The 144,179-nt window shown below is 39.8% G+C and overlaps 5 protein-coding genes across 8 annotated transcripts in view; 2 read left to right on the top strand and 3 right to left on the bottom strand.

Moving 5' to 3' along the window:
• The window catches only part of pappa2 (pappalysin 2), a 65,216-nt gene extending 38,738 nt beyond the window's left edge, over positions 1-26,478 (bottom strand). The window contains exons 1-13 of the mRNA XM_080504162.1: positions 25,269-26,478; positions 19,911-20,143; positions 19,553-19,780; positions 18,853-19,451; positions 11,815-11,963; positions 10,483-10,622; positions 10,136-10,289; positions 9,303-9,495; positions 8,347-8,480; positions 3,876-4,058; positions 3,287-3,590; positions 841-969; positions 125-210 (exon numbers count right to left, since the gene is read on the bottom strand). Coding sequence (XP_080360288.1) covers positions 125-210; positions 841-969; positions 3,287-3,590; positions 3,876-4,058; positions 8,347-8,480; positions 9,303-9,495; positions 10,136-10,289; positions 10,483-10,622; positions 11,815-11,963; positions 18,853-19,451; positions 19,553-19,780; positions 19,911-20,143; positions 25,269-26,250 — 3,514 coding nt within the window. The 5' untranslated portion in view covers positions 26,251-26,478. The remainder of the gene's footprint in view (positions 1-124; positions 211-840; positions 970-3,286; positions 3,591-3,875; positions 4,059-8,346; positions 8,481-9,302; positions 9,496-10,135; positions 10,290-10,482; positions 10,623-11,814; positions 11,964-18,852; positions 19,452-19,552; positions 19,781-19,910; positions 20,144-25,268) is intronic.
• An 8,289-nt stretch (positions 26,479-34,767) lies between these two features.
• On the top strand, positions 34,768-45,673 carry cop1 (COP1 E3 ubiquitin ligase). Its single transcript, XM_080502854.1, has 20 exons — positions 34,768-35,429; positions 35,542-35,601; positions 35,943-36,040; positions 36,414-36,478; positions 36,590-36,709; positions 39,123-39,191; positions 39,302-39,361; positions 39,521-39,600; positions 39,684-39,747; positions 40,100-40,214; positions 40,530-40,665; positions 40,943-41,086; positions 41,283-41,391; positions 41,496-41,577; positions 41,698-41,814; positions 42,791-42,908; positions 43,401-43,525; positions 43,627-43,787; positions 43,989-44,033; positions 44,596-45,673. The coding sequence occupies exons 1-20, from the start codon at positions 35,071-35,073 to the stop codon at positions 44,611-44,613; spliced, it is 2,145 nt and encodes a 714-aa protein (XP_080358980.1). The 5' UTR covers positions 34,768-35,070; the 3' UTR covers positions 44,614-45,673.
• Positions 45,674-47,797: 2,124 nt separating this feature from the next.
• xrn1 (5'-3' exoribonuclease 1) lies at positions 47,798-63,747 on the top strand. 2 transcript variants are annotated; one of them, XM_080503238.1, is made up of 41 exons: positions 47,798-47,930; positions 48,915-49,147; positions 49,572-49,669; positions 50,268-50,377; positions 50,454-50,564; positions 50,670-50,755; positions 50,882-50,969; positions 51,067-51,235; positions 51,359-51,426; positions 51,803-51,976; positions 52,070-52,239; positions 52,972-53,061; positions 53,224-53,380; positions 53,691-53,810; positions 53,916-54,085; positions 54,231-54,348; positions 54,626-54,721; positions 55,293-55,396; positions 55,652-55,786; positions 55,891-56,053; positions 56,259-56,372; positions 56,495-56,593; positions 56,675-56,790; positions 57,675-57,821; positions 57,955-58,044; positions 58,276-58,411; positions 58,535-58,591; positions 58,702-58,834; positions 58,924-58,993; positions 60,066-60,252; positions 60,340-60,429; positions 60,553-60,636; positions 61,392-61,436; positions 61,546-61,626; positions 61,756-61,887; positions 61,985-62,117; positions 62,263-62,375; positions 62,461-62,574; positions 62,707-62,812; positions 62,994-63,175; positions 63,274-63,747. In XM_080503238.1, the coding sequence occupies exons 1-41, from the start codon at positions 47,856-47,858 to the stop codon at positions 63,622-63,624; spliced, it is 5,115 nt and encodes a 1,704-aa protein (XP_080359364.1). In that variant the 5' UTR covers positions 47,798-47,855; the 3' UTR covers positions 63,625-63,747. The 2 variants fall into 2 exon arrangements, with proteins under 2 accessions (XP_080359364.1, XP_080359363.1); XM_080503237.1 differs by having other exon boundaries at positions 62,212-62,375.
• Positions 63,748-66,644: 2,897 nt separating this feature from the next.
• col15a1b (collagen, type XV, alpha 1b) lies at positions 66,645-109,467 on the bottom strand. The gene is made up of 42 exons (XM_080503183.1): positions 109,361-109,467; positions 109,037-109,101; positions 88,347-88,534; positions 87,944-88,153; positions 87,608-87,760; positions 85,594-85,668; positions 84,727-84,813; positions 83,777-83,888; positions 83,462-83,502; positions 83,191-83,358; positions 82,804-82,830; positions 82,589-82,651; positions 82,424-82,501; positions 82,274-82,336; positions 82,055-82,201; positions 81,322-81,495; positions 79,362-79,415; positions 79,002-79,037; positions 78,762-78,899; positions 78,606-78,665; positions 78,485-78,520; positions 77,806-77,847; positions 77,584-77,646; positions 76,999-77,034; positions 76,705-76,788; positions 76,384-76,449; positions 75,887-75,922; positions 75,525-75,584; positions 75,330-75,419; positions 74,999-75,034; positions 74,839-74,892; positions 74,597-74,653; positions 74,099-74,158; positions 71,505-71,603; positions 71,259-71,403; positions 71,118-71,182; positions 70,876-71,007; positions 70,610-70,708; positions 70,387-70,461; positions 70,093-70,290; positions 69,894-70,009; positions 66,645-68,926 (listed from the first exon to the last, which is right to left on the bottom strand). Exons 1-42 carry the CDS (start codon positions 109,369-109,371, stop codon positions 68,704-68,706), a joined length of 3,822 nt encoding a protein of 1,273 aa, XP_080359309.1. The 5' UTR covers positions 109,372-109,467; the 3' UTR covers positions 66,645-68,703.
• A 1,939-nt stretch (positions 109,468-111,406) lies between these two features.
• LOC308135779 (solute carrier family 12 member 7-like) lies at positions 111,407-138,103 on the bottom strand. 3 transcript variants are annotated; one of them, XM_080503885.1, is made up of 28 exons: positions 137,897-138,103; positions 137,412-137,571; positions 133,423-133,511; positions 132,502-132,627; positions 127,623-127,769; positions 126,812-126,866; positions 126,163-126,293; positions 125,953-126,077; positions 125,748-125,852; positions 125,067-125,263; positions 124,801-124,968; positions 124,344-124,442; positions 124,150-124,207; positions 123,816-123,990; positions 122,774-122,892; positions 122,576-122,674; positions 122,353-122,472; positions 122,108-122,212; positions 121,230-121,398; positions 120,185-120,380; positions 119,436-119,605; positions 118,847-118,978; positions 118,665-118,772; positions 118,024-118,125; positions 116,672-116,844; positions 116,297-116,311; positions 115,459-115,592; positions 111,407-115,139 (listed from the first exon to the last, which is right to left on the bottom strand). In XM_080503885.1, the coding sequence occupies exons 1-28, from the start codon at positions 137,897-137,899 to the stop codon at positions 115,048-115,050; spliced, it is 3,372 nt and encodes a 1,123-aa protein (XP_080360011.1). In that variant the 5' UTR covers positions 137,900-138,103; the 3' UTR covers positions 111,407-115,047. The 3 variants fall into 3 exon arrangements, with proteins under 3 accessions (XP_080360011.1, XP_080360013.1, XP_080360012.1); XM_080503887.1 differs by lacking the exon at positions 118,024-118,125; XM_080503886.1 differs by lacking the exon at positions 137,897-138,103 and having other exon boundaries at positions 137,412-137,862.
• Positions 138,104-144,179: the final 6,076 nt, after the last annotated feature.

Below are 144,179 nucleotides of genomic sequence, written 5' to 3'. Positions count from 1 at the left end.
GTGGGCAGACTTGGCAGTTTTGATGTATGACAATAAAACGGTTGCATTTGTTTTTGAAGAGCAAAGCAGTTTGACATGACGCTCAGATTTTAACTGTGTGTAGACCACAGTGAACGAGACTTACCATTACATTTGAAGCCCATCTCTTTAAGACATTTCTTTGAACAGCCGTCACCATCAAGCAGATTACTATCATCACACTGTTCGGACCTGCAGAGAGAAAACAAACATCATCACCTCCGGTTCCTTTACATTGTTCAATATCAGTATGTTGTAAACTGCCATTGTTATGCATCCAATCACTTTATACTTCTTTTTCCCAGAGTAGTGGACAGATGAACCTAAACCACTTGTCACTAAAGTCAGACAATCACCCACATGTACATTCATACCGAAGGTCAGAGAAAAAATCTGTTAGGGCTGAGGGAGAACATGCATATTTCTTAGAAAAATGCACTAATCTCAGAATCAAAATGGTTTTAAGACTGTGGGGCTATATAACTATACCACTATGCAGCCTACTACAGTTTTCAATTCAATCTTCAAATCGAGCTTTTTATTCGCCGCACCTTACAGTTTATAAAATGTTGCAGCTTTACAAAAGACATACACATCCACACACATACTGTATATGTGTGCTCCTCTACATAAAAAAAACACACGTGCACAGACACACATACAGTCACATGTACAAAGAGCAATAAAATAAATAGGAGGATGACCAAAACAGTTAAATAAAATTCAATAAGGGCTGGATAAGAGAATAATTAGAATAGATGATACTATTATGGAACAATCGAAATATAGGACAGAAAAAAATCATTATACTAAACCAAATACCTGTCTATGCGACCATCCCCACAGTACGGCTGCCCATGTGTGTAGAGTAAAGAAGGAGAGTGATCGCTGAGGAGACCATCTGACTCCACCTGGACTGAATAATCATACTTGACTCCCTGTAAAACAGTGCTGAAAAGAAAAAGAAAGTTATGTGAACACTTGTTAGTATATTCACTGACACCCCCCCCCCCCCCCCCCCCCACACACACACACACACACACACACAGACACACACACACACACACACTAAAGACCCCTTGTCCATAATTTAACTGAATCAACAGATGAAATCTCCATTAATCCTGATTGATTCCACAAATTGTGGCTTTGGGATCACTGCTAAGAAAAAGAAAAAAAGTAGAACTTATTCGCAATGTTGTCCAACCATAACCTTGCTGTATCTAGTGACCTTAAAGCCCCCACTGGTGGACGTGTATGTAACATTACCGTGGCTCCAGTGTCAGGACTATTGATCTGTTTTAGTGTGTCTATAAAAAGAAGCTGTCTCCCTGTTTTCACTCCAGCTGGTATGTGAGTTAACCAGGAGTAGCACACATTGACAATATCTGTGCTGTGTCCAATTTCTCGGGAAATTTCCTTTATTAATTATGAATCACAGATGGAAATGAAGAATATGATAAAGTCCTTCTCTTCTATTTACAGCTCTTTGCATTGCAGCGATTGCTATTGGTGTCTTACCTTGCGCATGCATTGGTAAATTTGACAACCTAGTATGCAAAGAGCTTTGAGACCACTGGAGCATTAAAATGTGCTTAGAATAAGTCTAAAAAAGAATTCTATTAAGTACAAGTATATTTATGAACATGGTTGGACAAACCTTATGTTGTAGACTTGATTGAATTACAAAGTCTAAAGGAACAGCACTTTTTAGTATCACACTGAATATTGAGATTTTTAATATGTGTGATTGATCGAGGAGTCATTTTTCCCATTTGCCTGCATTGTTCTCTGTGAGCTTACGCAGGAGGAAATGGCTGAAGACAGGATCCAAGCAGTCACTAGTGTTTATGGCCTCTGTTGCTCACATTTGCTTCATGTCCAAAAAAACCCTGCCTTTTCTTACTTTTCTTCACCTCCGCTCTGCTGTTGTCGCCTTCTGTCATGTCTGACTGTTACCCCTTGTATTTCCTTATTTCTTCACCAACAGCTTTTTCTCTTTCTCAAACCTCTTTTCTGTCAACACCTCTCTGTGGGTCTTCTGTATCTCTTTCAGGAACTTTTGTCTTTCTCTCCCTCCTTTTTCATCTTTTCTACTCTCCCGTATCCCACCCTCCTTTGCTCCCTTCTCCTTCCTTTTCCAAAACTCATTGCTCTCAAACACACTCTCTTCTCCTTGCATCAACCCCTCTCTGCCCTCCTCAGTCCCACATAACTCAATTCCCATCGGTTCTTACATCTTTTTGCACTTAGACACAGCTTGTGTAACATAGGAGACGTGTTCCCTGAAAAATAAACTGTTTTTGAAGCTGTGTCCACCTAGCATCCGCCCTGCTCTGTAAAACAGCAACAGCCTCTCAGGAAAACAGAGGAGCCACTAAATTTGAAATCACCCCCAAATGATTTGCAATCATGTGACACAAATGTCATATTTTGGCAGGTACTTATCAGATGTTTGTGTGTATACTGAGACATTCAGAGTATTTTATGAAGGACTGCTGTTTGCTTGGATAGAAGAAAGCTGGCTTGTGGCTTTACATTTGGATTCCAGTAATCATTTGGACACCCCACAATGTGAGACAGGATACAAAGTGATTCAACCTAAACCCAAAAGTTCAGCAAGCCTTTGATTAAGTATATGGTTGTTGAAATAGATTTGGATCAGTAGAAACACTCGGCATCGCCATGTTGGAAACATTTGTGTTTGGAGCTTTTCAAGCACTACCAGATCCAGACACTTTTAAGAGACAGATGTCTTTGGATTAACAGATCTGAGGACACACACACACACACACACACACACACACACACACACACACACACACACACACACACACACACACACACACACACACACACACACACACACACACACACACACACACACACACACACACACACACACACACACACACAAGCTTACATGGACACAGAGGTATGCTTTGGAATCTGTTCTCCATTCTGGCCTTAAATAACTTTCTTTTTTTTTCCCCCACTCAATTTAATTATTTTCGTCTGAGCTACTGATGTCTGGAGATGTTGTGTATGGGGCAAAGACAGTTGGCACTGTCTCGATGATGAAGACATTCAACCTCAAAAGTCAACAGAGGTCCAGATAGTTTTTTAAGAGGTTCGGGTTGAAAAAACAACACACCTGTGAAATCCCATTTATCACATGCTATATACTTATTCTTACAGCCCCTTTACTGTAAATTACAATGGTCAAGTGACCTGAATGAAACCCTCACATAAAGTATCCAACCTTTACCTGTCTGTGAATGTCTGCTTGGTCTGAGGTGGATGCAATTTACTGGTGAAAGGTGGCCGACGCTGAATCCGATAGAGTAGGGGTCGACAGCCAGAGCACAGAGGGCTACCAGGGCCGGAAGACAGCATGGCTGCATCAATCTCCATTTTCTCATCAAAGGTGCAGAGTTTAATGGCAGCGATGGCAGCATTGTGAGTATCGAGGCGGACAGTGAGGGGCATGTCGCAGAAAACATGCTGTGGGCCGAGGTCGATACTTTTTCCCGCATCTGTAATCAGCTCGATGTTGGCTATGGCTGGGTTATCTGAAAGATGTAACAGAAGAATGGATGTTTATCTGTGAGGTTTGTGCTTTTACATGCTTTTAAACCATTTTGGTCGATTTAGATTCTATGATGTTAACTTAGACACTCGTGGAGTCATTTAACTGCATCAATTTAGCAGAACCCATGTCTTTTTCCCCAACCAATTCCAATGATTCCCTTCAGTAGGTAGATATTACCTGCCTGATTTGAAGATGTGACTATTCCTTTCCCTAAAATCGGATTTACCGCCATTTAATAAATCAAGAATGATAAAGGGATGCTTACTTGAAGAGATGTACGTGACCCAGAGGGTAAGTGCATGTGGAACAACCGGGTAGAGGAACTTCAGTGTGAGAGTGCAGCCCTCAGTGTCAGGACAGGGGGACGTCACATTGGTGTCATAAAGGCTGAGCTCAGGACTCCATGCCTGGAGACTTGGATCACAGGGCTGCTCCACATCAGGTGGCCCTGAGGTCAGTAACAACATCACACAGGCACAGATTTGCGCGAATGTAATACAAGAGATCTTGTTGACATCAATCTTTCCGTAACACTAGAGCTTGCAACATATACCAATTAATCATATCATATATACCTTAACTGTCCTGATTCAGTCATGATGATAATGAATGTTGAAATGTGCCTATTGAGACTCCACATAATACAAAAGTACACCATGTATAGTCATTTCACTGAACTTGACACTTGAGTGATTGTTGTCATTCAAGACCACAGTGCACCATTCACACACCTCAAGTGGAGCCTCAGTCTGCACATCACGGAAGGTTTGTGGGGGACACACTTGAACCGAGGCACGGAAACTTCTCACTGGCGAATAGGACTTGAATTATTGACGTTTACTCTCAAGATGCGGGATTATAATCCAGAGCAAATAACACAATACGTGCCTGACCAGTGTTGGAAATAACCTGTTATAAGGTAACATGCTACGTTTCAGTAAAATACTAGAAACAGATGAACATTCTGAAATAGGAACTATTAAGGCTACCTTGTCACTCCATGCTTTTGTTTCTCCGTCCAACTGTGAGTGACATTATCATTCTGTAGCAGTAGCTTATTTGCTTGAATAAACATTTGTTTCCCTTTTGCTGCTCTGTTTGCATGTTGGTAGTATTCTCAGCTGTGTTGTTAGAGGTTTCCAGAAGCAATTACAACCAGGCTTTGAGAGCATCTTCCTCCAATTAACTGATGTAGCTTCAGCCAAACTCAATGAGTGAATCAGTCATCAGAATGATTCACACACTGCAAATGTTTTCTGACCCAGTCCGAAAAACTTTGTCATTTGCACTTTGGGTGCATGTTTTCCTAAATGTGTGAATCTTGTGGGGTAAGCCAAACTAGGCAGCTAAGATTATTAGCTGAAGCACAATCGTTTAACTTTGTGTCAGTTATTTTAATGACTCAGGACTCTCAATGGGTCAAAGGTTTTATATATCAACTATTCTTTGAATACCTGTATCTAGTAAAATTAGAAATTTAGCTTTCTCAAAACATTTATTTCTGGTTTGAAGCAGTGAGGCTCTTGAGGAGAAAAAAAGCCACTTAGTATTGCTCGGATACAACGACGGGCATGAATTGCCACGGAAATGCCACTGCCATGATAGCAGTCAGACTTTTTTTTTTAATAGTGACTGAAAATACATTTCCAAGTATTACTTTTAACAACTACCAGGAAACTCAGTCATATCAGTAGACAAGAGCTGAATTTTCCAGTTGTGAAAGTTACGAGTCATTCCTCCCTTACCTAAATGTGAGCCTCATTCAAAAACCCAGTAGTAACATAATTACACCGGGCAAAATTAGTTGTTAATTGTTACAGCGGTAGTGATTACCACAGTGGAATTGCATTACGGTGCAGTTATTATCAGCTGTGTCCCGGGTGTGAGCCAAATAAAGCCGGCACGTTGATGAGGTGTTCCATATTCCACACCCACTCCAATCAGCCATGTGTCAAAACGTAATTAACCAACAAACTGTCAAAAAGACAAAGGACGCCAGGTCATAGATGTGAAGATTGGATTTTAAATAGGCGTGTAAATGAAGAACTGTAAATTCCTTTTTCTTTAACTTACTACATTCCCACGGCAAACTGAAGGCCCTGGATATATTTGTACTATTGAAACATTTAATGTTGTTTTTTTTGTTGTTGTTTTTTTAAAGCCAAAACTTTCATTTCAGCATTCAATTTTCTATATTCATTTGCCAATACCTGTATAAAGTAAAAGATGGATGGACCTGGTATTCCAATGCATGAAATAGTACAACTTATGTTGATTGAAAACATAAATAATTTCCATAAAAGTCAGTACACTGTTTCAGATTTTTTTTGATTGATGACCATTGTTGATTTCCTTGCGCTTTCCTTTATTTGTCTGGTCTTAGATTCAGAAAGTGTCCATCCTTATTCATTTCATTTTTGGGGGGGTTTTAATTGATACCAAATTTGACATCAAATGTGATGTCAACCTCAAATGTATTGCGTCAAGAAGTGATGATGACACAATGGTGAGGCGGTTAGTATTGTCTCCTCACGGAAGGAACTTCCCTGGTTTGAGTTAAACTTAAAGTGTTTGCGTTCAGCTTCTTCCTACCACTAGAGAACTTAGGCTCGTCTATGCTTCTAAATTGCCTATAAGTATATGAGTATGCATTTTTTTTCTCTTCGTGTTAAACTGAGGGTGTAATTACCCAATGTATACCCTGCTTTTTGTCCAGTGCTGGCTGGGACAGGTTCCAGGCCCTAAAAACCGAGTTTTGATAAAGCTGTTCAAAAGATTGACGTCTTTGCCTCATATTTTTATTTACTGTTGAAACAATGGAGTCTTGTGTTTAATTACTGTATTATACATGTATGCTTATGTAAATTTAATATACTCTATTATACTCTATCGCACGTATCTCTCATTATCTAATAAGTACATAATATAATACATTTTCAGGACCTGCATGGTCTGCTGATCTTTGATCCAATTTTCTTCTTCTTTACTGCAAAATTATCTGCCTGGTCCACGTTTAACCACTTGCCCTAAACTTGTTTTGGACAAGTGGCTACTCATTTTGAAATAGTTATCTTTTCAAGAATTTTATGCAACACATAAACTTTGTTGCTTCACAACAGGGCCCACTAGTCTTTAACACTATTCAGAAATAGTATTTTTCCCTCAGCCTGAAGAAACCAAGTCAAGAAACCAGTGGACATTGGCAGAGTCAACTATCTCAGATGTAAATGGACAATTTGGCCAATATTTAGTAGCTCGCAATGTTTTGCCTATAAATTTTACACTGGGCTGCCAGCTATGATATCCACGTTGAATTCATCCAATTTCCTGTCTCCTTTAACCCCACTGAGGGCGATTGCCTATCTCCACTGGCTGACAAAGTGCCCCACGCATCATCGTCCTCAGAAGTGGGACGGAGTGAAAAGTGAGCCAGGGCAGCCAGCAGACAAGCTGTCTCCTCAGCCATGTGCATACCACTGTTTAGAGTAACACTGTAATTGACTCTTTATCATCATTACGATCCCGCAGCAAAAGAGGGACCCGTAATCCCCCCTGTTCCTCTTTGCAGCTTTTTTTCAAAGCCTAAATACCAGCAGAGGATTTCCACATATTTGGATAGAGTTTCCACGGAGCAGAGAGGAAAGTGTTGCCGCGTTTGTGCATTCATTTTTTTTCTTTATATCACTCCTGTGTTTTCTTCTTTTTTCCACTTTGCTTTATTTTGTTTGCTTTCCTCTGTTCCTTATTTTTATTTCTTTCCCCCCACTCTATATGTCATGTCAAAGGAAACCGTGTGTTTGCAGAAATTATGATTGGAATAACAAGGACCATGTGCTTACATGAAGTGTAAGGTTACAAGGACTGAGGTTCAATGTTTGAACTGCACCCAAACATTACCCAGAGTAGACGCATGCTCTAATAATCCTTGTTCTCGCTTTGCCTAAAACAAGACAGACACAGAGAGCGGTCTGTAGCGGAGGGCAATTATCATTTAATGATTTTCTGCTTTTTCCTCTTCCAGGAGCTATTAGCCTTGCACGCACCTGAAATTTACAAGGGTGTGTGTGTGTGTGTGTGTGTGTGTGTGTATGTGTGTGGGGGGGGGAGGTTTTTTTTGCTCCTGTTGAAACAAAGACATACATAAATCTAAATCCTTAAAATGCTATATTCCTCAATGTCAATGCCGTAGTGCATGAGACTATATTAAGAAAAAAGTACTGTAGATTTTAGGAGCTAATATTACGACAAACAGCAATAACTCTCATTGCAGCTATCATTTTCAACAACATCAACTGTTCATGAAATGTATCATTAGTGAATGTTTTTATTATTTAGCTGCTCTTTTACATCTGGATCATCTGGATAAGTATGAAACACAGAATTAAAACTTATCAACATGTTTAGAATTGTTTATTCAAATGCACATACGTGCATACACACACAAAACACACACGCACACACACACACACACACACACACACACACACACACACACACACACACACACACACACACAGTGCGTTGTCGCCATAGCTACACTAACATGGTTATAATCTTATTCTTAAAAAAAACCTGGATGGCAAAATGTATTTTGTTGCCTTTAGTAAATTTTTCTACCCATAAACATTCAATGTCAACATTATGTCAGTGGGTTCAAAATGTAATTTCCCTCAAACAGTAATAAACACTACACAGGCACACAAATAATTATAATATAAAATAATAATGAAACCAACCTATTGCCTCTTCAGGTGACCAATAGCCTGAAGTGTCACATATGCGAGGTGATGTGGCCTCATAGGCGTATTGATGGTAGATGCCATCTTTCTCACAGTCTCCACAGTTGACACCAGACACATGGAATGAAGCGCTAGGGCAAGAAGAAGCAGGGTTGCTAATTCGATATTTGCAGCAGTGCAGAACAAAAAATGTTTTTACTAGATATGGACAAAACCCTGAAGGAGAAGGTAGGCACGTTAAGAAAAAAAAAAAAAGTTGAAAGAGATGAGTTTCAGTTGATGGCCAAATGCAGGCTTGTTTTGTCCAAATATGGAGGTGCAACTAGTTTTATATGTTAAGAATTCCATAATCCACTGCACACTGGCCAGCTGTTTGTGCAACAAATTTACACAGGGAGCCTTTGTTTAATCATAATCCCATCATTACTTTTACGCAGCGTTTATATTTAGGCAAAATACAAACAATATACAGTCAACTTAACAATTCCTGCTGCATTAAACCAATAATCAATAGTGCAATCAATGTTTGAAACATTAGGCATTCTATATCAATCATCGTAAATACCAATTATTGACAATGTGTTCAAATAATCCCCTGAAATCATGTAGATGTAGATGACATAACAGAGGGTTTGTAGTCCTGTTGACATGTTTCCTTTTAATAACTGATAGAGCTACAATGCAGCAATCAGTAAACTTGAGGTGACCATACAGTCATAATTAGTTGCACGATGTAAGACTATGAATAGTTTCTGTGTTGTCTATTACTGTCTTGTTAGCAAATATGATCAATTCACATAGGCTTCCATGGAACAAGCTAAAATGCTCATACTAATACTAAATATTGCATATTTTGAGCTGAATATTCTGATAGACATTAAGTGAAGATTAAAGACAGGACTCGATGTAAGCAATATTATAGCTATTATTATTGAGTAGCCATGTAATCATACCTTTGATAAAGGGGACCCTTTAAAGGTGTGAGCCAATAGATGGTGACAGAATCTGTGCTCTGGTCCGTCACAATGGGGGCCAGAGGGACGGGGACTGGTTTCTGCTCCGTCAGCCACTTCTGGTACACCAAGTCGAGATAGCAATGCATCCTCGCCACTTGGTTCGGAGTGAAATGATTGGTGCAATTGTCATCTGGTGTGATGCAATAAAGAAGTGTGATCAATCTTCAGGAATTGTGAAGGTTAATAAGCTATGGCGAATAATACAAAGTATTCAAGACATCTACTGGTGAGACGTGCAGTGACTCATGCAAAGCTAAACGCCCTAAAACATTTGCAAATGGTAAGTTCATTGGGTAATGGCCAATTTAATATTTGGTTCAAAATTAGATTTAATATTGGTTTGAGCTCCAGACAAAGAATACAAAAGTTATTTTGGCTAAAGACATTTTGCTAAAAACAAAACAAAACATCAAATTGAGGGCTTTAAGTGAACATATGCATTTACTTCAACATCTGAAATAATGCATTTTAAGCCTGCTTCAATTGCATAATTGCTCAGTAGATCAGTTGTTACACACATTATAAGATATTGCTGCACTGGAATGGCATTAACTGAAGGGGAAAGGATATCATCTATGCTGGTTCCATCTAGGTATTGCTATCAGATGCTTGCATCAACAGGTAAATTACTTCTATATGTCTTCCACGTGTTCACTTTTGAATGATTAAGACTGAAGATTAATGAGACATAAAGTATAGAGACGACAAATGGATTTTTTTTTTTAGTCAGTCATTTAAAAAGAGGGGGGAAGCAAGATAATACACTGTACCTGTGTAACTCATGTAATTACTATAAGGAGTATCCTGATAGGTTGTAACGCCGCAGCTATCCTTCACAGCTCCGGGATCTTGGCAAGCTTTGGATTTGGGTGTCGGGGCAGTGTCAGCACACAAATCTCCAGTCTCCATGGATGGGGTGGTCTCCTGTAGAAGTGTGTCAGAGCCCCCAAATACACAAATAATGTTGTTCTATGTTATATCATTTTCCACACAGCTGAATTTCAGGTCTTATTTTAGAAGATAAATTGTATTTAAGTGAGAAATCAACAGTGCCTTCTGCTTCAGGGGAAATATTTCATGCACATATAACTATTAAAAAACAGTGTAGAAAATGTACCTGACACGGGTCATCACAGGAGTCCCGTTCACTCACCCCCTTGAACACATGGTACAGCCCAAATATGTGGCCCATCTCATGGATCATGGTGTTATGGTGGCCCGTGGTACCAAAGTACGAGGGGTTCAAGACCATCCCACCTGAGGACAAGCACTACTATATCAATTTCAAGTTTTATACAATATATCAGAGCATGGCTGTATTTAGGTGGGATTTATTTGTTATTGGCATGTGCATTTTTAAAGCATATACATACATTTTTGGTTTAAAATAATGCAATGTATATCGCGCATCTGTGAAAATCCAAATCCTTGTGCATAATCATGGGTTCTTGATTGAAAATAAAAAAAACATGATTTTCTTTAATAGTTTTCTGTGAATCAGCTTTGCATCCTTAATTTAAAAAAAACACTCAAACATTGCAAACACACTTGGTTTGTTACAAAATGTAAAATATCACAGTGAGTGGGGTTTTTTCACGTTACTTCTACCTCCTTTACTATTGTGTCATGAAAACACATAAAAATGTCCATCCATCCTTCCTCCAGACTGTTTTATGCAGTATGCTTATTGGGGATTGTCAGTCCATCACAAGGCGCGCACACGCACACACACACACACATTCAATTTAGCCTCAGACACAACACAAAGGGCCCGATTCGAGACTTGAATTGGGGGGGGGGGGTTACTATGAGGTGAGAGAGCTCACCACAAGAGTAGCTGCAGACAACTACAGTTGTTTCAGTGACAGTTCTGAATAAACAGGGATGAATGACAATAACATTGAACCTAGGAAGTCAGTCAACAACACACAGTACTTCTGAAAGGCCACGAAGCCTAATAGGTCCTCCAGCCCAGACAACAGTGTACTACTACAGTTCTATGCAGCCAACATGAAAAGAGAAAAATGCATAGATGAATTAAATAACCAACTGGCTTGTTTGCAAGAGTGGTAACAGTGGTATAAAGCCAACACTGCTGTTTGTTGTTTGTTTGTTTGGATGTTGTCGGGTTGATTATCCTTTTCCAGTGAAAGATTGCCTCGTGATTAGAAGAGGAAAATATTTGCAACCCTCAAAATGCCCTCCTCATCTTACTTGGTCAAAGTAGACAACAAATGATGGCGAGTCGAGACAAAAGATGAAGTGATGGCTCAATACAAGCAAGCGTGAGGTCCACAGGGAAAACATAACAGCAACTTTGTAAGAAATGGAAGATGAGAAAGAGCAAATGAGGGAGAAAACTGGAGAAATAGGACTGGGAAACAAACAAAAAAAAATGGGAAAAAATAACTGCCATAGTTATAATTTAGCATGAAAGAAATCAGCTGACCTTGGTGAGTAAGAGCCTCCTTTGCCCATGGCCAGGTTGCAGCTCCTGCCAACTCTTCACGCACAGAGTTGCTGGCAAAGAAAACATTGAGTGTGTCTGTGCCGCTCAGTTGCAGAACCTCTTTTAACTCTTTCACACTCATATATGCTCTGTAGAAAAGGAAAAAGAAAAAACAAATACAAATAGAGGATCACATTTTGTGTCATGTGATCTAAAAACACTATACAAGAGTGGATACAATACTGAATATCTTTTTTTCTTCTTTTCTTTTTTGTTTTTTTACATTTTATCCGTAGAATGACATTTGTTACTGCTTTACATACAATATTCAAATGTAAGGTTGAAGCTGTATGTAATTTTAATGCAAGTGCAATTCAAGGTAAGTCCTTGAGGTTTTGCTGTGGGAGGATCCTGTTGAACAAAGCTATCATCATCATTTAATACTGTGCCCTACAACGTTATATACACAAGTCGCATTTGTCAAATTATCATCCACGTGAACGTCATGACTCAACGTAATCAAATATATTACCCACACCAATATTCTACCTGATTGATTTAATTGATTTTGTCTTTTAACTAGTGTATTTTACTGCTGTTTCGTGCCTAAACAGCATTAACCTATCCACAGAGCAACTGAATTGAATGTTCTAATCATGGCGTTAAAACAAATCTAATCGTCTTCAAATCCCTTTAAGCATGAATATATAATCTGTGCTTTTGGTAGCACAAATTAGTCTTATGAGCCATGCAACTCAGAGTATGGCACCTCTGTAGCTGACAACAGTCCGTTTCAATCAATCATCATCCAAAACAAATCCTAACTATTTAAATTGGTCAGACCACTGCAAACCACCCCCACACACCCCAAACAGAACATCGTTCCCACATCTTTCTCTCTGTCTGTGATAAATTACCCTTTGATGTGTGAAGCCAAGTTTGTTTTTCCTCGGCTGTAGTGATGTCACATGTCATTTTTCTCCTTTGCTTTCATAGCTGGAAAGCTTTTGCACCTCTCATCATTAGGCCCGACTGGGTCTGAGAGCTCTGCAGCACAGTCTCACTCACTACCCGACCCCTGTGTGCCAGACAGTTTAAGCTTTTGGCCGAGTCTCCTATGGTTTTCTGGAGCGTCCTAATGGCTTGATGAAAAATATGTCTGCAGTGGATTGTGTGTATCTCTATGAGTACCTGTATTCTTCCAGTAGCATGTCATTGTGGCATTAGGTCAAATTACTTTGTATTTAAGGAATATATATATATATATATATATATATATATATATATATATATATATATATTCAAGTAAATGCACGAATCATGCAAACGGTTGTATTTGTGCAGACCTGTTGTCTTTCACATCATGCAAACACTGTCAATTTCGGTGTTTCTTGATTATTAAAGCATAATAATAGATTTAATGTTTCATTGTGCACTTCTTGAAGCCTTATGGAGACAAAAATGAAATGTCTCAACACAGTTTTATTTGTTCCAACAGCCCATTGGACCGACAGGTGAGCTTCTCACTGTAAGAGGTCAGCTTTCAAATCTAAATAAATGAAAGAGAAAGCAATGATCCCCATGCTCCAATACACCACCAGCGAAGGAGCATTAAGTGAGGTACTTCACATCTAAATTGGTCCAAAGGTGTTGCTCCACAGCCAAGACTCCTGCATGTGGGTAATCCTCCCCCTAATGCAATCCGTCCATCAGCGCATGACTTGTACAGTAAATAAGAACTTGTTTTCTCGGGCACTTTGCCTGACTAAATAAGGTTTTAAGATTCAAGATGCTTCAGGAAAACCCTGCTCCCACTACATGACTGAAGCTGAGTTCAGTCGAGGCTGCATGCAGTATCCATCACCTTAAGCTGAGCAATTATAAGTGACAGAAAGTTGACCACTAAAGAGTCGACTCAACCACTTCAGAGACTTAGAGGATGCCTCAATGGAAGATTACAGCCAACCTGACCAAAAAAAAAAAAAAATGGCTCAGCATGATTGAATTGAAAGCCATGGTCATGAATTAGCAAAATTTTGGGGGCAAGTCAAACGCTGTGTGGATCAACACCAGTGTCAGCTCTTGCATGGTCACTACTTAAAATTGTAGATGTGCAACCATTCAATTCAATTCAACTTTATTTATATAGCACCAAGTACAACACAGTCACTTCTTGGAGCTTTTCACAGAGAGAAATCCAACAGATCCACGTGAGCAAGCAAAGCGACTGTAGAAAGGTAAAACTCCCTCTAACAGGAAGAAACCTTTGCAGAAACCAGACTCAAGTGGTGGCGGCTTCCTGCTAGCCAGGTGGGGTGTCACTACTTAAAATTGTAAATGTGCAGCCATTTTAAATACTACTCCTGAGAACCTTTCAGTTACATTTAGCCATTAAGAATCAGATTGCAAAGTCTAAAAATAACACACCAGTAAGAGATTGATTAACTGTGAATCTTGCTTCTGCTATGTACTAAGTTACTGGTACTTGAAGAAGATGAAATCACACAAGAAATTACTTTTATTGTCTATGCAGTTCATTACAGCATGAGGAAACAACTCATGAACTGTCATACCTTAGTGACTTTCAGTAACTTCGGAGTGACCCCTGACAATCTCTGCATGAAATCAAGGACCTAATAATTTATAAAGACAAAACAAATGCGCAAATCCATCATTAAAAGTTATCCGTTAAACTAAAAATAGGTAGGGCTCAGCAAATGCATGATCATAAATCATGAGAAAAAATATGAATTTGGTCGAAGCCTAAATTCACAAATAATCAGGGAATAATTGAAATTCAGCACAACAGTCATTTGAATGGTGTGTTTAGATTATAGACATTTGAGCCACATATGGCACCAAACACTGCAATGGCAATGAGAGAATAAACTTTGACTAAAAGGTGAAGAGCTCTCCGACTTGTCATATAAGTTAGACCCTCTTGCAAAGTGACTTGCAGATGCAGTCCCCAGCTGATCATGGCATTGTGACTTTTTGTCGTTAATGGAGCTGAAACAGCAATGGCTGCCGTGATGATTTTCAGAATAGAGCATCACGAAAAGTTTCCATTCCATTAGTATTTTTGTGACACACCCAGAATTTTACTTAATCCAAATGCACCGCCTTGCCTGAGTTGGCATTAATGCAACCGAAGGCTGGTTACATCATGGGATAAACTGATAGAAACATTTCATCCTCCCGCATATGTAATGCTGCATTCATTGTTCTGTGAAAACAATCCAGCTATACTTCTATCAGTAAGTTAAACATGAGCACAATGTAATTTGACTTGGACAACATTTTTGTTGAATTAATCACTTGATAGATGACATTTGTGTGTGCTTTAAGCATCAAGCAATGGCTGGAACAGACTTCTTTCACTGGGATTTCCTGAAGCTTTCTGCACTCAAGTGCACTGTCAAGGATTAACCAACCAAAAAATGTTAGCAAATCCTGGACATGTGTCTGAGCTTAAATGGACATGATGTCCCCTACCACCCCATCACTCCATCTCCACCCTTGCCTTTCTTTTTGCCTCTCCATCTTTCCACTTCCCGTTCTCCTTTCTTTAATGTGATGCCAGAATCTGCAGCGTACCTGGCCATCGCACCAGGACTGGCTTTTGACAACAAATTTGTGTTGTGACAGCAGCTGGCTTCACAAACCTCTGGCTCTGTATTGGCCCACAGCAGCTGCACACATATAGGGTCACACAGTCTGAATACCTGGCCAAGTGCTCAGAGAGAGAAGTGGGGTGGGGAGGGGGGATATCAAAAACCCAGATCCCAAACATAAAAATGCTCCAATGTTCCACAAGTGCCAGTGAAATGTCATCCTCACATGAATTCTCTCTCCACCTGAGAAAGTTTCAGTTGAGCTCCAGGTACACAGATACACATATGCATGTCGGCATGCTGAAATACTTACAGGCAGAATCGTTTTCAACAAACTGGAGTCAGAACCTTTCCAGAAGACCTACACTACTGTTAGTCTGCTCGGACCAGTTTTTACGACACTCTGGTCTCCTGGGTGTGAGCTTTTCATGTAGTCTTCAGTGGAGGGTAGGGAGCTTATAGACGGGAACCGTGGCAAGATTCACTGCTAGACCTACATTACTGCACTGAAGTGCACACATTAGGTAATGTTTTACTTTTGATATCTAAACAGCAGAAATCATATGAATGACTCTCATGTAAAAACAAAAACAGAAAAAAAAAAACAGATCAGAAAACTAAAGCAGCTTCCAATTATTGCCCTAATGTAAGTGCAATGAACATATTTTCATTCATTTTCCTTGAAAAAGTCCCTGTAATTCTCATAAATGGCAACAAACAATAAATTAAACAATGCTTTATCAGATTGAGGCCAGGAACCACCAGACCCCTGAATAACACTGTGCCGGTGAAAAACAATGTAGCAGAGGGCTGCCTGCTCAACAGCTTTTTTCATTAGTGCTCATCTCATCTCTGCAGGGTACAGAACTCAGGCTGAGATAGAGAACATCTGACCATTACAACTATTAACCACATTTTCCCGCCTGTCTCCCAGTATCTATTTCACCTAGTTAATGACAAGGCAACATAAATGAACATCCACTTTTGACACACCTGAAGGACTTCCTACATATGACCAAGCAATGAGACCACACACATGCAGTCGAAGGATTTTTTTTTTTCTCTTCAATTTCTTTTTAAATTCTAACTTCTACCTATATCTCCCAAGACGGGTAAACTTAGTAATGGGTTTTTTGTTTTGTTTTGAGTTTTTGTGGGTTTTTTTCCCAGCAAGAGCCAGTTTCACATTCATACAGCTGCACAAATTCACACCTTGGAGCAGCACAGTACAGCCAAAGTCTCCATCTGTTGGCCATTGAGGATCTGTTCGTTTAAAGTAGGTTTCTGTTAGCTACTGAAAATGTAGATACCCTGCAAAAGAGTGCACTGTGTTTCATGTCAAGGAAGTCAACACCTAATAAAGAATTCCAGCCACAGTCTTCACACCGAGGAGTAAAACACAGACGACTGCAGCGCCTCTTGCCCCTTCTTATAAATTGCAATGTAGTTATTGCACCACATGGTGGGGAGAAGAAAACTTGACTGAAACAAAGTTACATCACTTTGACAAGGAATATTAATAAAAGATAAAGTTAAATTGGTCACTGTTATTGCCCATGATGTCACCAGCAAAAACAAATACCAAAGACTTGAATAAACTTTTGGGAAAAAGTGACACAGGGCACTCACATTAATTGAAGTGAAAGTGAAAACGAGATAGCTTCTGGACAGGTTGCCAGTCCGTCACAGAACAAATAAGGAGAGACTGACAACCACACTCACCTACGAGCAATTATAGGGTTTACTACTTTACCCCAAACACATGTTTTTTGGACTCTGGGAGAAAGCTGGAGAAAACTCAAGCATACAGGGAGAAAATTTGGATTCCACAGAGAACCGGGGGCAATTCTCACTTTGAGTGCTAACCAGTGGAATAGCACGCTGCGTGGCTCAAAGGCTGGGTACCAAAAGTAAATGAGATGTTGTGACAGATCTTAATTAACGAGAGAAAAATATTTTTTTTTTATTATATTTTTAAAAAGTATGATAACTATATTATCTCATGTGGTCAGTGAACAATAGTGTTTTTGTGTAAGCAATTTCTAAGCAAGTTAAGAACACCAGAGTTCATCAAACTGTTTGAAACTAAGAACGACTTCTGAGAGCGTCAACTGATTCAAAAGGCTACTTCGTGAACAACTTAAAATCCTGCAATAGAAAAATCATTTTTATTTTGACTTTTCACACCAAAAAAATGTTTAAGCTATGGTTTGCTCTGTAAACACTTGAATTCTAAGGCAGCTTACTTTAATTGGGCCCATTATATGGGTTTAATCTATTCATGTTATCTCAATGATATTCAACATGATGTCATTGACATACAGAGCATATGTTGATTCAATATTGTTTTTACTCTTTCCAAGATAGAAATTTTTAGACTACATCTGTACTTTAGATAAAACAACCTTATATATGGTAAAGAAGAGGTCAATTTATCAAAGCACAAATGGAAAACATGGCTATTTCACAGTATTAAGAAGCATAATTCATTCTTGTGTTGAGCTGTCGCACTGTCAACTCCAGAAACCAAATACTAAATCTATCATTTTAAAAAAAACTGTCTCAGCTTCCATCTTCTGTCACCCTGTGGCATGGTGTGAAGCTTATGGTTACAATTTGGATTAAGCGTCAGGTCTTTAAGAACACGGACCGGCGACCTCATGGCGAGACTTCATGCCAGCTATTTGGAACTCTGCATGAGCCCGTCTGTCAGGCCAAATGGAAGGCAGCGGGGCTGCTGCTAGAGTTGTTTAGGAAAAACAAGTGTGTACTTTGGCCTCTTCACCTACCATCTCCACTTCTCAGAGCTCCCTGCAAAATCACCAGGGAAAGTGAGAGTACCAATTTGTACATGTAACATATTGAGCTGTTCATTGTACAAGTCTTGGCAATGAGTTGCAGGCAGAGACTGTTGACGTCCTGAAAATCAATGTCTCTGGAGAAAAAGATGTTTATGAGTGCATTAAACCAAATATGCCCAGGTTATTCCTCCCTTGTTCCATCCAACAATGTCATTCTAACTTTTGACTGTAATAATGTCACTTTACATCCAAGATATGGATTTACACACAATAGTACTACTCCTAAAATCAAGTTAACTCCAAATCTCAATTTGCTTTCGGCAAATTCAAACTCAATCGATAAAGCTGCACATTCAAAGTTATTCTGCTTCAGAAAGATTCCATTATAACTTAACTTGCTTTATCTTGGGTCTGAAGTGAACTCAATGAACTCAAGACAGCTTCTAAATGTTGTTTGCAGAAACAATTTTCCAGTGGTTAAAACAGCAGCACAGCACCCTTCAGCAATCCAAAAATAGCTGCTGGAAACTAAGTGGTCATAGTAAGGCTAATACTTCTGCAAAAAAAGAAAAACAAAGAAACTAAGAGCAGCAAAATGACCCGAACTTCGCTCATAACCTCACCTGTCAGGAGATTCGGGATCAAAGCAGGTCTTGAGGACGTCGGTGATATCCTTGTCACAGCAGTCGCCATCATCATAGTCATAGTGTATACTGTTACACTCCATGTTACAAACCCCATCCTGTCTCTTCCAGTTATAGCAGGGGCCAAGCCTGAGGCAGTCTCCTCCATCATGGCCCGTCCTTGGGTGGTCGCATTCAGGGTCACAATGGCGGTTCCCAATTTTGCCGATTCGACAGTTGCTGAGAATAAACCTCTCCCGGAGGCTGGAGTTTCTGACGGTGTGGACACTGAGATCCAAGGTGATGTTATACGGCCGGAAGGCTTCGGTCAGAGCCAGGTCCTGAAGGTGGATCTGAGCTTGGGTCACTGTCGGGTTTCCGCCGTCATCATTGGCGAGGTTGACAATACGGTAGCGAATTCGCTTGGGGGTACGAAGCTGCCAATTGCTGTTGTAGCCGAAGATGATGTCTGTATTGTCACAAGGTGTCAGGCCACATGGTGGTGGCAGGAAAGGGGAGACATGCTCCTGTTCAGGGACGGGAGCTGTGATAATGGTAGGATGAAGACCTGCTTTGTATGGAGTCCATAGCTGTTCTACCTAAAAATCAAAGCAAGTAAAGAAAAAAAACGTTATGTTCAAATACTGATACGCTGCATAAAATTATGATATAAAGATTGACATTAATTACTGTCAGTTACATCTGTAAAATCAGCCCACATAGCCACAATGGGCACGCTCTTGTCAATCTGAAGTGGCCGTTTCAGCAGGTCCTTGTGGGAGCGGGCGTAAGCCCACAAAACCACACCTCCTATGTGACCCCTGAAGTTATGTCCCTGATCGGATTGGTTACTGCCAAGAAAGAGGGTCCTGCAAGTCTTCATGAACGGACTGTAGAGATTCCCAGACTGGAGACTGCTTTCTCCTACCTGGGACAAACAATGAGAAATGTCCCATGATATTATCAGTAATGATCAACTGTGAAATATTGGCTGTGATGTAATATTGACTTGACCAATGACCGAATGAAGTTCAAGCTTGCACCAAAGCCACACACACCTTGGCTCCATCAACATACAGAGTCATGTTGTGGCCGTTGTAAGCGGCCATCAGGTGAGTCCAGGCGTTGGCTCGGTACCTCTGGTGGCTATACACAATGGTGGACTTTGGAGCTCGGTCTGTTCGAAGCATAAAGTAGAACCGTGCATCTTTGGTGCCTGCAGAATCCACAGTGCGAATTCCTACTGACCAGCCCTTCTCACTCAATGAGTGGGAGCAGTTGTCAAACACACCTAGTAAGGGAAGAAAGAATATTGTTGCAATTCATCATAGATTTGCATAATTGTAGAAAAGTATGCATATAATGGTTGATTACTATAAAAACAATGTATTGATAGTCACCAAAATAAGTAAACGTTCCTACATGATTATGCATTTATATCAATAGGAGTGAGTGTGGTGCAGAGGCTGACACAAAGATTGTGAGAGTAAAGCAGAGAGACAACACACAGCCAGATACGACAGGAGAGAACAGAGAGGGGAAGGAGGATGGAGGTATTTCACTAAGCCAAGACAAGGACCTGATGTTTCCATCTGCTGTTGCAGAAGACACACACACTCAGACCCACATCTGCGTCCCAGATGTCAAACACTGGGACAGGAAAGGGTCAGGGAACCCCTTCACCCTCCCCAGCGCTGTGTGTGTGTGTGTGTGTGTGTGTGTGTGTGTGTGTGTGTGTGTGTGTGTGTGTGTGTGTGTGTGTGTGTGTGTGTGTGTGTGTGTGTGTGTGTGTGTGTGTGTGTGTGTGTGTGTGTGTGTGTGTGTGTGTGTGTGTGTATACAGTGGCCAACCATAGCAAAATATTCCCCTGGATATGAATGGGCCATTTGTATGGTATAGACTTTTGTTCATGAAAGTAGGTAACGGTGGGTCGGATACTTTATCTTTTCCAAGAGTTAGGTTACACTGCATGTAGGCTACTGTTGTGCAAATTACACATTAAGTAAACAAGCCGACCAGTATCGGATGTCTGTGTAACCAACTAAATCCCAAAGGTGCTACATGAAAGTCAAGTGTGACTATGTAAACAAAATCAGATGAAAAGTATTTTTTTACTTGTTTTCAACTAAATGTAACGATGTTCAGAGATAATGTAGTGCTTAGTCTACAAGATTATTGTATTAACATTTGAATGACTGCCGACTTACACATTTTGCAAATATCGGGCAGCAAAAGCGCAAACTTGACAAAATGTTTATCCACCAATGCGAAAGACCAATACCTTTTATCTCTTGCTAAATGCAAACAAAAATGAATAAATGCTTTTCAAAACTGAGACACAATGTTAGTTGTTAGTTACTAGTGAGAATATTGATGAGTCGAGCTTGGATAAAACTGTAAGCTATTAGTTTGATAGCCGCAAATATCTTATTTTCAACTTTATCAAACTGGTGGAGAAACTGGTCAAAATGGAAATAATTTAAATGGAAATACAAAGTCATGGCAGCTAAACGTCCAATTAAGTAAATTTAATTAGATATTAAGTTAAAGATCTTGGCTTTTTGTAAGGCTGGCTGTTGTAGTTAGTCCAACAAATTCTGCTTTTGACATAAAGTATTTGAATCATCAGTAAATTAAAACATGTCCGGAGCTGCTGCTGAGAAGGAATAGTACCACATGAGGTGAACTTGTGTATTTGCCGAGATTTTAGCTGACAGTTTGATCAATTATGTCAATCTTGTGCTTTTGCACTTTGTAGAAGTTGCTCAATCTATGTAAATACTGACTAATATTAGTCAATAATGGCCAGTTTTATCAGACATCAGTATAAACTTAAACCTTATCCAAATGCTGTAAAATTACTATTTATAAGATCGCAGTGAAGATTTGAAGTCACACTAATGTCAATGTCATTTCTATAACAGAAACAATAGACTTTGTACAGTATTTGTCAAATTCCTCCAGGACACTACAAAGAGAAAAGCCCATGCCACAAAATGCCGCCCTCGCATAAGGAAGCAATGAGGGGAAAAAAAGTGGAGTAATGGAGTCGGATCTTTGATCAGAGTAAATGTGAGCGGACGTAACAGTTTGTGGTCTCCCTCAATATCTGGACAGCTGTAGCGCTGCACCATTGTGCTTTTATCCTCTTCAATTTGTTTGATGTATGTGTTGTTCTGTCAAGTGTACAGCTTTTCAGAATGCAACATTCTTGAAGTTGGAAAAACAGCAATGTTCATTTTTATGTGAAGAGCATGTAGAAGCGAAGGTTTCATTGGATCAATGTGTCTGGAGCCACTGCTCAGAATCAATGGAAACCCACAGGCAAGTGAAGCTGATTCAAACACAGACTGGGAATCTTTATGGTTTTTGACCACATACTTGTATATGTAGATTCCCTTCCTTTCATGAGAATATAATTTAATTTACTGCAACAAAATGGCATTAAAAGAATGTTATGATCAGCAGATGGGACTTTTTACCCCGCATTTTACTATTCCAATCACTTACTATAAGCACAAAATGGATTTTTATTTTATTTTAATAACTAAAAAGTAATTCTGAAATATGCGTCTGAAATCAATGGGTGAGTTTAGCAACTATCCAGAAGACGACTAGTTCTATTTTGTGGAGCTCAAATCTTCTATGTCCTCTAACCACATCACAGCTTCTTTCCTCTGCTGGGGCTAGCAGAGGAAAGCATTGCTAACCTCTGATCGAAGCTGGACGCTGCTATTGGGTTAAAATGTTGAGTGACTGTATCATCAGCCAATCAGATTTTGATGTGTTATTGACGGAACGTGTTAGGGCCAGTGGGGTTTCGAGCCTTGGTGTTGTAATTGAAATGAGCTTGACCAGTTGGCCCATGGGCAGGTGCGTGACGACGTATTGTCATTATCTGCTAATCTGGACTGATGGCGGCTAATTTAACAGCAAGATCGGGTGATACGATAGCGGACCTGCTTCGGGGACCTTTTTCAAGCCGCCCGTTTGCAGAAGAAATGGAAATTGTGAGTGGAGGAATACCGACACCAAAAATGGGTGAGCTAACTCAGACCAGCACAGGCTTTGTGTGTCACTTTACAGCAGGATGGATTTAATCTCCAAGTGATGGGTGAGTGCAAGTTGTTTTTTTTTTTTTTACTTTCTCTGGATTAGATTGGAGCTGCTGTTGGAATTTGGTGCTGTTTTTGATTGTAAAGTGGAGTTTCCCATACAATGGTGCACACAGATAGACAAGCGGGCATGCATGACAGTAGTACGTGCCAGACTTGTCAGATGCTACGACCCCCCAAGGCATTTTGTGTTCAGGGTAATAGAACTTATTTATAATTGTGCTTGATTAGTTGTTTATGAAATGTTGAAACCTTTGTATGGAATATGTATTTGTTGCATGAACAGCAGAGTTGAGTAAATGTGTTTCTCTCGTGATAGATTAGCCAAATCTTCTCCTACCAACTTTTTCCATGCTTTTGCTAATAAATCTTGATTTGAGACTTGGGTGCCCCCAGTTCCTCACAGCCAAAGACCATAAGAGAGTTCATCTCTGACACCACCATAAATAAGGAGGTGCCAGGCCACTGTGGCTATGTATGGTTCCTCTACACCTCCAATCAACCAAACAACAACAGACAAAAGTCAAGAGAAAAGAAAAGCTGTTTGTGATCAGCAAAGAAGAGTTAACACATTTTTTTATGGGCACAACACATACTCAGTTCATCAAACGCACAGTCCTTATTATTGTGGCGACATTTAATGAGGAGATGATCAAACTTTATGCTGATACGCATTATCTTGAAAAGAAGAATTGTCAAAACAAGGAAATAATATACCAATCAAAGACTTCCTTATTTCTTAAATTGTGTGTATAGTTTATGTTGATTGTCCTTCTCATCATAATTACCAGCATTAGAAAGTATTATCACTGTCAAAAACATTGTCGAGACACACTCATCACAACTGCATCATCATTGTGTTCATCTTTATCTAATTATAATCATAATCATCACTGTTGCCGAAAATGCCAAGGTCAAGAGGTTACACTGGGTTACAGGGTAAGAGCTGGGTATCAATTAAAAAATGTTTTGCTGATAGACTTTGGGAAGGTATTCGCACCACTTGGTGCTCAGACCCTATTAAAAAGAATAAACAAGACATCAGCAGACTAATGTGCACTAAGGTGACCATTAATACTACTGGCATATTTTAGCAAACAACCTTAAACAGCACCGGACAAACTCTACTCACTTTAGGAATAAAAGGACGATGAGGTGATAGCTTGACAGTTTTCATGTTCATCCATATTGATTAATTCATCCATTCAATCAGTCATTCATGTCTGATGAGAATGAGATAACAGCTTTTCATCAGTGACAGTTTCTCGTCAGTCTTAGATTTATTATAGATGAATAGAGATTATAATGCAATATTGTTTTTTTTTATTTAACCAAATGATTCATTGATTATTAAAAGTGTTGGTCATTCGGTCCACTCAATTAATATATTGCCATTATCTAATCAACATATCTTTCTGGCAACAGAGCCTGTTTTGCCTTTGTATATATTAGGAACAGGCACGAACAAGCTGCTGCAATAGGGCTGCAATATTGAATACCAATTCGAAAAAAGAAAAAAAAAAAGATGCAGGCAAAACTGACTACATATCAAAAATGTTGTGAGTTCAAATCTGGCCCACGTCTTTCTGGGCAACATGTTTTCCTGGGTTTTCTCTGAATAGTCAAGTTTTCTCCAACAGCATTAAAACAAAAACATGCATTTTAGGTTAATTGGTCAGTTTAAGTTACCAAGAGCTGTTACTATGCATGCATTTTTGGATGAACTGATGGATCAGACTGACATGTTAACAAAGATATCTTCTAAAATGCATTCATCCATCTTCTACACTGCTCCGTCCAACTTCGTGGGCAACCACAAAGAGACAGACAGACAGACAAATACACTCACATTCACACCCACTGGCAATTTAGAGTCACTATATAGACTCAAATGCATACTTTTGGTATGTGGCGGGAATCCCGGTGTACTCTGGTGCTCACGAAGAACATGCAAACCCAACACAGAAAAGAACCCGAGGCCAATGGGGAATCGAACCTAGACATTGTGACTGTGAGGCGAGAGTACTAAACACTACACCACTTTGCATCTCTAATCTTATTACAGGGTATAAGAATACTCAAACACAACAAACTTCCCAAGTCCAGAGGAAAGGTAAAACGTCACAGAAAGACCAGGCCAGTGTGGTTAAAGCAGAAAATAATTATGTTGTCAAATGCGAGAGACCTGTCCAACTTGTGGCCAGGAGACTGTGGTTACAGCTTTCTGTAGGAAATAGCCAGAGATGTATATTTTATAACCTATGAGTGTTTATGATGCAGTAATGAGGAGTTTACACCCACCTGCTATGACCGCAGGATTGCTCTGACCGCCTTCTGGCTTCACCCACAGCTCCAGGCTGAACGCGGCCCTGGGCAGCTCCAGTCCAGCAGACAGCTTCACCTTCAGCTGCTCCCGACGCCCGCTGAAGTACAGGGCGCTCATCCAGGAAGGGGGCACCTTCGGCACGATGCCGCCCCAGCTGCCCGCGGGGAAATTGGCCGGCAGACCCGCATCGTCCATCTCCCCGGAGGAGTCGTCCGTCACCTTCTCCGGGGTCTTTGCGGAGGGCTGCAGGTCTCCGTGTCCCTGCTGCAGCTTCTGGAGGACCTGGACGCCCTTATGGTCTGTTAAGTTGTCGCTGGAAACTTTCCCCCAGCTGGAGTTGCCCTCTTCCTCGTAATGAAACGACCCGTGGAGGCTGCGGATGGACCTGGAGCGGGGGTCGTGCGGGGACAGCGTGCGTCCGGAGGACGGGGCACTCCGCCCGGCGTCTCCAAGGAGAGACTTCTCGGGCTGCGGAGCGGCGTCTGTGCCCACATAACTTCGATCTCTCTTGTCATTTCTAGTGTCTTCCCCACGGGAGGATTTGGTAGACTTGTCACTTCCATTCCTCGCTCCCACCGCCACATCCCGTGGGTCACCCCAGCCTCCCCTCTCCTCCACGGCTGGAGCGACCCGCTGCGTACCGGTGTCGAACCGGCAGCCTCCCGCACAAACCGCAGGAGCGCTCCTGACTGAGTACGGCACTCTCCGGCTCGTGTGCGTCCTCGGACGGGCCGCTGGAGGGCGGTGTTGTGACGGGGAGAGGGAACGGGGCTGTCGCCGGGACCTCCAGACGCCGGAGACGGTGCACGGTTCACCTGCCAGCCTGGAGAGCTCACGGTCTGCCCGCAGAGCCAAGGCGCGTTTGTACCGGCTGAGTGCGTCAGAGCGAACCGGGCTGAGCAGCCACGTGTTCGTGATGAGGACGAGGAAGATAGCCAGTAGTCTGATAAACAACATTTTCTCAGGGAAGGGGAGATGTATCTTAAAGGTTTGGAGATAATATAATGATTGCAAAAAAAGAGTTTACTTTTAGTCTTTTTTTCTCTCCAGGTCAGCAGCAAGAGGTCTCACAACAGATTGTCGTTAGATGGTTATTGGGTTTATTTGCGCACAGTCACTCGGCTATAAAGACACTGCTGTTTGCCTCTTATGATTCTAAAATGTACCTGTTCCACGAATCTTATTATGAACGTAATCAAATATAAACTATCAGTGCATTCCAAAGAGGTCAAATTATTAACAAGCACGTTACATTCGTTTCTCACATGGACTCATTGCATATTGAGATTTTGGCAACCAGGTTTAGGCAGGCGACTATTTTCTAAAGAAGCAGACTGTTATTCACATGTATGAAGAGTTACAGCAAACACTCAGATCATCGCCTAATTTACCCGAAGTCCTTGCATTGGATACACTCCTGTATAAGCGCGTATATTAGCTGAGGCTTCACTTTGCCTCCTTCCCATTCATGTTTACTCTCTGCAAAATATCTACAGCCTTTGACGCTGCAAACAAAAACACCCAAGTGTGCACACGAGGTAAAGATACACTTTTATGCGACACCAGGTTGATTTATGTTTAGAATAGCCAACAATAATACGTATTATATTTCTGAGGAGATGTTGTAACTGCAGGTGGGATTTGAACTATGATGTTATTTTAAAAGCCAATTTTAATTCCACACTGGCTTTACACAAGACCCTCTATACTTCTCTTTACCTGGCCATTGCGACATCATTTAGTGCGTCCTGCTCCAAAAATTGACTGCAAGGTGAATCAGTGTAACAAAGTCAACTCCAAAAGCAAAATAAAGCGCAGTGCAAAGTGCGTGCCCCAATATAGCTATCTTACTTGACGAGCAGAAGCTGTCCTATAATTTCTGGGAGGACAAAAAAAACGAAAAACAAATTAGTCCGATAAATCACAGTTCGGCAACTGCGCGTCAGCTCCTCTTTAGGGTATTGTGCGTCTCTGTGCGCTTCAGAGAGCGACTTGCTGGTCCATGCAGTAGTAGTAATATCCTCCTCCATTCACTTCTCTCTCTCTCTCTCTCTCTCTCTCTCTCTCTCTCTCTCTCTCTCTCTCTCTCTCTCTCTCTCTCTCTCTCTCACTCTCCGGAGTCCAAAGGGTTTTTTGTTTTTTTTTTTATCAGGGAGCCCCTGCCCGCCCTGACATCACCGGCAGGGGAAGTGCGGTGGTGGTGGTGGTGGTGGTGGTGGTGGTGGTGGTGGTGGTGGAGGAGAAGGAGGAGGTGGGGGAGAGGGGAGGCGTCTCACCTTGCCTCACACTCAAGTTTTACAAGGGAAATCCTCTTCCCTCCACTTTCCCTGTCCACTCCCGTGCTGTGCATCCATCAGACCCACAGGAAAGAGGTTGTAAAATGTATTTATGTGTTTATTCTTTTTTTTCTGACCTTCTGCATTCATCCCGCCATCTCCAGTGGTTGGCCAAGTATTGAAGTCATTCACATTTGAAGCAAAGTGTCCATTGCATTGTGTGAAAGAAGACTTTTGTTCAATCTACTCCACAGCATTTGATAGGGTAATATTAGGAACATACAGGGATTTTGCACCTATGCATTTACATCTGGTACTTTATAATAGTCATACAGCTGGACAGTAAGCTCTATACAACATCCTGAAGCTGCAGCAGTCCATAGGATTTCCACATTGGGTTTTATATCATGATAAATAACACCCATTTAAAGTGGCATCCGTTCCCAAATTATGTCTACTCTTTGCGACTTTTATTCAAGTGAGTCCTCCAAATAGTATCTTTAAATCTGAAGAAAAACTGTTAAAAGTCAAAGAAGCATTAAATTAAATTCATTTTACTTCTGTCCAGTGACTTTGAAGGTAGGGTTGTTTGGTCATTATATCCAGGGCTCACCACTAACCTTTTTGCTCACGAGCCACTGTGGCTAGTGGGATTCCATAAGCTAATGGCCACCAATTATTTTCAATAGCTGTAACTACTTTGTTGCGAAATTAGGTTATAATCCTAAAGATTAATCCGAAATCTTAATGATGACGGCTTAACTATTATGCATGCACAGAGTGAATTTCCTGCAAAATGCCAACCACATCTCAAGTGATTTTGTACAACTTTACATCTATTTATAGAGCATTGGACATGTTACACAATTGTTCCACTTCAAAAGTCGCCTTGTCCAACATAATACAACAAAGTACATCTATAAGGACACCGGCCGTGTGTTTTGAAGTGTCATCACATCCAAGGGCTTTCAACACATAGAAGCCTTTGCTCAAAGTGTCAGTGATATCAGTTTTGGTTTGACTTGATAAAACCCAAATACAAAGTTTTCATCTGTCCCTGCTGCTGCAATCACATGTGCTGGAAGTGTTTAATTGGACTTCCTTAATGCTGCATTGTGATAAGGGTGTACAGAGTGTTTAACGTGTAAAAGATTGTAGAAAGAGAACAAATTTGAGGGGATTTTTCCACCTGCCCCAGTGTAGTGACTGTTAAGATTGGATGAGCTACATGTCAAGATCACTTTCCACACCCATTTTTTGGATTGGTGGATGTTAATGTTGAGCCCTGGTTATAGCCATTCTATAGCATCCATATTATATCATCAGTTTATCATGGCCATATTTTGCCAAATCCTAATGTGCAATATAACCATTCCTTAATGGCATTAAAGAAAATTCCAGTAATTGCATCTCAATACAGAATAGATCTAACGGAAATGAAGACAGTGTCTAAGCAAATATAGACATTTTCCTCTCATTGTATTCAATGTATTTGAAATGGGAGGTGCTGCTGTCAACCTGGCAAAGACTGAATGATGGTGGAGGTTGCTCGGATTGAGGTGGAGGGGTGTTTTCTTCTGCTACAGTGACATAAGTGTTTGACCTTGCTATCCCCTCTCTCTCTCTCTCTCTCTCTCTCTCTCTCTCTCTCTCTGGGGTGAGGTGAGGTTTGAATAACCCTTCTTTTCACTTTGTCCTTTTTTACTTTGCCCTGCCTCCCTCCTTTTCTCCTTCTCTATTCTCTTGATCTATCTAACTCACTTGCTCATACTCTGGCTCTCTGCGTTGGTATAACACAAACAGGCACAACATCTGTGTTACACATGAAAAGTGTTTTATCATCCAAATATGCTACCTGCTTTGTTCCGAATCCTTGTGTTCATGTGAGCCAAGACACTGCTGAGAAAGGGCTGAACAGGGGAACGGAAGCAGTGGGGCAGAAGGGGAGAAATACAATTGAGGGAGATAAGATTTGACCTATTATTATGTTATGATCTTGCAAATGAAAATTAACATATAGAATATAAAAAATATGCATATAAATATGCCCAGTGTGCAAACTCCATCATTTGAGCAAGGTGGTTAAAAGTGGTTGACATCAAATATTGATAATACTACACAGTAGCGTGGAAACATAATTTAAGACTCACAAAGAGCGTTTTACTCTTTGAGGGTAAGACACTCTTTGTGTGAACTCTTCACTCAAAGAGTGAAAAATTATTAGAATGTTTTATTTTTATTCATGTTGAAGGATGAGAAGACGCATGCAAGATGTTAATCTGCAGCTTAACATCTTGCCGCAGTAGTGAGTCTAGTATGTGCTGTATGTAACCCACACTGAATTTTCATCAGTTGCCAATTTGAATTTATTCCTCTATTTTTTCATGTGATAAAATACATGTGTTCTAAAGTGTTGCAGGACCCCTTCATATCCTTCTCTTTCACCTCTCGAAGCCAAGTATGTGTTTTTGTAGGTTACTGTCCATGGATGAATCTTTTAAGTCGTGATTAATGTCTTGCAAAGGGAAAAAGCAAAAATATGGCTACGTTTGCAATGTAACTTGAAAGAAAGGTGTTCTGACGTTTCCAGACACTGCAAAGCAAATCTATGATGACAATAGAAATGACAAACCTTTGAAACTACCTTATATTTTCATACATTTGTGTTTCACTATTGAAGGACTTGAAAACATGAATACTTTCAGTGTTGAATTACAGGGTTGTTATTGTTGGGTATGGGATGCAGACATGTTTTGGTGATCACTCAGAATTCATCTTCCATGTAGTAATCACCAAACACAAAACAAACAAGCCACTAAAGACTGCTGTTTTTCCACACCTCTTATCCCCCAGACCCTACTGTTTTTTGTCAGGCTCAATTTGCAAACAGGGCCTTGGCTCGAGCCGGGAGATGGAGATGGAGGAGGAGGCCACTGGCAGTTATGGCAGGGGCCCCCGAAGGGGCAAAAAAACGGTTCCTAAAGAGTGGGAGGCAGGAATTCCACAACCCCAGCCTGCCTGACTGAGGGATCTGCCTGCTAAACATTCAGCTTTTTCTGCTGGCCAAGTGCCCTTTGAAATCCAGCTGCAACTGTGTTGGGGGAAAAAGACACAAGAGAAATAGGTGGGGTGGAGTTGAAAAAATGCAACAAAAAAAAGAGGGAAGTGAAAGGGAGGATGAAGGAGAAGAGACAGAGAGGAAGAGCGTGAAAGAAGGTTGTGTCTGGGAGAATGTGTATAAGAGAGAGAGAGAGAGAGAGAGAGAGAGAGAGAGAGAGAGTCTGAATGGGCGTGCTCCAACGGGGCCTCACCCCCCACTGTATGGGACCTCCACAGATTATCCTTCATCTGAGTTTGTCCGTCTTGACCCCACTGACCCTGAGGCCCACTCTCTGCCTCTCTCGCTTGCGCACACACGCACACGCACACGCACACGCACACGCACACGCACACACACACACACACACACACACACACACACACGCTTTTCCTCACGCACTCGGCCACTCATTAGTTTCTGCGCAGACCCTCATTATTTCCTCTCTGTCACTCACTCTTTCTCTGTTACTTCTCTGCTGCTCACTAAACATCTAACACACCAACACCGCTGACCCTCCAGCAGCTCCACCCCACCAGTACACACACACACACACACACACACACACACACACACACACACACACACACACACACACACACACACACACACACACACACACACACACACACACACACACACACACACACACACACACACACACACACACACACACACACAGAACCTGGATCTTCATGCAAAAGAAGGGGACCCAATGGGAGCAAATCCAGGCTGATGTGCAGGATAAATGAGGAGGGGAAGAAAGGAGAAAAGGGGAAAAGAAAAAAAGGCAAGCTTTTCAGTATAAAATAGAGGGAGGGGGTTTGTGGGGGGTGGTGGGGAGGGCACAAATACAACACAATGTATATACAGTACTGCAGGTGTTTGTTAAAAATCAGTCGCTGAGTTGTTGAATGTGTTCCGCCTCGAAGCAAATAATGAGCTAAAACAGATGTTTGTGTGTGATATCATTTACAAGTTGCACAAGTTATCGTCCGTTCAGCCTTTTTTCACTGTTAAATGTGCCATGTTGGCAGATTTGTAAAGCAGCATAATCATGTTGAAAAATGTGTTATCCGATTGATAACAAAAGAAGCTTCTGACTATGTGACTCGGCAGCATCTTTATTGTTTAATAAGTTCTTGGTGTTTTCAGCATAGCCGTGATAACCTTTGGCAAAACAGGGGAAGACATTTTACATGGTGGTCCATTTCAGTGAAATTATTTGACTGTTCAGTGTTTTCAGTAACTTTCCTCTCACTGAAAACCCTATTTCATATCCTAACTGAGCTCCATAATGATACGTATAAACTTCTTCCGCAAACAAAAACATGGGAAAATCCATGTTGTGCGTGCCTACGTGGAGGACCCCTTATTTGCCCATGTGGAGGTAAAAATGGAAAAGCAAGTAGCAAACTGGATAAACTGTGAGCGTGAATACATTAGCGCTCCTTAAGTTATATTTGCAAAGCTGCAGGTGGATGCCTGAATTACATGACGCTGTTTTTCTTGGATTGGCCGTTGGCTGCCCTTTGCGAATGTGACCTACCTGCTCGTTTCTGATGTAAAGGCAATATCATCTGGAAAAAATGACATACATGTGGACACACTATTTTTCTGGTGGACTAAAATCCTTGAGATGTATATTTTTTTTCCATCACTAAAAACAGGAACCAGTGTTCTTGTAGTGCTTACTATGCAATCAGGTATGTTTGATACTTCAAATATAATTGATGTCCCTAAAGCAGATTGAACAGCACCTGAAAACGAAAGTAGTTCAAAGGTGGCATTTGAATGCTATTGGATTGAACGCCAGTGAAATTTATTTGATTATGCAAAAAAAAAAAAAAAACGTTTGTAAACGAATATCAAGTCAGCATCTGAACAAAAAAATTTTTGTTTTTAATTTCATGTTTATCTCTCTGTTTGGTCTGCTCTCTTCAAACATTTAATGGTGTCGTGGTTTGCATTACGGCCTCCTAGTGACCACGGTTCAAGTCCAGGTTGGGACAGTGGATCTTTCTGAGTGGACTTTGCATGTTCTCCCTGTCCTTGCATGGGTTCAGTCTGGGTACTCCGCTTTCCTCTCCCATTCTGAACATTTGAGATTGATTTGTGGCATTAAAATTGCCTGTATGTGAATGACAGTGTGTGGTTGTCTGTAAAACTAGTGAAATTGTGAAACCAGTCTGTACACTGAAGTGAGGCAATAAAAGCATTCAAACATATAAAGAGAAATACTTTAGTGCAATTGCTTATGCACAAGTGTAACATAAAGAAAGTGTTTGTGTGCTTAACTTTCTTTAATATTATTTAGGACATAAATCAGCTCGTCACATGTGATCTTATCATGTTATTGTTTGTGTACGTTGTCAGATTATATTCTTGTCTGGCCACAAGGTGGCATCGCCTTTTTTCATTTAACTATTTGAACAGAATAAGTATTGCTCACTGTGTGTCATTAATCATATTTAATTCAGTTTAGTAGGTGGTCATTCTTTCACATGGTTTTGCATTTGCTGTCTCATTTGTTGTGTTTCCTGTATGTATCACTTTGAGACTCATCACAAACAAAGTAGCAGGATTTAGATTTACTAAAAGGTCAGATGAATGACCTCGAAATGCTTTCTGTGATCTTGATGAGATAAAATAAAAATAAAAATTAAATGTTTTGGTGTCCTTATGAAGTGGGTTTTTTTTCATAGTTATGTTGCTGGAATATTCATTTTTTTAATGATTTCACAATGTCATATTAATGGAGTAAATAATTGCTATATCTCAGAGGATCTTTTCAAATTGTAACGTATTCCAAAATACGATACATATTCATGTTATACTCCTATTTTGATAAAGTACATTGTCACTTGCATATTTGAAGCGGCTGCTGAACCAATTCATCAAAATCAAATCTGATCCATCATTTGCAACCATGTTACCCGCTATTGGGTTGCAGTGAGACAGATCACTGTTGTCCACAGAAATAGGTCTTCCTGGTCAATTTAAACTGTCTTTAAGTTTTTCAAACACATTTTTCCATATTTCATGTGTGGAATCAGCATTTTGGCTCTGACTAAAGTGACTAACTGAGGATGATGCAGAGGATCGTTGAAATTGCCTCCTATTTATGAACACGAATCAGGAGCAGGTGAGGAAGAAGAAGACTGATGGTTATTGCCCTCATATGATGGCGGGCCATACTCTGATAATTGCACTGCTCTCGTATAGTCCATCAGAGGAAATTCTTCAAGAAAGAGCTAATCTGAGAACTGTGGAGAAAGGTTACAGAAAACGTTTCAACAGGACACCTACTCTTTGAGATTCTCATGACCAGAGACCAGCACAAACATTTTCATTTCATTCAAAAGGAAAAAACTGTTTGGTGAAAATACCTGATGCAAGCGGTTCATAAGCAGAGAAGAGATATGCTTGTTATTTATGATCATACCCACTCAACCCCCCCCCCCCCCCCCCCCCCCCCCCCCCAAAAAAAAAAAAATACTTGCCGAGATTTTGTGGCACAAAGTCAGACCTGACAACTGGTCAGCTGCTGCTGCAATTCAGCTGGTATGCACGGTACATTAAATACTCGCAGACATTCCAAAGAAGGACAGACCCTACCCTGGTTGTCTGTTTATTTGAAGACAAGAAAGATAAACATGGAACAATTGTTTGAAGAGTGTGCAATCAGCATTTCTGAGTGCCACCAATATCCATTCAGCTGGGAGATGCAACTATCAGAGATGATAGTGTCTTTTGAAAATGAAAACTTAAACGTAATTTTCTTGTTCATTTTAATTAAGTCACAGAATAAATAGCCTTGGATAAGAAAATGAAAAAGCAGTTTGGATGATTGATCATTAATGTTTATTTGGGAGTCAAAAATTGCAGTTTAATCTGAAAATGAAATAGCATTTCTGTTAATACATTTCAAATTGATTTTTTGAGCCACATTTGCTTCCATATCTGATGACATCAGACAGAAAATAAATGGGTTTTATCACCTCCGTGCCGCCAGGGGGAGAAAGCTCAACTACTGAAGGACAATGTCTACCGGAGTAATTGAGGAAACTCAAGAGAGAGGTCTCACTGTAGCCAACCGAAGCTAACCGGCTAATCTCCAGGACAACGCAGATTATTTTGTCGGCCGTTCCAGAGTTCGTGTTTTGTGCCAGACAACGCAGTGTTTTGTGATACGCCGTCGGTAACAAACTCGACGTGGATGCCAACGGGAAGGTTTTTACACGCTGGACGTTTGGCCACTGTCGCTTTCTCCAATGATGCTAACGCTTCGGCGGCACGGCTAAAGTGAGCACAACCCGCTAACGGAGCCGAACAGCGGCGCTGTCCGGATGCTCTGATCCGCGACGCGGCGGCGGATTTCGGGGAGTTTCTCGTCGGCCTTGCATGATGTCAAACAACCGGCCTCAGCAAAACGCCGGTGGGGCGAGTTCAGTGCCGAGCACGAGTGGCAGCGGCAACAGCTCAGTGGGCACCGGGAACTCAAACGGTGGCGGCGGGGGCAGCGCCGTCACAAGCAACGGCAGCAATTCTGGAAATGTTGTGCCCTCCCGGTCCGTGACAACCGCCGGCGAGGGAAGCTCGACGGTGCCAGCTCTGGCCGCCGTGCCGTCGTCCCGGGGCGGCTTCGCCTCCCTGAGCAGACCTACTGCCTCGTCCGGCAGCAGAAAGAAATCCCTCCATCAAGCTCCACTGTACAACGGCCTGTTGAATTCATACGAGGATAAAAGCAACGATTTTGTTTGGTTAGTTTTCTTCGGAGTGACAGTGGAACGCTGCTTTACATTGCAGCCACACGTTTTACTGCGAAGGTTAAACACACAAACAATGTTTGACACAACTCTGTCTCTCTTTCAGTCCCATTTGCTTTGAAATGATAGAGGAGGCACACATGACAAAGTGTGGGCACAGTTTTTGGTGAGTGTTAAGTCGAAGTGAAGTAGTTGTGACTTGTTTAAATGTGTTATAATAATACGTCTGATCACTACCCAACTGCGTAATATATAGACACAAGCTAACTGGTTCTCCACAAATCCATACAAAGTCAATCAAAATACAAAATGAATGTATTTGCAGTCATCTATTTAAAGAGTTAACATATTGACATAATCAACTATTTCTATTTCCTCGCAAGTTACTAGATATTTGGATACAAGCTGCATAGTTTGCACATAATTTAAGTCTTTTTTGTACAATTCAATGTCAGAGTTGGCTGAATGTGTGTTCTGGTAATATATGGATTATATGATCTCTTGCAGTTTCAAGTGCATTCGCCAGAGCTTGGAGGACAGTAACAGATGTCCTAAATGTAATTATACTGTTGATAATGTGGATCAGCTTTACCCAAACTTTCTTGGTAAGTATCTTTGAAGATAAGTTTGTTCTTTTTGGTTTTCAGTAATAGGAAAGTAACCTTGAAATGTGTTTTCAAATAGTTTTCATTTGCATATTTATAAAACAAATGTAATTTTATTTTCTTCCAACTGGGTTTTATTATGCATGCCCCAAGATAAAGTTTATCTACTCTTAAGTTTTTTTGTATAAACAGAAATGCAGCGAACACATTCCAGTTGTTTTGTTTTTCATGGTAGCAAAAAAAAAAAAGGTTTTTGTCATCTTTCACCCATTTACAAAAACCCAATGTGTGTTCATGTGTCATTGCTTTTCTGTTTCATTCACTGTCAAATACTTTGATATCTTTTCATCTGCTTCATTCATTCATTTTCCAGTTAATGAACTGATCCTAAAACAGAAACAAAGGTCGGAGGAGAAGAGACTAAAATTAGATCATCCTGTAAGTACAAACTAAAATGTGTTTTTTTTTCCTTACACATCACCCACTGTGCTTACTCTCACATTGAGAGAAATCTGTTCCTTGTCACTGATCATTGTCTCTGACTCTCAGAACGGCTCGAGGTGGCAGGTCTTTCAGGATGTTTTGAGTCCTGATCAGGAGAACTTGGACCTTGCAAATGTCAACCTTATGCTGGAGCTTCTGGTTCAGAAGAAGAAGCAGCTGGAGGCGGTAAGCAATGATCTTGCATTAGTATTGATGATAATTAGTTCTTTTCAGTGACACAGATGATTTGTAACTGAAATATTCAAAAGTGTTGCAGGATAAAGAATTTTTTTTTTTTTTTTTTTAATGAAAACAACAGGATGGCTTATTATCACATTTTAATTCCACTACTCACTGGGAGCTCCACAACCAGAAAAATGACACCCTATATTGTTGAGCCGTATCTTGTGGAGTAGCACAGGGTGCGGTTTGTGTTGTAATTGGTTATTTATATGGGACGGGAGTTGATTATGTTTGAAATTGTGTTTTGTTGGATGGTTAGACGGACACTCGGTGAAGGCCTTAAAACTTCACGAACAGTTTGTTCTTTGGAGAATCCGGCACACATCCTGTTTTCCTCTTGTTTCGGTCAGTTTGTGTGACATTAAAAGAGAAGTAAGGGCTGCACTCTATACCGCTCAGTTGTGTTGTGTTGTGTCACGTCCTCACTCTCTTGCAGATACGGTCTGCACAGTTTTATTTTTTTTAAATAAATTGCAATCCATGCGTCTTCATGCTGCTGGACTTCTCACTACCTTGTTGAGGCACAGCATTGTTGCTTAAATACAACACATTTATTCTCAGCCTTAGCAGGCCTGTTGCAGTGAGAAAAACCAAACCAACACACATTTGTCACATGTGATAATCCAGTTGGCATTTCATATCAATTATCACCAGTTCTGTACATTACCAATTGATTTTTACACATTTGTGCGAAGGACTGATGCTCCAAGTGACACATTCATTGGAAGTGTTTCACCTGCTGTGTAGTTGTTTGCAAGGACATGCATCAAAGGGAAATTCATAAAAGTCTTTGCTGAGCTACATCGGATCAACGCTCGCACCTGTGATATTTAATTAGAAGCATTTAAAGTTAAGATGCTGCTTAAGGACTGATGCGTAACGTCTGTTGTCTTGAATGAATCAGCAGTAGCTAGAATTGTCTCCACAGTTTGAAGTTTTTGCTGTCAAGTCAGATAAACATCTGTGCTATTGTGTGGTATTATGCATGTCTGCAGAATGTGTCTGGTTCTGTCTAAGGTGAATTGAGGTGCTTGGAACTCATTTGGATCAGATATTCTTCTGACATTAGAATGTGATATATTGTATTGTCAAACAGTGGAGAAAGATCAATTTTCTTCTATAGAAAAGTGCCAATAGATTCTTGATCAGCTTTCTCATAGCTCCTTCCAGTTTTGTATCTTGTGCTCTTTGTTTTTTTTTTTTTTTGTATTATTGCAAAAGCTACTACTAATATAAAAAAAAAGTCACATTTTCAATAAACAATGCTGTCTACTAAATTGCAAGTATCTCATCTTGCAGAAATGACTTTCCTCTCCTGTGGTTTCATACGATTCATCTGGCTGAACAGCTGCCTTTAATCCACATATAGGACACATTTCCCATTCATTGCTAGTGTGTGTTCTCACTTTTCCCTGAAAATTTGCCTCTGGACATGTTCAATTTTGCTTTTATCTGATTGGACGTGTACTTGTTTTTAGTCAGTCATTCATTTCGCTTAATCGGCTGTGAATTTCTGAATCGAAGAATGTGGAGACTTTTCCAGATGTTGAAGCTTACTTAAATACTTCATACACATCTGGCCAATGTACAAACTACAAGTATAATCAAATGTATCTTTGTTTTCTTTATCCTATAATGTATTTGCAACTATTACTGATGCAACCAGTGCTCTAATGTCCTTCAAACCATGAGAAATTAACACTTAAATAGTCCTTGGGGTAAAATATGTGCGATATAGATGCTTAGTGCAAAAGGGGACTGATTAATAGATAATAACATATACATTGAAAAGCTCTTTCTTATATATACATTTAAGAGCTTTCAATGAGTGTGTCAATCAATTTCACTGTGAGGATCAGACTTTGGTTACCCATCATGGATTGTGGCGTTAAACAAATCATCGCCAACGTCTAATTCAGTGACTTTCTGCCCTTGGTTTATTTTGTTACGACAAGGCATGCAAAACATGAAACACTGCTGGCCACAGGTATCAGTTGTTGTTGTTGGTGGTGGTGTTGTCTACCACACAGAGGCTTTTCTGTTCTGGTATTTTTGTCAAAAGAAAAAAAATCCAGAAAATCCAACAGCCTGTTTGTGGGAAAATGTGCTTTACTGTCCAGTTCTTAACGTTTTGGCTTTCTGAAGGTGATGATGACGTGTATGGTAGTGTCACTATGAGTTTTCAATTCAAGTAACCATTGTGGTCCCCAGATATAGTTTAATAATTTCACTTTTCTAAGAGACGACAAACTAATAAAGAGGAAATTAGATCCGAACATATTTTCATCATACCAGCACAGGCTTGGCTTCAGTTGTATTTTTATTTAATCATGTTCGGTGTCTGTCTCTCCAATAGGAATCCCAAGCAGCTCAGAGACAGATCCTCATGGAGTTCCTTAAAGAAGCCAGAAGAAACAAGAGAGAGGTGCTCCTGCTTTTGGATTTATTTAATTAGAATAAACATCACAATGTAGCTGCACACTCTGTATTGAAAAGCGGACCTGCAGTCATAATTGTCCTTTCGTTTGTCAACAGCAACACGAGCAACTACAGAAAGAGATCAACTTTCTTGAAGACGACATAAAACGTGTTGAAGTGAGTAAACTAAAGCTTTTGACACCTGTCCTCGTCGATCGTTCACATTATGTTGCCGTGTACAATCACAATGCAGTAGTATGTGCAATCAGGAAGCAATATTGTATTAACAACTGGTGTCATCATAGCTTAAACAGGATAAACAATTGTATTTCCCAGGAGATGAGCGGACTATACTCCCCAATGATGGAGGCAGAGTGTACGGTGCCTAATGTCGAGGCTCCATCTCCTGCGCCAAGGTACAACTAAATTTTAGCAAGTGATATCTACCTTTTGTTACAATGTGTAGTGTTTTTAGCTAACTTTGTTTCTTTTTCTATAGCTGCAGTAGTATTATTGATCCTCCTGACTATAGCCAGCCTCCAGGATTTGGCGGAACGACCCAGGTATGTTAGAAAGAGACCACACACATGCACACTGAGAATCAGGTCAGCCGTCTCACATTGTTGTTCTTGCTTGTTAAACTTGACAATTTTTCAGAATTTGATTTTCCTGTCAGAGGCATTGCAGAAATATTTTCTTTAGTGCCTGCAGTGGTTTTGAAATCATCTTCCTTGCATGCAGGCTTGCTCGTGTATGTCAGTGGATAAGAAAGAAAAAAATAATAATAACATGCTGGATATATATTTATACATCATCATTATTAGCACAAATGTAATTGGGCGCATTCTGAAACCAGACACTTGTCAGTACGAGTTTAGCTCGGACTTAACTGTATTCTTTGGATTGTTTTTCCAGGGGAAAAGACAGACTTGGTACAACAGCACGCTGGCATCAAGAAGAAAGAGGCTGACGGCTCATTTTGAGGATTTGGAACAGTGCTATTTCTCTAACAAAATGTCACGCATCACAGGTACTCATCGCAGGCATCGCAGACTGCTGTTGTTGGCAGCACAAACTCCGGAGCTTATTAAGTACATTGACTTTATGCTGCTCTCTGGATAAAGTGCACCGCAGTTTCATAGAGGAAGAACACAAGTGACAAGATACTGTCAGACCTATCCCAGCATTTATCCTAAAGCTTTTGTCAATATTTTGGACATTTACAATCTAGTGGTTACATCATACGTGTGTTGATCTTCCTCGACATTTAGAAATGAAGGTATTTGATGTATTTATTCTCTAATGCAACATGGCTGTACTGACACTGTATGACTGCCGTTTTCAGACGAGGGCCGAAACCTGAACCAGCTGGATGATTTTATGGAGTGTTTGTCCAAGTTCACCCGCTACAACTCTGTGCGGCCGCTGGCCACCCTCTCTTACGCCAGTGACCTTTATAACGGCTCCAGTATTGTCTCCAGGTACAGAAAGAACAATGTCGCTATTATGTTGCTCGTAGATTAGGTCTGTAATTAGAGTGCATGATTTAGATGTTTCTTTATAGGACAAAGACAATTATATATGTATTTTTGGGTACAATCACATTATGCATCAGAACAACAAGCATTTCTTTGTGAATGGAGCAAAATGTAAATATATGTGGTTTTTAAGATGATTAAATTATTGTTTTCTATTTGGATTTCCACTATAGAAGCACCTGTAATCATTCCTGTAACTATGCCCTCGCTTGTATTTCAGTATTGAGTTTGACCGTGACTGTGATTACTTTGCCATCGCTGGTGTGACCAAGAAGATCAAGGTGTTTGAATATGGCACCGTTATCCAGGATGCAGTGGACATCCACTACCCTGTCAATGAAATGACCTGCAATTCCAAAATCAGGTGAGGAAGTAATGTCACTCCTGCCCATGATGCACTGAACTCCTTTAAATCAAGGACGAAAGAGGAATCGAGCTCAATATCACCATGTTGAATCTGATAAAAGAAAATCTACAAAGTATAGGCAAAAAGAAACTATATACAGTTATAGGCTTGAATCTTATTGTGGAAATGATCCAGATGTTCTTTTTTTTTGTAGCTGTATCAGCTGGAGCAGTTATCACAAGAACCTCCTGGCCAGCAGTGATTATGAGGGGACCGTTATTCTGTGGGATGGCTTCACTGGCCAGAGGTCCAAAGTCTACCAGGTGTGCAAGCCTCTTCTGTCTGAGCTCAGTTGCTTCTCGCCAGTACTTGGGCCACATTTCTTTGCATGGTGGCTTTTTAAAAGATGTATCTGTATTCTCTGCAGGAACATGAAAAAAGGTGTTGGAGTGTTGACTTCAATCTGATGGACCCCAAACTCTTAGCCTCTGGCTCTGATGACGCTAAAGGTAACTGTAGAATATTGCAGACGTAGCTTTCCTGTTTTCCACATCTTCTCCACCTTGAGTTGACACATGCTCAATTTCTGTCATGTGTGTTACCCCCCCCCCCCCCCCCCTCTTCTTCAGTTAAGTTGTGGTCGACCAATCTTGACAACTCGGTGGCCAGCATTGAGGCTAAGGCCAATGTTTGCTGTGTTAAGTTCAGCCCAACTTCCAGATATCATCTGGCTTTTGGTTGTGCAGGTAAGGTTTTGGTTGCTTTTCTGTTTTGTCTGATAGATTTGAGTTTTTTTCCTGTTACTGTGTTGTAGGATTGAGATACTTATAAAACCATCCGTGGATTTTTAAATGTTCTATGGCATTTGATTTTACTTTCTCAACCTCTAAATCTAATAAATCAGACGTCCGCCGGTCTGCCTGCTTCACACTCCCTAACAATCTTATGTAAGAGCAGATTTTACTGCAGTAAGACAGGAGCTGGGTTTTGTCTGTAGTGAGTTCAATTACTTTCAGATGTCCATACTGAAACACAAAACAAAGAATGTGAAATGTGTCCATGCATTAAGCTGTCTCCTTTCACAGACAGAGACACATGTTGTTTCCCCCCCCCCCCCCCATCTATTTTGATGAATTATTACTCATTTCACTGCACTATAGCTTCTCCTTGTAGACCACTCAATTTCTCCTGCGGTCAAACAGACTCCGGTGGTCTCTGGTCCAGACGCACTTGCAAAAACGTCATTTATTACTTCCCCAAAGGAGAAATAGGAATTATTAGAAATGTTTTGTTATCCACAGAAAGAGTCAGTCATGTAACGAACGGCGGATAAGAAGAGAAACTCTGTTATCCAGCAGTAAATCACTCAGGATTATTCACCCCATTCCCTGTGTCTCTGAGGATTATGTCCACTAAGCCAGGGAAAAGAAAACCTACGCTTAGCCTTTGAGTTGCTGATTTACTGGGGCACAGGTACAATAGTGAAGCAAAAGCATATTGCACCATATATTTCAAAACACAAAAGGTGGTTGATACATTTCCTGTTTAATAACCCTGTTGAGCAAATAACGCTGCACCAATTTCTTAACAGGACTGTGTGTTTTGGTGGATAAAACTGACACCCCGAGTTGTTTTTCAGTCCCTTTTTATTGAGCGTTCAATTACAGTTCCCATGTAAGTGCATGCTATTTACTTTATGTATTTGTACGTTATTGCTTACAGACCACTGTGTCCACTACTACGATCTACGCAACACTAAGCAGCCAATCATGGTGTTTAAAGGACACAGGAAGGCTGTGTCCTATGCCAAGTTTGTCAATGGAGAGGAAATTGTCTCTGCGTAAGTCTCTCTAGTTGTATTTTCAGTGGTAGCATGAGGAAATGTTTGTCTCATGCAATAATGCAACAAGCCTTAACTGCTTTTTTGGAACTTGGAAGGTTCTACAAGCATGTATGAAAAGGGTTTTATGAGTAGAATATTGTTAGCAAATAGCTACAAACAAATGTAGTTATCCTTGCCTGTCCCTTTACTAGTTTTTGAATTGAAAATATACTGTGATAGCAGCAGGAAATGTCCAACGAATTCTTTTAGATTCTTTTTTGGCTTTTTAGAAAATTGACTTTTATTACTTTTTTTTTTCTTTTTTTTTGACGACTAGATAAAAACAACATGCTCAGTCTAAAAAAACCAATGAATCTTCAGTTTTTCAATTTTGCAGTGTGAAACGTATAGTAAAGTGAAAACCTTTGATAAGACCTCATGAAGTGAGGAGGACTTGTGACTAAAAATTCAGTTTGCCTACTGACTCCTGTTTTATTCCAACGCTTGCAGATCAACAGACAGTCAGCTGAAGCTGTGGAACGTCAACAAGCCTCACTGCCTGCGCTCCTTCAAGGGTCACATCAACGAGAAGAACTTTGTCGGCCTGGCATCCAATGGCGACTATGTGGCTTGTGGTAAGCGTCCAAAATAACAAGACAGTGAGACAGTTCCACATATGAAGACATAACAATATGAACAATACGTGCGACATGCTTGTTTGTTTTTGTGTGTACAGGCAGCGAGAACAACTCCCTGTATCTATACTACAAAGGACTTTCCAAGACACTGTTAACGTTCAAGTTTGACACAGTGAAGAGCGTTCTGGACAAGGACAAGAAGGAAGACGACACCAATGAGTTTGTTAGTGCCGTCTGCTGGAGGGCCTTGCCTGACGGAGTAAGTCTGTTTTTTTGTCGTCAACACCTTTTAGTCACTGTTCACTTTCTTCATATATTCCTGATAAGCTATGTGGGCTACAGGAAGTGACGACACTCACCCCCGTATTTGTACATCACTCTGAATTGTCATGTTGTTTCATTGGTAGACAAGGATCCATGCAGTTACTTGTGTTTTTAATGGTGATGTTTTGTTTTTCAGGAGTCTAATGTACTGATTGCTGCCAACAGTCAAGGAACAATCAAGGTTTGCGTCTTGAAAGTTGTACATACTAATAATAAGTTTAGCACAGGTTTTCCTGCAGGCAGGAACTGATGGTGGGGAAAGTATTTTTTGTAAAATCCTACTAAAATACTTTATTATTTATAAAGTGCCATTTTTTAAATTGACACTTCGGGCAAAAAGAAGTCAAAATAGTACAATGTCCTAATTATTTTTCAACTGCCGCATATATAAATGCCTGCCTATTAAATATTTGATTGAGGCCGGCTATTTTGTGTTTAAAATTCTCTACACATTTGTACTTGGAACACAAAAAAAAAAGGAAATGCTCGTAGTCGCAACTCGCCTATAGAGAGTTTGAGAACCCACTCCATTGCATCCAAATTACTTGCATTTTGAGACACCAGGTTTTTATTAAATGTGATCTACTGATATTGTTTCGTAACTTCACCTAAAACGGAAACTCCATTGACGGTTGTTTTTTCAGTTTCCTGATTGTTGCTGTGTACTTTTTCACCAGTAATTGTGTACATGTTCGTATAACGGTATGGAACACATCACAGGTGTATCTTTTCTGCCCACACAGGTACTTGAGCTCGTCTGAAGGAACTTCAGTGGTCGTTGAAACTACCATCAGCCTTTTCTTGTTTGGCGGAAGGAGTGATTCACGCAGGGAGATTCCAGTCTGCCCGATGAGCAGCAAGACCGCTGAAAGAAATATAACCTCTATTTCTTTTTTAATGAGCTACCAGCTTCGGAGCAGCAGCAAAGACTTTGGACCAGTACGTCAGCGTGGCAGGAGAGCATGGGCTGCTGTTTTGCAGCATTAAATAAACTTCCAGCTGGGGCTTGAAATGAAACAAAAGACTTAATTTCTTTTCAGTAATGTTCAGCTCAAATGGAATAAATTTTTTTTTTTTTTTTTTTTTAGCCTTTTAGGTCAAATCAAAACTTGTACCTTTTTCTTATTTTAATTCCTCTGTCCCTCTCAAAGGTACATTCAGCCAAATGCTATAAGCAGGATGCATTTTCTCTTAAAGGCCAAAGCACAAAACAAAATGACACACAAGAGTAGTGTCATCTGATTAAGCTTTTAAAATCTTTTCTTTGTCCTGATCTTGTTTTCACCTCTTATGTGTAGTTGTGTTTGTTTCAGATTGGGAGACGCCGTTTTAATAGGTATGACTTGAATCTCATTCGTTCATATGCATTGTCAGTTCCTCTTCTGGCTTAGGAATGCAAAATTCTGGGTAGCATATACAAGTCATTCAAGACCCATGAGTTAAGGAAATGTTGATAATCCTTTTGTGTTACTATCAGAACAAAAGTAGACGACTCGTCAGTTATCACAACAACTCATTGAAATTGTGTTGAGCTGCAGTGCCTCCTGGAACTGGACATGTATGCGAGTTAGTTGTTGCTTGTTGAAAAATTACAACCTCACAGAATCAACTTTAGTTCTATGAAAGTAGCAATGGAATGACTCTTCACATACTTTAGGTTTAAAACGCATCATCTGTAATTTTGGGCGAACTGCTGTCAGTTTCTGTGGTTATCCATGCTGACCTATCGGGAGAATTTGGGAAACATCACCAAGACCTGCCTATTTTATGATAACTGAGTGAGAGGGGTTTTGTATTTGTATAACTGAATAAATTATTTCGAAACTATTTTTGTCATGTTTATTATGTTAAATTTTTTTGTGGTGTTTCCACTTTTTTCTTCAAGCAGTGAAGCCATACCCTCTTCACCTCTCCAATGTTTCTGCAGTTCTACATCTTCAAAGTTTCATAACTACTGAACCTATCCAGTCATCAACAATCATACCAAAGGCAAAGTCTGATATTTCCCTATTATGATCATGCAATCCTTTTATAACAAGATTGCAAGAATAAGTGTACTCGTGCTCTTGAAAAGCTACTTGTGAATGTACATAATAAAATTATTTCAAAGCAGTGAAAGCATCCTGAGAAATCCAGAATGAGTTTTCAATTCAATCAACTTTATTTATATAGCAGAAAAATCCACATGAGCAAACAATTTTTTTTGTGACTAGATAGGGAAGAACTAACCAGAAGGGTTTGTACCAAAATGGTAGGGACCATTTTTGCAATTAATGGTCAAATGAAATCTATTTTCTGCCAAAGTATTCAAATTATATTGATACTTTATCAAATCGATTGAGCTCTTAAGCTAATATTCACAATGGGTCAACTATCAAGGCAACTCCATCTTCAGTAATGTGAAAGGAAGCAGCTGCTTGTTATGAGCTTTAACTCGTGTCCGTTTAGAACAGAGGTCTAACCTTTGGCTCTTCAGCCTTTCTGTAATGGTTTCCTATAGCTTTCACAAGATTACATCTAAATGAGAAAATTAGAGGAAATTTTGTGTCGCTCCTTCTTTGATCTGAGCATCTCTATGGCAACAGACGCTGATCTATGAGGTGCTGCGCCCATCTACAGAAGCATGCTTTGTTTTTTTTCTTCAGTTTTTTGAATTTATTTTGAAATGATTAGTGGAATCCTTAGCAAAAATCATTGCAACCTCTTCCTGAACATTCTACAGGTTTTGGTGTGCTTTTTGTGTCCATGCACCCAACTGATCTCCTTTGATCTCGCCTTGAGGTACATCTCCCATCCACTTTGTATGGGACATTTTTTCGCAGTTTTGGGGAGTTTATTTGGAAATGATTAGCCGAGATCTTAAAAAAAAAAAATCGGACCAACATATGTCATAAAAATAATATGATAAACTGAAACAGCCATCTAGAATAGCACTTTGATATCCTTCTTTTCATCTCCAGCATGAAGTGCCTCTCGCATCTGCTCTGTTTAAGATAAGTTTTTCGTCGTTTTTTGCAATTCTTTCGGTAAACAGTTAAGCAGAATTGTTAACAAAAATTGTAGCAACCAATCCCCAATGTTTACCACTTTTTGTGTCCGTGCTCCCAATGTTGTGGGATAAGTTACTCATAGAAGAAATGGCAGAAAAATAATAATAAAATGGAATAAACAGCCACTTAGGATAGTAATCTTTGCACCTAAGGCAGGTAAAATAAGTTATGTTTTGCTTTCTTTTTGTTGCACAGCACACCGTCTTTAGAAAAAACAAGAGTCAAAAGAATTGCAAGACTACAACATTTTCATGGGTGAATCTCACACACTCACCTGTGCTGCTCATCTCACAAATGCAAATCATTTACAAAAATCAGTCTTTATGACGGTATAAGATGTATTACCAAGAAGTATTTATACAAAGTTAAACAATGTATTCAACATCTATGAATCCCCATGCTTCCCTTTTTTTCAAGAGCACTTTTTTTTTCTTTAACTCCTGAAAGCATTACTGTCAATTCCTTTTATGCATTTTATGAATGCAACAGAAATTAAATATACAATAAATGAGGGAAATTATGAGCTGAGCTGTTCGGAGGTTAGTTTAAGATTTATTTCGAGATTGTTTCCTTCAAAGTGAAGTTTAGTATTGTACATGTGCATTTATTACGTCGATGTACAATATGCAAAATATAAGACAATATTAGGTTAGGCAATATAAGCTAAATGTCAGCCAAAACCCTTAGGTCTTCCGCTGCTTGTTTATCCTTTTTTTTATTGTTGCATTTTCTGTTGCTGCATTTTGTATTTGGTTGAACGAATAAACTATAACTACTACAACAACATTTACGTTTATTATTTTATTTCTGGGGGGAACAACAAAACCGGAATAATTGTTTCCCAGAGAGCAGCGGAGTGTTTTGGCAGACGGACGAGGAACAACTAGCTAATGATCGGCTGTTGGAAACTGTTCAGTGTTTTTGTTTCGGGGCTTTAAACTTTTGCCGTGAAAATGGGAGTTCCGAAATTTTACCGATGGATCTCGGAGCGCTACCCTTGTCTCAGCGAAGTTGTGAAGGAACACCAGGTAGGAAACCCGTAGTGACTGTTGTATCGGCGTTAGCCGCGGAACTAGCTTAGCGAGCTACCCGCTATTAGCGAGCTAAATATACAAAGCCCTCAAACTTTTATTCCACAAAGTCTACCTGAGATTTTCCTCCGTGTTTTGGCTATTTTCTCATTTCTACACGCCTTTTACCCATTTACCCCCATCAATCACAGTGAAAACAGTTGACATAATTAAAAAAATTCCCACAGTGACTAATTTGTTATTTTTTACCCCATGAGAACACCCGTTTAGGAGAAACAAGTCAAAATATATATTTTTTAATGCGTTATTACGGTGTAGTTTAGCTTCACGACAAAACGATTACGGACTACCCAACTGGTAATCCTACACAACTGGTTAGCCAATGAGAAACTATGTTCACGTTACTGTTACCAGCTGTTTTATTGCTACCTCTTTAATGTTTACGACATTATTGGAACGTTTTTATCTGTGTGGTCAGCCACATTTGATTACAGATACTTATATTTATTTATTTCACTTCGAGATTTCAGCTACTTTATAAGTATTGGACTTTTCCTGTGTCGTATTTCAGTGTATGAGCAGTTGTTTCATCAGCCGAAGGTTGTTCAGTGTCGTTCGTTATATAACAAATGTATGCCGAAGCAATAAAAAAACAGGTTTCGTGCTTAAACATCCGCATTTTATAACAAATATATAGAAGAAAGTGCCAGATTTGAAGGTCACTTAAGGTCACTACCCAAAACCTTTTTTTATTAAACCCATATGTCAGATTTATGTGATTTCATTGTCTCCTTGTCAGGCTTGAGGAGCCCACTAGAAGGCTTTTGTCAAAAACCTTAACAATGAATGGTTGGCAATTTTAGAGAGTAAAGCTTTTTTTTTTTTTTTAACAAATCATTCACTCTATATATAATGCCATGGTCTGTTTTAAAAGCACATTACAATGTTATAATGTTTTTTTCTTTAAATTTTTCATCTCAGATTCCGGAGTTTGACAATTTGTATCTGGATATGAATGGCATCATCCACCAGTGTTCTCACCCAAATGACGAAGATGTCCACTTCCGAATCTCGGAGGAAAAGATTTTTGCTGACATCTTTCATTACCTGGAGGTTCTCTTCAGGATCATCAAGCCACGCAAGGTCTTCTTCATGGCCGTGGATGGCGTGGCACCAAGAGCAAAGATGAACCAGCAAAGAGGCAGGAGATTCAGGTAGAGATTAACCATTATATTATTATTAATATTGTTATTTGTACTATTGCATCCTTACCATATCCACATCATCCTTAAATACAGCTTCATGCACAGTACATAATTTTCTTGAACCAGCCAAATAAAGAACGTCATTATATTAACATGCTGTCATTGTCATTTTGAAACTTCTCCCTTATTTTTTTGGAATAAAAATGTAAACTGTAGTTTGCATTCATAATTACACACCGTGTGGTGTTCCTGTATATTTGTAACATTACAGTAATATAGTATAGTAATATATCCGTTATTAATCAATGTTGACTTAACCCCGTACAGACTGGATCAAGATTATATTGCTCTGGTTGTCAGAACTAGTGGAAAGAAGAAAATGTTTGAGATAACGGATTTATTTTTGCTTTCCTTTATATCTGCTTGTGTCCAGGTCTGCCAAAGAAGCAGAAGATAAGATAAAAAAAGCTCTGGATAAGGGAGAGGTGCTTCCCACGGAAGCTCGTTTCGACTCCAACTGTATCACTCCTGGTAGGAACGATCTGTTGTTTTACACACAATAAACACCACATTCAAGTTGATAAACAACATTTGTTTTTCCATGTTTTGAACTAGTTGGCTGATTGCGTTAACTGATTATGTTAACTGACGAGTGCCACAATAAGATGTTTAGTTGTAAGAAGCACTAGGGCTATGGAAGTGTGTATGTATGGATTTAACTTTTGTATTTGAAGAATGGTTGCACCTGGCCTGTTTTGCATAACCACTCATTGTTTCACTTTATTTAGTTTTGTTAGTTTACGTTAGCAATAACGCTGTCAGTCAAATATCTAGTGAAATGTAAAGGTGATGTATCTCGCAGGTATCAGGACAGTAAAGTTAAGCAAGCCATAATCTGATCTCTGATCTGTGCCTAGCTGTGAAATTCACACCATTTAACACCATTCACACTTTATTGCTTAGATTAATTATTTAATGCTGAACCAACCATACAAACACACACTGTAGTTGGATTTAATTTATTTTTCAGTGTCATTGTTGCAGCTGCATTTTTCTAACTATTCTAAATGTCTACAAATTTCCATTGTGTATATGATGAACCTGTTGTCATATCAAATTCTGCTTACAGGCACAGATTTCATGGCGAGACTCCAAGAACAGCTCAAGTATTTTGTCCACAACAAGCTCTCTACCGACAAGCTGTGGCAGAATGTCAGAATCTACCTGTCTGGTCACGAGGTCTGTGTCTGTCTGTTATTACAAGGCTTTATTCGTTGCATGGATTGGCTGATTTATATATGTCTTGTGCACATAGACACCTGGGGAGGGAGAGCATAAGATCATGGAGTTCATTCGGTCTGAGAATGCTAAGCCAGATCACGACCCGAACACTCGTCACTGCCTGTATGGCCTGGATGCTGACCTGGTACGACTTCTATTCAAATTATGATATACATCAGCTCAATCTCCTTTGAGGCTCACTCTGTGTGTTTTTTTTTTTTTCTTCTTCTTCTTCAACTTTATGTTGTAGGTTATGTTGGGTCTGACAAGCCACGAGCCAAATTTCTCTCTGCTCAGGGAGGAAGTTCGCTTCGGGGGAAAGAAATCCCAGAAAAGGTTCTCTTGCTTTTGATTTTGTCTGATTGGAAGAAGAAAAAATACAACAATCCAGTCTTTTCTGTCACATTCACTTAAATCTTGATGAATTTCTGTTGTGAACCTTGATCTTTTCTTCCCCCTTAGGATTACTGCTCCAGAGGAAACCACTTTTCACTTGCTTCACTTGTCTCTGATGAGAGAATACATAGACTATGAGTTCTCTGAGCTCAAGGTAAGACACACACAGATGTCATGGGAGGTCTTTCTAATGGTCATTCTTATTAAACATGTTTGACAGAAATATTTGATGCTTTTTTTGTGTTTCTCAGAAGCACATGGGTTCTGATTATGACCTGGAGCGAATAATAGACGACTGGATTCTGATGGGCTTCCTGGTTGGAAACGACTTCATCCCTCACCTCCCTCATCTTCACATCAGTCACGATGCTTTGCCGTTGTTGTACAAGACCTATATCAGTGTGCTGCCCAGCATAGGAGGTGACGGGCACATACACAAACAAACTTCAAAAATACCTACTGACTAGTTGCATTGTAATGGTTGTTAATGGTGATAATGAAAGCGTGTGATGAATTTACAAAATGTAATGTTATATATTATAGGTTATCTGAATGAAAATGGTCACCTGAACCTTGGAAACTTTGAAAAGTACCTGGAGAAACTTTCTGAGGTGAGACATATCTTCTGAGTCATAATTAGTGCAGACGTTTTATAAAACGTAACATAAATGCTACTGTTGCTTTTGAATTTACATTTTAAGATCAGCTTTTTCTGCAATTAGAGTCAGGTTGTTTTTTGTTATCAACTGCAGCTATTTTCCAAAATGTGTTTATTAATTTCTGACAATAAGTGGCTTTGAAAATCATTCAAGCATTCTCACCACAAATATTAGTAAATTAGCATTGTGTGTTTTTGGTTTGTTCTCTTGTTACATGTTTATCGTGACCTTATTTTGGAACCTGTTGTATGATGACCGCTTTTCCAAAACAAATTCCATGATGAAATATCACATTCCCCGTTCTTCTCCTTTCCCCACATCCCTGCAGTTTGACCGGGAACATTTTAGCGAGGTGTTTGTGGACTTGAAGTGGTTTGAAAGTAAAGTTGGTAACAAATATCTCAACGAGGCCGCAGGGCTGGCGGCCGAGAAAGAAGCTGCTGCCGCTGCCGCTGCCGCCGCCGCCGCCGCTGCTGCTGGTGCAGACAACAGCAAAAATGAGGTAGCGGTGAACTGACTCGATGAAAAACAACCAGTCTTTGACCGTTTCCAATGTGTCTTTCTCTGACCCTGATCTCACGCGTTATTTGTGTAGGATTCTGCCCTCTGTCTGTCAGCCCTGACCTCATCAGGAAACGTGATTGGCGAAGGAAAGCCAGCCGTGGCTGACGACGAGGAAGAGGAGGACGACATCTTTGAAACGGAGTTCAGACAGTACAAGCGCACGTACTACATGACCAAGATGGGTGTGGATGTGGTGTCTGAGTAAGTGTCCAGACAGAGGCAGTGTGGCAGCACACATACAGGAGTCCGTGTGGGTTGTGAAACAGTGAATTCATACAATGAAATGAGATGAATCACTGAGGCAGTCCAGCGTCACGTTTTCAGATGTGATCCATCAGTATTTGCCTTTTCATGGCTTCAAGTATGGAAGCATTTTGCAAAAGCTGGTCTGGGCTTGATAAAATCATCTCATTGGCAGTGAACTGGGAATTCATCTGAAACTGTTAGTGTTGGGACTTCTGCTCTTAGTATAAGGAGGAGACCCAATAGTCACTTGATCTGCTCTTCCTTGTTTAAATAAACCATTATTCATGTACTGTTTGCCCTGTGCTTGCTAATAAAATGCTGCACACACCCTGAAGGGCAAAGTAGATTTCAATTTCTAAAAACTACACTTCCACTTCTGCCACGTGACCAGGAAATAATGCCTATTATAATGAGAAAGCTTAATCTTGTTTATTTAAACTCAAAACACTGAAAAAGAGAGTGAGCCATGAATGTGTTGGAACAACAATTACAATAATCCCCCCAAAAATGAGGCACCGTCTGTTAAATATGTCTTGGTGTGGTTGCCTTGCTAGAAAAACATTGTTGTAATAAGACAATATGTAGTGAATGTGGAAGGACTGGTTTATCTCTATCACGCTTGGAGTTTTTTAAGTGGAGCACTTTGTATGTTACTTTAAATGGTGTTTATTTTCTTTATGTTTGCAGTGAATTTCTCGCAAGTCAAGCCAAGTGTTACGTGGAGGGCATCCAGTGGATCCTGCATTACTATTACCATGGAGTTCAGTCATGGAGCTGGTGAGCATGTCAGGTTTTTCTGCGAGGACAAATCATTTATTGGTCACCTCCAGACAGAAGGTTTTGCAACAATTAATTAGGAAACTTATTTCTTGACATTAATGGTGTTTTGTTTTTTTTCTCCAGCTCATCTATTTAAATCTTCTGTCTTTATTCATGCAGGTACTACCCCTACCACTATGCCCCTTTCCTGTCTGACATCAGGAATATAGCGGGCCTGAGGTTGACGTTCGACATTGGGAAACCCTTCATGCCCTTCCAGCAGTTGTTGGCCGTCCTTCCTGCTGCCAGCATGGCGCTGTTGCCTGAGAGCTACCGGGTAACACATTAAACTCCATTGTACTATCATGTACTAACAGGAGGTGTGTCTGCACACACAAACATTCGTTATTGGTTGAGGCATCCTGGATATATTGTTGCACTGCAATACCTTTTCTGTTACTAACTTGTAAATGAAGGCGATTGAATACCTGTGTCCACCGCAAGGCAGACGCTTGTTGGTATTGGCAGTAATAGCGCTGAAGACTTAAATGATATAACAAGGGTTCCTTTAAAAAGAAAAATATGCAAATTGTGGTGAGAATGGAGCTGAAACATTTAATATACCATGTATTATTTCGATATTTCAGCACCTGATGACGAGTGAGAGGTCGCCCATCATTGAGAACTACCCTCTTGACTTCAAAACTGACCTGAATGGCAAGCAGCAGGAATGGGAAGCTGTTGTGCTTATTCCATTTATTGATGAGGTACATGGACATTTGTGCACCTGCACTTGGTGAAGGTTAATCACATTTCTTTCTTTCTTTTTTGTTTTTTAACCTCCACTGTTGCATTGTGTGTTCACTGAGCAGAACTGCTTGCTCGCTGCCATGGAGCCCTACAATAATAAAATGACAAAAGAAGAGAAGTCCAGGAATCGTCACACCGAGTGTGCTGTCTACACGTACGACCCAGAAACAGACTTCACCTACAACTCTACCCTGCCAATGCTGTTCCCGGACATCGTCCACTGCCACGTCAGGTAGACGTGCATATATATATATACATAATTGGCTTGATCATCATGTATATTGAATGGTCTTTTTTTAAGTGCCTCGATTCGGTTTTATTGTGTCAAAACTTTTAAGCCTCATCGTCACAGCTTTTTTATTGCTTGTTTGTTGCAGGAAAGCCTACATTCCCATTGATGCCTGGAAAGTGGCTTTAGACCACAAGAGCAAACGTGTTGACCGCTCCTTTCTCTATTTCTGTGGCTTCCCAACCTTGCACCACATCAAACACAAGGTATGACACAATTTTTCAGGACACAATTGTGTTAAAAAGAAGAAGAAGGTCTTGGATTCGAACCTGAGCCAAATTACATGTCCCAATATACACGTTTGCTTTCTCTTGGTACTCTGTTGCCTCCCACAGTCAAAAAACATACATGCATTAGATGTTGTTATTAACAATTCCCTTAGGTGTGACCGTTTGCCCACATTTGTGATGTATAACACACTAATAACGTTCAATAGTCCCCATTTTTTGGGGTCCTAATTCCTTTTTCACTTCACTTGTTTAGTTTTACAAGAGGAAGAGCGGGGTAGTTGTGTTCCAGCAGAGTAGCAGAGGCGAGAACATGATGCTGGATATTCTCCCGGACCAGGACGGGGAAAAGGTGAGTTTGTTTTGTTTGACCTGGTTTCATAAAGCCAAAGTGATTTTTATGTGTGTAGTTTTCTTTTCAATTACATCCCCAATGTTGGTGATTGTATTTGACTAATTTTGAGTCTTGCATTAATTTCATTGGAGAAGTGCTCATATGGTTTAATTAAAAATGTATTAAATGTAATGTGGAAAACTGATGTTATACATTACTAAAATTTGAGGTTTTTACTGCATTTGATGATTAATAAATTTTATGCATAGAGCTTTTATTATGCTCTAAAAAACAGAAAAGTGATAACATTCATGAGTTGTGCCAAAAGCAAAGTTTTAGAACTGCATTATGTTGATTAGTTCTTACATTAGATCTTTGTATTCCTGCAGTGGCACACTGACTTAGTATAATTTAAAATACATATCTAGTGTTGAATACATAAATCAGTTGCTTGAAATATGAGCATTCTTTGTTTTGGCAGTTCTGTTCATAGTTTTGTTCTTTGTCTCTGCTTGTTTCTTCTTTTCTTTTCCTTTTTTATTATTATTATTATTATTATTGTAATTCTAACTTTTTTTTTCTCTGGTAGCTGTGTGACAATGTTGCTGCAGATGTACTGGGCAAGCCTGTCTTTGTAAATTGGCCCCATCTAGAGGAAGCTCGCATTGTTGCAGTGTCGGATGGAGACACCAAGTAAGTCACTTCCCCAGACCTTTAGCAGTGTTGTATTGAACATGTCTACTGTACATTTTATACACAGCAAAAGCAGAACTCCTGCAACTCGGGATTCTTTTCCTCCCATCTGTGTTTTCTTTAATACTAGAACATGTTTTACACTAGATAGAAACAGTTTGGGGCTTCAAAACATCACATGTTGAAAAATTGTCTGTGTATCATCATAAAATAAGGATGAGCCACGAGAATTGACGTTTTGCTCTGTTTTTCCAGGTTTTCTCTGGAGGAACCACCGGGTGTCCAGCAAGTGTATGACAGGCCGTCCACTCCGCCCCCCACCAAAGTCACCTGTCTGTCTGACAAGGAGCAGAAAGAATGGGTGAAAGATGTCCAGGGACTTACTGAACAGTAAGCTGCAAGAATCATTTATTTATAGAGAGAAAATGCAGCTGCCTGTTACATTTTCAGAGTTGCATTGTTGGCTCATTTGTAATTGTTATCCCCCCCCCAAGTTACGTGAAGAGGAAAGGCATCGTGATACATGAGACTTCGGTGGTCTTGTACGGTCAGCTGCTGACAGGAAGGAAATACATCCCCAAAGCCAATGGGGTAGTCGAACTGGAGAAGCAGTGGTCCAAGCAGGTCCTGCCGTTTGCCTGCCAGACTGTGGTGAAGGTACTGACACACAAATGTGAAAAACTATTCACTGTTCAGTATGTAATTGGAAAAGGCAGGAGGAGCATCTTGTCGAAACTGTGTTGACTTTTAGCAGGGTCGCAGCTCAACTGTGCTAGAAACACTACTTCCAATATTGAGACATGTTATTTCTGAAGACTAACTCACTCACTGTTATTCTGCATCTTTCTCCTCATCGTCTCAGGACATCAAGGCCTTTTACTCATCTCTACCCTCCTTTAAGAGCTTGGATGAGCTCTTTCCTCCAACCACCTCTGTTTTCATGGTGGGGAACCCTTACTATGGTGCCATGGGAGAGGTATGTTCTCACCCAGGTTCAACTTTGAGAACAGTCTATTGAATGTGGCGGCGCAGAAACATGGACTGTTTATTCACTTTTTCTGATCCGGTACCATCCTTAATTCTGAATTTTCTTGACAGGTGCAAGACTCCCAGGACGTCCTCAAGGACGGCAGAGTCCGAGTGGTCTTCAACGTGCCACACGAGCCCCAGCTGGAGTCGTTGATCCAGAATCAACATGTAAGGCGGAGTTTAAATTAAGTTAATCAATTAGGACAATGTTTTCAATTTATTAGTGACTTTTGTTTGTGTTTTGCGTAGAAATACTGTGTGAAATACAGCCCAGGATACATCCTTGCCTCCCGGTTGAGCATCACCAGCTATCTGGTCTCCCGCTTCTCAGGAAGCATCTTTATTGGCCGAGGATCTAAGAAGAAGTAAGTGTCATGTTTGAACCCAGTGCTTGACATTAAGGATATTGAGTACTTACCAGAATATATAAGTTTGTTCTTCACAGAAAAAAGCCCAGAGTTGAATGAACTCTCAGAGTTGAATTAACACCCACAGTGTTTATTTTAGGCCAACCGTCCTCAAATAAACATATAATAATATGTTTAACAAACACAGCTTTTTGCTGTGTTGGTCTGAAATAAATCTGATAGTATTAAGATTGGAGCTGTCACACCCTACTACCATACTACTCCATACTGCCACACCTTATTTATTGTATTAGTCACTTTTTTAATCATATGCTTTTTTTAAATAACATGGTAAATGTGTGTCATGTATTTTTATTATATTGGCAAGTAAAAAATCCAATCCTGTCCGTGTTCATCTCCCTCCTCCTCTTCCTCTTCTTGCTCAGTCAACTTTTTTTCTGAACCATAAAAAGTTATGAAACTTTGGGATTAGAAAGTCATAATAGTCAAAAATATGTCGTTTTCGTGGGAAGTTTTTTTTTTTTTTTTATGTGTTGAATTCGACTGAGTTCTTAATGCGTTCAGGTGTAGGTACCAGCTCTGTCAGGGCTACTAGATCTGTCCGGGGCAACGAGTCGGGAAGAAAATAACGGCTGCAATCGGTGTCAAGCGTATCCCCACGCTATCACCAAGTGATTTTTGCCAAATAAATGTCAAAATATTGCTTAAAAAACCAGTAGCCCGTTGGGACAAGCTGGGTAGATGATTCAGTTGCCCGAGCAAAGCTTTTACTGTCCAGCCTTAATGTCAAGCCCTGGAACCACACAGAGAAATATCCTACAAAGGTCTTTAGTTATCTTACATTTTTCTGGCCATCTTGTCCTCCCCTTTGCTCTTTCCAGTCCCTGTGGGGAGCAGAAGGCCAACGTTGGGCTCAACCTGAAGTTCAACAAGAAAAATGAGGAAGTTCCTGGGTACACGAAGAGAACGGAGAAAGAGTGGCTCTACTCTGCTGCAGTGGAGGAGCTGCTGGCTGAATACCTGGAGAGGTGAAACAACAAAAACTAGCCCCCCTCTTTTTTTTCACTACCACCAGGCTGCTGTCGTTTTGAATCAGAAATGCATTTTCATTCTCACAGTTTGTTTATATGTCAAAGTGAACAAGTGTTGATGCTTTCATAGATTCTACGAGGTGTTTGACACCGTATCCAGATATAGCCATGACGATGTTTTCTATGAAGATGACATCTGGCCTGGCGTGGACCAGAACGGGTAATTCACATAGTCACGCACACGCACACACACACACACACACACACACACACACACACACACACACACACACACACACACACACACACACACACACACACACACACACACACACACACACACACAAACACGAAGATCAACACTTTAAACACTGAGTCCAATTGATTTTATAGTAAATTTCAACATGAAACTGAGTTAAATAAGCCTTTTATGCTGTTGTAAACTTGACAGGGCAGAGAAAGTGGCTGAGATCACCTCGTGGTTGAAAGGCCACCCAGTGAGCTCCATTAGTAGAACATCATGTGACCTCCAAGTGCTGGACTCCATAATCGTGGAACGGATCGAGGAAGCAGTGGAGAAGGCCAAGGTGACTCTGACACATACACAAGATGCAGTTTCAAAATACTCCACGCTTCGTGAATTCAGTTCACTCCCATTCAATCAATCACTTTCCCCCCCTTTTTTAAACCTCTTCTTGTCTTTCACTCAGGTGAAGAAGAGCAGCAAAAAAGTGCGTGTGACGGTCAAGCCGCATCTCTTGTTTAGAGTAAGTCATTTTTACGTTTTTCAGAAGAAGTATGGCTAATTAAATGAAAAACACAACAGTCTATTGGTATTGTGCTTTGGAGATGACTGTAAATGAGTGTTTGTTTTCAGCCCTTGGAGCAGCAGCAGGGAGTAGTTCCAGACCCCGAGGCAGATTATCGCCTGTTTGACAGAGTCGTCAACATCCGGGAGAGTTTCACGGTCCCACTGGGACTTCGAGGGACTATCATTGGCATTAAAGGAGGTAAACATTAGTTTTATCCACAGATATCTCTCCGCCCCCCCCTAAAATGTTAACATACCAGTGGATGATCTTTGCATGTTTGTCTCCAGCGGACCGTGAGGCAGAGGTTCTCTACGAGGTGCTATTTGATGAAGAGTTTGCTGGAGGCCTGAACATCAGGTAATCAACACTGCTTCAGTTGTGTCCTTCTTCCATATGTAGCACTTAGAGGTGAAAGGGTTACGACTCACAAATGAATAGATTGCTCCGAGTGCAGTTTCTTTTTTTGTAATTACAAAGTAGGCTTGAACTATAGGCCGTTTGCAACTCCATGCATGGAGGTGGGCACGCAGAGTAGAGACGGTTCCAGATTGTGGCCACGGGTGGGAAACAATGGAGATCAATAGAACCAGCAGAGGCCAGTAATGCAATTTTTATGGATGCAAACTACCTTTAAACCCAAAAGAAAAGAAGAATAACACTGATTGGATTGAATCTTAAGATCTTTTCTTTTAGAAATGACATAGATTTTTAAAAAAATATTGTAATAATAATATATACATGACTCTTATGTAGAAGTTTTCAGATGTATAATTTAGTTGTCAATAAAATTGTTGCACATGATGTAGTCAATGTTTGTTTTCAAAATGTAAACACACTGTTCCAACGGTTTTAGGTTCTTGTGAAGGTTGCTGTCAAAAATGATGTGATAATATTTAATTTTTGTATCACTTAATCTGTGGCCATCCTTTACTTTTAAATCAGCATCAGTTCTTGTCGGCACAATACAGTGCAATAAAACAAAAACAAAATAAAAAAAACATTCACAGTTTTGGAAGGTCAAATATCTTGGAAAATAAAGCACAGAGCTCAAATGAAGTGTTGGTCAGATCCTTTTGTCTCGTAGACTTTACTATATTAGTTGTTATCGGGCCAAGCTTGTGTGAGAATCACGCAATCACTTTCAAGTTCACTTTTATTTTTTACACTGATGGTTGTCAGTAATCACTACTTCTAATGTTGAGGTTATTTTCCTCTGCTGCATAATAAATCTGGAGCCACTCAGATGTCTTCCTATTGCTATAAATAACATTATATTACACAAATCCGATTTTTTTTTTAGAGGTTTATGAGCAAATGTATATTTTTTTCTAGCTCCTTTAGAATAAATATGATTAAAAAAAAACACTTCTGTAGCTCTTAAGTCAAGTTTGTGTCTTAGTTTCTCTTTTTTGGGGTCTTTCTTTCTCAGGTGTTCTTCTTCTCGTGGGTACCGCCTCCCTCCGTTTGCCCTGATCAACATTTCCCACGGAGGTCGAGTGAATCACAAACTCACCGCCATCGTCAAGCCGCAGCCCGCCACTGGTGCCAACTTCAACACCCAACGCCACCTGGCGGGCCTCAACCACTCTCCACGCTCACCATTTGTGCCCACGCAGGTGAGAGGAGAGACGACGCAAAACGAGCAACGAGTTCCATGTTTTAAATTCTTGACTCGATGCCTGTTCCACTCTCTCTGCCTGAAGCATAACAGCAAAGCCGGTATGGTGAAGGCTTCGTCACAGGGAAACAGAAGCTCGCCCTCCAAAGGTCCAATCCAGAGACAACAAGCCAAGGTGTTGATCATTTCACAGTCCAAATGCATGCATGTACATATACTCTGGTAAAGTGACGCTCGTGGAAGATGGCCAGAGTAAATATAATACAAGTCCTTTTTCATGGTTTGCTTCTCCATCCAGAATAAAGAAGAGTACAATAAAGTGTGGCAGTCCCTGCTGAACACCGGCCCTCCCAACAATCCTCCCGTTCATTGGCACAATGATGTAAGTCTTCCTCCGTGTTTCTATTGAAGTTGTGACCAGTCAAGGAGTGTTTCTTTAGAATGTCCAGTATGTGTTGACTCAGTTCAAGTCATTGCTAAAAGAAACACACAACAAACCTTGAAGCGATGTTGAGGTAGCATTGAGTTGGTGGACTATGGTGGAATGTTTGTGATGATAATAAAGGCAGCTGCTAAACCTGTTGCCTAATTTTGTTCACAATAACTCACAAATCTCTTAACTTCTTTATCTCCATTTATTGGAGTCCATCGATATCACAAGTTATTTTCATCAACAACATTTAAGCGCCGAAAAATAAACCTGCTTAAACTTTCAAAAAGTGAAGTTCAAACAAACTTCCTTGTGACGTTCCAAATGATGAGTGAGTGTCTCGCCACTATTCCTGCACAACCAAACAACCCAACAACATGAATGCAATTTCAAAGGAAAACGTAAACATTTTTTTCTTTTTGAAGTTAATTTACACATATATCCATGTTTTGAATCAGAATTATTGTGTTAAACCAAAAATTACTTGTAAGATAGTATGGTTTAGGGTCTGGTTATAAAGCTAGTGGTCCAGTTCCCGTTTTTCTCCAATTCATCTGCACAAAATGATGAACTCAGAATGTTTCAATGGTCGGAGAGAACATCACTCAGCAGTGTGTGCATGTTTGTTTGCTCTATAAGTGAAGTCTGTTTTATCATCATTTGCACAAACATGTCTGAAGTGTGTAAGAATGTGTTTCTGCTTTTAGGAAGGACATTACCAGCAGGAGAGGAACCAAGCCGCCAACAAAGCTGTGAGTGCACTGAAGAGACAAAATCAGTTATTCACTTCACCAGTCATGTTGTTCCGGCCGATTGGTGCGTATTATTGGCTGAGTGTGTGTACGTGTTGACACTTTGCAGACCCCAGCTGGAGCCATCCGACTGTTGAAGAAAAGCGAGGACGCCAGCTCTCTTTTCCCAGTGCAGAACACGGCAAATAAGGTGGAGAAACGAACCCACAATCCTTCACTATATATATATTTATTTCATTTCATAGCTTTGAGAGGCGGCCGATAGGTAAAGCCGTGAGGTGAAGAGTAGCTAAATCTCCTCGCACTTACTCTCACGCAGGCTTCCACTGAATTCGAGGACCTCATTGCCAGCCTGAAGATCGGGAGCCAGCAAACCCCACCCGCTCCCGCCGCTCCACAGCCGCCTGCCAACCAGGCAGAGGGCCCGCTGTCTCCCCAGTCCTTCGCCATGGTGAGCATCGATGGCAGTCGTCTTCTCGCTGCCTGGCGGGGAAACGCTTCACGCTTCACGGTAATCGATGTGTTCCGTGTGATGGTTGTCGCTCCAGAAGGGGACCCTGGTGCTGAAGGAGATGCTGAAGATCGACACTGGAGCGGGAGCTCCGCCCCCACAAGAATCGGCCGTCGGCGGCCACGCCGCGGGCCAGCAGCAGAACCGGAGACGATCCTCCAAGAAACTAGGTACCAAACTGTTTGCTTACTGAACCACATTCATGCAGCAAAGAAGGGTTTCTCTGTTTCTCTCCTTTTTCATGGCTCCTCTTTCTCCCTCCAGCTGCAAATATGAACATCCCCCTCAGTGACTCGGCACTATTGCCGCCCCCAGTTTCAGCTGCTCCTCCCAACCCGGCGATGAGCAGCAAGGTGTCAGAGCTGGCCTGCGTGTGTGCCCGGTTAGGTATGGCGCCCCCCGAGTTCAGCTACATCGGCAACAGACAGGTAACACGCTATACATTCATAACAAACAATCCCAATGAATTTGTCTGAACCTTCCTTCACACTCGTGTGTTCTCTGTCCCTTCAGGGTCTGGTAGTTTGCCAGGTGAAGCTCTCCAGTGGCTTGATGGTTCACGGTCCACAGAGCCAGTCGGAGAACGACGCCAAGGAAAAGGCCGCCTTTTTTGCTCTCCAAAGACTGGTAGGCTCACATTCATACAAAGGTTTATGTTATCAGCGGTTGAAATCTATGAGTTTTTCATTGATTTCCAAAAATCGTATCATATGGACGTCAAAGTGTTTTGAAGAATTCCCCGCTGTGTCTTTGCCACAGAACTCAGTTGGTTCGGGTTTCCCCCTCCCGCCTGCTCTGTACCAAGGAATGGGTCAGATACGACCTCCACCCTTAGGAGCCATGAACCAAGTCTTCAGCCAACAAGGTGAGGCTGTCCTGCTTACAGGCGTGCACATGTTTGCAGAAACTGCTGTGAAGTCAATATGTGTCATCAGGTATTTAAACAATGTGATCACTGTCAACACAGCCCTCAGATCTACAATGTGAGTAAATGAATTACAGTCTTTTAAGGCCTCTGATCTCACAAATGTGCTGTCATTGGTCAGGCGGCTTGATGTTGCCCACTCAGGGTTACCCCCCCGGCCCTCTGTGGGGAATGACCATGCCCCCTCACCACCTCCCCAATCAGCCCTTCTTCGGAGCAGCAGGGACCTTCCCCGGCGCCGCCCACCCGCCGCCCGCCACGACACTGCCCATCGGCTCACACAACCAGTTCATCCCGTTACAGGTACGCTCGCTCGCTCGTCAAATGGAAGAAAAAAAAAAAGTTCCACCGCTTCCGTATCCCGGTCACGTGACTCGTCCCTTGTCGTTCGGCCCTGACAGGTGACGAAGAAGCGAGTCTCTGCCAACAAAAAGAACCAAGAGACACGCGAGTTTTACAGCGCCGCCCACACCGTCTCCAAAAACCAAGCCCAGCGAGCTCAGGCCCAGCAGCCGTCTGCTCAGTCTCAAGCTCAGGCCCACTCCCGGAGGGCCGAGCAGCCCCGCCATCCCGCCGCCGCCGCCAACTGCGACCCGTCGTCGTCCGGCCTCGCAGACTCCACAGCGACACAAGCGCCGCACACGCCACCCCGGCAAAACACGCCAGCGACGGGCCACACCCCTGGCTCCGCCTCCAAGAGGAAGCACAGGAAATTAGCCGTCAACTTTGGGGCCGCCAAAGTGTCCGAGTGATGAGCTGGTGTGTGTGTGTGTGTGTGTGTGTGTGGGTGTCGTCATCTCTGGTAAAACAAACGCAAACGGAAAAAAACTTGTCAGTTGTGATGCCTTCTGTTCATCCTACATTTCTGAGTGGAGAGCAGGTTGAGTTTGCAAACGAAACCTTTTTTAAAGTCCCATTTTTACTCAACCGTCAAACACATTAGACCTCGTCCGTCTCCTCACTGGAGACCAGAGCTGAGTCAGCAAAACAAAATCCTCCAAAACTGGCTAAAGTGGTGCTGGATCCGCTCTGAGAGGCCTTTTTGAAAAGTCTAAATGTCGCTAATATAAGTGCATTGTGGGACGTGGTAGCATATCTAATTCTTTTTTTTTTTTTTTTTGAATTGGTGTTTTAGAGCTTCAAATAAGAACTTGTAACTCTTCGGCTCAACTAAGAGGAAACCTCAGATTTATTTCAACAAGCATTTTATCTTTGTAATCCTGCCTTTTCACACTGTTTATATTCACGTTGCACTCTGCGAGTCTTTGCTGAGATCACAGAAAACAGAAGAATAGAGGTCTTGTAGAAGATATTTAATAGAAAATGTGTTTACTGATTAATGTGTACATTTATCACGTAACTGTTAAATTGTATTTAAATTTTTAAGAGTTTCTTAATGAGAACCAATCGAGACTCTGTATTTTGAACTAAAAACCAAAAAAAAGACAATTTTCTTTTAAAAATTTGACAAAACAGTTAATTTAATTCATTTTCTGACAACTTGTACTTATTGCAGCTTAATTGTTCCTCTGATTATCTGACCGCTTTAAGCTGCTGCCTCTTTTTAAAGGTTGTTGGTTCCCGTTGGGATCTCAGCCTCGACTGTGTCGTGCATCGTGTCTCTGTTCTCTGGCACAATTTCTGGCTGAAACCCCCAAAATATATCCCTCATAGTATTAACCCCCCCCCCCCCCAAAAAAAAATCCTTCCTCCTGAATTTGGTTAATAGTGACAACAATGGACATATTCTACCCTTAAAGAGACATCTTTTTAATTCTACATGCATTTCAGCCAACATTGGATTTGTTTTTGTTTGCTTATTTTAATCGTCATCAAAAGCTTCAATTCTGTCATATAACGTCCTTTTTACGATTCTTGAAGTGGACTTCGTTTACAACAGTCAAGCCCCAAACGATTCCTCGCCTCTTTACACTTCGGCCTCCGATTTGCGCTGCAGTGGCTTCACACCACCGAATCCATGTTCACTCTTTTAGTTTCCCTGCAGAAGAACTATGTTCGCCTTGTTTCTGCCAAGTACATTTCAAACTCTAAAAAAAACTCTTAATGTTCCTTTTTTTGGGATTGTAGTCGTCCAAAATAATGACAATATCTTCTGCTGAACCTAAATTTATAATTCCACTGCCCGATCAGCATCTCCATGGTGATCCAGTCACTTCTGGTACAAAAGGAACCAAGACGATGTCTTTTCTCCTTTTGGATTAAACATTTTGATTTGAAAACCTTTTTTTCTTTTTTTTTTCCTCCCCTTTGATTTCTTAAAAAGTTGGTTTCTAAATTCTAATGCGACATTTCCATAAGTTGACCTTTTCCACAGAAAGCAGATGTGTAATTATATTGTGTCTCGTACTAAAACGTGTCGCGTGGTCTTTATTGGGAGCAGGTCGCAGCATAAGTTTACACACTAACGTTCTCTGGGGAGTCAAATCTGAAGTCGCTTGCCGATATGAGCCTTTATTTGCTTCCCAACAACTGAACAAATTGATTTTTTTTTTGATTTTTTTTTGTGCGTGCAGGTTTTAAACTCGCAGGCTTTACATTGACATTATGTACAGAAAATATGAAGCAAGGTGTCTTTTAGGAGTGCATGTGAGATGGGTGAAAGCACCGTTTGTTTGTCCATGTCAGTGCCACCGATAAGGATTTTTATTAATCAGCAAACTGATTTCTAAATTAATTACTTGGTTTGACAGTTTTTCTTTCATGTTCTATGGAAAATGTTTCAATGGTTTACGAAAAACATTTTTTTTTTTTTTTTTGCCAATGTGGAAAACAACTGAAATAAGGTTGCATTTTATTATTTTGAAAATGGGACAGATGCAGATTCTTCCAGGTATTTTTATGAACTCTTGGGGCAAGATTTGTAACCGTTAGAATATCAAAGATATTCCGTGTGACACCGGTGTCACTACATTACCTTACATGTAAATGATGGTGTTTACATTGTGGAAATCAACTCTCTGTAACCCTGTTTGGTTTGTGTAATAGAAGATGGCAGTTCATGATTTCAATGCAAATAATCTTAAGATGCTTTCGGGATCATTTCACTCATTCGGAGCTTCTTTAAAACAAGTGTAATTCATGTTTCTCACACAAAAAGTCCTAATTTTCATTTGTTTGTTTTTTTTCATTATGTTTGAAATTATGAATTTTATGGAGGACTTTTTTTTGTTTTTACAGAAGCACTGTGTGGAAAGATACAGTGATGACGATGATGATAGCAACAAGTAAGGCTTGTTGAACTTCGTACTGGTTTGGAGAGACACCACCCTGCACTGTTTGGCTTGTTTTTGGTTTAGGACACCCTGGGACTGAAGCCCACCAGGCTCCGATGCAATAAAGAGGGAGGTTTTTAAACATTTTGGATATTGAAGCACACCTGTTGTATTTGTTGGTTTTTGGGTTGTTTGTTTGGAAGACTGAAACTAAGTAGAACACTCTCATATGAGAAGTTATTAATTCCTTCTTTTTTTTTGGGATTCAGGAATGTGCTGTACATATCCATTTAATAAAGGACATCTTTTGTTAAACTAATGTTGTCTTTCCCTTGCAAATATAAAAATAGAACAATTGTGATATAGAAGCTTCATATAAACCTTCAAATTTTATTCTAGGGAAAAATAAATGACTTGTATATAAAATCTTATTCGATATACAGGCGACTTCAGGTTTATAAATACGTTCAAAGATGGGTGATTTAATTCAAAGATAGATTTTTCTTAAAGGTGGGACAATAATAGACAGACCTTTAAAAAACAACAAAAAAACATTTTATTTTGTCACTCAGTACAAACTTCTTTTTTCCTCAAGCTCAAGTTTTTGTTTAAACAGAAACACAATGTGACGCCATGAAAACACTAACGATTATCTTCACAGGCAAAGCACGTGAGCAATGTGTCAATCAAGTGTGAATCATACAAAACCTACATCTACCAGGTAAAAAAAAAGAAGCAATAACTACACAAACATACACACAAACATACTTATACAAATATACTGAGGATATTCTGACTTCATACATCAATGAATGTGAACTTACTCTACTCTTCCTCTCAAGGTCCTGCTACAGTATAAATTAATGAAAATTACACCATTTTAACTCCACTAGAAAAATGAAAAAGCAGACGTTTTAATCATGAAACCAGATCCGATTAGTTCACTGTAAGGAGCAGAAAACAGCAGAAAACAGTACAAATTTGACATCATTTCCTGAAAAGGCTGATGTTTTTTACATTTTATCTTTCTTTTTTCTGATTTTTCAATACAGTGTGATAAGAGAGTCAAGTAAACACCTATGTATTTATAGTCTGAATATCACGGTAAACCACATGAGTTGGTGCATTTATAACATTTTAAATTAAAAAATCCTTCAAATATTGGTGTTACGTGTAATTAGTTCAAAAACATTAGCCTAAACACCTTTTAGGTCATCTTGTTTCTTCAGTGGCCAAAAAAATAGACATGGTGTGATGACTGGAAGTCATTTACATACAGTGTATTTACATGGAAAAATAATGACACGCATGTCAAGGTTGTGTGATGTGATATAAATCACTGAAAAAGAAGCTTCCTATTACACATGGTGCCAAGTTTTTTCTTTTTTTTTCTTTTCTTTTTATATGTCAATGTGCTCAATAAAGACAAAGACGTGTTTTTATTTTTGTAAATTAGCACTTCAATTAAATAAAAAAAATTATTATCGCAGGTGATTGGGCTTTGATTGGTGACAGAAAATCGAACAAATTAATCCATAAATGCACAAAACTTCCCCACACAAATGTGGACTGATTATTTTCTAGTAACTACTGCGCTGAGAAGCTTTAGAAGGCCACTAATCCAACTTTTAAAATGATAATTTAAGATATAATTATATATATCTGTATTTCATATACTGACAGATAAGGCTTGTTTATGTTAGTGTGTTCATGTCATTTCTTGGCATCAGCACAAATACTGGATTTTGTCATCAATTTATCATTTTTCATCTATGATATCTTTTTTTTTATGTCACGATTTCACTAAAACTGAAGTATTGTTAAGAGAAAGACAAACATGAGAAAGAAACTCTTAATGCAACGATTCTATATATTTTACCCAACAAGGTGCATTCATGAGTCATTTTAAATGTCAGAAAAGAAACATCTGGATACCGTCAAACTCAAAACTACCTTCTGTGAATATGAAAGCATATTTGAGATCACTCATAAGCTTTTGTGCATTTACATGAGAAAAACATTTAGGTTTTTTTTTTGTTGTTGTTTTTTTTAGTTATCAAGTTACCCTATTTCTGGTAATATGAGAACAGTCCAACTTCTTCAGTTCAATTTATGTAATTTGAGGGCTACAAAAATAAAACCCAGCAGCACTTCCACATGTGAAGAAGAGCTGTGTTAAGATTCATCATTAAGTCTTAGTTCATGCAAGTAAGTACAACTGCTTCCGTCTGAGTTCTCAGACTGAACAAAGCTTTTCTGCAGCGCCGTCTATTTTTGTTTTTTTCCCGCACCATGTAAAACCACCTGAAAGTGTAAAGATAACCAAATACTACTATATCTACAACTGTGACTAAAGTATAAAGCGCACAGTGCAGAAACACGACTACGGTTCAAGAGATGCCACAGTTGTTTCGACGGCATGCTCCTATGTTTTAATGGTGATATTTAATTTTCTTTTGCATGTGATTGTGTAATGTGCTTGTTTGCATGTGTGAACAGAACCCCCCCACCCCCCCTCCCCCTCAGTGTGTATGTGCCCGCATGTGTTCTTCATTCATGTGTCACGCCTGCCGCACCTGTGTTCTCCCACCGGCCCCTTCAGTTCCTCCGTTGCTGGATGCTCCCCACGTACGTGTTCTCTATGCACAGCACAATGTAGTGGTTGGAGCAGGAGCGAGCGTGCTGTCCCAGCAGACGTCCCGTCTGCAGCAGGGCGGCCTGACCCGTCACCGCCATGTCAGCCGTCCTCCACGCCTCGCAGTAGTTGGTGGTCAGACGGATGCCCACAGTGCTGGAGCCGTGCCACACCAGCTTCTCGGGCCTGTGAGGGGGAGGAGGGCGACTCCAGTGAATGATGCACGACACAACATGCTGGCCCTGCATCACAGCGCATTACAAACGCAAATAATGAGAAATGTTCTATTCAGTTTGGATTGCCAAGTAATGGCAACTTGCTTAGACCTTCTTTATCTTTTTAATTGATAGCATATTATATTTGTAGCAGGTTTAGAGCCCACATCCACAAAACTCTTGTTGGGTTCAACTTCAAGGCAAAAGTGTTGCATGATGACAGATGTAGTGACTATTGTAGTGAGAGCCGCTCACTGGAATCAATGGCTGTCATCCTTGAGGAAATGTGCTCATCAGGCCCTTTCTGTCTCTTTCTGAACATTACAGGTGATTATAACAATAAAATCACAGTAAACCAGCAGTTTCTGAAATATCCAGACCAGCCTGTCTGGCACCGGAAATGTTAAATTTGGCATCTCTTTATTCATCCGTCTGCTATAAACCTGGATGGATCGGGTTGCTGTGATGTTTGCACCGAAGATTTTAGCAAGTTTACATGATGAACAGTATCATGTCTTTCAACACTCCTCTCATCTGATGATAATCCAACATTGAGGATGCAGGCCAACGTTGAGCATTTGTCCCCCTACATTATACCAAAGTGTTTTTTCTCCAATGTGCGTGAGCTACGAGGTTTTCAGTTTTCAAACAGACGTCCCCGATGGTTCCAACCATTACGAATGACGTCAGTGGTCAGTGTGAGAACTCTCCTATCAATGATTTTCATGGAAATGTGGTATGTCTGAGGTGATTAAAGAGCAACCCTCCTCACGTAGGCAAGGATAACTTGTCATTTTAAATGCTTTGACCAGAGGCTGAGGCAGACCAATGGTATTATCCCTGGAGCTCTGCTGTGAACTGTGATAAAGGTGCATTTCCAGTCTTGTTTACTAAGTAGAAATAACTCTGATCCTTCTTCGTTGCTCAAAGCCACTCACCACGCTGAGTCAGTCATCACGTTGCGCCCGTCAAAGGAGTAGATGGGTGTGGACGGGTCAAATGTGCCTCCGTTCCCAGAAAAGATGGACATCCAACTATTGAACAGCACTTCACCCTGAGGGGACAGTGGCAAATGTAACATCCATCAAGACTGATCGACACACAAAAAGAAAAAAAGAATTGTAAATATGCCCTCACCCTCAGATTAACCACAGGCATGTCATTGCGGTCCGCCTTCCTCACAATAGTTGCCAGATCCTGGAGGTGTGAGGACAGGAAGGCCCTGAAGGTGGCAGTCAGCCCCATGGAGCGCGCCTGCTGGTAGCACTGGAAGTCTGCGCCTCGAATTCCTCGCATGTCCCCCTTTAAGGGGACGTTCAGTGCCACCAGATGGAGCTACAAAAAAAAAAAAGAGACATAACATAAAACATGATGTTATTTCTCACAGTTCCGTCAGGAAGTCGGTTCAGTATGTGTATGTGTCGCGCTCACTCCGGGTACGGGGTTGGTGTTCTGTGGTAATACGTTGTAGCTGGGCTGGTATCCTCTAGTCCCGTCCTGGAGCTCCTAATCAACAACAACAACAACAACAACAAAAATAACACAATTTCAGTGTGGCTCCTCATGTTTTGATGAGATCCGAAATCAAATCCCGAAGATGTTACTCACTCACTGAGGTTCGCTTGTCAGTTACAGATCCTGTGTGTATATTCACCTGGCTGTGGCTCCTGTGTGGTCGACTCCAGTCTCCAGGTCTGCTGAGGGCCTGCGACGCTTCTGACGAGGAAGGTCCCGACTGAATCAACTCTCCAAGCTGAAAGACAACATATGATTGAAATGTTTTTTTTTAATAGCTTACAGTGTAGGACTTTTAATAAGAAATTGTCAATATAGCTAACAATCTATGGCAATAATTGTACAATTTGCTTAGAACACATGAAAGTATGGCCCGTAAACAAACAGGCCTTCACGGTTTCACACCTGGATCTTTCGCCAGCCGTTGCGTGCTCTGATGTACAGCTCGCCCCCCCTCTCAGACACATACGCCAAACTTCCCTCCGCGACCCGCTGAGACTCTCTGGTCAGAGCGTGGATCGTCCGATAGGTGATCACCTGGACACACGTCATCACAGCATCAGATCTGAACCGTGTGCATTCATCCATTCATTCATTATCAATTCCCCCAACATTGCTTTTTAATTTTCCTGAAGGGAATTTCTTACCGGGCTGGCGTATCCTTGAGACCCTGGTGGACCAGGAGGACCGGGAGGGCCGGGGATACTGACAGCTGATGATAACACACGCATGCACAAATTTATACCTGACTGGTTCAACAGAAGACTAAAATGTATGCGCAAACGTACTTGATCCGAATGGAGGAGGAGGTCCGGGGGGCCCAGCAGGACCAGGCGGACCTCTAGGACCAGGGCGGCCAAATCCAGGGGCACCAGACTGACCTGGAGAACCCGCCGGACCCGGAGAACCTATGACGGCGTCGCCTTTTGGACCCTAAATGTGTGAAAACACTTAATTAAATGCAAGTTTCCAGAGGAATTCGATACTTTTGCACCAGGATGGGATCAGAATTTGTAAAGTGACATTTAACTGACCACTAGTCCGGACCTCCCAGGCTGTCCTTGAGGACCCGGCAGACCCGGTTCACCCTTGTCTCCCTTCAGACCTGGATATCCCTGATCACCTCTTGCACCCTGAACGATCGGTACAGAATTGAGACGATCGATCATGAACCATTTGATCAATTTCTTAGGTTTTGTTTTCACTGTGTTGAAGCATCTCAACTCGAATCAGAGTTCATAGATGAAATATAATTAAAGTGTAAAATGGAATTGAGTCCATTTAGGTAACAGTTCTCCTGATTGTTTGCCCGGGAAAGTTATTCGTTTTGATCTATGGGATTATTTCAAGTGTGTGTTTATGTGGAAATGCAGCATGCTGTGATGAACTGAGGCGCTGAGGGGAACGTCCAGATTTTGCGATTCTCCTCTTTGGGTTTAGCGATAACATAAAAAAGAACAAAAAAAACATATATCCCCTATTGTTTATCTAAAAATACCCAGCGAAACATTTTTTTAAATTAGCATTAAACCCAGATATCAATAACTACATGCACTTCGTGTTGTAATTTCGTACTTCTATAATCAGCGTCCACAATGTAAACTTCTTAATATGACAGGAAACATACAAATTGGAAGGGAGTTCTATTTAGTATTCTGCTTTCAGTGTCGTTAATCATCAAGTGCTGAGTAGTAAAACAGTACTTACCACCATCCCATCTGTAAAGAAAGATAAGATAAGAAATTAAACAATGTGAGTTACAGTCTTTGATTTAGATCATTTATAACATATAAGGAGGCAAAGATCCAGCAGTGCATGAAACACATCTGAACACTTGTTGGTCTTACCAGACGTCCCTGGCTCTCCTGATAATCCCTCATCGCCTTTTTCTCCTTTTGGTCCAAATGAATCTCCCCTTGTTAAGCTCTCCTACAAAAACACACACGCACACACAAACACACATTGCTTAGAACATGTGCTTTTTTTTCTTTGTTTACAATTTTGAAAAGTCACATTTAAGACTGTGTTAAACATATAATTGGTCAAATTGAAGAATGATTAAAAAAGACAGGTGCATTGGGGATAGAAGCATTGGTGTCAGGATTTAAAAAAAAAAAAGTTAAATACATAAAATACATGCATCACACTTGAACATACAGTTTTCATTATTGTGGGTGAAACACAGAGGGCAAGGTTAGGGGAGGATTATATCACAAAAATAGATCAGGTCAATTATAAATAAAAAAAAACCCAACTGGTTTCATTTTTATTTTGAAAGGCATATTGTAACAAGTACTGGATCAGCTAAATGACATCCCGGCCCAATATGAACCTTCTATATACTATTTTCAAAGCCTTTCGCTCTATTATTAACATTTAGAAAAGCAGTTACCATCACGTACACCACGTATAATAATACCAATACCATGTCACCATAGGAGGAACTTTTAGCAGCAGATAGCAGAGCAGCACCCAAACACCCAGCACCATGAAACATATGAAGGATTGAAATACAGGAACATCACTCATGTACTACCCAGATCAGGCTAATCTCAAGTTTAATTAATTCAAAAAAAGTTAAGATTCCAAATGAAAACACATTATAATCTATATTAAAAAAAACAAAACAAAAACAAACAGCGGGAGGATTTTTCCATTTGAAGCAGCGTCACTTGAATAATGATTTTGTTTGGATCTGAATGCAGCAGTAAATATAGCTGTAAATGGATTTTACAGCACTAATGTTTGCGATAGATAAATTAAGGTGGAAATTAAAAGACGGAGATAGGTACAAAATTTCTTATTTCCAGCTGTTGGTAATGTGGATAAACTTTGTGTTCATGGCAAACATGAAAGATCCACAGAAATGTTTTTTTAAAAAAGATTATTAGGAGAGCAAAGAGGGAGGAAATTACGGGAAGTAAACAAGGGGAGGGTCCAGGGTATTGTTTGTAGCCCACACCACATAGCCATCATGCTGGGAAACCCACACACCAACAAAACCAGCAGACGGTCCGCTTTTCAACTGAAACGGACCAATCAGACGGTCCGACTCAGACTTACTCTTGCCTTTTTGCAGTGCGGTCTGGGGCGCACCGGAAACACGGTCTTCAAGATTCAAAGGAGAGCAGTGTGATCAGACTAAATCATCCCTCGTCATGGTGGGAAATTGCAAATAAGCACATTTCAATGATGTTTCTGAGTGACATTCGTGAAAAATGTTGGACAACATGTTGCTTTGAATTAATAAAATGCTGCTAATGTCGTTCAATACACCTTTGAGTCAGCAATTATAACCAACTTTTTTTTTTTTTAAATATCAAAAGATGTTGGGCAACTCAAAACAGAACATAATAAATGCAACTTTTACAGTAACAAAGGAGCAGAGGGAGAAATGTGTTGAATGATGGGTTGGAGATGATGTGAAATGCCAATAAAAGAGCTGTCAAACAAAAACACAAAATGTGGCTGTTTTGGTTTGGGATACTGTGATTAAATACTAAACTACAGTAAAGTCAGTTTATCGTTCCTCAGAGTTTCTCCGCACTGATGCCCCTTGGATTGTTCTTTACCGTTCCAAACAAAGCACAAGGCACTGGGTAATTATACATCTCAGATTGAAACTTACTCCATTTAGTCCAAGAACCCTTCCAGTAAGTCCAGGTGGGCCAGGAGGGCCTGGAGGTCCCTGAGGCCGTGGAGAAAAGACAGTGAGAGATGGATGTAAATTTAGCGTTTATGCCCTCCCCAAGGCAATGGTTTGCTCTCCGTAGACTTCAGATGAATCTGGTGGGTGTTTTTTTCTTTTCCCTTAACATTGAACAGTGGGTTTTCTTAAAGGGGGTCATACTATACAGCTTTTCAACAATGTCACACGGGTCTCGTTGGCCCAGAAGCCTTGTATTCAAAGTTTATTGCCCCAAATCTAGCTTTTCAGCCATGTGTGAGCTGGACTGGCTCCGCCTACACATGCCCATCTTAAGAAGAGGAGGAAGCACTTCCTCTCGTGGTGCCACGTGCCAGAGCACATATATTTAAGACATTAGAGTATCAAGTCCATACATCTAGGATTAAATCTAATCTAATAATTGTGATCTGAATCACTATTTTGCTTATGTTGTCTTACCGGTCGGCCAGTCGAATCTCCTTTATCACCTTTTCTTCCAGCCATCCCAGGCCGTCCCTGCACAAAGGAAGGACATTTGTAGATAGTAAAATCTTTATAATGAAGGGTTATAGCTTTAAAATGTGCTTTTAAATGAAAGCATAACTAAGTATTTTTTTTATTGTCCACACAGTGAAAATATTTACACTTACTGACACTACATGCAGAGCAAACCAATGATATGATCAATTGAAAGTACGCACCGGGCGTCCAGGAAAGCCATATTCTCCCTTTTGTCCTGTTGGTCCAATTGGGCCCTTAAATGAAAGCGCATATATTCATGTCTTGATGACACACCATCAAATGAAGTGTAGTTTGAAAACAGCATTAGCGTGGTGTAGTATTGCAGTGACGTCAACTCACAGTAAGTCCAGTAGATCCTGCTGAACCATGGTCACCCTGTGAACATTCAGAGTGAAGTTGTCGTCAGGTAATTCACTGGAACGGCCATAATCTCATACATTGTACAAGATCTCACTGGTTAAAGTTTCAAATAAACGACGAGCTATTTCTATTTTAATGACATTTGGAAGCAGAACATAATGGATGGTGGTGGTAGTGGCTGGCATTGTCGCCTAACAGTGAAAATAGCCTCAACCTTTCTATGGGGAATGGCATGAGCTCAAGTTCCAGTCCAGCATAAATGGTCAGTTAGTGTGTAAGGACAGTCAAGAAAACAGAAGTTGTCCTGTACCTTTATGCCTTTGGGCCCCACAGGACCTCTTGGAGCAGACAAGAGAGATCCATCAGCAGCAATAGTCACTCCCGGCTCTCCTTTTTCCCCCTGAAAGAGTAACCAGAGTGGAGCTTAAATAATTCAATGCGAACATCTGATGAAGAATATGCTTATTCTTCAAGCTTTGTCATCACAGCCAGGTTCAATGCCTACCTTTAACCCAGTCCCCTGAACTCCCGGAGGTCCTATGTCTCCCTTTGGTCCCCTGGGGCCCTGCAGACAAACCCACCGTCAATTCAACGTGGAAGGTCAATATGAATATCAAACTGTTGTTTTCATGTGTCTAACAAGTATCACCGGTTGAAATACTGTAGATACCTACCCAGTTTAGTCCAAAGAAGCAAAACAAACAAGCAAAGACATAAAAAAAAAAATGCTTCCAATATATATATAAAAAAAAAAGCAGGTTAGAAAATAATTATTTTAAATATAACCAAATTAGTCATTTAAACTTGTATATTTAAATTCAGACAAATGTTTTCAGCATAAGGGGATATATTGCGAAATAGTCTTACGGGGAATCCAGCTCTGCCAGGCAAGCCTTCAGGGCCCTGCAACATGCAGGCACACATGCATACATACATACAAACATATACACAAACATATATATATATATATATATATATATATGTTTGTGTATGCATATATACACATGCATCCAGGGACATCAGCATATGCACAAAGCACAGGCATCAGGGTTAGGATATAGATACATTATTATAGATATATCAACTATGAATGAGATGCACACAAACACGGCAGCAAATGCAGATTTAAAAAAAATTAAAACATGAAAAGATCATGTGGCGAGTGAAAGAATGACTTTCCTCACAACAAGCTATAAAGTAGAATTTGATATGTTAAAAAATGAAAAGTGTTGGCTGCTCTAGTCACTTCATAACTATCTCCATTATTTCTATTATCACATGGGCAGCAAGTGTTAAATTCATATGTAAAATAAATAACGAGAGGGTTAAAAACAAAAGAGCATTATTAGCTGAAAGTGACGCACCATCGGGCCTGGCGGTCCTCTGATCTCCGTGAAGTTCAGTATACCGTCTGTAACATTGAGGAGCAGCTGGGGGAAGAAAACACAAGAAATAAGGAGGAGCAATTATTAACAAACCAACACAACACATCCACAACTACACATTAATTTAGTAATCATCATTTTATTGTCTATCATCAATAAAGGACAAAACCAAAATGTGACGTTTCAATAGTTTGTGATAATTATGAACTGGCTCTGTATGAAACGTGGTGAAGTAGTTTTGAAAATAGAATTCTCTAAACGTAATTGTGCATTCCAGGGTGTGTTTGTGTTCATATGTACCTCTTGCAGGTTGACTGGAGGTCCAGGACGACCAGGAGGTCCAGGTGGTCCCGGGATGGTGAGTCCATCAGAGCCTTGATCCCCCTGCAGCACACAATAATGACTCATTTCAAAAGTGAAATTTTATTTAGAAAATACAGAACACAGCAGCATGCAGAGATATGAAATGCGTATTGATGCCAAGGATTCAGCATCATGCATCAAACAGAGTTTAGAGGGTGAAATAAACCACGGGCACTGCTCTCTGGAGACGCTAACCAATACCTGGAAAAATTGTTGATTTGGAAATCATACCTTCAGTCCTGTGTTCCCCTTGTCTCCTTTGGACCCCTAGTGATAGACAGAAACAATATCTGAAGCCACGTCATGTTGAGGATCATGTGCACATTTATTTTGACGTGTTCTTACTCAGGCGGGCACAGAGAGAGCAACATACATGATTTGACATCTTAATATACTGAACAATATAATTAGGCTATATAGTTTCCATACTTGAAATCAGGTAGCTTCAATAGAAGCACTCCTAAAAGGGCTGATTTATTAGAAAACAATTCACTTCCTGTAGCTTCAGATGTCCCAGAAAGCTGTCATGTGAAGGCAAAACTCTGAAATGGGCTGTTTACGTTCTTGCTTTTGGTTTCTACTAAATCTGGAGTCTAAATGAAGTGAAGGTTGACAAAAATAAACACATTTGTACTCGTTTGTGGGCTCAGCAGTTGAACAAGAAACTTAACTTCTTACTAAGACAAGGCAAAATGTTTGTTTCAGTCTGAAAAGGGCAAAAGCAGTTGTGAGACATTTCATAAATCATCCCACAGCACCACTTGAGACTAAACGGTTGGTCAACCATGTTTGAAGTCGTTGATCAAAACCGCTCACCCTGACGCCCGGAAGTCCAGCAGGACCCTGAAGCCCCTGTGGTCCCGGGTCTCCTGGTTCCCCCTGCAGGCATATTTCACACACTGAAATATCACGTGTTCTTTTATAGTCTCCCAATGTACCGTTTGTTAGCAATTAAAATACACACAATAGGAATCTAGAATAGGATTAGAACATTTACTGTAAGACAGATAAAACAGAGACGTTTCAAATCTTGCTTACTTTGATAGAAAGGCCTGGAGCTCCGGGGGCTCCATCCTCACCCTGAAAAAGACCCGACAGAGCAGCTTTAATCGCCAAACAAGAAGGAGTAAAAGGTTCTAAGTGTGAATACGACAGTCAAAAGAAAACATTCGTCGTTAAAATACCACGACCAAGACTGTTAGCTCAGATTATTTTGATAGTTTAAACTCAATGTAAAATGCTCTTGTGAGCAATTTGTAAATGGTCAAATATGTCAAAAACAATTATGTTGATCAAAATTACACATATTTCACCATTTATAGTGACTAAAATGTGTTAAACTTGTCATTGGAGATCTGTAAATGCACTGCTGTCCCACTGTAGTTAATGCACAATGCTTTGCTCGGAGACCGTTCTTCATTGTTTATTATATTCTCTAAATAAATGCATCAATCAACCACGTGAAGTGACCGAAAGGAAATAATACTTTGACATAGTAAGGTTGAAATACATACCTCCATTAGCCTCCAATTGTTAGCATTACAATTCAATCATGGTATCGTATGATTTTCTTCAATTCATTTTGTACAATAAACAATTTAAAAGAAACACTCAGAAGTACAAAAGTGACCAAACATAGTTTCCTCTCCAGTGAGCTGAACGCGATAGCAGCTCCATACTAGTAAACATCATATTTACGGGATTCTATGTCTATTACCTTTGGTCCCAGTTGACCAGGCAGGCCGGGAGGACCCTGGAGGGCACAAAAAGCAAAACATGAACTATGTGAGAAGCAACACATAAAGTGTACACTCATTCACGCTCACTGTTAAACGAACCTGTGGTCCTCTGACCCCGGCGCCCATGAGCATGTCACTCTTCCCAGATCCTTCCATGTCCTGAAAACAAAGCACGCAGTTTGATGTTTGAAGTGAAACAATACAGACACATAAGGAGAGGACATCGTATTTTTTTTTTGTATATTTTGGGATTACCTCTACAAAGAATTTGTTTCCTAATGGTCCAGGCGGGCCCGGGGGCCCGGGGGGACCAGCTGGGCCTCTCCTTCCTGGTGGGCCAACGGCCCCTTGAGGACCTGCAGCTCCCGCTGTACCCAGAGTCCCACATTCACCCTGAAGACACCAACAGGTCAGTTCTGTTAGCAAACATGTCTGGATCACACTGGCTGGTCGTTGATTATTATGTCAGACTGTATTTTGAGTAGAACAAGTGACCTTTGGTCCGGGTGGCCCGGGCAGCCCATGGTCACCCTGAGGATGTGAAGACAGAATCAGGAAAGAAGTGGCATCTTAAACCAATTTCAGTGAAAATGCTTGTTTGGTGTTTTTTGTTAGAACAAATAGAAAACATCAATCAATTATGCTTTAGATATTAAACAACAACAACAATCAAGTTGAATGAAATTGCACAAGTTTCCTTAAGTCAACCGAACGACCACCAGGGGGCTCAGCTGGACAGTAACATGGTGTGTGCCACTTGTACTCCATATCTAAATCACAAACTTCTCCTCTTTACTGATTCCTGCCAACACAAGAATAGAGATCATCTCCAGTATGTCACTTTGACGATGGTACCTTCTCTCCAGCTGCTCCGTGTCGACCTGGAGACCCGTCTTTTCCCGCTGAGCCCTGGAGAGACAAATGCAGACAAACACAAGTGGAGTGTACAGAGAGGGGGGAAAGAAAGCTGTGATAAGTCTCAGGAAGTATGCTGGTGTAGAAATTCAGCTCTCTGTTGACCCTTTAGCCAGCAGGGATCAACGCCAACTGTGAAGGTGTGAGTCGGTCATCTTAAAGGAATAATTGAATTTTTGAGAAAGACTCTCATCCGTCAGCTTCCATGAGTAATAATAGCATCATTGCTAACGGTGTTCACTGTTGCAATATAATTGTAACATGATTTTTCCAAGAAATACTGATGTCACTGCAATAAGTACATATCTATTGTAGATTATGGGTCTTTTGACTGAATACTGTCATTAGACGTGCCAATATTACCATTTGAATATGATTGTATGTCAGTTACACATAGCATGTGTTTTATATTTCGTCTCATGATTTCTATCATCACTTAACATGAAAGCTGAATTGGTCAAATTCAATGTATTCCTTTAACAAAGCAGTTGTTTCTGCACCATTCATTTGGCATTGAATGGCAGCATAAGGCCTCACAGACCTCTGAAACCTCTTTATTCCAATGCACCTTTAATGACTCATTACTGATGTATCACTCACTCATAATTCAACCTACCGCAGCATATTTTCCTGATTGACGAGGTCTCATGTGCCTCGATGCTTTCATTCATTCTATGAAGGTTTGTCAGGTCAACCTCTTTAGTTAAGAAGCTGTTTGGTTTGTAATGCTATTTTGCTAAAAGTGAAAAATAGCAGAACTAAAATATGATGTTTTCTATATGCTGTTTCCATCTTCATCTAACAAGTATGCCGTTACTAACAGTAACTACCATAAAAAAAAGTATCCATTCACATTTAAATACTCTGTTATTACTATTGCAACAACACATCATCAGTTGGGTAAAACTAACCTGTCTCACGATGGTCTAATGTGCAATCTGCTTAGTATGATAACACCGACTACAAATATTCATACTGAACATAGTTTTTTTTAACCTTTTGCATCTCTTAAGACTATCATCTATTCATTATTATTATTATTATTATTATTATTATTATTATTATTATTATTATTATTATTATTATTTAAATCTATTCTCCTCCATTATTATTAAACCTCCACAAATATCAGGTCATTGTACTAATTTTGCAAAAAAAAAGTATATTTTGTCTGAACTTTAAATGTTTTGAGCAAAATCTAAGCAGCATTTCTTGGTGCACTGGCTTAAAAAAAAAAAAAAGCAAAACTGGAAAAGCGAAATGTAAATGGACATATGCAAATAGCAGAGTTGTATTTCATAAGCTTATAAAGCAAGTTGCTGGTCAATTACTTTCAATTCAGCCACTTTTCATGATGTGAATGCAGCATTGTGTCATCGGGGTTTTGAATTGAAAATAATCAAACAGAAACTGTGGAAGTGTCAAAGCAAAACATTGTTACGATGAAAATAAAATGCAATAATACATATGCATGCATGGAGACACACACACACACACACACACACACACACACACACACACACACACACACACACACACACACACACACACACACACACACACACACACACACACACAGCACCAGTGCGAGTGAACCAGAGTACTTCAGATAGCCCAGTAATGACTTTCATTTCAAGCAGCTTGCAGCCATTTAGCAGATAAGACATGACAGTTGGAGATAATAAAGTCATTAAAGCCGGCGCATTGGGGCAAGTGAGCTGAGATTGTTGGACGAGCAACATTGTTTAAACTTAAATTTACTGGGAAAGTTGGCTCAGCCTCACATTTATGATCATTTCTATACAATAGATGAGTGATGCAACCCCAATACGCCGGATTCTGACTGTCAGTCTCCACTGGATAGTTTTCTGGTTTTCAAAGGCAAACCCAGGAAGTATACCTCGCCTGAACCCCAGGCAGACTCAAAGTCAAGGTCAGAACCAGAACCAAAACTGGAGTCAGAGGTGAAACCAGAACTGAAACCAGAGCCGAGGTCTGAGCCCAGGACAGAAGCCAACTCTGAGCTCAAGCCTGAACCATCGAGCCCAGAACCACTAAACCAATCCTCAAACATCTGAAAAAAAGTAGAAGGAGGGATAGATGGATGGAAACCAGCAAAGGGTAGAAGCATTAGGAGTGAGACCAAGTAAAGATTGTTGAGGAAGATTAAAAAAAAAAGAGGACAAAATTGGAGGCGATAGTTAAAGAAAGAGTGGAAAGAATAGACAGGAAAGGAGACATAAAGGTTATTGGTTAAAAAAAACAAAAAATAATCAAATAAAAATCAGTACAATCACATTCAGGGGTGGAAAACTACAGACACATTTGAATTACACACTGACAAATAGACAATAAAAACAGAGGGAAATGGAAAAGGAGAACATATCTATAACAACAATGAGATGACAAGAATACTCCAATGTACGAAAGGAAGAAATAAAATCAAGGAAAAAAATCCTGAAAACATTTTACAGGGGCGTTCGGAATCTTTCATTTGTGATTATTATAGATGCTGCCATGGTTCCAAGCTGCTCAGTATTGATGCAGCTTGTCATTAATGTAAATTCCTATAAATCTGCTGATCCTGCTGATATAGTTCAGTAACAAATCAGATTAATTTCAGGTAAACTTACTGGTATCCCGGCTCTGCCTGGGAGTCCGTCTCTGCCAGGAACACCAGGCGGTCCCTGAGCAGAAGAGAGTCCCTCCGAGGTGGCTGACGACAGACGAGTTCCAGGGAGACCAGGAGGCCCTGGAGGGCCCGGTGGGCCGGGGAGACCCTGATCAAAACAGATCTGCTCAATACACTGAGTTAATGCTTAATAAGCCTGTGCCACTTGTCCTTCTCTTACCCTGATGAGCTCGGTCTCACTGTCAAGGTCTTCAAACCCAGAACCAAGAGCATCTGGCCCGTACTAAAACATGGGTATTCCATTTCATTCTGTTTTCATCAAAGAATCAAAGTGCAATATAGTTTGCGTAAAATAAACTGAACAACTTACAGGAACACTACGTGATCTGGGGGGTCCGGGAGGTCCAGGGAGGCCAGGTGAGCCTGGCAAGCCAACTCCTTGGTCTCCCTGTAAAGACAAAAAGTAAAGAGGGCTACAGACACTCAATCGATATACAGTAAGTAACTGATATGAGCGTGGCTGTTTTAGTTATACCTTTTCTCCTTTAGCTCCAATTTCCCCGGTCAAACCTGGAAATCCTTGAGTTCCCCTCTGACCCTGAAGGTAAATAAATAGTAAATATGTGAACACATGAAGCAGCGGGCCACACGGCGGTGTCGCCAATGCCACTCTCGAGTTCAAAACATGTGTACGTTTGCAGCGACTTGAGGACTTTGAACCAGAAAAAAGAAGCTGTTGATGAAACTTACTGGATCTCCTTGATCACCTTTGTGCCCCTGCGAGGTTAAACAGAAGAAGGATGAACATGGGAGGTCCAATGATCACACAGGGGTTCAGGATTATCATGTTTCATGCTTTCACGAGACGACCACTGCAGTGGCTTGCAAAATTATTCCCTGTGATCTTTTCCACATGTTGTCACATTACAGCCACAAAATATAAATATATTTTATTATGATTTTTATGGGATGGACCAACACAACATACTGAATAATCGCGAAAGAATATGATACAGAGTTTTCTTTTCTTTTCTTCTTTTTTTACAAATAAAAAACTGAAAAGTGTAAAGTGCACAAAAGTATTCACCCTCGCATTACTCTGATCACTCTTCAATTCTCTTCCTTTCATGCACAAACCTTTTGTCCCTCTGTCCCTGGGATTCCAGGGGATCCAGGGGTCCCTGGTGGTCCTTGTGGTCCAAATGACCCAGGCTTAGTGTTCCCTTGCACAGTGGGGCGGCCCGGGGGACCTGGTGGGCCGGGTGGTCCACGGTCACCACGCTCCCCTTTCAACCTCATGTGACCCTGCAAAATAATAATAATTGTTGTTGTTTTTAATTATTTATATGTTAAACTAAAAATACCAAAAAGGTCAGAGAGTGATAAGAAACTCTATGTTTGAACTCACTTCTCCAGTGCGCTCTCCTGGCTCCTCCGTCCTCTGCGGCCCTACAAACATTTGAAATCAAAGGATAAGTGCAGTGCCAACCAGGATGAAAATATATTAAAACAATATATATACATCAACACATCTTGAAAGGACTTCATTCAATCAGTTTGAGCCAAAACGTCTTCATCTGTGTGTAAGTTCATATGTAGTCCTGGAAGTTTTTTCTTCTTAGAATCTGTATTTTACATAATTCAACAAATTGTAGCTAAATAAAAAAAAAAAAACCCAAAACAAACAAAACAAAAAAAGATAAATTGTGCAAATGTCTCTGACCTCGCAGCATTTCTTCATTGGCCACTGTTGGAGTCATATGACCAGAATATTCGTCAAACTCCACCTCTGGCGCCTCAGTGGGTGGAGCTCGAACAGGAACGCTGTCCTCGCCCTGAAAGAAATGTGAAATGTGGAAATAACTTCTTTCATTTGGCAGGGAAATGAAAAGTTCACCTCTTTCTCATGTTCCTAACCCATGTGATGTCCTCGAAGCTACACTCCAAAGCTTCAAGGGCTTGTTAAAAAAAATCCTTTGCACAGATATTTTTTTAAATAGTGTCAAGAAAATAAATGAAAAAAAACAGGCCAATACAATTAGTTAAATATGGGGTCAATCTTCTACTGCTTTATATGTTGGACTTCAGTGGCTGTCTCATATTCTCTTGTCAAAATAATCTGGGGTGTAAATATATGATAAACAAATAAAAATACTGTACATTTTCAGTGAAAATGTGCTTGATGCACATTCTTGCAATTCAGAACTTTTTTCAGTCCAGGTGAAAGTGAATACACAAACTTTATACAATTTCATCTGAAGCACTCAGTGAACCAAACGTTTTGTTGCACCACGACTCAGTTTAAGTTCGGGTAGCAGCTGCCTTTGAAGCTTCAAAGTCTCGGTTGATTTCTGGGATGTTTGGAGTCAGATTGACTTCCAGGTTGTGGGAGTTCAAAACACAAGGATGAAAAGGGGAAAGAAGCACAGGCTTTTAGAAGGTCAGTGTGCAACAGATGCAACAAGTAGACACACACAAACCTTTATGGAGCTGTTTAGGTTGCAGGTGTTCTCTTTTCTTTTTTCTTTATCTTACAGTTTCATTCAGATGCATGCAGCAGTGTGGCCAAAAGGCTTTCAAGGTATTCGACAGTGCCTATTACGGTAGTCATTTCATGAACTTCAACTGACTGAATGGTCTTTATATCCTTAAAACGTATTTAATTCAACCTACCAGTGCCGCGCCATGGGTGTGCTTCATTGTGTCCTCCTCTGTCTCTCTATCATCTAGAGCATCGTCTCCACTGGCATAACCAGAGGCCTAAACCCGCCCAAGAAACAACATGTGCTTTTTAGAAAAGCAACTTCCAAGAGCAATTAAATCAATGGTTTATAATGCACTATCACCCATACTACTGACCGAATCAGTTGAAAATCTCATGAGACTACCTCCTTTTGAAAATTAAATGTCATACAGAGATGTCACTTTTTCTTATTTTGTAATATTATGCAAATTTGTAAATGGGGAAAAAAGAGCTGAAAATGTGTACAAATGTTCCATCAATGCTTTTCGAGAGAACTTTCCAAATATAAGCTATGTTGTAAATGCAGATAATTGCATCGTTATTAACAAATACTTTCAATGACAAATATTGACAAAGTGCATTTTCACAATTTTTGTCTAAATAACAAGATGGTGATGATAAATAAGGAACAGACCTACTGGCTACCAACTTGCAGAGATGTCGAATTTTAGGAGCCCTCATTATTGACTTAGGAAGCAAAGTAAAGCCAAAGTGTAAATTCTACTAATCTATGAGTAAAATTCCAAACTTCAGGAAAAAAAACACACAAGAAAGTATAAATACTCTAAAATATTACTTAAAGTATTGACGTTAGCATTCGTAATTAGTTTCTTTCAACCTTACGTATTACATAAAGTTTAATTGGTACTTTGTATATTTCTCCAATGAGATGATTTCACCACAAGGGGAAGCTGTTGATTCATGTTCTTTGCTCAATATTTGACATGAGTTTTCCCATCATGCTCTTTGACCCCGTTTCTCCAAACACTGCTTGAGAAATACACTTTGTGTCTCACATAAGGATCGTCATCTTCACACTGCTCCTCGGCGGCTCTGGGGTCGTTTCTTATGACAAGCTGCTGAATGGAGCCCTGGAAGGAAGGAGATTGATGTGACCACTTTTTGAAAGTCATCAGAAGATTCTGTACTGGGGGAGAAAATCAATAGTGCACACTTATTTCACCACGATCAGATAAACAGGATGATCCACAGATCCTTATGGTAAAAGGTGACTTTAAAGATATACAATATATGTTGGGATCATAAATGTTTGTGCACGTATACAGAATTATTATTCAAGTAATACTATGTTTTTCACATTAATGTAACATTAATACTGTTTATTTTGTGAACTTCTGCAGCTTCATAATTGTAACGGTCATATACAGTGCGTTGACAATTTCACTACAACTGAACCGTCGTCACAAAGGTTTAAAAAACTAACCGTTTTAAGAATGTAAAGAAAACAAAAGTGTAAATATTTGAAAATTAATGTAGCAAGTAAAATTAGAAGGTTATCTGATGAATTATTACTCATTTAAGTGGGATATTTTGTTAGCTATTCATTCTGGTCATTTCAGATATACGTACATCCATTTCTCAGGATGAGTGTGTTCCAGTTGTTTTTCTTTCTGTAAAGCATCTAGAAATGTCAGACCGTATTTATTTCTAATATGAAAATCTAACCATAACAGAAAAAAAATGCGAGATGAATCTGATTTGTCCTTTAAAAGCAAACGGAACATTATATATATGATGGCAACTATGAACCATAAAGCTTTATTCTTGTGGCTCAGATGTCATTTTCCATTTAATAAGTTTATATATTTGGGGTTTTTCTTTCACTTTCTAGAAACAGAAGAAATAAATAACCATCACATGCCTGATGAAATGCATCAGATTTACAAAAGATTTAAAATTGAACACTCGTGTTTGATGTGAAAAGAGAGAAAAGGCTCTCCTTTTTATTTATTTATTTTTTTTAAATAATCTCAACTAATTAACCAAATTACTAACCAACACGAGCTTTTATTTTTCCTGATGCCATAGCTGCTCAAAAACAACAAACTAGTAACATGCACGTAGCCTGCAAACACACCCATGCTGACCCAGATACGGCGGACATGACTGGTGCCGAGCATGCACATATTCTGTGGTCATGCTTCAGATAACCCGTTCAGAGAGGGCCGGACACACTGAACAAAGCGAAATGAAATGAGGAAGACCATGTTGTGTGTTCCGTGCCAACAGCGACTGGCCGGAGCTGTGAAAGGACCAACAGTGTGAAAACACAGTAGGGTTGTTAGTAGCTGTGTGTTGCGGGCTGTACACCAGCTTCAACAGTTTGAACAAATGGCGTCATGGAGCCAGTCGCAGATATATATTCATTTTGTTTGCTTGATAACAGCATTAAGTTTAAGGGAATTGCACCATCACATTTGACATGGCGGCACATTCCTGAGTCTGAGTTTAGCCCTTGATCCGACCACAACTAAGTCATGTTGACATCTTCAACTTCCTCATCTGCTACTGATTTACTCCCTCATCCTTTCCTCCCATCCGCATCTCATCAGCCTCACAACCTCCCTCACCCTTTCCCCCCTCTTCTCTCTCTCTCTCTCTCTGATCTTTTCAACAAAGTCGGCACAAAGATGAAATAATCCCTCTTTGATGTTGACTTAATGTCACTGTCCTTGTCGTGACCAGCTGTAGTTTCCTCACTATAGGATGTTTAAACATTTACTCTTTATTACATTTCTTGCCTCCTGTTTTGTTGGCTTTATTATGATAATGATGTTTACGATGGAAGGTGGTTGTGGCTTGAACTGTCTAGAATTTCTGTTCAGATTTATTTGACTCATGAATCTGAATTAAACTATTTTGTTAAAAAAAAAAAAAAAACATGGTTTATTTTCTAATCCTGGAAATGATTTTATTACAAGCTATTTTTCACACTAACACCGCACGTTTTTAGATAGAATTAATTCCACAAACAGATTATTATGTATTCATCATCATTAATTTACTCACCACAAAATTCTCAAGCCCAGTGCTTCCCGCATTAGCCACAAAAATGCCTGAGTCGAGCGAGAAGGTGAGTTTCTCTGACCTCCGGTGGAAGGTCACCCTCTCTGCCTCGCCACAGTCCATGTAGAGACGCACTTCATCGTGCTCCACCACCACCTGACCGACAGAACAAAAGCACCCATCAGAAATGCACTGTGTTTCTGTTTTAAATCCCAGTGCTTAAAGATCAGGCAGATAAAATTATATGAGAATAAAAAAAAAAAGTGTACATTAATAGAGAAAAAAAACACGTTTCTTTCAACACTACAGAATTAACAGCGTAAAATAATTGACACTTACTGTGAACCGTGTCCATTGGTCCGTCATATCTGGGACAGTGAAGGTGGCGGCTTTGTGGCTGTGGGAAGCCTGTTCTCTGTCAGTGTAATACAGCAAAATGCTCTGGAGACCGCCACGGACTGGAGTGAGGGCCAAACCCAGCTCCACCACCTTCTGATGGGCGTCAGCGATGGCAAAGAGTGTGCCTCCCCTCGGACTGGTGGGACGCACCTGGAGTAATGGAAGGAAATACAAGAAGAGTGTGGCTTCCAAAGGTGGTGAAAGTAGAGAAACTGTACTCATCACTTAAGGAGAAGAGTAAAAAAGTAAAAGCGGAATGAATTAAACTCATAGTGGTAGATCACGATCATCAATGCCAGCCCGTTGTGTAAAATGCTAAAAGGGTTCATCTCTTCAGTGTTACCGTGACGATGATGGCAAAGTCCCGGTAGAAAGGCCCCGGAACGAATGTCTTGGCGAGTCGGCCGACGTTGGCTTCAGGCCCAAAGTTGTAGGCTGGAAAGCCTTCATAGCCAGGAGTGAAGGAGACCGAAGGAGGGAGGGGGACACCTATTAACTCTGTCAGGTCCAGATGACTCCCTGAGCCGCGCTCTGAAAGAGACGGTGAAGGATAGAGAGAGACCAACAGAGGGAGAGAGGCATGGAAAAGATCAATATCGACTCATCACAATCGGAATGATAGCATTTATTATGAGGATGTATGACATTCTTTTTAGGTGTATAATCTGGATGACCTCATTTTATAAAGGTTAAATTGTGACCGGACACTTCTCCAATCAGGATGCATGTGTATTGAAGCTACTAATTTAATGAAAAGAACTATATGCCTGTAAATTATTTTAAAAAACCGGAGCCACGGGATTACATGTATAGGGCAGAAAGCTGTGTCATGAACAACATAACGCTAGTCATGTGAAGATATAGTGATGTTACACATGAAATTAAGCACAACAGTCTCGTCGACAAGATGGTGTCATACATTTCAAACGAATTACCAAATACTAAAAATCCATGTGCCCACAACAAATAAAGGCAAAGACTCCACATGCTATAACAATATAAATTTGTATCAAGTTTAACCAGAGACCAAAAATACTTGCACTTCCACATGCATTTATTTAGTTCAATTATGTTCACTTTACAAATATGTGTCAATACAAATATATCTTTTTTTCAGTATATCCTTAGTATGAGGTTGATTGTCTTCATTTGTTGGCTACCTACCTGTGACTCTGTCACTCACCACATTAGTCTGAGGAGGTAAGCCACTTAAAAATCCTCCTGACATGACTTTAATTTGACTTGATTTGATCCTGACGCTGCCCATGCCTCACTGCTCTGCCTCATATGGACATAATCCCCCGAAACAGAAAGTGCATGCACAGTGGCTGGCAATTAGAGTATTTAGTGTGTCTGTGAAGAGATGGCTTCACATTCCCTTGATTCTCCCCACTATGGAGTCTGTCTCCTGTAGTGACTCTCACCCCGGCTACCTATATCTCCGATGCACGCCTGCACACACCGAAAGATTTGCATACAACCTAAGCGCATATCGAAACGGACATCTCAACCCACGTGAACACACACAAACGCTCAGACCAGACCAGACAGGCTAGCATGTCGGGGTCTCTAATCCATCAACCCAACCAACTGGAAACATACCTGATTAGAGGGCTTCTCTGTGTGTGTGTGTGTGTGTGTGTGTGTGTGTGTGTGTGTGTGTGTGTGTGTGTGTGTGTGTGTGTGTGTGTGTGTGTGTGTGTGTGTGTGTGTGTGTGTGTGTGTGTGTGTGTGTGTGTGTGTGTGTTGGTTTTGTTGGCCAACCTTCCCACCTGCATTTGCAACAATAAACGTGTAAATGTCCAGAGGTCCGCACGCACGCACGCACGCACGCACGCACGCACGCACGCACGCACGCACGCACGCACACACACACACACACACACACACACACACACACACACACACACACACACACACGCACCCCTCCAGTCCAGATGTGCACTCATTACTTCGCTGTAATGACTGAAAGTAACAGACTAGCTCTGAACTAAATTTACAACCAGCATGCTGACCAGTGGCCGCTTCAGAGGTCAAACTTCACTCCCCTTCTAATGGCCGGTCTTGCTGCAGGAATCTGGTCAGAGACCGACTTGGCAGCACAGACCTTGTGGTGATTACCAGTCAAAACATGGATTGTAGCCATTTCAAAATGCAGCACGGCCACGTCCTCGGCTTTACTGCTGTGAAACGTTCTCAGGGAGTGTTTAATGTTATGGGTAAAACGTGATATTTTTGGGTGTATCTGAATTTGCAAGATCATTTGAGGTCAGTCACTGTTCGCCATCACTTCGAAACACAATCACAGAGAAATGTGTAGCAACACCTTCAAAGGGTTCTTGTGGACAAATCCTGTTCTAATAGCATCATGTGACAGGGATTAAATAACACATTCAACAATATATTCATACTGACACCGCCAGGGATTTCTGGAAAAAAAAAAAAAGGAGGGGGGGGGGGGGGGGGGATATATATATATATTTACTTTGCTCATTGAAGTAATCCAAACCATTAATCACTGACATTTTCTTCATTCACTCATTCCTAAACCAATGACGAGTGTGACGGTTGAGTCTCTCCAGTCTGAGTTATAAGTCATATGAATCAATGAAGACAATTAATACAACAATAACTATATCGCTTGTTGGTGACATTCTGGATTATCTTTCTCACCCAGGGAGTTTGCAGTCAACTACGTACATGCATCAGATTTCCCCTTCCTCATTCCCCCCTCCTGAATGTAATCCTCATCATGTTGGCCACATGAATGCTTGGTCAGCTTGTGACTTATAAAACCTATATTAACGGCTCCCCCACTCTTGCCACGCACGACCTCTACACCTCAACCCTTGCATGCCAAACATTCAAACATTTTGTTTATTAGACAAACCCCTATACATTTTTGCACTTGTACGATAGAAACATTGTTTTCCACCAAGTTAATCAAAGTCAAATGAGGGTCAAAATGAATTGAAGCGGCACGAGTCAATATTTTAGATAAATATTATGCGTGCATGTGAATGGAGATGCTTGTCAACAAATCAACATAAAAACCAGTATTCCATATTTTTTACTCAGCTCGTAACATCTTCTTTTGTTTTGATTTTACTGCACTGGCAGTCGGTGAACCTCTCGGCACAGTTACCGTGCATCAGCTTCAAAAAAGCATACTAGATCTGTTCAGCACTGAATATCAATTTGTCAACCTTCTATACTGCTTTTATGCTGTAAATATATGTGATCATTGATATAGCCAGGAAAAAAAACCCAACCCAACACAACACATTCATGCATGGGAAGAACATGCAAACTCCACACAGAAAGGTAAACCCACAACCTTCTCACTATGAGGCAGAAACAATGAACACTGCACCTGCGCTGAAGAACAACTTATAAATTAACCATGAGATTTGACAAATGTGCAGTAAATGATGATTAGTGTTGACTTCAGGAGCAGTTGAACTTTTTCTTTCCTGTGCATTTTTCAATCAAAATCCTTTGAGTCAGTTCCGAATCGGTTCAGGTGATCAAGATTTGTATGGAACATTTGTGTCAGACAAATCATTCTAAACATGTATGATTGTATTGGATGTCTTCGTTTGCCTAGGTTTTTTAAAATCACATCACAGTCCCGTTTAGGGTTTGCGCCTCAGTCAATTTCTCTTTGTACAACAAATAGATATGGTCTCTTCTCTCCAATCAAAGCTTTCACACTCACCACCTTTCCAGTGTCTAAGGGGTTTGTACTGGGACCTGGTTTTGCTGCTTCCACCTCCCCTCTGCTCAGCAGGTAACACAGAGACCGACCCCCCCGGGCTGGCTGGCACACTGTCCTCCTCAGCCTTCTCCCTGTCCTCTGTCCCCACCCACGCTGTTGCTGACTCCGGAGTGTCAGAGGAGCCCGGGAAGGTGACGGATGGAGAGGTAACAGAGGGAGGAGAGGTCGTGGTGGTTCTCGGGTTTGTCCAGAGAAGGCTCCACCACTGGGCTCGCACAGGAGTGGAGAAGAGGAGGAAGAGTGTAAGAGAGAGGCGAACGGCTCCCATCCTCCGTCTGACTCCCTTCAACTGCAGCGGCAAAGTACTACACATGTGCAACACACAAGACAGGTGCTCGGTTTCCCCCTGAGAAAAGTTAGTGGCACATGTAGAGTCCATAAACATATAAAAAAAAATTATAATCCAGGAGATCCAGTGGAAGCAAACATTCTACAAGAACAACCTGTTGACCTCTTCCTGCATCCCTCTCCCTTCTTCCCTTGATTCTTCTCTTCTTCCCACTTGGTTATGGCCTCCTTTTCAGCAGCAATCTCTGCCTCTTGCTCTGTTTGTTGCTCCCTGACGTTTCCACCCTCCTCTCTCCCAGTGTAATTATTGACTCCCCCTCCTCTGGAGGGAGCCCTCCACAATGCAGCTGACTTCATTTTCTTTCCCCCTTTTCCCTCAGACAGGAAGATTAAAGAGCTAGTTAAACTGCTGCTTCTTCCCCCTCCTTCTCCACTTTTCCCCAGTCTCTCCTCCTATTTCTCTCTGTGTGAATCCTTTGGATCGCATCTCTGCATCTATTCAACTGGGTTTAGCCTTGCACCAATATTTGGACCGGAGCTTAGTGACGATATTGACCAACACTGAAAAAGACTTATTAGAAACTTCATACTGCAGTGTATAACTGTCTGATGCGTCCACCATGAGTTCCTTTTTTACTCAGGTCTACATCAGATCACAAGCAAACACTCACGCTATGAATAATCTTATATGCAATCTAGTGACAAATGCATGTTTTTTTTGGATTGTGGAAGAAAACTGGCGAACACAGAAAAAACCCCAGCCATGCACAGGGAGAATATGCAAACCCCACAAACAACCATCCAAGCCAAACACTACCCAGTTACAGAAATGTGAATATCTTTAACAATGCACTGGTGCATAAAGGGTGGGTAATATCAGAAGGTGGTGGTGATGAAGTAACAGCTACAAAAGTAACACTGCTTCATTCATCTGTTTAATATTTGAATATAGACAATCTCTGAATGACTTTGGAAAGAGGCTCAGCGAGAACTTTTATGCATGCTTTTTACTTGATGTAAGCATGTTCCTTTAGAATAACTCATTGTTTTTATTATAAAAACACAGAGGTTTATCTCGTATCGTCCCCATCGTTCAAAGTTATTATTGCCTGCCCACGGGTGAAGGGCTGGACTAAACCACCAGCAGCGTTCAGAGGGGAGAAGCTGATCGGAGGCATAAATATCGTTGAAGAGCGATACGCTCTGAAAAGTTTTATTTGGTTTGAAAACGTTTGAATTGATTATTTTAACTTTGTATTTGTCTAAATTACATAGAGAACCTAAGCCATGTTGGGGTTGAGGCGAGTCCCCTCATTATGAAGTCCCTGCTTGTGTTTTCAAGGCATATATAAAACTACAATGAATGAGCTCAGAAAATATTGTAGAGGCATGGTAGCAGGAGGATTGTTCATTGTTACGTTACATTGCGTTATGTTAGCTCTAGCATATTTAGAGCACTGCTTGTCTGTTCATTAATATGCACTGTCCGATTCAAATAGATTAATAAATGAAATAAGAATTAGAATGAAATAGTCATTGATTGCTGCTTAATGTTTTTGCATTCAATAACAATAATATTATTAACGGCACGCGCCACTGAAATTAATCTCTCAAAACTTATTTTATAATACCCTCTTTCAGTCCTTTTTTCCATCAGATTTATACCTTTGCACAACTTTGCATTAATATCAAAATAGGTTTTATTGAGAAGTGCTCTTTGCTCTCTATGAGCAATATTGTCAGTGTCTGACTGTTGACTTGCCAACGTAACTACTGCAAGAATCAGCTTGAAGAAGGAAAGGTTGGATTTGATCCACTAAGGGGATGTTGTTGTTTAGTTTCACAAAGTGCTGTCACTTTTGTATCTGTAAATGAACATCTCCTGAAAACGACATGTCCTAAATCTTAAAAAAAAAAAAAAAAAAAAAGCTTCAAAAACACATCTGAAGGCGGACACTTACAACAAAGATGATGTCGATGTGTAACAGACAACATTTGTTCGTCACCTGATTACGATCTAGAATGTTTTGATTGAGAAAAGTTGCATGGAGACATTTATGAATTACGCACTTTCTCTTCGCCGCAGCTCGCTGATGATGGAGCCGGAACTGGGGCCCCATGGCGCTGATCACAAAGGGACGCCTGTTCTGTTGTACTGTGAGTCTATAAACGTTTGGTGAGGTGCAGGGCGAGGGCTTGGAGTGCCATTGAAAGATGGGGCACTGGAGAAGGTGTTTGTTTAGGCTGACACTCTTACTTTTTGCTCGGTAAGAAGCCATATACAACATCTGAAACTACAAACAGTTAACCACTATGGCCATTGATTATTGTATTATTTGAATGTGATTCAGGGTTCCATCTTCCATTAATACTTAATATGAAGAGAAGGAGGAGAAAAAAAATCGAATGCTACGCAAAAATGTAAGCCAGATGTTATTTTTTTCAGATGATGGGCAAATCAGAATTTTAAAAGGATTGTCTAAATGTGAACTAAAGTGAGAACATAAACGACATAAGATGATGAAAGAGAAATACCCTTCCATCACTGTCAACCAAAATCACTCACTACGGTCTGATAAGAGAAACTTTGAGCCAATCAGATCAGAATAATGCAAAATGACATGTGAAGTCAGGCACTTGACATCATTCATCTGCACTGGCTTGTTTTACAAAGGTCTTGCTGGCAAACTGTTGTATGAGAAGTTGGGGGCTCTACTCATATGTAAAGGTAAAAAAAAAAAATATATATATAAATATAATGAAAGTGATTCAAATAAAGAAAAACTGAATAGAAGACACAATTCAAACAGTTTCACTAAATAAACAATACAGCCAATCACTGTCAGTCAGAAGTGACTGACTTGGGTTATAATGCAGATGATCTCACACAATCAAAGCTGTTCACACTGCAAATTAGTGCGTCACTTGAATGGTTGGAAATCTGATTGGCTGCTAACCGCCAAAAAAAAAGAAAAAAAAAAGGTTCAGGCATGGCCCACATTTCTCAGATAAAAGCCACATTGTTTTGTTGTGCTGGTTTTCTCAGCTCAACTGAGGATTATTAGGATTTGTTGGTTGTGTTGTTCAGAATGTGAATACTGCAAATCAACCAAGAAAAACACAACTTTATTCAGCTGAAAGAAATACTTGTGCATGTTTAATGTCTTAGCTGTTTGTTTTTTTTTATGTTGCAGTTTCTCGATGACTCTTTACTTTCGATTAAACCCTGAGAGAACCCCCGCTACCCATAACATAGTAATGTCTTAATTGTTGTGGGAGAAAAGGCAGAGGGCAGTATCTATTGGAGCAGATGATGGGTTTAAGACTCAAAGAAGGGGGTGAAGGAGGTAACCCCTCTTGGGGGAGCAGCTTGATTAGTCAGGGATGAGGGGGTAAAGGGTATGATGGGAAGAGGATGAGTGAGAGGGGTTCGAGTAGAGAGTCACAGGGGCCACACACTGATGCTTCACCACAATGACACCTGCGACGTACTACCAACACAGAAGCAGACGTACGCAGCATCCCTGGTATGCAGGGTATAATTGTAACCTGTTAACCCGAATCCACCAACTGCTCTTCCGTCTCCAGCCTTATTAAGCTGAGTTGCTGTAATGACAAAGGTCATAAATGACAATGATTTGTCTCAACATACTGTCGTTGTAGCTGTGGTGAATGTGTTTGCTCAGGTTTACATTTACTCCACCATCAGACATGCAGCGGCGTGAATGTTCAAGATTATGGCCTACATCTAAGGTTTAAGGTTCACTCTTATTTAGATTTGACTCATTGATGGAAATATCTGACATTATAACTAATGTATGTTCGACCGTATAGGTTTTTATTTGGTGTTATACAATTAATGAATATAAAATGTTTCTGCAGAAAAGAATAAAAACAGCTTATTAATTATGAAAATTATGATGAAAATAAACTGTATACCAAATAAACTTTTAAGAATATCATTTAAAAGTTTCAGTACAAGAACTTGTTTATTATTTATAACTGGAGTTTTGTTTGTTACTCAAAGAAAAACATCTTGTCCACACAAAGCAGCAACACAGTACTTTACAGTCAATTCATCGGGAAACATTTATGTGATTAGACTGTTTTCTTTAAATAGTTTTAATAATAATATTAAAGAAATTGTACTAATGGATGAGAACATGAAAAGCACAATTTACATTGGATTAATTGGTATCAACAAGTAGTAAAAGGAAAGGAGCCACTTCTATGGACTTTAACATTCGTTTGAGTATTTTTAGATCTTATTTTCATTTTTATAGCCTCCATACTGACCTCCATTTAGGGCCTCTGGATTCCAGGGAAGAGTAACCCCTTCACCCTTCACCTCTGTCTCACTTCCTGTCCTACCTAGAAACCACACTGACAATAAACCCTAATTGGTTTACTGTCACTAACAATCCCACTGGGACGCCTTAAATTAATCAAAGGAAACCCAATTAGGTTGCAAAAATCACACCCTGTATGATCAAATTCCCCTTTGTAATCATTTTAAAATCACTTATTGGGTCTATTGGGTGATTGAAAAATACAAACAGGACCAAATTTAATCAGGTCATCACAAATCTGTGTAATACATCGATATGGTATAGATGTAATACAAAAAGACGACGTAAGACATCAAAACTCAAAATGCATTCGAGTTTAATAAATACAGATGAAATGAAAACAAACCCATTGACTCAGAACCTCTGCCGCCACCTGCTGGTCAAATATGGTGAAAAATGTGAACCGTGTGAGATGAGAGATGACATACTCTACTCATGGGTTGGAGAATTCACACATCTCATGTGGACCAAACCAGAACTCTAATAGAATGACGAACTTCAAATGATGGTAATTATTAAATGTCACCTTTAGCTCAAGTACAAAGATGTACATTCTGAAACAGCACTATGGAATTAAACATGAATCATCTTATCTTGAAGCCTAAACAGGTAGAGTACTCAGTGTTGAATGAAAAATAAATCCAATTTCAACATAGTAATATTTTTAAAGGTGCATATTTGTGACCACCCACCCCCCCCCCCCCAAAAAAAAAATGCAGAATAAGAAAATTTACTGGAAATACATATAAAGTTATACGATAGTGAAACTATAGCTTCACTAAAATATACTCAAATACAAGTAAAAGCACTTTTGTGGGAAAATGCAAGGAATACACTTCGATTAACAGCTTTATATTTTTTTTTTAACATTATTCATTATAAATTATTGGCAGATAATGATGTTATTGAGTCATTTTTAGGCTTTAAAAAGACACTTGTTGTTTTTTAGTGTGTAATTGGTGTTTGGGCTTTTTTGTGGTGCAGTCTTGTTTTGTTTTGCGTTGATACATTTTCTTAAAAAGAAAAAAAAGACAGTTTGACAAAAAAAGTATTTAGTGAGTGTCCTACTAAGGGTTAAACTTGGGCCAATTTAAAAAAAAAACAAGCAAATTTACATGTAGAATTGAATATTTTTTGTCCTGTTTCTGTTCCATGTGTTTGTGTGGACAGTTGTCAACTACCAGTTCGAGGGAACATGTTTTTAGCATTGTTTTCGTCTGTAAAACAAAATATTTGCTGAGAACTGCATTTTCTTTTTGGGGAAAAAAACAACTCACAAAATCCATTTTAGAGCATCCACTGTGCTTTTAAAAAGCTTTGCATGTGATATGTTACATTTGTTTGTGCACGTGTATTATACTGTGATGCAGAAAGTCGTTACTGACTCGTCTTCTTAACCGACTCATAGTAAACACCTGAGTTGGCGAGTTGCAGAGATCAACAGAGAGCGCCTGTTCTTCATTAATGATATACCACACATGCACATTTTCAGACACTCCAACATATGAAGCAAGCAGTCAATGAAACCTGTGTTGCAAAGGGTTCTCTCTCTCTCTCTCTCTCTCTCTTATACACCTCCCCTTCCCACCTCCCCTCTCTTCCGCTCCTCCTACAATGTGTTTTCATTTCATATTTCTGTGACGCTTTCAGTCACTAAACATCGCGGCACTTCTGTAAAGCTCTTATTGGATACAATGAACAAGAAAGGCTGCAAAAAAGGTCCCAAAACGTAGAGTGGCCATTGATTTGTGACTTATTCAATCTTTTGGAATGAACATCCATAACTTGACTGATAAAGTTGTTTGTTGAGTCAGTGTAGTGTTTCAGGACAAAAGTGCAAATGTGGATGTGACTGGGGAAAAACTTAATGCATATGAAAAGAAAAATACGAAATGTCAAACCCTATAAATATTTTAACCGATGTGGATTTACAGCATTGTGTAAAAAAATGTATTTCGGTCTTAAAAAAAAACAAAAAAACTTGAGAGTTCCTTTGTTAATGGAAACAAGCAAAGTGAGTGAGCAGTAGTTAGATCAGTATTTGCACAACAAGTCTTTGCCTTCATAACATTATTTCCTCTCAGTACACTTGGACATGAACCATCGAGACTCAATGGAATCTGTCTTTCTTCTTGATGCTACAGTTTATTGACACTGACTGCCTGTTTGAGGGTTTGTGGCTGAAAACATCAAGCCAATCAGATACTTTGATGGATAAGGACATTTTAGAACCTGTCTATTTTTACACAGAACTGATTTTTATTTTCTTCAGTTCAGCACTCATGGAAATCTGGGGTATAGACATTTTGAATAAGATACTCAAAATAAACACGTATTAGCTAAAAAAAAACACACAAGACCGGAATCAAATTCAATTTGTCTCAAAAGTGATGAGTTTGTCAGTTAGTTTGTACTAGTTGGTGTCAGAGTCCGTTATAACAAGAACTCCACTACAGGCATGTAACTCGCCTGGCTTGTAATTTACAACTGCATCACTAAGGGGCAGCAAAACTTTTCACACACTCAGACGCATACACACGCACACGCACACACTCGTTCTGGCCATGTACACACTTTAGGCTCACTGGTGACCGTGGGACAGCCTGCGTTTGTCTCATCAGGTCTCCTTTGTGTCCCTATCCACAGGTGGGAGACAAGGAATGTGAGGAATGCCAGAGAAGATGATGGACGTGCACGGACACACACTTGCACGCACACATACATGCTCAAGCTCTTTTAACCTCAGGCTCCCTGAGGCTCCCACCTCAGACAAGACAAAGGGAGACGACCTTGCAGGCAAAAAGGGCCAGCGTGGCCTGGGAATGGGTTAAATCCATCAGTCTCTATTAGCTGTCTCCTCAGTAAGTTCAAACAACACAACGTTAGCAGCCAAAATAGAGCAGACAAGGCTGATGGCGACCAAAATACCAGCAGGAACAGCATTAATCTTCTTAATAGTTTCAATCAAATGATACCAGCATACAGTCTTTCCTTTAAACCTAGAAAACAAATGGTGCAAAAAAAAAAAAAAATACTACAAAAATGCAGCAAAGATCAGCAGGTACAGCCTCCTATTATTCTGTTTAGCTCAAATTAAAAATAAAGGGAAAGGGACTCTACCGGAGATTGGTTGCACAACTTTAGACTTTTATCCTTATAGTAAATCTACATGCAGTTCTGAGACAATTAGCTTAATGTTTTTAAAAATAGGTTTATTTTGGGACTAATTGTGTTGGGTTGATTGAATATAAATACAAAAAAATATTAGAATAATGGAGATTTACAATAGCACTGAGCCAGGGACTGAGCCTTGAGGCACCCCGCCGTAAACTAGAGTAATGGCAGCTACTTTGAAGCAGGATTTCTCAGCGTGAAAAATAAATACTAACAAATTATAGGATTTATAATGGCATGGTGACTGTGAGTCATTCATATAAACTTTCATAGCAGCTTTGTTTAAGTAATTTTGTCTTGAAAGAAGAAGTTTATAAACATAGAGTGATCACAAACTGCTTTTTAATTAAAAAAAGAAATATACTTTGTAAGGTCACATGAGACTTTTGAGACATTGAACTGATTCTGCCAATACATTCAGTAGAACTGCAGTGAACATTCCGGTACAATATGGAAAAGTGTGTGTGTGTGTGTGTGTGTGTGTGTGTGTGTGTGTGTGTGTGTGTGTGTGTGTGTGTGTGTGTGTGTGTGTGTGTGTGTGTGTGTGTGTGTGTGTGTGTGTGTGTGTGTGACAATGGAGAGTAAGTGACATCAAACGAGGAGAAAAGAACGTACTGGGAGGCAGAAACCTTATCAGGTGGAGAGTTTGACCTGTGGGCAGGATTACCCCAAACACTTGACCTGCCCACTCAGACACATACCAAAGACGCTATAAAGGCAGGGTAAGTACACAATAAGAGTTTGATTTTGGCTGCTCAGATGTTTAATTGCTGTTGACGAGATAAATGTTTAGCAAAGGATGTATTACTGGTTGTTATCAATGTGTAACAACCGATTATATAATTGCTGCCAATAATGTAATAATGTTGGCCTTCTTAAAATATAGTAAAGCCCATGATGTCATAACTTGTCATTAGTGGTCAGGATATTTGCACGATTAGTGTAATAGCATTTTGCCAATGAACTACTTATTATATGACTAAAATAGCAATGAAAAATCTAAATGTTATACCTTCAGCCAATAATAAATAAATAAAACAGTATTTTTTCAAAATATAGCCTTTTTCAGGTTCCGTGTGGTTTTCTTATAGGTATAGAGGATGGCACAGTAGTCATACTCATTCTTTAAAGATACAAACTTTGCAGCATTTTCTCTCAGTTATGACTGTAATACATTTTTCATTATTTTATTACATTATCAGCAAGTTGGAATGTTATTGACTTTATGAGAGTCTCAATTATTATTATGTAATTATTATTGATATTATGTAATTGGTCATTATCCTATTGGTCAATATTACATTAATGGTTGTTACACAGTGGCAACCACTGTTTAACAACCACTAATGTAATATTACGTAATAATGTAATATTGACCAAAACTGAGTTCAGGACGGTGTCCCTATATTATTGTTTGTGATTGTTCTACATGTGATATTGACAGTAGATAATAAAGTATTTTCTTTTAGTTTAAGTCTTAACAAGCTGTAAGCTATCCTTTATTTCAAAGCATATCTGGGGTCTATAGTAAAGTGGCACCGTGTGTTGATCTTTCCATGGACTTTCGGGCTCTTAAGATGAAGGAACAGGCGTTCAGCCAGTCACGTTACAGAAGCCATGGGGCCAACATAACACATCCCCAGTTTGAGACACAGCTGATCAGACAAATCAGGAATGTGGTCAAGGGCAAATTTAGTTTATTTAACTGTCATTATCTTAAAAGGTTTTCCTCCCGATGTTAAAGTGATGTAAATCTAACAGAGCAGGTCACTGTGCAGACCTTGTTTTGGAAACTAACCATGTGTAGATGCCTCTTTCAGAAAACATCCCTGAAGACTCAAGATTACATCCTATCTGACATTTGACCTCTGAGTGAAGGTAGTTTTTAGGTTTTCCCTATGTCTTACTGCGACTGTAAAATATATAGACGGAAGTAGATACAGACACAAGGTGCAGCTATGCCCAATAATTTACCTCCAGTTTTCCCTATTTGTTTATCCATTGTATTGTATTGAATAGAATAGAATAGAATAGAATAGAATAGTCTTTAAATATATTTTGCACAATAATTTATTACTGCTGAAATGATGATCAATAATAAAGTCTAATATATACAATTTCATTCTATTGTCAAAAGGTTTTGCTATTACTCAAAGCCATATATATAAGTTGCAAGCAAGTGTTGAATGATTTATAATGACCTACTTTAATCATACAAAAAGTCTTTATAAATATATGCAGTCGTCACCTAACATATAGTTACATCTAATAACATGAACTTGGAAGTCGTTAGATCCAAGCCATTAATATTTGGTTTCCTACTGTGAGAGATTGCTTTTACAATTGGACCATGTTTTTCCCTTTGTTGGCTTGTGTTTTTAAGGATTTGTGAAAATAATGGCAAAATACAAGCACTGCTCTTCAGACTTCTCATTTAACACCATTGTGCATTGTTGTACTTTGCTCATTTGGCTTGAAAAAGCAACTTTTACTCCCAGTACATGCGCTTTGTCGCCTCATTTGAATAGAATTGAATTGAAAGACAGCTGTATTGAATACGATTTTGTAATCCTTTCACACAAAAGCCCTGTGAGAAATAGCTATAATATATACACTTCTAATATATATACCGGTACTTGTTTTTTTTTTTTTATTATGAATCATGAAACATGCAGTTTTGACCAGTTTTACACTGAGATCATGTTATGCATGTGGCTGTATAAAGGAAGTAGACAGACTTCAGAAGCTCCTCCAATGCTACAGATGAACTTTTGACTTCAAACACACACATGCACCAACACACAGACACACACGACTACGCAATGACACACTGAAAGGCCTTCAGTACACTGCTGTTCAAAGCGTGCATTGTTTGGAGTCGTGAGGGGGTCAGATGTGAACATCTGCAGGGGGACAGTTTCCATTACAGCAAGTGTCCATGACCATTACCCCATCATGCCGTGCACCACCTCCCCTCGCCCCCCTCCTCCATCTTCCAACAGTGACTTCACCTCAGATACACCACAGCCATCCGGAGACAGACCGAGGGCACGAGCGTGTAGATCTGCAGCCAAATACGTATGCTTTTGTTTTTCGCGCACTTCCTCTTTGTATTCACAGTTGGAATCAGAGAAAACAACCACAGAAAGTCACAGAGGGTGGAAACTTGATATGATGCACAGCGATTTATATGTGAAAAGTTATTCATTAATTAGAAAGCGCGTGTGTGTGTGTGTGTGTGTGTGTGTGTGTGTGTGTGTGTGTGTGTGTGTGTGTGTGTGTGTGTGTGTGTGCGTGTGTGTGTGTGTGTGTGTGCGTGTGTGTGTGTGTGTGTTGTGATGTTTGCTTAGCTGTAGCTGTTGCTCACAGAGCCTCTTGCTTTGGCTCGTCTCCTCCTCCAATTCGAATGTCAATGAAACACAAAGGAGGCACAGTAAACGAACAAATTCTGTATGATTGAGGGAAAAAGTGGGATTATCGCAGTCTTGGTGTAGGAGGTGGCTCTCTCTCTGGGTAACTTTCATTTTTGAGACAAGATGTGTTGAGAGTATTATTTTTATTTAAATTAAACAAATTCAATATAATTAAAAAGTCAGTTGTTTTGTTAATGTTTTTCTACACTCTTAACAAATAAACTAAACATTTTTCAGACATCTTAATTGTGATTTTGGCTCACGGCTACATATAAATTGGAACATGGTTGCTTCTAAAATAGTCCCATATTTGAGATAATGTATATATGAAGTTAAACTTTTGCGAATGTAACAGAAATGTCTTCAAATATTTCAGTTTCTGAGTTGCACCTGCATATTCACATGGTCCGTAACGTTGTCTTTCTGGTTCGTGCTGTGATGTGACACCCAATTGGGAAGGACAGACAACCTTCAGAAAGAAAATGTGACAGGAAAATATTATCTCATATTTGCGCCATGGTCCCTCTGGCAGAGTACCATCTACTGACCTCCACCCACTGAGTATCCACCACAAAAATGCTCATTGTTCAGAAGTGCATTTGGCGAATGTTGCACAGTCGGCTGTTTTCTACTCAGTTCTTCTTCTGTTTGTGTTTTGAGGGAATGAACAAATGTCCAGGTGGAATCCAAATGAATTAAGAATTCTTTCTTCTGGAAAAATGTCTCACACGCTAAAACTGGTGTCTGCGAGTAACTAATGCATTCAAAACATTGATTTAAATCTGTAGCAAGATGATTTCTCACAAAAAAACAAAACCATAAGCATTTCTACGTACATGCAAATCCTTGAAGCAAATCAGTGTGCAATTATGCAAGTTATACAATAAGTGTTTTTAACTAAAAAAAATGTTATCAAAATATTCGGCCTACGAATGACAGTTATTCTCAGTTTTCACATTTACAGTCCAAACCAGTCCACAGACACACAGTGGACCATAGTCAACAAACTCAGTTAACTTGTGAATGAGATATGTTTTGTCCATAAATGTTCTCCCTAACACAAGGACAGTGGAGACATATCTAGGTATGTCTATTACTGAAAATCAAGGTTTAGGATGTCTGTTGAGGGGTTTTATGGACAATGTGAATCATTCAAATCCATATTTTTTTTTATCACTTTCACTAAATATGAAAATTGAAACACCTGCATTCAGCAAGCAAATTGTATATAATCATTAAAATATAAACTGACCAAAACATATTACAACAATGTATTCTATTACTGTCACGTAATCTTACAGTCGCTTACTTTTTGTTTGATTCCTTTTTTTGTTACTTTCTGGCTTTAAAGTGTGTTATCTATATCAATGAACTGATTTGTTTAAAATGTAAGACCTTTTATGTAATTGCAGAATTAAAACATATTAATGCATATTAGAAATATCTGTGCCGCTACTTGTAGAAACTTTCCCTGATGAATAGCACATTGTTGTAATCAATTAATCAAAAATAAGATCAACAAACACTGAACAGGACAAAAAAAAAAAAAGAGAGAGAAAATGAAAAGTGGTCTGAAACCAGCTCTGCATGCATTCCTGTGTGAGGAACACACAGGTCAGGTAATTATTGTCCGTCTGCCAAGTAATTACCGACTGATGCCATCTCAGTGGCTCTCGAAACTCACTTTCATCTTTCCACACGGGCTTTCAGCAGACATTTAAATACATTGGGCAGAGTCTAGACATTGGTTTTGACTGTGAGCAAGTCTTGGATACGATGGTGGGCTTTCCAAGTGAAATGAAATGAAATGAAAGTGTGTGTTTCACTTACAGTAAACGGAGTAGAGCTATACATTTGCATGAGCTGAAACACTACAAAACTCTCCATGTGTTCATGTATTAAGGTGCATGATAAAGCTAGATTTTGGATCTGGAGCCTATGTTAAATCACCCTACTAATGTGTATATTGTATATACACTGAGACACTGTAGATTGGTATTGACCTCCATACAGTACATGCGCTTCTATAGAAAACTGGAGCAGAGGTAAATCAGCTCACATTGGCAGAATGACTGCAGCCCGTATCCACATGAAATCAAGTAAAAATGGGCCCAAAGGTGTGTAAACTTGAAAAATGTAGTATGATATACAACAGTGTGTAGGAAGAAATGCAGCATTGGGCAATACTCACAGCACTTTGTTGCTAAAACAGTATATTTACTTCAAAAACCATTTTCAATCTTTTGGCTGCTGTGAAAAAATGAAATGGCATACATGTTTTTCTTTGCTCCTTTTCGGTGCCTGATTTTGACAAATATCTTCAAAGCTTGGACGGTCAGTCCACATCTGCCTGTCATTGTAGTGCAACAGCATTTTGAAATATAGCCAAGGTGATGTAACATCACACTTTAGTCAAAAACATGATTGCATCGTCACAACTTTAATATTGATAGCTTTCTATAAATCATAACAAAAATATATGGAGATCCGAAGTGTCGCTGTGGATGGTCCAGTGCTGATTCTGGACTTTGGCCTTGTACACAAGGACTGCCTACAAGTACTTGAGTTTCCCTGCAGGTTGAAGTTTAGACAAGGCAAATAGAGAACATCATCTTGAGTTTTCCAATGAGCTGTTGAATGTTCATAAAACTAAACTTAGTTTGTCAAAAACATAAAGGTCTGGCAATGACGGTGTATAATAATATCTTAAAAACAAAAAACAAAAAAAAAAGACCCAAAGTCCCCTGAAAATAAACACAACATTTAGGCCCTCTTCTCGTTTCCTCAGTAGGTAAAAGACTTTCTTTGTACGGTTCATGCCTCAAAGCTGAGACAACTTCCAGCACACACACAATGACAGTGAGTCACAGCCAACTTTTTAAATGGAAACCATGGAAACTGGGCGCTCAAACAACAACAAGAGAAGACATATTTTAACGTCCATACGTCACAACCATTGAAAACTGTCAATACAATGACGAGGTCCATCAGAAAACAACGTTTGGTTCAGTTCCTTTGCAACCATGCAACTTTTTTTTCTTTTTCTGCCGCCCTCATTTTCAACCACAGCACTCTCAGATTTCCTCTAAATGCCATGAGAACCAACGAACAAGGACGACATCATCTCTGCAAGCATCGAATCATGGAAAATATGTAAGTTAGACCATTTTCAACGGAAAGTCCAAAGACCCCAGGAGAAACGCCCATTCTTCTTTTAAAGTTTCCAGTCGGACATTCCCCCCCCCCCCCCCCCCCCCCATTAATTTCCCACACAGGACTGACGGTTACACACAAACGGCAATGACACCTTTTACAGTTGCTCCATTGTGCCCAACTGTGTTCAAATCAAACTCCCTCTGTGTGAATGAGCACATTCCAGCCCGGACGCCGCTCACTCCTCTAATATATCCAAGACATTTAGGTACAGGATCTTTCATACAGCTCACTTGCCAGGTTTCAGACTCATAAAACACTGAAGGGAGTTTTTTTTTAAAGTTTTTTTAATGCAAAAACATCAGAGACCAAATAAGGTCAAGGAGTGGAAACAGTTCAGGGTGCATGGTGGGAGCGAGCCAAATGAATGTGAATAAGCAAATAGATCCATGGCTTTTCGTGACATCAGAAAAATTGTGGATGACACATGGTCATAACGGGGGATGTCAACGCTAACAAGGCCGAAATTGTCAAGAGTGAAAAAAAAATGTCCCTCGGTTTTACTGTACAGAGGAAACTGGTCAGAAATAGTCTCCTACTGGGCTCACCTCGCAATCATTTATATTGGCTAAACATGGAATCCATTCAGAGCAATTCAACCAACGGTAAATGGAAAGTGAAGGTTCCTTGAGCCAGAAATGAGAGTGGAGGTTTTTTTTTTCCCCTTTCTTTTTTTTTTTTTTTTTTTGAGCGAGCTGTAATGTGGAAATGTAGAAAACAACAAGACCAAAATTTGTTGTGAGCTTACAGCATACTAAAAATAAATAAATACATAAAACGTAGATAGGAACATAAGTAATGCATACATTCACACCCATGAGGATTTGAATTAACCTTCAAAAATGGAAACAAGTACATTTTTGATTCAATTCTGTAGAGAATTCTTAAAAAAGCAGAAAAACTTGAATGGTGGATGATTTGAAATTTACTCTCAGTCACACGAGATACTCAGATGTTCAAGTTTCTTACCATAAGTCCATACGGAAGGATCTGGTAATGGGGTTTTGCCAGTACATCAACAGAGCTCCACAGAGGGGCACTCTATTTATTTGAGCTAATCTGAATAATTACGCAATTTCACAGACATTTTCTACCGATTTACATTTTTGTTTTCAATAGGAAAGCTTGCTCATAAAACATTTTAGTTTCTATGACGTCAGATGTTGCAGCCTCATTTTAATGGTTGGGGGCTGAAATAAGCGTTGCTCTGCCAATAACAACATCATCACTATGCAGTTGTTGCTTTGGGTTTAACATATGATTTAGTCACAAGGTTTCCCTGACGATCACACGCCTTTGGCAGTTCACATTACCAACAACAACTGCTCTTAATGTGAGAAAAATATATAATTTAGTTGGGTCCTGTTCTCCCAATGTCTCACTTCAAAGTTCAGCTTGAATCCACACACCTCACACACACACACACACACACACACACACACACACACACACACACACACACACACACACACACACACACACACACACACACACACACACACACACACACACACACACACATCCTCACCCATATATGTCAATCACACAACCAACCACTGTAGGGCATAGGAAGCCCCTCGCACCATTACCATACAAACCGTTCACCTCTCACCCTGGTGCAGAGTTTGAGTTGTCGTCAACAAACACACACAGCATAAAGAGGGCAGAGGAAGCCGAGTCTGTTGGCAAACAAACAATCTCTTTCCTGCAGAGCTGTATAAGAAGACCCTCACCATGGGTGGTGTGGGGGGGGGGGGGTCCACTGGATGAAAACCTCAACAGCGGAGGTGTGAGAATGTAAATGGGAAGGAAGGGCTGAACCGTACGTGGGTGTGTGAGAACAACCTTTTCCGCTGTCATCAGATAATTTAGTCGTCGCTCCAAGATATGAGACCAGCAATTGAAAGCTGCTCCGGAGGCACAAAAAGAGCAATGTGGGAGAGTCCATAGGGCTTAAAAGTTGGGATATTTCATCGCTATGAAAGACAATTAAAAACTCAAATGGGACACAAGCGTCATCTCTCTTTATCACGTCTGACAAAACAGGTGCATTTTTACTTAATTCATTTTGATTTCTCCAAACGTACCAAGCCTGGAAAGAAAAGTTGCATTGATTACAAAATAACTCATCAGAACCAAATAAAGAAAGCCATGACTGCTGTGAACCACGTGGTCTGAACTGCTTTCTACTTTAAACAGATGTCAGAGTAGGAGTAGATTTAAATGTGTACTTAATAGGCTCTTTATCTTTTTCTTCCCCTTGATATAGAGGTAATACTAATCACAACTTTCTCTTGTTGCTCGAGTTGCAACCACATTTCCTCCCCTCTGTGCATGTGAATAATCAAACAACTGAACGATAAGTAAATTTTTTTTTCCTGTCTGTAGCATTTAGTGTGAAAAATGTTGGTAATCATAATTTCCTCTGTAAAAACAAGTAAAGTAGAGCAAACCCTTGGGCAATGAAAATATAGGCATTTAAAACACAAATATAAATAATAAATATCAGCATCTACAGTGACTGACTGTTACACTTTGTGTTTTGCACATAACGTCACATATTTAGCTTGGATGTAGTTTATATTGCTGCAGGTTCAAGACATTCTCGTTAAAAGAATCAGCAGAGTAGATTCGGTAACTTCGTCTTCAACTGTTCATGTAAAGCTGGTCTATATCATCAACACAAGGAAATAGCCTTAAATTCACACTTTGAGCAAATGACTTTGCCCTTCAACTCTCCACTCAAAGATTCATCGGCAGGATGTTTGTTTACAGAAACAATGTTGACACAGTGCAGCAGCAGCAGCATGAATCTTACCTTCTATAACCTGCAGGGCAGAAGCCAGCCAGCACAACAAGCAGAGGTACGGAGCAAAAGACCACCTGAAGAGACACATCAGGCACAAATTTAAAGTTGTCAAAGTTTTAAATAGTCATAAAAACATTAAAAAAAAACAACACAAAATGTTGCAATACATTAGGGTCAATGTTGCAACTGGAGGATATAGAAATGTTTTTGCACCAAGAGAAAATGATCAAATTAAGGTTGCTCAAGTGCTTATGAATGAATGAATGAATCGTTTGTTAAAATAATAGTCTACATGTTGCCATTTTCAATGCAGGATATCCTGATGTTTCTTACCCTTGAAACATTTTATCGAGTAAGTGAATAAAAATCCAGCTTTGAAAGTGAACTGCAAGTACATGTGTGAGATGAAACTCCAGCAAACTCCTCTCGGGTCCCTCTGCCTGACTGTGGCTCAGTCAGAAGCCACACTGCGCCTCTCTCTCTCTCTCTCTCTCTCTCTCTCTCTCTCTGCACAAAGACTCTCTCAGTTCTGAGCTCAGTGACTCTCAGGACCAACACAGTTCGGAAATTTGACTCCACGAAGAGGTTAAAAAAAAAAAATCCAACTTACTCAGAAGACCCTCTCTCCAAACCTGCTGCATCAGACCATTTTCTTTTGTCTGTGACAAATTAATTACCGGTAGGCATTTTTATTTGAAGTTAGAAATAGTTTGGATATATCTTCTATATCACTACATTGATATAGTGATAACTATAATTGATATTAAATGTTCAATAGAGTTTAAGTTTGTAAGAATTCCAAAAATGCTCACAGTGAATGAAATAATAACAAATGCAAATACCACAGTTGGTGTGACTTGTCAGGTGGCCCCCCGAGGCCAAGATTTGCTGACCATCCCATGTCCCATTCAGGTTGTATTATGCCCCCACCCTGTAATCATTGCAAGTCCCATCAACCCACAGTGTAAACAACAGATGTCAACTTCAGGCCATCTTGCCCACGGGGTCAACCAGTAAGACAAAATGACATGATCTCTCATCTTCACGTCAAATAAGCAAGAGATTTTGATTTGTTATTTCATAAACGTGAGAATACTTCCTCTCTGTGCAAAACCTTTTCTATTTCACTGAACTCCCGTTATCTGGAGGAATCGTGTTCTAATTTGTGAACACAGTCCGTCTTTCAGACAGTATTACTAAATATGTTCAACTGTCTGGACCAATCAAATCAGTCCAGATCTCAGCATTGTGCAGTCTGAGGGCCACATGCGGCCCTTTGGTTGTCCCAGACGGGTCCGCAGGAGGCCCATGAGGAGTAATCAAATCAGGCGTAAATAGCTTCTTTTATTTTTTTGGTAGTTGTGTCTGCATTGCTTTTTCAATATAAAAGGTCAGTGATTGTAGGAAACGTGAGAAACAAAACCGACAATTATAATCCTGCGAACTTGTGTGATTACAGTTTTAAAAAGAGGAAAATCAAGAGTATTTAAAAGACGTGTGGACTTGGGCAAATGTTGAATGAGGTCAAAGGTGTGTGCCAAATCATCTTATGTTGTTTCTTCCATTAATCAACAGCCTCAATGTGTCACTGTGAAGATATTTCTTTCAACAACCAGTAAAATTCCTTTTTTAGAATGTTTTTCTCCAAATGTGAGTGAATGAATCGTTACACTGACCCAGACAGTGCTGATAGTTGTCTATACAATAGTCCAGATATGTACACAGTATCTGCAACACTTCTCCACACTTCCCAGCATTAGTTGTGAGCCATAAGCTACTAGTTAAATCAGATGTGAAATGGGAGGAATATATTTTTTAATTTATAAAACATGTCTACCTATACTCCTTTGTATGTAAATGTGGAAAAAAAAGCTTTGAGATCATTATCATTTATCTTTTACTGTGTTGCTTTGGAGGATGTTTTTTATTTGTCTATTCCCACCTCCCCTATACTGTTACGCCAACTCCATATCCTATTGCTTTCCTGAATCTGCATTTAAAATGCAATGAAGATCAAAGAACTTGAAGAATTTACCACAATTGTCTAAATGTATGATATTTATTTTGTTTCACCAAATAATTGTTATTTTTCTTTTAATAAGTCACTCGACCAATAAAAGTTGAGTGGCTTCAAGTCGGTATCTTCTGTTTGCAGAGGTTTTAAAAAAAAAAACACCAAAAAAAACCCCGGTTGTTAGTAAGCTCAGGCGATGGCCGAAGTTGAAGTGATTGTGGGAAGCGACCAATCATCAGATTAGTTGACATGGCCTCAGGCTCAAACTCATGTCAAAAGGATTTTTTAAAAAGAGTGTATCCCCCTTGAGCTTAAACAAAACAGAAGAGACATAATATAAAACACTGTATGCAGTTTATTTTATGATCACACAATTTAGTGCAATGAGTGCTGCAGGTTAAAGAAACAAACACCATTTTTATAATTCCCTCCAAAACCAACATAAAAAAACTTCCAGAGTGAATCGGGTTGACAGGAATGGCCAAAAGAATCCATTTTGTGATGTTAACACCCGATTATTAGTAGATGCTGGAATGCTAATGACCCTGAGAGAGAGAGAGAGAGAGAGAGAGAGAGAGAGAGAGAGAGAGAGAGAGAGCCCCACCTACTCCTCTTTCCCAACTGCATTCTCTTTAATGTACTATATTCTCTTCCTAAAACATCAGTGTGTATCCTCTTTAGCTCCTCTGCTAGGTTTAGCTCTCAGTTGGCCAATTTTGTTCAAAAACGTATCCACCCAAAGCTTTAGTTCATGCTGGAACCACAGTTAACTTTTCTCAATAAGTAGTTACTTACTAAAAATGTTATGAAAGCCCCTCCAACTGTAATCAAAAAACGTCAAGGCCATTCATACCATCTATAATAATTCTTGGTATCAGATTGGATCAGTGGGATTGTATATTACATATATTGAATTTTGTATTTGGTGAGTCAGTATAACAAACTGTGGCTTGAACAAGGGTCAGTCTGTAGTTGTGGCCTCATGTCTGTTGCTACCCGAGACTCCATGCAGAGTGAAAACACATTTTTCAATTTATGGGTTCAAGTGAAGATTGTCCTCAAGTCACCTCAAATTGTGTATTTTTTTTTTTTTTTGGTGGGGGAGGGGGGGGGGTGTCATATATTTTACTTATTCGCAAAGCTTATGCACAAAGATACCTGCATTTTTATAAAAAAAATTTGCAGATGTCTCTTGTGCAGGATCAGACTTGACTTGTTGGATGCCTAAAAAAAAACCAAACGAAACAACTTAAGAGGCTGCATAAAGGTTTTTGGATCCCAAAACAGCCCACATTTCAAAGACTCGAGCCTCTCTGCACCCACCAATTTATCCTCTCTGTGTTTTTCAGAGACACTTGTGGTCATTGTGTATTTTTACGTGGATGCTAACAAGCAGACATGCTTCTCACTCGGGGAAACAATAAAGTGTCAAATGACACAAAAGCCCCCTGAATCTTTCTGAAGCACTGACTGTACTTTAATCCCCAGCAAAGAGCAATGATTGAAAACAACAGACAGTGCAGAAGAGATGTATTTCAAACAGTGATCCGAGCATCAGACCGGGTAGGTTTTTGTTGTTTCCTGCGTGCTGACCCAGCTGACCACTCTCTCGGACAAACAGGAAGCCATTTATCCAGGGCCAACTTTTTATACAACTTTCTTACCGCTGCTCCAAGATTGCCTTTGTTCCTTTGTGAGTCGAGAGACAATGCTGATTTTAGGATTAAATTGATTTTTGGACACTGAGCACAGACTAGTTATGCAACGTATGACAACAAACTCATCTACGTAGGTCAGGCAATAGCCATTAAATCAGATAAGAATGTGCCATCCAAGGGCTATTACAGCAGAAAAACTGATTAGTTTCATAAGATTAAATGAATAAAAACCAAAAATAAATAAATCTGTAGGCGTAACCTTGGCTCTAATTTCAAAATAGTCCAACAAGCTAATGAGTCGAAATTAATCAGAAAAATCACCACCACCCATTCAGCTTCATTTCCTTTGCATACCAAGTCCCTGCTTTGACATTTCCTGGCTTTTGTATGTGCGTGTCTGTAGATCCATGCTTCGTGTCATGATATGGGAGGTTTCTTCAAAGGCCGCGTAAACATTTGTCACTGTGGATGAAGTCATTACGCAGGCCGTCATTCCAACAAAGCAGTTTTACTGTAAAATACTTCATTTTTAAAATCAGTGATTTAATGCCATTAGATAAATGCTCAGTTTAAAACTAGATTCTGCAGTCTGCAGTGGAGGGGGGGGGGGGGGAACTGTCCTGCATATTACAGATGTTGGTCAGAGGCTTTCTGCAGATAATCTCACATTGATCAGATTTGGAGGTGATGAAACCGCAGACTTCCTCGACCTGCATTGAACACCCCTGTTGTTAAAAATGTCATGTGTGTCACTTCACTTTGATAACGAGATCCTTCAAAACTGATCTTTGAGATTAGGTAGGAGGTAATGATCCTCTGCGATTTCAAGGTTTCAGTCACCTCGTTTATGCTCTAATACAGTGGCTCTTAAACATTTCATAGCCTATACCACCTTATATGTTCATCTCTCCAGTATATTGTACAAAACAGCCACATTACAGGCAGGCACTGCAAGATTTGTCACGAATGCGGCAAGGGAGTTGACAAAATAATGCTCCATGGATTTTGGTATTTTGTCACCCATTTGGAGTTGGAGTTGTGTTTCAAGCCTAGAAAATTACTTACTCACAATCCTTGTAGCAGAAGGTCTCCTGTTTAACTTGAGATGTAATTTCACTGTTTATTAGGGATAACTTTCACAATTAGGAACTTTTGTCACAGTTCCAACTATGTGGGACAAAAGATATGCCACCATTATGATCACATAAGGGAATTGTAGAGATCTACTTTCTTTTACACTCTCAAGGGCAGTTCAATAACTCATAATAACTAAGACAACACACAAAAAAAGTCATCACTATAATGACAGTAAAGATCTGTTTTGGATACTTGTATAATTCAAAGTCATTTGAAAGTTGACTTCACACTCACAAAGTCCAACAAATTAAAATGTCAGAGTTAAACAAAGTCTGGGATATTTTACTGTGCATTCCTTTTTCAGGAAATAAAATACTAAACATTACCCATAAATCTACACATACTTGAAAAATTGCAACAATGGCTTCTGGAGACAGAGCTGACCCTGATATACCAGAAAACAAGTGGTGTGTGTGTGTGTGTGTATATATATATATATATATATATATATATATATCTGAACTTTCAGCCTCTGGACAAAAACATTAGTTTTTAGAATTCACCAAGATACAAAAAAAAAGAGTCACAAATAATCTGCAGCATTTTCATTATATTCTGTGAAGATCACACTTGGCACTTCAATCTTTTCAGCAACAACCAAATTATAGGAGCACCTAAACTACTGATTATAGGTAATACCAGCACATTGGTTGATAGTAACCAATATGGTCATTTTAACTCACTAATATTAAGAAAAATATTTGATCTTAAAAGCACATACATCTTCCACAGTCATCCAAAGTCAGAACTTTGATCGATTTTGATGACATTTACATTACCTACACTGGTATTAAAAATATTTGCATTTTTCAGTGAGTGTGGAGCTCTTCTTGGCCGCCACAAGCCATTAGTGAATACTCTCCTCCAACAGGTGTCCAAACACACTGATGAAAAAGCATTTTAACAGTGCGGCCATGTAGACAAGCGTCGGTGCAGAGGAACCGCGGCGGGACAGGATGTGAGCTCCCTGTACTCGCCACGCAGTGCATTGTGCTCCGGCCGCACCGCAGGAACAAGCCCCTCTTCTTCATAGCAACCGTGGTTCTCCCAAATGTCAAGTGGCACTCCAGTCTCTTTCCTCCCGACATTGTGGGAGGAGGCATTCGTGCGAGACGAAGTCGTCCCCCCCCCCAGCCTCGCCCTCTTGGTTGCCGTGGTTGTACCGTACGTCCACCAAGTGCCCCTTCCAAATACCCTGAACCCTCTTGGTGCTAGGAGTAGATAGTAATGACCTCCCGACCTCCCCCACGGACCAACAGGACACGGTCAAGTCCTTCCATTAAAACCTCCAGGAACTCCATATCTGAGAGAAAGGATCGAGTAAAAGGCACAACTGCAAGTGCTATTTGGCTTCGCAAAACCTGCAACTTATACAAGATGCACGATAGAATAGGTTCAAACTTTGCATTGCACTTGAGAAAGTGCCTAATGTTTAAACTGGAAGTGTGTCTCCACTAAATCCACATATTAACCAACTGACGTGTGTAAAATGCTACTGCCAACACATAATATCTGTAAGATAATTATTTTTTTATGGCTGTCAATGCTGCAGACTATTGGCTAACAAAATGCTTATTGTCTTACTGAACAACAATGAGTGGAGTTGTGTTTGAAAAGGATACAGTTCTCGTCTCCTTTCTTGTTCTTTGGTGGGCCTGGCATGTTGAGCAAAACCAGCTGTGCGTTGTGGGATTTCTTGACCAGCACCTCGTTCAGCTTCACTGCTGTGTGCATCCTCCGTACATTCGACTGGTTGCTATATTAAGTCAAGGACAAAAAAATGATTTTAATTAAACTATGACAGGACAGAGCAGCCACTTCCAGGAATCAAAACAATGAGTGGTGATGGATTTGCATGCAGCTTTTTTATTATGTGTGATTATCACCCAGCACCTCAGTTAATATTTTATTAAGGTGGTGACCATATTTGGTAACTTGTGTAATGTTGTTCTAAACATAGGACAGGTACAATATATGAACAATAGCAGCGCTAATTATTGAGAGTTTACATGATTGATGCGTAAAAAGGTTATACATGTGATAAACTGGGCTTGACAAATGCATTGTACACTGAAAACTGCTGCAAACTTAACACGTTAGTGTGTACATTATTGTAGATAACCCACAGTCTTGTAGGAAAGTAGCACTCAACAGCTCCTTACATGTTATGTTATGAGAATTCTTTAAATCGAGAAATTTTTAAATATGTGATTTGTCAGTTTTATGCCACTTTGTAAGCGATTTGATTGGACAGCTGCCATAAAGTGATGTATCCTACAGCGTCACTTCAAGGTTAAAATCAAAAGTGTGCAATATCCGAGAAAATGCAAGTATGAGCATTATGAAGGGCTGAGTTATGCAAACTAGGGTTAGTTTCAAACCAGAAAGCCATTAGAGGAAGGAATCTCACAAGCATAAGGAGTTCATGCACATGCAAACAAGTAATGGAAGACAACTTACAGACTTTCGTACTCACTGGGGAGGGGAACAAAAAAATAAAACAACAGATAAACATCAATATTCAAAATTGGAGCTTTAGTTTAAAATTTCAGTGGAGAATTTATGATAACAAAATGGACGTATAAAAATAAATGACTGGATTTATGTACAATTACTTGGTTTGACGATCATCTCAGACTACTGCTGCATTAACAATATTCATAAAATGGCCAATTATGCATAAAGTGACAACTTACAAATACACTGACTGAACATTAAAGGTCTTAAAGATTTTTATGAAAAATCTTCGGACCATGTTTCATATTGTGTAACGTACCCTCTTCTTGCATTCTTCGACAACATTTTTGGACTCAAAGCAAAGCTGTATGTACTTACGGTCTCATATTAAACATGTCTTTGACGTTCCCTATGCTTTCTCGTTGTTTGTTCTTCTCGTGGAACAGTTTTTCTTTGGTCCAGGTCATGTGGACCCGGTCCGGTGGCGCTCCGGTTGCTTTGTCAGCCACCAAAGAGTGAGACGCTGTGTTCCTGTCATGGATCAGCTGGGCCTGAACAAAGAACAAGTCCACCATTTTTCACAATTTTCTAATTAACATACATTTTGTTTCAATGCTGTGCGTGGCTCCGTCACACCAAAAATCGAAGTTAACGTCAACAAACATCACAAGCATGCTTGACTGAAGGAAGCAACTTTATAATAATGATTGATAAGAGTGCTACAAGAAACACCTGCATTGCAAAATTCAGCCACTACAAATGACCATGACCAATAAAGACAAAAAAAATATAAAAACTTAATTGATATATATATACAGTTCCCATATTGCTTCTTACCTGGAAACTCAGTTATACTGCTTTTCAGAGCAAAATTGTGAAAAAACAAAAAAAAGCTTGGTGGCAAAACAAGTATGGAAATATGTGTTTGGTAGATTATTTCCTTTTATTTTATAACAATGCTGCTCGGCAGAAAATCTTCTATAATCAGAAAGCTTGTTTATTTTCCTATTGAATGGTGCCACAGTTGTTGGGAACAAACATTTGTGAGATGAGCAGTAGAGTAGAGTATGCTCTTTAATAAATCTTCTCTGCCAATGCCACAGTAGAAAGGTAAAAAAATAAATAAATAAATAATCGATCAAACACAAATGTTCTTAAATGTTGGGGCGTATCTAAAAAGAACGCCAGCAGCAAAAACCTTCCACTTTGCGAGCACGGCTCAGTCTTGAATGAGTTCACGGCACTAAAATGAGGCGTCTGAGACAAACAAACAGCATGAAACTACTTATTGTAGGACCTGGACATGTGAAAAGACCACACTGTGGTTAGTTTAGAGAATACATGGTTAGTACTGGAATTGAAATGAGTGGAAAAAGAAGCCGAGTCTCACGCAGACCTCTGCGGTACCACTGGGATTTGTAGGTCACATTTAAAAGCCACTCAGTGAGTGAATTTGTTTCCCCCTTGTGGCGGCTGCTGGTCTTTTGAGACTTTGCCCAGGACATGGTCGGGAGACGGTGTGAAGGGAGGACAGCAAACCGAGCAAGTGGAGTTAAATTCAAACGAGGAGGACACCGTCAACAGAACCTGACCAGACCGGCCCAGTCGGCTCAGCTTGGGCCGACAGAGCCGCGTCGAGCACCGCGGTTGGTGTGAATGGATTAGGATGATGAGGACAAATGATACGGTGAACAGATGGAGTCATAGCACCACGGTAGATTGGCGACTACCTCATCCTCGGGTATGGACTGAATGTTGAGGGACGGGGCTTCAACACCTGAACACTTCTTCCTCTTAATGGAGCCACGTGACACATCTGTGATGCTCTGAATCTGAGTGGCGCCAATCACAGCACAAGATTGGGGGAAAGGTGCATCAGAGTTCAAAGGTCAGCAAGGGCAGAACAGACACTGAAGGTACGATAGGCCTTTTTCTTTAGGTCCGAAACTTTAAAGAGTTTTATTCTTCTTTCCGTCAGAGGGCCAAAGCTGGAAAACCATGAAAATCTTACAACCTGTGGAGTTTCTGCTATTATTTGTTGGATATCTTTATGTGATATTCGAGGGACAAAATAATTACTATAGACATTAAGTTTCGGCTGCAGGTACCCTAAATTAAGCTGTGGAAAGGTTCTACAAGTGTCTCAACTTTAGATGTAGTGGTAATCGTACGTCGAGTTGTAGGTTAGACCTTAGTGGTCTGATACAAAAAAAATCTTTGCAGCTCATCATATCTAACATTGTTAACAAACCAAGTATTAGTCGGAAATGCTATTAAAATAAAAAATATACACAACATTGCACAACGAATGCTTCATAATGCATTGCAACACGCCAAAGCTCCTCAGGACAAGCAGAGTGTGTGATCATACCTCTCGCTCCCTCTCAGTGCGTGACAGCTGCATCTGTTTCAGCATTTCTGTTCTCTGCTCCATCACCAGCGTTTTCTCATAGGTGAAGGCAGAGATGTCACTGTCGTGCTGCGGAGGCGACAACAGTTTTACACTCGGAGCCAAACACTGCCCAAGCAATCCATTCAAAACAAGAGACTCACCATCTCCACCACCTCCACTATTGCATCCAGACGTAGGTTGTAGATAAACATCTGCAGGTCTTTCTTCATCTGGATAGAGTTGTCGTCCAGCTGGGCCACCGTGAAGATGCGCATTCTGCACTTCCTCCACACCTACAGACAAATATACGTCAGTGACAGCTGCTGTGGAAAAACCTCCGGTTTATGTCAATAAGCAGCATGACACATAAGTATCAGATCATATTTTCATATTATTATATTCAATAGCGAAGGACAGATCTGCACCCTGAATATCCACTGACATCTTATTTCGTAGCTAAAATTAGTTGTTTAATAGGAAAAGAGCCAGACAACAGTCCTTTGTGTGAACAGCTCTTGGATAAAAACCCTTGTTAATCACATGTTGAAGTTTATTATCACTCTGGCCAGAATGAGTCAAACACACAACTGAGGATTCCAGTGTTAAAAAAATTTAATAAAATTAACTCGGGCATGGTGACAAAGTTTCTAAATTCACTGTTTAACTGAATTCAATTAACAAAGAACACGCACGCACGCACGCACGCACGCACGCACGCACGCACACACACACACACACACACACACACACCTTGTGCAGGCTGATTAAAAAAGGCAACAACATGAGGAGTCCGCCATCGTGCACGATCCACCACACGTCAATAGTCCCGTCAGTCAGACGCTCCTGATTACCGGGGAAATGATCGATGTTCTTGGCGACCAGCAGGGCCTGATGTGCTGCCGTCGTCTCTCTCACCGTCTCTGGTGAGACACATAGTGAACGCAGTGCGACTGAGGGTCATCGATTAAGTTATTCTTTTCCCTTTTCATCTTTCATATGATCTTTAATAAATTTAAGGCATTATATACTACATATTTTGCACGGAAAATCAATGACATTGAAAATAAATTAAATTGGCAATTCATCTAAAAAATTTTAATAGCAATGTGAGAACCGTATAACATTATTTATATATTAGTATTATAAAGTTGGGATTGATCAGTTTTGGATGATGAACGTTTCATGAAGTAACATCACGTTGGTTCCAATAAATCTTTCAATTGATAATTGGTTGTGAAAACTAATAAGAACTGGAACGAACATCAAGCACATTTGATGCAGGGCTACAAAAAAAAAAAAAAGAATGATTCTGGGGGAATCCCTGCCAGCAGCACAGAACAGGAACATGTGTTCTCATGAAATGAGCTTCAGAGAGCTTCTTGTTCAGCACATAACACAATTACATACCATTGTTTAAGTGTTGCATCCTTTGAAATAAAAATATGTATGTTTTTTTTTAACTCGCTTGACGCCACACTCTTCTTGCCGGTGCAATTTACCTATGAAGTTCCTCCTTGCGGTGGAGTCGCGGGCTTGTTTCCAGCCTGCTGGCCAGGCCATCAGGACAGTGTTGTGTTTCATTCCTCCCAGTCCTGCTGACTGGATTAATATGGAGAAGCCGTCCCGTAAGCTGGACGACACCACAACGTGGGAAAAACCTTTGGTCCGCTCTGTAGCCATGGCTGCTTTCAGATTCTGCAGGCAGAAAACAAGAGAAAAGGCAAGTTGTGAGAAAAGATGCTGAACTGTGCAGAAAATATGTACTGGCCTTTTCTGGTTTGTCTGTTGATTTGAACTGAAGCACTTGAACTGAGTCACACAGAAAACCTAACTGCAAGAAGACAAAAGAGGCTAGAAATCAAGGTGAAAATGAATACGTTTCTAAAATTGGAGTATTATTATAGGAAGTAAGCAATAGATTTGGATGTAAACAGTTTCTACAGGTGTCCCAACTTTATTTGATTTAGTTGTTACTGTACTGTCTGTATGAGCTGAAACATTATAAGTAGCTAATTTGTGTCAAAATTTAGAGAAAATTTTAATTACTACAACAATGCCAGATGTATCATGACACATTTATGAAGCGGATTTAATTAACTTCAGCAAATTGCAAAGACTATTCATGTGTCACTGGCTGGAAAGGTCATTGGAAAGTAGAGAAAGCTGTGTGATTGTGCAGAGTCACAACAGAATTAGAAGGCAAGTCTCTGGAAATTGTGTCTAATTCTATGTATTTTGTTGTTTAGCATTTAGCACCTTGAGCTACATTTCCTGTCTGAAAAGTGCTACATAAATAAAGACTGTTTGACGGCTTAACCGTATTAAATGTGGCTTGTATGTTTTAGCAACGCGTGTTGATGGTTTATATGGCAACTACAGTATAATTTAGTGCCAGATATGACGCAAAAATAAGCTGCGGAACTAAGTGGGAGTAGATACAAAGAAAAGACCACCAAGATAAAATCATCATGCATATTTCTAATGCTGATGGCCTATTTCGTTGGCAGGACAAACGCCGGGAGGCGACAGAAGAAAGTGAGTAACCTGCTCTGCGGTCTTGGCGTCCTCCCCGCGGGTCATGAAGGTTCCTTCCAGGACCGAACAGACGATGGTCAGTCCCTTTCCCGCTTTGAGCTGTGAGGTGAAGGACAAGAGACGAGGGTGTTTCACTTCCAGCTCCGAGTCCACTTTACACAACACCAACAGCTGAGGCCTGAGGACCCGGAGAGACAAGCAGAGAAAAATTTCAAAAATCAAGCAAAGAGCAGATTAAATGCATATTATTTATTCTGATTAACATCTACTATGAATAATTTATACTGCAAACCAAAATTTGTCAGGGTTTATTCCCCGCTCTATTCTATTTGTTTTACCAAATTATAAGTCTGACTGGTGACTTGCAATGAGGCTGCAAAAAACCTGAAAGTGCCACAATGGGTGTGGTTTTGAATAGTCGTCTAAAAGCTTTGACTGTGGATGATCAAAAGAAAAAATAAACAACTGCATCAAAGCCCAATGTAAAAAAAAAAGTTTTTATCTTTGAGAATCTGTCTCAAGTTTGTTTGTTTTTTATGTGTTCTGTGGTTAAAGGAATCACATATTATGAAATCTTCTAATTGTGAGACACTATATTTCTCAATTTTAAGATTGAATTAGTTTTCCTCATTCTGAAAAGGCCCTTTTGCCATGTTGCCATTGTAAACAGCATTTGTTTTTAGTGGCTTACCAACCGAACAAAAAGGTTTTGAGTATAATTAACAAAACATGATCCCCTCGCCGAGCCTCGAGCTGGGTCTTCTTTCTGTGAGGCAAATCACGTCTTCTGCACTTCCCCTCATTGTATGAGCTTCAAAATGCGCCAAAGACTTGTGACCAGGCTATGAGGGGTCACGAGGTCACTCCAGGAGAGCTTCTGCACTCACCTCCAGTTTTTGGTGTGCAGTGGAGTTTCCTCCAGATGGATGAGAGCATAACGTGCTGCATTTAAGGACAGACCTCTGATCCCATCTCCCCATTCCTTCACTGCCCTGAAATGAAAGGCAGGTATTACTTACCTTTTAGCCACGTAACATCAAAGATAATTTTATACTTCCTGTAGCTTTTTTTTTTTTTTTTGCTATAACACAATAAATAATGGAATGTTTCAATGGTAAATCCCAAGACTCACCCTCTATATTCAATGTATTTGTAGATACAGCCAGCAATCACAATGGCAACCAGGGCATAGTACCAGGAGCAGATGAACATGAGAGAGAGACAGAGACTCATCCCCAAGAAGGACAGTGTCCTAAAGCACAAAACAACACAGACTGTTGTACAACACCACAATAAATATTACATGAAGCAATGTTTTTTTTTTTTTTGCAGAGATCTTTAAAACACATTCTCACCAGTGATAAAACTTAAAGCGAGGTCTCCAGTTCGGAGCACGCAGCAAAGTCTGCACAGCACAGGCCAGGTTGACAAACAGGTAGCACATGAGGAAAAACCTGAGCGGATAAGAGCGGAAATTAAGTCACAAAATGACAATTTTAGCATGAAAGCCAGCGTGCTGCTGAGAGGCTTTCCTCCCGTTACAAACCACACACATGGAGAGGATGGGGGCCACGTCGTCCAGAGAAGCAATGAGGATTCCTATCTCACAGATCCCCACCGTCAGTAGCAGAGCCCAGGTGGGTTCCCCGTTAGCCTTCCCATGACCAAACACCTGAGAGAGACAATAATAAAAGACAAAAAAAAAAAAAAAAAAGTCTTATTCCAACAAAAAAAGGGGTCAATAAGTTCTATTATGTTTTACTTTACAGCTAAATGTCTCTCTGGCTTTTATTCTGTTGTGATTGAGTGTGAAACTATTGTACGTGTCATTTTATAATTCAGTAATTTAATAAGCAATACCAAATTTGAATGATTAATGTCATTAGGAAATACATAGTTTGATACAATAATAACAAGTTTATAGACACTGGAAAAGAACCAAACCCATAAAACATGCCGTCAATATTTTTTTAAATTTTCAGTTTAAATTAGTTAATCTAAATTAAAAGAAAAAAAAAGTCAAGAGTGTAGCAGTTCTGTGTATTACTTATATTTGTCACAATAGTTCATTTAGCTAAATCAATTGATATTTTTAGAATTTGGTAAATACTTATTCACTGTGTTTATTCTACAATTGATTATTTTCAGTATTTTATTAATTTAGTTATATTGTTGAATATATTTCAAGCTTCATTTCAATTCATTTAAACCTTCTGAGTATAGCTTTTCAACACATTTGCCTTCGTCTTGCCAACGGATGCAGCACAGCAGACCACTGACACCATCGGTCAGTCGTCAAAGTGGCTCCAAGACTTTTTCAGGAAATTCATAGAAAATATTCAACACCCATGAAACTGAGATTAATCCAGTCAATCTGATATAATTAATTGTATTTTCCACCATTTTTGTTTCTCAACTTCTCATCACCTCCACATTCATCTGTGAATCACTTTGAAACACATGAACCAGCATCGTATAAAGGTGATTGATTGTCAACTAAATCATATTCAATTATAATAAATGAGCAGCAAAGTGCAGATTTTTAATTTTTTGATAAACTAAGACAAAGATGAAACGAGTCTTTGACAGACGAACCTGTAAGAAGGGGACGATGCCGTCACGGGCGATGGCCTGCAGCAGGCGGGGGGCGCCGGTGAGGCTCTGGAGCCCTGCGCCACAGCAGGAGAAAAATGAGCCGATGACGATCACCCAAGGAGATGGCCAGGCCAGAATACCGATGACTGGATTCTTCTTTACCGAGAAACCAAACCTGAAATATCCCCAGACACAAATTAGGCCAGTAAATAAAAGTACATTGCGTCGTTTCATTTTGTCCCCCGCACAAAAAAAATAAAATCATTTAAGAGAAATAATTTCACAATGCAAAGAGTAGTCATGCAATTCATCAGAAATTTAACTATTTTCTTACTTGTCTCTCAGCACCACTCCTTCAATACAGGCTCCAAACAAGACGACACAGGAGATGTCTGACCGTGAAGTTTAGACGGAAAATACCAACAACATAAGACACAAAATAAAACATTTATTTGCGAAACGCAATCAAAGTCTCTCCAAAGCCCGCAGATGAAAGAAAAGACTTTTAATGTTTGTGCTGGAGGATACAGATGAAAGAGGTGGTGAGGATTGCCAATATCGTTCCTATTGGGATGGACCTTTGTGCATCTCTGAGATCACCGGATCTGTTGGATCCAGCCATTATCCCTGGTATGAAACACACACATACATGAATTTTACTCAAGTTGTTTCAAAGGTATTGAGTGATTTAGCATATATCTACAATCAAGTAAATAAATAAGTAAATCTCCATTTTTGTACTGCTTTATCCAGGTTGTGGTTTGCTGTGTATAAACAAACAGGACACAGTCACACACTCTTTCACTAAGACGGGCAATTTTGAATCTCTAATGAACCTTAAATACATACGTATGTAGGAGTAAACTGGAAAAACTAATACATACATACATCATATAACGATCCTGCTTTTGTGTTAAAGAGTTCCTTTTTAAAAGAAAACATTGATATTTTTTTTTATATATTCATGCTTCATTAAATAATCTACCTGTGACAGAGGGGAAGTATATCCCCACCAGCAGCGTAAAGTAGGTGGCAATGTCATTGAGGACATAAATGTCATTGGTTTCTTGCGGCAGTTCCTCGGGTGAAACTGAAGGCTGGCTTTTCTTCTCTATCACCATACCAGCTGGACCATATTCGCCCCACAAGTTGTCTGAAGAAAAAGCAGAAAAACATCCTCATCATCATCTCTTTAACAGAAAATGTTTGGAGTTCAGGAGATGATTTACAGTATCAGTGAACCTTTCTCACCTTTGATAACTCCACTGCGGAGTCCAGGTATGGCTTGTATTTCCGTAAAGTTGTTTAACTCGAAGTACTCGTCACATGTCGCGTTACAGAAGTGGCTCCAGAGCTGAGTTCTCACGGTTGTGTTTTTGATGTCCACAGTTTTTGCGCATATTTCAAAGTTTTCATTCTTCAGAGAGCGATTCCCCAACAGACAAACGCTGCGGATGAGACGGGGCAGAGGGACAAAGGCTATTGCTTTAGATGATTGTAGTTTTTAAGCAATTGCCTCATAAATTATCGGAACATTTTTATGCAATGGATACATAGGTGCTGCTGTGATGACGAATAAAAGCAAAAAAACGGTTTTCACCGAGGACTGGAATAACCATGAACTTTACACACAAAGCTTTTTTGAGACCGTATTGGGACATTGAAAATTCATTTCGCTTTATTTTCTGAAATGAACTCAACTGTCCATGTTAGTGAATATAAACATGGTTATTGATGGGATTTCAATAATTATTCCTATCCTATGTTTTTCATTATTTACATGTAAAAAAAGAAAAAAAAAGTCTAAAAAATAACCAAGGTTAATAGTTCACAAAAAAGCTTACAAATAAACATCCACCTGCAAACGGCTGTTGTCTGGACAGACAGCTGATAAACCTCTCATCTGTAGCACAATAAATCGGTCTCACTCACTTAAAGTCTGGTGGTTCGATAAGCGTCTTGATGACTCCTGCGTAAGTGGCCATGATGGAAAGAATCACACAAGACAAAAACACGAGAGCCAGTTTGTTCACATACCTGCAGAGAGAAAGGGAAATAACGGTCAGCCTGTATGCTGGTATGTGTGTGTTTATGTGTGCGAACATGAAGAAGCGTGTGTGTGCGTGTGAACACTCACTTCACCCCCACAAATACAACTAGCGCCATCAGGAGGAGGCAGCACGTCCCGTAGACGCGCATGTTGTTGGACATTGCGGCACCATTGCTGCCTTTGAACACTGTCGCCGTTGGGACAATGTAGAGCTGGACAGACAGCGAAACGGTGACATGAGACAATGACGTGCACCACAGGACACTCCCGATGTGTCTGAAACCCCGTGTGACATACCAGCAGGATCTCTATGGTTCCCAGTATGTACAGGGACCCAGCAAAAGTGGTTCCCAGGTAGAAACAGAGACCCACCGCTCCTCCGAACTCTGGACCCAAAGATCTGGAGATCATGTAGTACGAGCCACCGGCTGCAGGGAGAGCAAGTCCTGGTCAAACTGCTGAACATCAGTGAACACATGCAGTATTGCTAGGTACACAAAACTTATTATAATAAAATGTTATATTCAAATAACTAGTTTAATGTTCTAAATTATAAAACTGTGCATTAATGACTCAGAATCTTTTAATAACTCACCTATCGATCTATTATAAATGTGTTTTCCCTTGTGTGAAGACACATACCAGATTTCAGTATTTTCACGTCATGCCATTCTAAAGGAACACACAATTAAATGTTTTGTTGCAAAATGCTATTGAACTAACAGAGTTTCATTGTCTTTGTAGCCAAAACAAACAGTAGTAGCTGTATATCTATGCTATGATCACAAAAGGCTACTACCATTTTATTTTTAAATGATGTGTTCTTGAATTAAAACTGGTAAGACTGTGGAAAATCGGACAAAGATTTTAAGGAGAAGTTGAAATCCCCCGCTTGTGTATACTACAGAAGAAAATGTAAAGATTTAACACAGTAATAATACCATACCTGGGACAACGCCATTGGTTGCTATGGCACTCATTGAAATGGCTGTGAGCAACGTCTGCACGAGAAAAAGAAAATACTGTCAGTAGTAAAACGTGCTCTTCCAACCTAAAACTGTAAAAAGTACCTGTAATAGATTTGCAAATGGAACTTTATGAAAGTAAAGTGGCTGCCTTTAATTCTGTTTCACTTTAAATTTACTAGATATGTTTGATGATCAATTGGCACCAATGTAATCTGCTACTTGAATTCCCAAAATGCTAAATAAGAGGACGTATCATGAGAGCCCCAGTGAGCATCACACACACGTTTCTTCATGTCAGGCCCGGCAGGGCGATTATACATGGTGTTCGGGTGTTGTGTGCAGTCTCCTCTCATCATATCACATGAGTGCTGAGCATTTAAGTTCACGCTCTTTAAACAGTCGTTTCTCTGTTTGGCCATCTGGACCGACTGACGTACGAACTGTGGTTGAAAATGAGACACAAATTTTCTGCCCATTTTGAGGACTCGCTACTTGAAGCGAGGGCACAGAGATTAACGCTCATGCCACCATGAATTTCTTTTTTTTTTTTAAAGAGAGAACATTGATGGAACTCCAGTTTATTTACCACTTTGTAAACTTCCCACCCGGCTGCAGACACGATATTGTTCCGTTAGCCTAGAAATGATGACTCGGAGGGAATTTAGCCATAAAAGCCATATTTTGAGATTATGTTGGGAAATTAGGCACATTTTAATTGGCGCCACAATTCTTTCTACTTCGGGTGCAGGAAGTTGAGACGTTCCATCGTTGAGAATTCCTGTTACTCACACAGATGCAGCACATGAAGACGATGGCGAAAGAGCCCAAGATTCCTGCTGTACCAACAATCCAGGTAAGACGCAGAAAGAGAATCACACCCAGGATATTCTGCATACAGGGCAAGTAAACCCCGATGAATGTGCCCATCTGGGGTACCTGGTAATGGATAAACACATACAGAATGGTGAAGGTTAATAACATGCATGGAAAGAAAATAAAAAAAAAAAAAATGTTTTTAATTATACTGTGTAAAAAGTGGTGATTGGCATTAAACAATTATTATTTTGTCTTTGAAAAGTAAACCAATAAGGCATTTTCCCTGTATTGCACGGGTCTATCAAAGGGAACATATGACAGCAGTTTTTCCTTAAAAATGAAATTTTTTTAAAATTCCCTTAAAATTGAAGGAAGGTCAATGCATTCCTGTAATTGATGCTGTTCCGGTGCAGATATTAGTTGGAAGTTGCACATTTGCATTGTATTTTGCAGGTACCATTCGTAAGCTGGCCACATTTTGCACTAGACTCCGTCACTTAACAGCAGAAAACATGCAGGCAGTTGTCGACATGCTGCAGACATAAATCCAGTGAGTCGAGAAACAGAGGGAACAAAACAGAAATGTGTACCTTTCAAACAAAAAAGTGGATACATTTATTCCTCGTGAAAACATTTTGTATAATGTCAACATACATGTGATGTATAAATACTTAAAAACTCACCAACACTGATAAATAGTGGAACTTTTGATGGACTTATTGCGCTTACAATTTTATTTTTCCCCTTTTGTATCGACAGAACATTTTTGGAATTTTTATGAATGCAGAATAATAAATATCTCTGTATTAACATACTGGTCCGAAAATAAGACCAGCCACTTAATTTACAAGACTTTGGAATTTGGAAAAAAACAACAACAAAACCCCCCCCCCCCACTATTTTTTGTAATATATATGGTTGAACTGTTACACCCTATGAATCTTCTCCACCAGAGCAGACTGGCTTTAAACTCAAGGTGAAGGATGTTGAGCTCTTAGGAGAGTGTGTGTGTGCCTTCAGCTGAAAAACAGCTCAGAAACCAGTGTAAACATGAACGGTGACTTGTATTTTATAGCAGAGTGCAATACACTGCAATTTGGCAGCACTATGAGGTAATATAGAAATAAAAACAAGGACAAACTGTGACCAGAGTAACAACACAATAAAAATAAAAAAAACGATTTGTTTCATTATTTGGTGCACTCTCACGCCTGCTCCCTGCCTGTATTATATGCATCTATATTATTCACCTGATGCAGCAGCTTCACGGTTATTATAGGTGTCAGTTGCCTTGATCACCAGCTTAAAATTCGACTCCCAACTGCTCCTGTGTCGCCAATTCATTCGACATACTTTTGAGTACATTTTCTCCAGGTTACCGGGATGTTGGAGGTACTTTTATTTCTTCCCGGAATACAAACTGTATCCGATTATTTTTATTGACAATAAAAAAGACAACATTAAAAAAAGAGCAGACATCTCTTGTCTCAGAATATTAGATGACCGCATTCTTTCTATCCCATTTTGCGGGCTTAAGCTCGGACCAATGCGGTTTTTTAGAGTAAACTGATAATTCAGACTTATTCAATTGTGCTCAGCCTTGAAAATAATTCAACACTTTAAACTGCACCTTTGCAGCACCCATCACACCTTACATGGACATTCTGTATACCTTCTACTTCTTCAAACTCAAAAGAGTACATACCATTTTCCGACTTAAGAGCGCCTTGTCCTGTGCTTTCTCCATTGCACTCAGTTGTCTGTCTAAATGCTGCAGAGGGCCTGCCGTGGATTTCCACATCTCCCACATCTCGTCTCCTCCGTCGCTGTATCTTTCTTTATGGTTCTCCGTTCTCTCCCCCTCACTGCCTCTGCACTGTCTGTCCTTTTCATTTCAGACTCAAGCTTCAGATGTTCATGGCTATGAGCTATCATTAAGTGGGCGGGTGTAGGGGGGAAAACATCATCAATGCTTCGACAAAGAACTACAGTCCAAGGTCCTCCTGTCTTTCACCCAAAGGCTCCCAATGGTTCGTGTCAGCGGCACTGCACAAGAGGCAGATTGCTGTTATTGGAGCATATCCTCAATGGCTTTATTGACCTATTTAAATGGCTGCTGACGGCAGCAAGTATACATTGTGCCACCAGGAATGTGGACAACTATAAAACCAATGAGTTGTTTCCCCCCCCCCCATGCTGATTCCAGAGTGTTTATAGACTATAGTCTTTCTTTAGGGTTTCGTCAGTTTTCATTAATGTTAAATCCAGCTGTTTATAGCGCCTACAACACAGTATCATCACCACAGTTTGCACTTTTAGCTCCTACAAGACACAGGGGTCTTGGAAAAAGTTTTTTTTTATTTTTTTTTATAGGCAAACGCCAATCCTTGAAAGGGAAACTTACCATTTTAGAAACCAAGCTGGATGACAAGGCTGACCATTAAAGAATAAAAAAGAATCCGTCTCTGCTGTTTGATACTAGTACATGACATTATATCATGGAAAAGAGAAAAAAAAACAACAATCCTAAGTTGATGAAACTACTGAGATATCACTAAATTATGTGCTTGGGTTTGGACGCGACTTCACATTTATCCAAACACCAGGAGAGTCACTTTACTTCAAAAAAAAAAAAAAAAAAAAGAAGAAAAACTTCAGGCTATGAAAGGTTTTTAAAAAAAAAAAAAAAAAAAAAAAAAAGATTCCACATTAGAAAATGATTCTTAGCTACTGTAACTTGATTTTAGATGTGAATGAATGTTTGTGGTCGATTGTGTGAAGCGAGGCCTGGACGTACTGCCGGCCTGTCCCGGGTGTGCCTTGCCTTTTGCCTTGTCGATGAAGGACAGACTCAGCTCTTTTACAACCCTCTCGTCTGTACATGAGTTCCTCCTCGTGTCTGTCTCAAACACGATCTGATCCAGTGAACTTGACTAAAGGTCAGACAGCCAAGATCCACCTCCACTCCATACCTTTGGCACTCAAACGCAACCTCCTACATCGTTGGAGGCGTGGATCTCCTCTCCAGATTAATCGCCCGTTTCTCAAACCAGCAGTTTAAAAGTGGAATTTTTTTTCCACACAATGGGAGAACTATTTACAAAGCACAGAACCTTTTTTCCTTAATTAGTACCTTGCCATCTGGAGCACTTTCACTTTCCTTTAGTGTAATTTCTGTTCTTCCTGTATACAGTCACATTTGGCTTTAAGGCATCGTCACTTAGAAAAAACACATTTGAAGCCATAGAAGCAGTGACTAATGTCAACACCAATGAAATAAATTAAAAATCCTGAAATTAAGATTTATCTAAAGAATCTAGGCCTCATCCTTAGAAAAGAACCCTGAACCGTTATTATAATTATTAGTGCAGCTGTATAGAAATACACCAAGACAGTAGATATTAAGGTTGTTCTTTCTATTGTTAACACCAAATATATGTAGCTCTACATATATTGTCCATTTATTCTTGCTTGAATCGTTGGCAGCTGACAATAAAGCTATTGTTATCATATTTTATCTCTTTCATCCTGAAAAGGATAATTGGTCAGGCGAAAAACAAATCATCAAGATTAAAGTTATTCTGATATTGACTCCATCATTGCTTTCTTTTGTTACCAGGGATGTTTTTATTTGGAAAGCTTGACCACCGAAGATAACCGGAAAAAGATTTTCTGCTCTGTGATCAAGAAAATGTTTCTGTTTAGAAGTGTTGTGCTGTTTGTCTCATGATAAGCGGCCCAAATGTGCAGACCGCTCGGGCTTAGTCAAATCCACATGGATATCTGAGAGCGGTTTGAGGAAAAAGTCTCCAAAGAGACTGTTTTCACGCGCTCGCAACAAATATTCATGAATCCAATCATTATATTTAGCACTTAGACATTTCTTTTTCGCTTAGATTTCTATATAAAGAAAGGTCAAATTATTTGGTCTTTGTTAGATTTTATGATTGAATCATTCTGTTTTCAAGCCTGGTGTGATATACAGAAATTGTTTTGGGAAAAATAATAATTGACTTTTTAATGACTATCCTAAGCTGCCAGAAAATGGAAAACCAAGGTTTCCTGGTGAAAATTACAAACCTAAAAAAGGTAGCCAATATAAATCCACACACTACTGTAACATCAGAACATTCAGCATTTAATTAATGTTTCATAAAACTTGATATTCTACATGATTAAAAACTGCGGATGAATGAAATATAAAGCCCATCTTCTTCATGTGTAGTAGCTTTCATTTCAATATTGACTCTGCAATACAACAGCGACAGTCTTCAAATCTGAACCAAAGACATCACCCACTCTCACGTCCTCTGAACCTTTGCAGCAGGCTGAAATATACAACATGGCTTTTGTGCTTTTGGTAAATTCTTAAATTAGTTCAATAAAATTGTCATAAGATGAAAGACCTTGGAAGAAGAAAAAAAACAAAAAACTGTACATTTCTTTTTTACACTGCAGTCTATTCTTTATTGCCTCATGACACTAGTCCGGAGATCAAAGTCTGTATTATTTCAAATGTGTACAACAACTTTGGTGGACTGAAAAGCCCCATTTATTTTGTTGCATTGCGGCTTTTTTTCCATAATCAGAGGAGTATGCACTTTATAAATATTCAGAAAGATGACAGATCATGAGCACTGGAAATAATTGTGGAAAGACTCATTTATTTAAAAGCTACACAACGTTGATATAACTCAGGTTAATGATTTAAAGGGAGAGATTTATAAAATAGTCTACCTTGAAAAATTCAATCTTTTGTTACAAAAGTAGATTTTTTTGGAATACTACGCTTCTTCAGAATCAAAGCAGATGATGCCGACGGAAATGTGGACAGAAATAAAAAGACATGTACCATTGATGTGACCCTCCTGCCGTCATCCTCTGCCTCTTCATCCTCACACACACCCGGGAACAGGTTGGTGTAGTTTGACAGCTTGTTGAGGAAAGACGATACCATGGGGGTACTGTCCATTTCTTCCTGCAGAGCAACAGTAGAAAAACAAAACAAAACATGGATTTAGAGCTGTGACCACATTGCTATCACTTCCGCCTCCTGACTTGTGGATTTCTACATACGTCACAATTGATGTTTCAATTCTAAAATGTTTTCAGGATCAATGACTTTTTCCCCTCCTTTGTTTATGACCGCAGAGCTTATTTAATCTTTTTTTTTTTAAATTAAGATTGAACTTGGATGTAAATTTCCCTTATGTTTGGATGTATTTTACAATGTTGGCCGATAAGTTATGAAAGGCAACAGCTCTTGAAAAGTCACACTTTTAATACTCACAACTTATATTCATCACCAATTATCAACACAATCTACAGAAACATTTTGAGGAAAATAAGTCACAGAAAAGAAGCTTTATTGCTATGAAAAGGATGGTATATTTTATTACTAAAAAAAGTGATTATTGGCACTACCTGGTAACTCTTAGTATGAATATTTTAGTGTAGATTTTTGCTCCACATGAGAACCCACAGAAAAGGTTTATTCCCGTTGAATGTGGTCAAAACACAATATTGTGTTGTCCCACATGAAAAAGCATAATGTTTTTTTTTTTTTTTAATCTCAAATAAAGTAAGATCAGTGAATGAACGTGACAAAGCACCTGTGACACCTCGTCGTTCATGTCTGTGGCATCGATTCACATCCTGCAGTGATTCATATTACCTTCCACATATGCTGCGGAGAATTGATTTTATTTCTAATAATTATTACGAGTTCGGAAATTTAAAAGCAAAAACACTGGTGAAATGCACTTTGTCTTACCTCAAACAGAGCCATGTTCTTGCCGTCATAGTTGTCCATGTTGTTGCCTGAGGTGATGAACGGACTCATCTCCCTCTGACTTTCATCTCCTATTGGGATACAAAATAAAAATATCACAACACATATTGACATCAGCTTGCAAAACATCATGAAAAAGAATCACTGGCTTTTGTGCATTCATTTATTATAGTTAACACCTCAGTATAGCATTATTACATTATAGATTATTAAGAGCTCCAGTAGTTAGTCCAACGTTATTGTGACAGAATTGCACTGTAGGCTGGCGAATTATTTATGTGTCAATTTAGCCTGACCTTAAATATTTTTTCCAAGGCCAAAAATACATCTCTTATGCAATAAATACATCAATGGACAAAGGATTTATCGTTCAGATGTTTCCCCCCCCCAAAAAAAGACCAACAACACTGGCTGTTCATGGAAATGTTCTTTTAGCAATGCACAAGCAAATCACTAAGTCAGTCATTGTGTGGCTAAATATAACTCTTTCACTTAAACTGCGTGAACAAGTTGCAGAGCTTTTTTAACTGAATCATGCCAAGACTTGGATGGATGCAGTGATTTCTTCTTCTTTCCTTTCCTTATTTCACCCCCAACCCAGGGCTCAACATATAGCGTCGCGTAATACCTCCGGAATAATGTGGCTGCCGCTTGGCAGTTCTTCCTTTTCAATTTAAACTGCGTTGCCCATGGAAACTTTAAGCTCTTGTACAAAATGAAAATGCACATACACCACAGGAGTTATGCTGTGGAACAGTACATTATGTTCACCTATTGAACACTTATTCCCTAAAGCTGAATTTAACTAATAAACATTTAATAAAATAAGTAGAGGCAAAGGCAGAAATCAAACTTTATGTAATACCGAAGTTAACCAGCAGATGTCGTTTCTATGTTTACAACTTTAAGGCCCCACTGACAGTGAATTGTGCTCCACAAAGAGTTTTGCCATATTATTGAAGTGCTTGTTTTCTACATGTTTAGTGTGAGATTTCCAGTGTATGTTTTCATCCAGTAATACACTAAGAAATCTGACTTCATGAGTTCTTTCAATGAGTCCCATCTTATCTGTATTGTTGAATGAATATCCCTTCGGCAATTCCCATATTCAATACGTTTAGTTTAGTTTAGTTTCGATTCAGTAACAATTCATTCTTGTGAAACCATGTCTGTAATTCATGCATTTCTGCAGTCATTGTCTTCAGCAGTTCCTTTAAATCCTCCCTGAACAAAAAAGATACTTGTGCCACCTGCAAATAGAACCCATGTGAAAATGGTGGACCTATTTGTGGCTAATTCAGATGATTTTTACTGACTGTGTTGCAGTAGTTTGGAGAATATTAGAGCAAACAAGTTTACATTGCCGGATAGACAAAAGTGCAGGGGCCTAAACTAAAAATACATTTTCTTCTCAAGCAGGACGGCAACTTCTCCTGGCAGCTAGCCAACCACACAAGGCCAACACAGTAAAAACAATGCTACGGCGGATGATTAACATCCTCTCAATGTTTGATTTTAACTTGATTTTGACTCATGCATCTGACTCACATCAATGGATCCAACCATTATTCTCAACCTCGGAAGATAGAGCTGACTTCGAATGTCCATTTGTGAGTTTTTTATTTCAAAAATTATTCATTCTGTTTTTGTTGGCTAAAAATGTCAAGTCTTATTATACTCACTGTTGCATCACAGCCCATTTATAGATTTTGATCTGTTCCCGTTACATTTATTGCTCTTCTTTTACCTCAATGAATCAGTCATTAGAAATAAATATTGGCTTTATTAAGCACTTAAAACCTATTTCTCAATATAAGGTACAAATTAATTGCGTCATCGGTGCATGCATGTGCATGCATTGTACCGTCTTAGGCAGCCTTCATAAACGTGACTGAGGACATTGTTGAACAAAGTAGTTTGTACTGGCAAGATCCTGTGAAAAGTTCAAAAGAATGGAATGCATACACAAGCATATTAGCATGGCTTGACACATCCAGCTGAGACAAAGTCAAACCCTTTTTGTTTTTATAGGCAAACTAAAATTCACATTCACATGACGGTGATATCGAGCTTTAAGGATTCACACTGATGGTTATTTTCAGCATTTACACAATGCCAAACAAGCATGTGAACAATGTGTAATGTCTCCTTTCATGTGAAATAGTATCTCTATCAACTGTGATATTCAAACAAACAAAAAAAAAAGTCCACTGACTTCCGAAAACCTTTTACATGGAATTATGTTGAGATGCTTTTGAATTCTGAGAATCCTTTGGAAACAGTGATGTATATGTATTATGTTTTACTGTCAATTTGAAACCGCGTTACAAGCAGAAAGATGGTCACAGGATACTGCGTCGGAAAAATATCATTTCTGCAGATTGTATCTCGTGGAATCAGCACTTTGTACAGACTATCTGTGTCCTCCTGAGTTCGGCCTGCATCACAAGAGTATGCAGTGAAAGCACTCGCCACTACAGTTAAAGGTTTACCATCGTCTTTGGAAAACACATGGAATAGTTCAAATTCAGAGGTTTATTAATGTATGCTTGCAATTGCATTATGATACATATTAGGTGCAGAACTTTATATTTAACCATGTTTATGTATTTAAAAACACATTGTAATCCTCGATATCATAGTAGGATCACCCTCATATTTCTTCTTCAAAGCAATGAAGATTATTTGTGCTTTAAAAAAACAACATTGTTTATTCTATTTGCTTTACTTTTCTCTCAAATCAAAATGTAGAATGTTTGAAACTCTGAACCTATGCTCTTTGTTTTCAAGTATTTGCACATTCATTTATAACTATGTAACAAAAAGCCAGACAGGCATCAACACATTGATAAAACAATAAAGTCTAGAACAATATGAAACATACACCTCAGTCAACACTGTGAACACATCTACCAGACACAGACACAAACTATCTTAACAAAAGTCTGCCTGGACAAACTTTTATATGGTTTATAGGTAACAGTGTGGATAAAACAACGCCAAAGACATGCGTGATTGCTCAATTAAAAGGTTGCATAAGGCCGATGAAATGTAATCCTGAATTGTACATGTCAATACAGATCACTACAGAATGTGAAATGAACGTGAACGTGCATGAACCCGATATGTATTTCTGCAGAAGCTTCAGCAACTTCAGAGGTTAATAACTTACACTGATGTAGCAGGGACACACAGCAGACTCATTAACTGCCTGTTAATGCAAAACCTGGATTTAACTTCCTCATCTTAAGGTCAACTTGTGGAACTAGTAGGCTTACAACTTTAATACCGCACATTATTTTTCCAGCACCACCAATATAATAAAAGATTATGTTTAATGCCAAAGCATATTTATTCACCTTGCTGCCTGCACTAAAATACACTTTGGTCTTGGCCAATTTGAGGTGAATATTGAACTGAAATTCTGAAAATCCTTTTTTTTTCTTGTTCTTTCCTTGAACAAGTTTTATCCACACATTGGACATAAATCACAGCATGAGTCCACCCTGAGATTCAATTTCTCCCAATAGTTTCTAAATTGACCATTATGGGGAGAATTGTGATGAGCACACAGTACTTCAGAGTATACTGTCAGGACTTTTGCATGTTTGAACCTTTGCGTGCACATTTGAACTCTTCACGGAGCTTCGCAGGATCATTGTTAAATACACGGCAGTGCTGCAGGTCATGATGAATCCAAGAGTCCCAACCAATAATCAGAGTAAAAAAAACAAAACAAAAAAAACAGCTCAGCTTCTGCTACACTCAGCTGCCCTGGCAAGTTCCAGCTGGCTGAACTCCTGAAAACTGCCTGCGCGCATTTGTGTATCTGAAGCACGCCCTCGCCTTAACGTGAGTGTTTGTGTCAGCATGTTAAATCAATGATGCACACCTACTGTCCACCCAAAATAAACAAAAACATGTGGATGTGTGTCAAATTAGATGGATTTTTATTTGAGGGTACCAGTTACCTGAGTCAAGTCCTTGTGAAGTGTCTGCATCCTTTTCCTCTCTGAAGATTTTGTCAAGTCTCACAGGTTTGCTCCCTCCGGCCTCGGCTTCACCGTCGGCTACATCCCCCACTGGCACCACAGTGAAGTTGGTGGGCATCTTTGTTTGTTTGTTTTTTAACTGAGAAGGAACAAGAAAAAAACTCAAAGAAGAGGAGTCTGTTGATGAAGAGAAAGGCTGCACTTGTTTCTGGACTTTCACCTCCACAAAGAGTAGGAAGGTATCCAGAGGAAGACAGTTACACAGGCTAGATTCCTTTCAAGGCTCTGCTGGAGCCATTAAAATGGCTTTTGGATCCATATATTTGGTTTCTTTTCAGGGTAAACGTGCCGCCTCCTGCACATGGGGCAGGCCAAAGTCTTCCAGTGTGTTTTTGTCTCCTTTCCCTCCTTTCCCTCCCCCTTTACTGCTTCAAGACTATTGTCCCATGTGACCCTCTATTTACCATATGAAGGGAGCTGGAGTCCTGACATGGAGAATCCTGGGAGCTCCTCCTTTTCCTCTGACAGTCCCACTTCTCTCACTCACAACTTCTCTTTGAAAGGTGGAGGAAAAACAAAGTATCCACAACAAAAGTCCTGAAGTTGTCCATAAGAGAAAGTCCACAAGAGAAACACAGGAGAAAGACCGGGACGGGGTTTGACAAGGAGAATTCCTCCTCTGACCTGTGGGCAGCAGCTTTGCTTCCTCCCCAGGCAGGCTGCCGTGTTCCTGGTTTCTTGCAGGTAAAGAAAAGAGGGTGTTACCTTTCCCCACAGTGCATTCTGGGTAATGGGTGATGTCCAGCGTCGGCGCAGCGCAACACTCAACCTGTCATTCACGCGCTCGTTGTCCCGACTGAGGAAGCCTGTTGTGAAACCTTGAAACTTCCCCCCGTGTGCCTGAGTGCCAAGCACTCGGAGACGACAATGGAAAGTCGCAAGGGAGAATGCACCGAGTGCTGACAAACAATGGACAGAAGTAAACATGAATTGTTTTCAGTTTGTGGGAAAGATCATTTTATTGGCACTTTCAAATGTTTTTTGTTTTTTTCTTCCGCCCAGCTGGAACATGTTTTTTCTTCATTTACTGTCAGCAAGTCGGAAACAAACAAGATCCGATGAACTATTACATCTGGAATTTATTATATTATATTTATAATTTATTATATTATATTTATATTTTTAAACCACTATTTTTGATTTGAGTTGCTTAACCAACACTTCCCATCAAACCAGTAAAAGGACTTGTTTCAATTACTTCAATAGCAAATATATATATATATATATATATATATATATATATATATATATATATATATATATATATATATATATATATATATATATATATATATATATATGAAGCAGCAGGGTCACAGGTAACTAAAGCAAAAAAAGGCATTTTCACACATTATGCCACCAAGAGGTCAGAGTTAGAGTTTTACCCTGGCGTCACCACGTCACATTCCTGCATACCTACTGTGATTGATGATCGCCTCACACAGGAATAACTTTCAGCGTGTGTGTTCAACTTGGATTTCTCCCTGTACACTTCAAAGTTTAACTGGAACTAATTTTGTTTTTTGTTTTTTACTGTATTTGGATATTATTGAGAAACCTTTTCAATCTGCAACATTGGTAAAAGATACTTAAACTAAATCAGAGTGTGTTATATAACACACAATCACACATGCACACAAACCAAAATTGCATTTTTATTCCTTTAATGATCCATAAAATGGAGATTCCGTTGAAGAAAACTGAAGAGGAACAGGGCCAAAAGCAAACATGGTGGATATTTAACCTGCTGTTTTATAGCTTGGATGGTCTCAGATAATAGCCTCAGTTATGTACAAAAGAAAGCTGTTGTTTGTTCAGCTTCGTTGTAAAAGCAGTGTCGTGCTCAATCTGCACATTTCCTCTCTGCTGTCTCCTGACTGCCAAAGCAATTACAGCACTGAGGTTTTCACACATGCTGACCTCCTGATCCCCACTTCAATGCTACTGTCTATGAATGGCACTCATTATAAACCATAAGTGAGAGTCTGATTTGGTTTGTCTTACCAGCAGAGGGCAATGTTGCTTTACGGGGGCCAAACATATTTAACTGACAATGAATAGTAGAAACTGAGAAGATGTAATGTCCAACTTCAGCAAATGTTATTTATAGTTTGTAAACAGCCAGTGGGGGCATGAGTGCAAATATGTTTTTGCAATGGTTCACATCAGGAGAAGGCAAAAGGCAGAGTAAAGATTTGCTGTAACAAGGAATTGAAGTGTGAAACTTTGTTTCACAGAGTTCACGGTTTGTGCTGTTCTTGACCTCCTATCTCCCCAATGAGATGTTACAATGCATGCATGAACCTTTAAGGTATGCCTCCTCTTCGAATGTGATGTTTGGAGAGATACGGAACCTACAACCACTTTGCAAACGAATATCAGACATTTCCGTGTATCTGAGATATCACTTGGCCCATGACTGAACTACCAAAGCGTCTCCTTCCTGGACAAAACTGCCATTTTATCCTCCTCAGATGGCTTAAGTGTGACTGTTGAAAAAAAAAAAAAGAGTAAAAGCCAGAGAGGTAGAGGTGAAATTAAATCCCTTTAGCAAACAGTAAAAAGGTCAGTGCTGACGCAGGCTCGGGAACAGGCCGCCCTCCTTCAAGACTATATTCTTAAGTGGCTATAGATTCTATTTGTAGCATTTATACCTGTTTACTGACGTCTCAAATCCAAAACGAGGTAGCTGCGCAAACATACTCGAGGGTTTGGATGAATTCTTGTGTCATCACATGGGAGACAAATTTCAACTGCCCACGCCATGCGGTCAGACCACAATATCATATACAACGAGCTCAGGGTGAAATGGACAGGAAGGGATTAGAAATAATCTTATACAAGAAGACAGCTTTTAATCATTTGTCATTTTTCCAAATAGGTACCGATTTTGTGTGTTGTTAAATTCTTTAACAGCAGATTTTTTTTTTTTGGGGGGGGGGGGGTATTTGTTGTTGCTGTTTCAATATGTTTCCATAGGGAAGAGCAAATCATATTCATTTCAAGAAATTTGAAAACAAATATGGAACCTTTTTTTCCCCCTTATAATATTTTGTTGCACTGGATTGTTCAATTTGCAGGTTTAAATCAATAGTCTGAAAATATGAAACATTTTTGAGAACCCTAAAATCCAAAGACATCAGTTTGATCATACAGTCCTTAAACCATATTATTAGCTTTCAATTTTTTAAAGGCAATTATATGTATAATAACATTGAAAATGATGTCCTTGTCCATTTCTCTCATCTTTTCTTGCCAACATGCCGCAACGACCATAACACTCAGTATTATTTAAATATTTTTACATTTCTGCTCCCTCATAGGGCTTTCACTTTAAAACTGAATAGTCTTTAGTCACAGAGAATGAAACAACAACAAAATCACTGAATTTCATTACCATTAGCATTCTAAGTGTGTACTTAGCCCACCATAAGCGACAGCAGGGCACCAGACAAGCATGGCGAGCAGTCAAGACAACTATTTTTGGTGCAAATGGAAAATTCTGCTTTGGAAGAGGAGAGATCAACAGCAAAGACTTGGGGTGGGGTAAAGAAGAAAGTCTGTGACTCTTGTGGGACTGTGGGAACAGTGACCCCCCGCCGCACTCTGCTGGGACTGGAGGTCTGCTTGAGGGTGACCAACAAAACACAGGCAGAAGGAAACATGGCGAGCTCATAGTTTGAGTTTGGGATCAGTATGTCTGTGTGTGTGTGAGTGTGTTTGGTGGGTGGGAGGTGTGGAGCTCCAGCCAAGTCAGAATTTGTCATCCTCAACTGCATTTCAAGCTGCAAAGAAATGTGCAGGACGGTACAAGCTGCGAGAGAAATGACTTAAAATGAAATATCTTTAGGTTAGAGATATTGTACTGTGCATCTGGAATGTCATATCACATCACGGTGAGTGATTGAAGAGACTTTTGTGCAGTGGGCAGCTTCCAGGCTTAAACCATGCCGTATTTAAAGCAACGCAAGCAAAACAGAGGAGGCTGTGCCAGACGTGAGGCAAGGGTTCTGACCAGTTACCTACTTTGAAGTCAAACCTGTTGCTCCAAGCAGCCCAGTGTATGTGTTTGTGGAAGAAGTGCAGAAACTACCTGAATGAATGATGTATCATTCTCATCCATATTTCTGTCACCCGTCGTCACCCACTCACTTTCTGGCAGTGTGGGCAGAACTTTGGCTGTGAGTCCTTGTTCTCTGTAAATGCGAAATGAAAGCACTCATCTTGCTTCTTACAGGATACTGATTTTACTAAAGCAAATAGGTATCCAAAGAGTTATATTTAGCAAATGTGAAATATCCAATAATTCTTTGCTATTGCATAGAATTGAGAGGGATTTTTGAAGGACATTCAAAGTCCTTTGAGAATAAACTTAAATTTGGGAGATTATTCATCTTTGTCTGGGAGATTGAAATGATACCCGCAGAATAACGAGCTGTATTATTGCAAAGCTTTATAATTTTGGCAAGATAGAGGCATACATTCATGCTTTATTACTTGACAATGTTTAGTATTTGTGGTAATATCGACGTTAAAGCCTGTTACGAGCTCTGAGTCAATGGTTAATAACCCTGCCTGAATGTAAAACCTCAATGTCAGTGCAATTTTCTATTTATTCATTGAATGTGTGTAAGAGTGAGTGTGTATGCATGAATAGAGCTCTTTTAGATGTTCCGAAGCAAATCCTGTGTTACCATTTCCCTGCAAATGCAACAAGGTTTTTCTATTCATCCATTTGTCTCGTTCTGATTCCTAGACAGACATTATTGATGCCCGGATTGGCTTTACAGCATCTTTTATGAGACACTTCTCTCCCAAAAGACACACCATCTGAGAAAACATACAACACAACACCTCTTGCCTCCCAATGAGTCCATGTGGTTAAAGGATTTGCTCAAGGACCCAAAGAATCTCATGACCACAGAAAGATTTGAACCCGATGACCTAACAGTCAGCAGCCTGGAATCCTGGATACTCAACCGTCCATCCATCTTGCTTCGGGACACATTTTATCCAAATAGAATTGCAGGTAACTGGAGCCAGTCATGTCAGGAAAGGTTTGCCCTCCACACAGTACTGAAGCACAGAGTTCACATTTCATTTTCCATAATAAACACTGAGATGTCCAATTCTTACATTTATTGCATACAAAAGAGGGATATCTGTTTGATTGTTTATAATGTGTAGTATATATGTTATTAAAAACATGTATATCTAGGTTTTTCTCAATGGAATGTTTAGATAACATGCCATCAGTGTGGAAATAACTGACAAATGATCAACTTTTCATTGATATTCAAATCTTTTTAGATGCATCTCTATATAGTCACACCCGTGGTCAATCTAGATTCCTGGAGAACACACGGTCAGGCATAGGCAGAACATGGAAACTCAACCCAGACAAAGACATTCTTGATTTACTGATCTCGGCATGTTAGAAGCAATTGGGGTTAAAGGTCGTGCTCAGGGGCCAAAAGTGGTGAACACAATGCTGACCTGTTAGCAGTGGGATTTGAAACTGTGAACTTCCAATCCCAAGTCCATTTCTTTTTCTTGTTCAGAGTCGAGGGGCACAACTAACACTGACTTCTTAATGTCAGTCACATATTTGTAAATTGTGAGAAAACCTGGAGATATCCACGCACACAAACGAGAGACAATACAAACGTCACACAGAAAGGCTCCTAAAAGCTGGACTCAAACCGTCAATATTCTTATTCTGAGACGAGACCTCTTTGCACTGTAGCCCATAAATGCTATGCAGACTAAAAACTTGTATGTAGGAAAGTGTGGGAGTGAATAAAAAAAGAGTCAAACTTTTAAAGTGTCCAATGAAGTATGTCTTTACAAATGACTGAATTATGGTGGTAAGACAAAAGGACACTAAAATCAAACTGTAACCTATGAAGATGGGGAAAAGAGACATTACTGTAAATGATTAACACAGATGAAGAAAGAGAAAGTGTACATAAAAGCTGGTTTGAGTGAAACGATGTGACTGAGGAAATTGTTTGAGTTGCATGTGGCATCAAAAGTCTTCATATCGTCAGGGGTGGCATGGCTCGGATGGTAGAGCGGTTACTCTCACTGGTCGAAAGGTTGCAGGAAAGGTTCGATTCCCATCTCCACCTGTCCTGTTTTTTTTTTTTCTTTTAAGTCTAAAATAGAAGGTATAAAATTCCAATTTCATATTTGTGACATGACATCAAAGAACAGAGCTCCTTTTTGTTGTGAGGATGTAAAACTGAACCACGGTGCATTGATGCCTAAACCTACCAGATACTGATCACGCAATAATGTGCTCATTGTTAGCGTGATGTTAACATGAGGACAAAGGACCGGTATGTCTCTTTTCATGAGGTGTAGCCAGATCAGAACTAAATAAAGCAGGTGATGCTGACTCCATCGCCATCCATATATCAGTTTTTCAACTCCAAAACCCGTTACCATTGAGCAGCTGTGTCACACGAGAATGACCCTGTTACTGTAAATGAACACACACTGGAATTAACCAGATACAAGAATCTCCAAGGTCTGCGTTGTGTCATGAGAAAGTCGAATGAAAAAGTCCACATTTATAAATACGCCTCAACCGACAGAAAATCCCACAGCGGGGAGATGATTACCATGTTTCAGCACCAAAACACAGCTGCTAACTATGTTAAAATAATAACGTCTATATCTATG

The sequence above is a fragment of the Blennius ocellaris genome (genome assembly GCF_963422515.1).
Source record: "Blennius ocellaris genome assembly, chromosome: 10".
Lineage (NCBI taxonomy): Eukaryota > Metazoa > Chordata > Actinopteri > Blenniiformes > Blenniidae > Blennius > Blennius ocellaris.
This window is presented reverse-complemented; position numbering and strand designations above follow the sequence as displayed.

Bases quoted from the DNA above. Each gene is read 5' to 3' on its own strand.
- cop1 (XM_080502854.1), top strand. From the start codon at position 35,071: ATGATGTCAAACAACCGGCCTCAGCAAAACGCCGGTGGGGCGAGTTCA. The intron at 39,192-39,301 runs GTGCTCCTGCTT...GTTTGTCAACAG, and splicing joins CCAGAAGAAACAAGAGAGAG to CAACACGAGCAACTACAGAA. The intron at 39,748-40,099 runs GTATGTTAGAAA...TTGTTTTTCCAG, and splicing joins GATTTGGCGGAACGACCCAG to GGGAAAAGACAGACTTGGTA.
- xrn1 (XM_080503237.1), top strand. From the start codon at position 47,856: ATGGGAGTTCCGAAATTTTACCGATGGATCTCGGAGCGCTACCCTTGT. The intron at 52,240-52,971 runs GTAAGTGTCCAG...TTATGTTTGCAG, and splicing joins GGTGTGGATGTGGTGTCTGA to TGAATTTCTCGCAAGTCAAG. The intron at 63,176-63,273 runs GTACGCTCGCTC...CGGCCCTGACAG, and splicing joins ACCAGTTCATCCCGTTACAG to GTGACGAAGAAGCGAGTCTC.
- col15a1b (XM_080503183.1), bottom strand. The intron at 88,154-88,346 runs GTAACACTGAAG...CCATTACTCCAG, and splicing joins ACTTTGCCATCATCGTCACG to GTGCGTCCCACCAGTCCGAG. The intron at 79,416-81,321 runs GTATACTTCCTG...TTGTCTCTCCAG, and splicing joins CTGCCTGGGGTTCAGGCGAG to GGCTCAGCGGGAAAAGACGG.
- LOC308135779 (XM_080503885.1), bottom strand. The intron at 125,853-125,952 runs GTGAGTGTTCAC...TTCTCTCTGCAG, and splicing joins GTTGTATTTGTGGGGGTGAA to GTATGTGAACAAACTGGCTC. The intron at 118,126-118,664 runs GTATGATCACAC...GGCGCCACTCAG, and splicing joins GCACTGAGAGGGAGCGAGAG to ATTCAGAGCATCACAGATGT.